The 144,179-nt window shown below is 38.4% G+C and overlaps 1 protein-coding gene across 3 annotated transcripts; it reads right to left on the bottom strand.

Moving 5' to 3' along the window:
* Positions 1 to 36,737: 36,737 nt before the first annotated feature.
* On the bottom strand, positions 36,738 to 134,676 carry grik3 (glutamate ionotropic receptor kainate type subunit 3). 3 transcript variants are annotated; one of them, XM_082551818.1, is made up of 16 exons: positions 133,750 to 134,676; positions 75,785 to 75,958; positions 75,340 to 75,597; positions 75,068 to 75,249; positions 72,138 to 72,191; positions 69,440 to 69,610; positions 68,704 to 68,847; positions 64,435 to 64,542; positions 62,309 to 62,422; positions 59,533 to 59,736; positions 54,254 to 54,477; positions 49,663 to 49,781; positions 44,188 to 44,405; positions 41,189 to 41,414; positions 40,701 to 40,951; positions 36,738 to 40,124 (listed from the first exon to the last, which is right to left on the bottom strand). In XM_082551818.1, the coding sequence occupies exons 1-16, from the start codon at positions 133,862 to 133,864 to the stop codon at positions 39,645 to 39,647; spliced, it is 3,042 nt and encodes a 1,013-aa protein (XP_082407944.1). In that variant the 5' UTR covers positions 133,865 to 134,676; the 3' UTR covers positions 36,738 to 39,644. The 3 variants fall into 3 exon arrangements, with proteins under 3 accessions (XP_082407944.1, XP_082407945.1, XP_082407946.1); XM_082551820.1 differs by having other exon boundaries at positions 39,721 to 40,012; XM_082551819.1 differs by lacking the exon at positions 72,138 to 72,191 and having other exon boundaries at positions 36,738 to 40,010.
* Between the last annotated feature and the right edge of the window lie 9,503 nt (positions 134,677 to 144,179).

Here is a 144,179-nt window from a genome sequence, read left to right as displayed (position 1 = left end):
TTTCAAGGACAACTTGGACTATTTCAATTTTTGAAGCTGTTTTTGTAAATTGTTGCAGTTGAGATTGAGGAACACGTTTTCTTTCTCTTCTGTAACTACCGTACTTTTCGGGCTATAAGCCGCTACTTTCTGCACAAGCTCTGAACCCTGCGGCTTCTAGTCAGGTGCGGCTAATGTATGTACAAAACAGGATTTTCCCCTGATTTTAGCTTGTGCGGCTAATATTCAGGTGCGCTTTGTAGTCCGGAAAATATGATAATTATTCTGAAAACAAATAATTAGCTTTTTACAGAAGACCAACACAGCTATTCAGGTTTTTTATGTGGCATCATGCACCCACTGCATTTGTGGCTGCCTAGACAACAAGTGCTAAAGAAAAATGTCTATTCATTGACTAGTCAGCAGTGGTACCTGGAGGTTGCTGGTTCTCATTGGGTGAAATCAGTTGCAAAGAATATGCTTTACTAGAAACTTCTAATTAACTGCTTTGGTTGCTAACATATTTTCACAGGTGCCTGAAGTTTAAAGTTAACTACCTGCTAAAGTGTAGTAAAACTCGAGAAACTGGGACACAAACAGGAAATGGAGAAGCTTCGCCTTCAAAGTAGAAGTTCTGCCCCAGACCACCGGTTGGCTAACGTGTTTAAAAAGGCACAATTTTTGCTTTGAAGACAAACCTTTTGTTTCTGGTTTGTGTAACACTTTTCACTGTTTCTCTACAGCTACAGGTTTTTACTAACCAGTTGGTTATAAATAATTATTCTTACCAATTATTTTCCTAGTAACTACCACCAACCACTAGCAAGCACTTGTAACTGGTTGGGGAATATACATGTTTCTCTCCCAGTGGGTGCTTCTGAGATTGTCACTGACCAGTTTCTAAGCTCATATGATTGAGGCCTTACTCGATCATATGATTTCATGATTACCACACATCCAAAGTTTCTGACAAGTTAAAGTCACACTGTTAGCAGTCATATGTCTGCAGTACCCAACTAGCTTTAAAACAGCTATTTGGATACAAGACTGTTCATAGATGCCTTATGACTGCATAGGGATAAAATGTCCACACTTTAGATATGAATAACTTACTAAGGCATTATATTAAAATGGAAGAACTCTTTAATGTCTCTTAATCCATCAAGGAATAGTTTGGTAAAGACATGCGATACATGGATTGCAACAACATTAAACAAGGAGGGGGTTAGCCAGATTACTTAAGTTCTTAAGCAGCACCACTACTGATGTGTTAACTCATTGTTGTTTGAGTTACTCAAGAGTAACACCAATGACACCAATATTGGATAACACCAATGAATAACAGTCAAGTTCAAAAGATTGCTTATGGTTATGTCAATTATACAAGTAAATGCTATAAACACAATCTGTAAAACCATGTACAATTTAGTAGCTGTACGAAAAAAAAATACGATAAAGCCAACAAAAAGTTGGCTTTATTGTAATTCAAAGTGATAAATACTTGTACAAAGAGAAGCTTAATAATAAAAAAGGACATTACAAAAAGTTGAAAATGTCGGCGCATGAAGGAGACAAGACAAACAATGGTATGTTACAGTGAGGAAAGAGATACTTGAAGTAGAATTTAATTTAAAAAATTACCAAAATAACTAATGTCCCATTTAAAGCACATTTAGTAGATATTTCTGTAACTGTATATCACTGTTGTAGGAGCAAAGGGCAAGACTCATAACATAAATACAATAATAGCAAAAGACAGATGAAATGGGCTTTCTCAGGGAGTAATTGCAGTGAGAGGAGTAAGAGTTGTTTTTGTTCAGTGTGCAGAAGGTGATGTTCACCCTATGATGGAAGATTGGAGCCACAGCTATGACTGTCTGAAGTGGGAAGGTCATTCCAGAGGTAAAAAGAGTGTAGACTAGGTGTAGTGATACCACAGCAGAGCACAGAAGGGACAGCTAAGCAGACAGTACAGCAGCATGTCAAGCTGCAAAAAGGCCTGGGGGTACAGTATGGATGTGCCTCTCTTGTACTGTAGTGCCGAAAGTCGTGAATAAGATAAGAGCAACTGCCACATGAATTCCTGTTGCTGTTGTAGTCAAAAGCAAGGTGACCTTGTAAATTCACAAAACACTGAATAAAAGGCTCAGTTTTATCACCATTCAATTTCTGAATTATCTCTCTGCTGCCCCTCATTTTAATTTCTTTCAATTCACAAGGACTTGCAAAAATGTAAGCTTTTTTTTTTTTATCAACCTACTACTTTTTAGATCAATCATATAAATATGCAGTGCTCTTTCTGGAGTCTTTGTGAAAAAGGGTCATCTGAAAGTCAAGCGCTAATATAGTCAAGTCAGTTTAACCACTCTGTTTAAGACTGACTGGAGCAACATGACAAAAACCACGCATCATCTGCTCTGGCTGCCTCGTGATAAGAAAGCTGAAATGTAGAGTGACAGGTATCATATTCACTCTTGCTTCAAGGAAACTTTTCCATTGCTTCCTTTGCATCTCTACCATCATCTCTGCCTTTTCGCTGCTTTATATCCAAAATAATTGGTCAGTACAAAATAATAAATAAATATATTTTCAATATAGTAGATTTGAGGTATGATTGTAAGGTATTAAAGATTTGCTTTATTTTATATTTTTTTGGTACATTGCTCTTTCACCCAAGGCAGTTGTAGCTATGCGACCCATTCAGATGCATGAAACCTTACTGTAGATGTAAGCCACATTTCCTGTTGCAGTTAACTCTACTAACAGAGATCAGATCACCACAGAAGCTTTCCTGTAACATCTCTCCTTGCGGCAAGAGATGTGTTGTGACAATGACTGGGGCTTTCACAAACAATGGAGTCCTCTTTCCGGGGCCCAAATAACTCCACCTGACACCTGACACTGAGCATGAGCTCCCACCGGGAGACTGAGAGCTCTGTGGCTGTGAAGTCTGACTGGGCACTAGAGTGGCCTTGGGCACAGACAGAAACCATGGCAGGACTTGATCCAATCCCACATAGTAAAGATATTACACTGGAATTGTCCTTGACCAAGACACTAGAGCTACAGAGCTTAGGTTAAAGATAGAACATTGTTTATCACAGGCCTCATAATGTCTACCCATCTAGTTTCTTTCACATTAAGTTGAAATGGCAGCGAAAGTATGCTGACAACGCAGATGTCAAAGTCATTTGATGCTGCTAAGGTACAGTGAAACTGTGTTATGAGGAGGGACTATTGAGGAAGCCTAAAGGACTACAGACCCATAAGCATTAGTGTTCTGTGATTTTAAAGGTAATTTAACTTAATCTGCACTACGAACATCAGATAAATGTGCATTCTTGGCTCCAGGGGGCTCCAAACTTTGCAGTATCATTAACCACCAAGGCAGAAGTAATTTGATCAAGGCTAATTTTGTTATTAGCTTGATTGTGTCCTCTTCCTGACCCAGGCGAACCAACAGAGATAAATAAGGGCTTCTTCTCTTTGGATACATGTTGCATTCAAAAAATTTCTAACAAATAACCTACGAACCTTTTTCTTCTTCTATTATATCATTCTAATTAGCTTTGAAATGCCACAAAGTTCTCGGTTCCACACTGGTTAAATTAAATGTCATCTGTAAATTAAATGCAGAGTGGATAAATTGATGCTTTAAGAAAGGAATATTTATAATTCACGGTAGATGCATTATAAGAAAAAATAAAATGTGTTCACGTTCGCAACATGTAAGGTCTAAAGAAGATGTACTCCAAAGTTTTCCTTCTTCATAGGTGATCAGAGCATTTCTGACCTCTTTTTTGATTTTGTAGCTAATTCGCTAAACAAACAGAGTTCTTATGAAATGGTGGCAATCACACACTTTGATTGCCCCTCAGTCGCACAGCTGCCTGTGGATCTGAAAAGCTCTAGTACTTCCTCTGGCACAAGTACCTTGATACTAATCAGCCGTTTTGTAATTGAGACTGACAATTGTGCTCCGCTACACAGGATCAGTAGCCATGGAAACCAGAGAACATTCTTCATCATGGGTTGTTCTTTCTTGACTGAAGCAATCATCCAAGGCACAGACAAGACAGCTTCAATAAAAGTGAAAGCCCAAAAAATTGTCTGCTGCTTGTTAAAAATCAGGCCTGTCCCTGTTGGATTGGTTAAGTGGAAAACAGATAAAATAAACTGAACAGTTAGCAAAGATCTTGAAAGGTGGAGATATATTTTGGATCACAACCAGTCAACAACAATTATGGCCATATTGTGTTGATTTAATGCGATTCAGTGAGCGAAGGTTAGCTCATGAGTATTAGCTTAAGTGTACTGAGCTTTCTAATGAAAGACAAGAACTATAAATGTAACTCTAAAGATTTATTTTTGATTATGGTTACATTCTAACATCTAGCTTGCTAGCTATCAGCAATGTCAAGTTTATATCCTGCCAGAGTTGCATGGTGGGTACATCCTATGCTTAAGATTTAAAAAACCAAGATGTAAAGTCATGGCTCCTAATCTTAGTGCAATTTTCTAAGAGTTGGCTTAACTGAGGCATGAATGCTTATTAACCATCCTTAGTTTTAACTGTGTCAAACCAGTCATGTTTTCTTACCCGGACCCTCCCCAATTTTCTTTTATCATTTTTGGATAAATGGGGCTTCATTTACATCCACATAATAGCCACATTTGTTAAACATTACGAAATTTTTTGCAGATCTCTGTCAAATAAGATGATGCATACTCATTCCCCTACTCATATGCACTGATCTTTATAGTGTACTGTATGCAGTTTGCATGTGTATTCACCATCCAAAGGATTGTAATTATGTAGTTCTTTTTCTCTTTTCCAGAATTTGCAGAGTTTTTGGCCTGTTGCAGAAAAAAAAATCACTTTAGGAATTTAACAATAATTTTCTTTTGCGTTACATCTTTCATACATACTGACTCTTCATACTATGCAATCTGCCCATGACTTGCAAAAACTCAGATGTCACTCTGAAATACACACAAATCAAAATGGAGTGTTGACATTTGTTGCAGAGTGATAGTGACAGCCCACTGACCTCAGGGTTGGTTGAAAGGGCATGCTCTCTGGAGTTCTGCCCCACTGTTTCTGCCACGGCCCCACATACTAAGTCTGCATGAAATGTTCTAGAAGCCTAGAAACCTTGAGCCATGCATTTCTTTTGCCACCTAACTTAATATGACATGTTCCCCTAGAGCAATGCAGTATTAATACTGCATAATCCGACTTCGCTGACTGCAGCAACATGGAATCATCTTTGGAATTTGGTACTTTTACCTCTGGAATGAATTCTACAATGGTAAAATTGAAGTCTGCATTCTTTTGTAGCTTGTCAAAGAAAGCCCAGCTGAATGAAAAGTCATAGTGAAAACTGCAAGAGATGCACTTTGTATTCACCTTTTACTATGGTGTTATTCTTCCGTTTTAGTGCGGCAAGCAGAGTGAAACTGTTGTCTTTAAATCCTCGACAGAATAAGTTGTCAGTCTTATAAATGATTTTACTGCAAATAATAGTGTGTTTGGAGCTGGCTTGCATCTGTCACCTTTCTCTTTAGTGAAAATAATAAGTCACTAAGTCCTATCCAGTGGTAATATTACTAACAAATTCATTATGGTTCACTCTGGATTATGTCTTGTGTTGATACACACGAGCAACTCATAGAAGCTCTTAAACTATGTAATTACAATGTAATGCATGAGAATTCTTCAGAGTCGACATGTCCATTAAGGAGTTAAAGACTTTTGTCCAAAGTTAATCAAAAGCACGCTAATTATTACCCTACAATCAGATCATTTGGAAGAAAACATTATTACAACTCCATGTGGCAGCACGTACTCTTATTTCAGTCACTTCATTACCCCTGATGTCGATTTCTCATATTTGCTGAGACATGCGCAATTCTCCAGGGCTTGTTGTCTCATGAAAAGCTGCATCAGCAGTAGGATCTTCTGAAAAAAATCAGCTGGGAGAGAGAAAAGCTACAGAAAGTGCTTCCAATTTCTATTTTGATTTATTGCACTTTGTAATTACAATAACCAAAGGGCTCTGATGTGCACATATTCAAGTACAAGCTGATTTATTTTCTTGCTGCACATCAAAAGTTGTTATACCCTCGTGTAGTTTGCTTACTGTGGTGTGTGTGCAGTATTTGTGTGCATTCATGCAAATGTTTCATTGTGCAAAGTGAACAAGTTTGAGAAATGAGTCCTGATATCTGCATTGTGGTAATACAACACACAGGGGTAATGATATAAGGAAAATGGATATAAGGAACGCCTCTGGTTGGAAAACTTGAGAAGTCGCTGGTTGAAAATTCAGTGGGAAGAAAACAGAAGTAGAAAAAGATATTTCCTTTCATTCAGGACCAACAATTAAATTAAATAAGGAACAGAATGGGCAGATTCGCAACTCCCTTTTGGAAATGAAAAGCAACTTTAAGCTTAGCCTACTTTAAGACATTTCCTTTTCTTGTTTTTCCTATTCTTTAAAAATGCACGTACACTCATGGTCACTGTTTTTCCACATACCTATTCAGCTGCTCATTAATGTGAATATGGAATTAGCAAATCACATAGCAGCAAAGCATTTACATTACATTTGGGCTCACATCATTAGGGCAAGCTGCTAAAGTTCAAACTGAGCAAGATCAGAATGAGGAAGAAAGGTGATTCAAGTGAGTTTGAACATGGCATGGTTGTAGTGCCAAACACATTGGTCTGAGTATTTCACAAACTACTAATCTACTGGTGTTTTCCAAAACAACCATCACCAGGGTTTACACAGACTGTTAATTAAGTGAATGCATTCTACTACAACAAATTAACAAAATAAATGTAACATAACCTTATTAATACTATATAGGGAAATAATCAAACCCAATTATCCTTGACCAAGAGTTACCAACAAATAACAAATTATTTTATGAGTTTTACTCAACATCTACAAAGAAACAATGGATTTATATTGGCTGAATGACCAGAGTATTTAAAGTCTGGAGCTATACTTTGCAGAGTAAATAGAGCATCAGTTCCTGTTTCTATTTGATTTCATCAGACAACTCTGCCACATTCTTCAAAGCATATCACACTGAATTTAAGCAATATGCCTAGCCGCTTCTGCCACTCGAAGAATGAATGTTTCCTCTAAGCTGTATATCAGTGACTGTGACTGATTTTAAATATTTAACCACATTTTTTATGATGCATCCTGACAAGATATGCAAAGAAGAATGGACAAGGATTTCAGTCTCTAGATGTGCAAAGCTGGTAGAGACATACCCTAAATGACTGGCAGCTGTAATTGCAGCAAAAGGTTGTTCTACAAAGTATTGACTCACGGGGCTGAATAATTACGCGCACGCCACTTTTCAGTTATTTATTTGTAAAAAATGTTTGGAATCATGTATGATTTTCTTTCCACTTCTCATGTGTACACCACTTTGTATTGTTCTTTCACGTGGAATTCCAATAAAATTGATTCATGTTTGTGACAAAATGTGGGAAAGTTCAAGGGGGCCGAATACTTTTGCAAGCCACTGTAGACTAATGTGCTACTCCAGGTCAAAGCAAACTCTGCTTCACATACAGTATAGGTCCAGCAGGAACACAACAAACTTTATTTATTTAACAGGATGTTCATATCTGTTACTAAACAGTCAGTAGCCAAAAAATACATTTTTGGTATGGAAAACTTTTTTAGATTGTATTTTTTTGGTATTCGGCATTCATACCTGCTGTAAAATGCTAGCCTGCTGCATGGAGGGAAGCGGCATATGCAAAAATGTAATTTGGAACCGTCAGCTGTCAATTTTGTACCACCATTCATCAAATTCCCTGCCTTCACCTGATTCCAATCCATGTGTAGAGCAGTGTTCATCTTTTGTGGAAAGGTGATATGCACCTTTTGAATTCTGTGCTCTTAAGACAAAGAGTATCGCAGTATAGTATCAACTGTTCCAATCCAGAAACAACTGCATATTTCTACAAACATGAAATCTCTCCAAGTACCTGGAATAAAACATGCTAACATAAAGCAATGGCAGAAGAGCTCCTGACCCTGAGTGAAGTTCAAGCTGAGACTGTGGATTCTGTTACACGAAAACCCAGACTGAGGAGCCAAAGCTTGAATTTTCTACAGGTAAAAAAAGCAGAGTTGAACACGCAGAGCAAATGTTTCAGAAGTTGATTAGTTCTTACTATGATCGTGCTAAAAGAAAGGTCTTCTTTTTTCTCCGTTTTCTATGCATAAGTTTTAACTTCAATTGGCATTTATGTGTCAGTGCAATAAGTGGTATTAATTGCACTCTTGGATTTAAAGAGCCCAGGGAATGTGAACTGCACATTTACAAATCCATGTACCAGTATTCTTCCACAATCTTAATGACTCAGTTAAAATGTGTTCAGTGTACTTGTATACTGCACTTCAGTTTTGCATACGATCTGCTGCTGGGGAAGCAAAAGGAAATCAGCAACTCCATAAAGCTTGTCAGGGGATAGGAGCATAAAATACTTTAACATCTGCTGGCAGACGGCCGCATTGACTCTGGACTTGATAAAAGACAGTGGGCCAACAAACACCAGCAGATGACATGTCACCCCTAATCATCACAGACCAGAATTCAAACACTTCGTACCTTTTCACTTTTCTCCCAGACTCTTGGACCTTTATTTCCAATTGAAATGCATTATTAACTTTGGATTTTGGGCCACTGAGCAACAGTCCAGTTCTTTTTCTTGGCCCAGGTAAGATGCTCCTGACATTGGTTCTGGAGTGCCTTTATATTAGATGTGTGTGTGGAGGCTATTGACCCGAGTCTCAGTACACTCCTTAAGAAGCTCTTCCAAGTTCTTCAATTTTTCTTGACAATCCTGTCAAAGCTGTGATCATTCCTGTGGGTTGTGCACCTTTTCCTGCCACACTTTTCACTTCCACTGAACTTAATATGCTGCGAACAACCAGCAATGGACATCTTTGGCTTAGGTTATGATGATCTGGATCGTGATCTAGATACCAGTTAAGTCAGCAACCTTTTCAATATATATGATACAAATTGTTTCAGTGTCAATTTACTATTGAAATCAAATATTCAAATATTTTGACATGTATTATGATTGTAATAATTTGCTATACTGGATGTCTGATCATGATCTGCATGCAATAACCATCAAAATAAAAGAAAAAAATTCCAGTGTTTCACTTTATATAACATATAATATATATATATATATATATATATATATATATATATATATATATATATCCATCCATCCATCCATATATATATATATACACACACATACAATATAATATATGAATGTTTACTTTTTTGAGATGCACCATGCCGTGATTAGATAATTCAAATAATTTGGCAACCTTTTTTATCAAATGAAAACATTAAAAAAAAAAGCTAAATTAAACATTTTTCATGCAGTAAACTTTAAATCCATAGTTTTGCTTTCTCTTTGAAAAGCCAGTAATCCTTACGTCTGGCTTACTAGGCTGCCTTGTATCTCAGCCAGCAGCAGGTATTCTTTGGTTTCCAACCAGTTGGCATCTCTCACAGGTCTCATTACTGTTTTCTTTCAGCATTCCAGGAAAAATCAGACAGGGTATATTTTGCAGTCCTTAAATCAACAGGTCAGGAATGTTTTAACATTCAGGAGTGTTTTAACATTCCTGACCTGTTATTACAAGGAGTTGTGTGAAGAGAATGAGATGGTGTCTTTTACTATTTCTGTTCTGATACGGAATTCTGTTGACAAAGATCATGTGCAAGAAAATAAATGGAAAGATGGGATGCAGAAAAGTTGATGTGAAATAACTTAATTTACTTCCAAAAGGTCAATTCTTTAACATCACAACAGCAAAACCTGTTTTCCCAGCTACCTGTGGTAGTATTGAGGTTCACAAGATTTTTCAGGTCTTTGTTGTTTGAAAACTGAGTGTGCGTGTAAAGTAACTCTGTAACTATCAGCATTGCTAATCAGAAAGGATCTAAACCCAGTGATGTATTTGCAGGAGCTGGCAGCTCTTCCTGTCACTTATACAGACTTTTAGCTGTGTGTTTGCACAATTTTAGTGGGAAACACTTGCAAGGTAATTTATAGTGAATGTAAAATGTTGATGACCTTGAAATTTACTGAACTCAAGAACCTCTCGCAGAGTAACATCAGGTGTAGTCCATCACACAGCAATGGACACGTTTCACTGAGTTCTCAGTTTGACAATTACAATTTCAAACCCGAATAGCTGTAGTTGGCATTTAAAAGAGTATTTTTATACGTGTAACTTGATCTGTAAGCAGACAGTATATGTGCGTGCATCAGTTGTATTTGTCTTTGGATCAAATACCTCACAGTTTTACAAATAACTAAATGAAGACCATAGTCATGTCTCATGACGTGCAATGAATAGAAGTGTAAAAATAATAAAAATATCAACAGTGGTAATATCCACTAAATATCAGTGTAAAGGCTTACACATAACGCTACACTCACATTTTTCTTTCTTAAAATATAGGATCTAAATACAGGATAATAACTAACTAGTTTTGGTTTAAAATTAATTTACATACTCACATAACACAGTATTCTAAAATAAGTGTGCACATTTTAGTTTAAACTGTTATGTATGATTTAATCTCTTTGTTGTCTGAGTTACCTCAGTTGCAGCTGCTCCAGTCCCTTAAGTGGAAAAGGGGCGGAGCAAGCCTAGATGGAGAACTGTAAATTGGCTCATACCATAACTCTGGATCATGATGGGGGGGTTTGGAATTTGTAATGTTAGTTTCAGTTAGTTTTTTTGTGTTCTACCCCTTTTTTGTGTTTTTGTGGGCTGATCAGCCACTATTTATGTTTCCCCTTTGTCTTTTTTAGGTAGGTCAGTTTGTCTGAGTATTGGTTTTAACTTTTGAGTAGAATTCTGTTATTTTGACCTCTTTTATGGGCCCTAGATTTAGATGTTTCTGTACAATTGAATCAATTGTTTTGGGGTTAAATAAAAACCCTTTTTTTAGACTTTAACCTGTGCCCGAGTTTCCTTCGCTGCACGGTCCATCACAATGTATAACACATAGGTTGTGTGATTTAATAGTGACCAACACAAAGACGGAAAAGAAGAGAGGAAAAGAAAGACAATGCATGTAGCATTTACAATTTCCAGCAAGGACCGCAAAGATGACCCAGCCACTGCGCCCTTCTTTCTAAATCATAGACAAGTTTGAGGTGGCTGGTTGTTCTCTTCTATAGGCATTTTAAACTCGTGTCTGTCTTAGCGTACACACTCCACCATCGGTCAATAACACATCTTTAGAGCTGGGCTCCTGCAGAAGAGTCTGGATAAAGCCAAGCTTGTTTTAGGCATTAGCTTACGCTTGACGAATAAAGCACTAACGAGATAGCGATCAGAGAGGGCCCATCTCCAAAGGCAGGCTGCTTGCCTGGCAGCGCTTGATAATCTCTTCGTTGGTTTCACTCAGCTCCCTTTAATCTGACTTCACATAATCCTTTTTTTTACCCTCCTGATCAAGTAAACGCTTAATTATGGCTAATGAATTCCATCCAGAGCTTGGGTAAACATGTCTATCAAACAAGATCATGCTGATTTTTAACTAAAGATAGAAGAGAAGGGGGGAAAAAACAAATATGGGAGAGCAATCATTAACCGTGAACATTTTTTGTGCCAAAATGGCTGCAGTTCCCACTTAGGATTTGGAAGAGGGACGGTTCTATATCTGTAATAGCAGCAATTTGCTGCTAAAAGGAGAGAGACAAATTTTGGTGTAATAGTGCACTGTTATTTTGAAAAACTAAATACTCGTATGAATTAATTTACTTTAGAATATTACCATTTCCAGAAAAAGAATTCTATTTTACCCACATTTTTTCCATCCTTTGCATCAGAAGCTGATACCAGTTGCATCCTCTCATGGCTATTACATGGCAAAGCGAATTTAATGTTTAATCCCCAGACGTACACTCAAAGGACAAATCAAAATAAAAAGAAAACAAACATGAATACTTAAGGGATCTGGTAGCTCCACTATGGATTTGGGTGCATTTAACTTGCCTTGGTAAGTAGGGAAATTGGGCAGCTTGGTCAGGAGACAGTTCATTGATTCATTTCCTAAAACCTTTAAACACAGACATGAATAGAAAGCTTTGGATCTCATTTTGCTTGTACAAATGTCCCCTCTATTCTTTCTCTCTCTCTAAAGTCCCAGTGAAATTTAGATGTAAAGAGGGCTGATAAAATAAATGAAACAGCTGAAAGCTTGATTCCTTCAGTGAGGGGTCTAGTGGCTCTGTTATGCTGTGCCATAGGCATTTTGCATGATCTGGGTCCAGTTTTCCCGTTAAAGGGATGATTTACTACTAATGAATGAAGATTTATTGCATTTATCCTATCATGAGGCATTATTGTGATGGAACCGGTTTCTTCCGGGATATCAGGACACCTATCCCACAGGCACAAATGGACTCTGATGTATTTGAGTATAAACATAACATGATTTTTTTTTTCACCAGGAGAGTTTAGGAGAGTTGTAGAATCAGTGTCAAGACATATTAAAGCTGTTCAGGTAACACGAAGGTAGCCCAACCCCTAAGACCTATTCCCCCTATCTTGTTATGTTCATGAGAGTATAAGGCCTGAACCATAACCCAGGTGCAGAACACAGAAGACCAGGGATAAAGTTTTAGGTTTGTTTGAAAAAACAAAACCAAAAAAAAAGAAAAAAAAGCTCATTTTCTTGTATAAGGGAAAGTCTGACCAGCGAGAGAGGGAGAAATACAGACGCTCCGGGGGCACCTTTCTTGGTTAAATGGCAGAGGTTGATTGAGAAGTAGAGGGCAGAGGTGTGATTTCTTAGTCTAAGGCATTGATTCCATTTTACTAGGCAAGAAAAGTTCTTACTCTACATCCCACAGTCCTCAGTAGTCATTAATGATGAAGAAGGATCCAAGTAGAACTTTAGCTAAAGGTCATCACAGCAGTATCAGCAAATTCTTGTTTATTTTTCTAAAAGAAAAAAAAAACACACAACTGCCCTGACTTCGGGGCAGCGGGGCTGATAACCAGAGTTCGAAAGCCACTGATTTGACAGGAGAGGGCAACAGAGAAAGGAAGAGTCAGGGCTGGAGTGAGTCCCTTTGACTGAGAGTTTACAAATCGCAATCAGAGGGATTTTGAGCTCAGGACTGAGCCGTGTGAGTGGTGGCGTTGAATGGAGGCAAAAAATACCAAGTTGATACAGAGGTGGTGAAAATTCTGATGAGTGGTTTGGTGAAGTGGTTTCAGTGGGGACTGTGGTGAAACAGTGAGTACAGATGTGCTTTGTGTAGCTGTGTAACTAGACAATCCACTTTCGGTGCAAGGCAGATGATCCAGCATGCCTTAGGGAAATTGGAATTTCACACATTGCTTTCTTGACAAAGCGTTTGCATTTGCTGATTTGAAAGTATTTTTTAGGTATGGTAATTGTAACTGTTGTGCAGCTGCTTTCACTGACCTTTTTCTTCTTCTTCTTGGCCTCTGTGTGTATACTTCCCTGTAAATTTCAGCAATTGTTAATTATGCATCTGCAAAAGTCAGGAAAACCAAACAATGGGTTAAAATACTGGCATGACCATGCTGCGTCTCAAAAAAATCTGGCAGTTAACAAATCGGAGCTACTTGCTGATTTTTGTGTCATTAGTGGAAGGCGTGCATGTTGACACAGTTGTTCCATGGAGTTGTATGGTGATAATTACTGACATCTACTGATATCTGCACGTCTAAGTGAAAACAAAAGCAGCAGAAGTTTGTTTGCTAATGTTAAAGGATAGTTGACAACACAGGAATATAAATTTAAAAAGTGTGTGTGTGTGTGTGTGTGTGTGTGTGTGTGTGTGTGTGTGTGTGTGTGTGTGTGTGTGTGTGTGTGTGTGTGTTTATGTGACAGTAAATGGCTGATTGCCCACCAAGCTGCCTGTCCGTGTTATTTACTCTGAGCAGACGACCACACTGAAGCGATTTACTATGGCGCTACACAGGTTATGATTATGACACACTCCGTCAGTTTAAGAAGCTCATTGCTAATCCTGGCTCTGAATGTTGTTTACTGGAGGATTTGAACGATCTGCGAGACATGACTGTTTACTTTGGGTGGCCATTGTCATTCCCTATCCATGCTTGACAGTTGGGCCTGGGCAATTTGTGCTTGGCATCCTTGAATAGGTTTCCCCTAATGAGGCTGATAGAATGACCATTCATCCACAGGGGGCTCTTGATGTGCCACAGTTCAAATGTTAATCACCCAAGCTAGTTTGGCAAATTGACAGAGCTCCATTCACTGCTTACTCTGTGAATGTGTTCTCTCTAAAAGCAGGGCTTGTGTGTCTTCTCTCATTCCTTGATGTGGGACTAGATGAAGGGAGTCCCCAATGACCCTGTTTTACAGTCCTCGGCTTACCCTTCTCTCATTTTTCTATGCTAACCGACAGAGCCGTGGCACCCTTATCCATTGTAGTGTTGCACTGCAGGATGGCAAACTGACAAGGTCCCATCCGGACTCCCTCCATCATCATGTCAACGTTCACAGGGAGTTCAGTCTGTAGAACAAGAGGGTCTTGTTTAAACCTACAACTCAGCTAACCTCCCTGGCTCTGGTGTTTACGATCCCTTCATTGAATGTGGATACCCAAACAAGCTTATTCATGCTTCAATGAAAAGCAAAACTTAGTAGAAAATAATTTGAATAATAACAAAACAAACCCCTAATTTAGGGATAACTTTGGTGATCACATTGTGAGGAAACTTTCTTTTTATTCTACTAGTCCATAGTGTGTGGATACATATTTTGATGATCTAACAAATACAACAAAGATTGGTCAAACAATTGAAAAGTAGTAAAATGCTACAAAATCACATACTTTTTACCTATTATTATACCCTCGCTAGATTCTTTAATCTTTATAGTTAAATGAAAAAAAAATGTATGTACTGTAAGGAATTGATGACTTTAAGTAGTAAGCTTCTATTTTAAATGACTAACAGTTAACAAATAGTTTATTTGTCTTTATTGTAAATAATACTTCAGTTTGATATTCACTTGAACCCAAAAAGACAGAAGGATATCAATCATTCTCCCTACTGAATCTTCTCAAAAGCATGAGCATGCTGCAGTAATCCATAGAGGTTATGTTTCTTTATAGATTGCCTTGTTTACCTTCAGCAAACAAAACTGGCCTTGGTCATATGTTAACCCGAGATCAAAGCTTCCCAGGTCATGGTTATGGATTTTACCCCAGTGAGAGCAGAACAATCTATATTTATATTGCACTACAACAGCATGACGTTCAAATGATCCAACACTGGCCAACTCATAGGTTCATTGAAGTCTGGGCACTCCATCACTATGTACAACCTGCTCACAGAGAGCCACACAATTACACTTTAGTAGTTTATGACTACAACTCATTGCTGGTGTGGTTAAACCCTGAGTGGTCTTAATGGCCTGCAGCAGTGCACCTCCCTTGAAACAGGTGATGTATTGCAGCAAATGTTACTTTTCCATCTGGGGATCTGGTAGTAAATGAGCCCTTTTCTTGTCTGAGGCATTTTCATGACACCAAATTGAGGCAAGTATCAGGAGGGCACTTGTTTTCGAGTTTGATACAATATCTTCTCTATAAACACATATAACAGGATTGATATTCTTTACAGAATAATACACACCAGTGAATGATTTCTTCACCTGTCACGTTAGGGTGTTGTAACAAAGCTTTTGCACAGAAGCTCAGGATGGCAGCAAAGGGATCGCGGCATCTGTCACTGACAGTGATGAAACAACCATTTAACGCAAGGCGACAACCAACACGTGTACAATCATCACTTTCTCAAGGTGTGGAAGTGGCGCTGTCGTATTCTTAATCATAATATCCATCCATGCTCTGAGGCCAGATTAAACAGCCCATTACCCTGATTCTCATTAAAGTGCAGGCAGACACCTTGGTAGGCTGAACATATTTTGCAGTGACGTAAGATTCTTGCATTGCTCTGAATGTGTAATACCTTTCCACTTTCACTGCACTTGGGTTTTCTTCTCTTCTCTTTTAACCAGCAAACAAAGTTGTGTATTGTGTGCATTTTTACCTACAAAATCTCTCTATATGTTATATTTGACATATTGTTGTTGTTATTTTGAAAACCAGCTGTCTAGGCTGTACTATAGACCTGACTGAAATGGACAAGTAAAATAAGGTAGTTCACAAACATTGGGTGGGACAATTCAGCAGGATACAACACACATTTATATACATAGTCACCCCCCGACCTATTAAGGGTCACATGTTTAACTGCTTTTGCAAATATCAGACAATCACATGGCAGCGATTTAGTGCAATTGGGCGTGCAGAAATGGTCAAGACAACCAGCTGAAGTTCAACTGAGGAGAATGAACAGAGACTTGTTGATGTCAGAGATCAAAGAAGAATGGCCACACTGCTTCAGGCTATAACTCAATTAACCACTTGTTACAACCTTGGTATGCAGAAGATCACCTCTCTGAATGCACATGTCAAAGCTTGTAGAAGATGGTGCACAACAGCAGAAGGTCACTCTGGGTGCTGCTCCTGTCAGGTAAGAACAGGAAACTTTGTCCTACAATTCACACAGACGCACCAAAATCGGACAAAGAAGATTGGAAAAACAATACCTGATCTGATGAGTATTGATTTCTAATTTCTGTGAAATTTAGATGGTAGGATCAAATTTGGGGCAAAAAATATTCAATCCAATCCAATGCTTTGTATCAGCAGTTCATGCGGTTGGTGTTGGTGTAATGGTGTGAGCGAACTTTTCTTGGGACACTTTGGGTCCCTTAGTACCAGCTAAGCATCCTTTAAATGAAAAAATCACAGCCGAGGGAAAAGGCTTGACAAAATCAGCGGGAAAAGAAGACTTTGGTGAGCTTGACACTCACCTGGGTCTTCTGGGTGACCGCAGGCACTGTGAAGAGAAACGAGAGGAATTTCACCTATCGATTAGTTGAGGAAACAAGCTCTATGTGGGCTCTCGCTTTTGGTGTGAAGCTGCTGGTTGGTACCCACTGGGGTCAGTGCTAGTGGGAAATATGGGCAATACACAAGTGTCTTAAGGCAAACTCAGGAATGAGAAAAATGTATCGTGGAGCAGAAAAACAATAGCTTGCTTGACCTTGATTTTCACGGTGGAATTTTAAGCTGGCGTGTCAGAAAAGTTGCCCCTGATCATTATTATTGTTATTAATCTTATTATTTGATTTAGTAGTTATGAGTCAATAGCTGTGTATTTCCAGTATTTTGTTTGCTTGTTTTATATTTAAAAGACACATTTAAATGAAAACTTTACAAAACACCGATGTGACTAGCTGAGATATTATGCTTCACAAGACTGAAGGCAACACTTTAAATGTAAACATGGTTAAACCTGGGGAAATAACTGAGATTTATTACCTGACAGCATGCGTCTTCATAACCTAGCTACAGATATACTAGTGTCAAATGCCAGTATAGATAACACACTTTAATCACTATTGTTTACACTGCATTGCACCTCGCCGGGAATGTTATACTGCTGACATAACACAGAGGGTTATCAACCAAATTATAGGAGTTCATTCAGTACTTTACGTGGGCAGAATGCCTATGGATAACCAGGCTGCACATTTTCAAGTTGTACAAGGTTGTTACAACACTGATACATGAGCTCGAGAAAAGAAATGGTGGGAGTTTACATATAGTAAACAATAGCTATAGTAGAAAATGTTTCCCCATTAAGGCATTGATAAAATAATGCTTGCCCACATGATTTGGCATTTCTCTTAAAATATCATTTTGAAACAATGTGTAGCTATTTGAGTTAACATGACTGTTTTACTTTACACACTGTCTAACAACATTAATATTTATGCTGTCTGCACAATATCCTACCTTACAGTGTTCAGGATAATACATCCATATTCCGTAATGTGCAGCTTTCTAAGAAGTTCTATTAAAGGAAATTTGAATAAAAAAAAAATAGATAAAAAAAAATGTTCACAGCATTTTTATCTAATGTAGTTTGACTTTTTCATTTTCATTTGGGTTGATTTGACACAATAGTGTTAATCAGGCTGGCCATGAATAAAACATAGCTGAATCGCTGTTACAGTTTTCAGCAATTTAACTTCATAAAATATGACTTTAAGTACCGTCTGTCCTATGATCTAGATTTAAGACAATTGAAGTTCAGTGGAGTTATTTTTTGTCCATTTATAAAGGAAAATATGACCTTGTGGTCTGGCGTACAGTTTTCATTATGGATCTTGAGTTCCTAAATTATCAGTTGCATCCAAAATGAGCTTCATTGAAGCTTTTAAAAATAGCTGTATCATGTGCTTACATCACACAGGATATTTTAGCTTTTTAGAAATGTTTCCTCAGTTTCAACTGATTTCAGTTCAAAATACTTTCGAAAGACTTTTTAAAGTCTTAAGCTCAAACATCAGCATTGTCTGTCTGTACACATTTTAAGCCAAAACTAATCAGCTTCTAACTATGCTACGTCTCCATAATGGCTGGAGCCTCAGCATAAAATTTCCCCATATTGTTAAATTATATACTCTAAATGTACTGTACTTCTTTTTTTTTTTCATGCAATAAACATGCATGCTCGAAAAGCGAAGAGTGAAATCAAACAGCTTTCCCAAAGTTTTCACCTTCCCCCTCAGGCGCTAAAACTTTTAAGGCAAATTTGCCAGTGGGAGGAGAGGGAGACTATGCTCTTCATGCTTTAGCTCACCTGGGAGACTGACAAGACCTTGCTTTATGGGTCTGCAATTCCCTTCATGTACAACATTTGAGTTAATAGAAGTCTTCATCCCTGACCAACCTCATCAGGAGCTTACTGCCAAGGAAATTATGGGGCTAAAAATGGCCGTACGGCAGCAGCAGGGTAACTGGGGAGAGGGGGAGTGCCGCTCAGGCAGGACAAGAGAATATCATTACAAGGTTATGTGAGATATGGATATCACAAAATAATAATCAGAGCGCAGTTCACACAGAAAGAGCAGGTAGACTACCTGGATTAGCACACTGAATTGGAGGGTTACTGAAAAAACTACAATGGCATAATAAGCTTGTTTCTACCAGAAATTATATTTCTATCTTACTAATAAACAACAGCAAATGTGTTTTAAGAGAAATGTGTTACATGTTCAAATGACCTTGGTTATTGACTAATCATCCATCCATTCATTCAGATCTCATCCCAGAGACAGCTTTACAACAAGGTTACAACTTGTTTCTTACTCATAATTAACATTACCATTGCCTTGGTGGCTGAAATTTTAATAAAACAATAAACAAACACTGAGTTTTGTATCATCAGACCAGAAAAGGCCTGACAAGTGAAAACTTACCAGGTTATATAAATATTAGTCTTGTTACGCTGAGAAAAAATATGCTATAGTGTATCATTTTGAAATCAAAACCTAATAATAAACATAATTTGACAAGGAATAGAAGTTACTTATATGCCAAACTTCTAGTGGTCAGGCAAAGGAAATATTCTCAACAGACAAATTATCCTAGTGGATGGATAGCTGTGATCTAAAAACCAAATATATGCTCCACTCCCTTTCTGTGTGTGGTGTCTGGGAAGTGACTGGCTAAATGAGCTTTTGGATTGATGTATTATGGGAAGGACAAGGGTACTGCCAAAACCGTGCCGTCAGTGCCACTTACAAGGGGAGAAGCTCCAGATAAACATATGGTGTATTCAATCTTGCTAAGCCTTGGGGGGCCCTGGCAATGAGCAATACAGCGAGGAGCTCCATTAAGGACTGGTTGCTTGTATTTGCACTTTATTATTCCAAATAGATGCTCTCCCTTTCTATTCCATTGTTTCATGAGTACTCAATTTCCTTGTTGATGTCCCTTTGACAAAGCATTGTTATGGCACTGCAATTTTGATTTGTCATTATATTTGCTTCCTTTTTTGAGCTGCAAGCCTGCACATCTGTCAATCGAGGTTTCTTAGTTTGGTCATGCTGGCTTCGATTTAAGACTATGCAAAGCAAATACAGATGTTTTGCTAATATTGGTAATCATAAGCCCTGAAATTGGTCGTTCAATATGTAGCATACAACTATAACTAAAAGCAAGTATGGGGGAGGCATTCATCCTTTTTTTCCAAGAGTTGTATAATCATTAAACTGCTATCTTATCTTTTGTCTATTATTTTTATCACATAGTTTTGACATAGACTGTTGCTAAGAGCTTTAATATGAGACACAGATATCACATGCTTTGTCAGTTATTGTTCTAACCCTTGAAATTGGTTTAAAGAGAAAATAAATCTCTTAACAGACCCAAGAAAATACATCTGTCATAACCATTGGTAAACTGGGGTCATACATTATATTTTCTGGTGGCTTACTCAGTCTAGTAACTGGCTGAATAAAGTGTTTAATTCTCCCTATGCTGAAGCGATTCCTCCACAGAGCCAGCTGCAGTGTGTCAGTGGATTATGTATGACACCTGCCATGTTTTCTTGAAAATAAAAAGTGATAACCTTCAACTATCCCAACAGCTGTTGTTCTCTAGCAGACATACCGTCAAAGTAATGTGTTCGGGCACAGTGGAAAGGTGTTTTCTCGAAACCTTGTCAGGTGATCCTTTGATTGACAATGAAAACATGGCCTGTGTGTGTCACAGCACTCCCTGGAAGGGAAGGAAGTGGGTGAATAAGAGCGAGACAAAACAAAACGTCCTCTGCACCTGATTTGTAAAATAATTGTAGTGACATCCAAAATACTCAGCACACGCGTGTGGTGAAGACAGCTGGCTGTAAGCGGTGTCATGTTTAGCTACTCGAGGAATCAGCTTGGCAGCCCTGACATGTTGCCATTCCTCAAGATGTATAACGTGCACTCCAGCCAAATGAAATGTTCCTTCGAAATTGAGGTAATTTCTTTTCAGATATTTGTTGTCCTGACAATCCAAGAGGGGAGGAGAGATATTACACATACACTGTGATGACTGTGGAAAAAAAAAAAATATATATATATATATATATATATATATGTAGCACTGGGGTTTGAGTGAGAAGAAAATGATTTTCTATGTAAGAAAATCCATTAACATCCATTTCTTAACATTGATGGAATCCACATTATACTCGATGTCTTTGGACTGGTCACTCCTAAAAGCATAAACCCAAAACCGCTAACAGATGCAGGCGTTCTTGTTCTAATCCTGCAGCTCAGAGACTTTCTGTAGAATTATATCTTTGCACATGAATGAAAGCGCTGTGGTTTTGAGGATTTGTAATGCAACATAATTTGGCTGAGCATCAGGCTTAATATTTTACTTGCTTAATCGAACTGCAAGAAAGGGTAATGCACACCACTAATTGGATTGTGTCATTTAATTCAATAATGAACAAAGGGAGAGAAAAAAATAAACAAATGAGATATTCTACGTTTTTATGCAATTAATTCGAATCATATTGTTAACTGTCAGTGCATGGAGAGTTAGTAATCTTAAAAGCTCACTCTTAAAATGCCAGTAAGTACACAGAGCAGCATTAATAAGCATTAAAAAGAATTCTGTTTAAATATATTCAGAGGTAGTACAGTTGTTCCAGGTTTTTCCTACATCTATCTTTAAGCTATATTCATCTTATCATTATTCTCATTCACCTTTATCTAGAACAAGCCAGAGTGATAATTTAATCTCAATGTGGATTTATCAATTTTCACTCTTGGGGAGATAAGATGATCAACCAGAAACTGTCTCAAAGGGTCTGGACCTTAAACGTGATATTTCTTTAGTTAGTTATGTGGTGCACAGCACCTGTATCAAAAAATAAAGGTTCTTATCTGTAGGCCTGTGATGTTGGTTTAGACACAATCAAAAATATTACAGTTGGGCAGAACACACACAAGATTACTCAACATGGACTTTATATTGTAAAAGATGTCTGTTAACACTTGAAAGCACAGTAACACATCCTAATCCATCTTGGCTGGACAACATATATACCTGTCAGGCTTCTCCTGTCTGCAGCTGACAGCAAGGGAACAGGATCTGAGTAGCCAGAGGCATCTTCCCCAGGGAATCCCTGGACATATGGTTGTTGCAATGCAGAAACTTGTTATTCTGCAATAAAGGGCTCCCACTGGACCAGTTAAGTAGTAATGACAGTAAGGAATGGATGGACATGAGTCATAGTTCTACATGTTACATAACAGACTCACTCATGGTTTATGACAGCGGTCCCCAACCCCCGGGCCTCGGACCGGTACCGGGCTGCGAGAGTTGAGGCTCAGGTGTGAAATGTATGGTTTTCAGGGTTTTTATCGGTTTTCAGCGTTATTTCGTTATCGTTTTTATCGTTAACTCGGTTTTCCTGGGTCTTTTCACGTGTGTTATGAATAAATCTTCTTTTTTTCGGTACCGGTACTAGTTTTATTTTGTTGTATTTATCCGTGACACCTTAAAGGCCGGTCCGTGAAAATAATGTCGGGCATAAACCGGTCCGTGGCGCAAAAAGGTTGGGGACCGCTGGTTTATGATACCCTCTCCTATCAAAGAATGTTATTCCTTTGAAAAAAGCAAGGTAATTCCAGCAATGAAGCATTGGTTGGCGTAGTTGTTATGGTGCTGTAAGGTTGTAAGAAGATCGCTTACCTTACCAAGGCTAATAAGACTCTGATCACATTTAGTACATCCTCATCTGTCAGGTCAACAGGCGTGTAAAAACCAGTGCTCTCGTTAGAGCACGGAACATTGATTAAGATTACAATTAAAATGCACAACAGCACAGTGAGGCCCAAGCAGCATGTGTAAGAATGTCAGCAATGCTTAATGCAAGCAATTACTCCACAAAACTTGAGGTTTTGGTTTGTGAATTCTCAACAAGTAATATTTACAAGAGGTTTAGCTCTCTACTCACTAGCATTTTTTTAGACCTACATTCTTATGCATCCGTTTTGTTCTGTGAATCAAGTAAGCCATGACCTGCAAGTGTTAAAACTTTGAAACAAATCAGCCCTGTATTATTTGAAAAGAGACTGATTGTAGAGGCGATGGATCAGACAGAACCAGACCAGACATGCAGGGCCAGCCCAATACTGCAGAGGGGTGAACAACGCAGACTGTCTTGGGTCCACTGATTATGAGCGGCCAGCGTCAAGCAGCTCCCAGCAGATATCAGCACATTATCTAAGGTTTAGTACAGCCTCTTAATCACAACAAGTACAAAAGTACATTAGTCTCCCCGACTCAGGAAGCATGATCGCAATCGTGTATTTGAATGTTATGGTGCATCTCTTTCTATTTTTCCGCTAGATTTTTTTTTTTCACCCCAGCCTGTAAGATCTTTCAGACACTGCCTCGCCTTTACCCTTTTCTACATTTGCTGCATAGACTGCATTTCTGTTTAAGCAACGGAAGCAATTTATCTGTACCATTCTATCAGTTGCTCTCTTTCAAAAACACATTGAGATTGTGAACGCTTATAAATATTCGGGTGTCCACGCGAACGATGAACTGGACAGGTCAGACAAGTCTAATCAATAGATGGTTCCTTCAGTGATGAGCTGCTTCACCCAATATGACTGAAGAAGAGATAACATAGGCCCTTTGTCCCTGTTGCAGTTAGACTGTACGACCAACAGTGCTTTTTAGATTAAACGCTAACATATGCATAATCACTCCTGCAGTATTGAAAAAACAGTGTGCCTTATGTAAATAATATAAGCCATTGCAGTGCCTACCTTCAACATGATTTATTTTTATTATCATCTCAGTATTGCTTTCTTTATACTTATTACTTTTACTTATTATCATTCTCCCTTTAGATGGGACTGTTTATGCTGCTATGCTGCTATATCTTTGCTTCTATAACATCTTAAATGTCCCTACTGTGGGAATACTAAAGAATTATCTCATCACATCTCATTTGGTACATCTTTTTCATTATTTGCCAGTGCATTTCTCATTTAGATACAAAGTTACAGTATCCCACACAAACAATACAAAACATGCAAATATTTGTCTTAAAAAAATCATGTGGACACAACCGATATTTTTTGTTTATGCCTCTATACAGGCTATTTTTACTTATATAAAAATCAATAGAGCTTGAGTTATCAAATCCAACGTGTGTTAGAAGAGAGTGCCAAAGGGGAGAGCAAGCTGCAGCAAAATCGATCCTGAGATATTGCCTTATTTAACAGGTGCCATAAATAGCAGCATTATGATGTTAACTATTGCTGAAGTTACAGAGAGGACAAGGAGAGGTCAGACTCCATGTTACTCTCACTTTTTGCCTCCTTAAATACATCCAGTGTCTCTTATGTGGGGCCTTTATGGTATCCTTTCCCACCTGACTTACCTCTTATGTGATGTGCATAATTTGGCAGTCACTGCTAATTCCTGTTTTGCCAAATGTAACTTTGTAACAAATGATAGCTCAATCTCCAATGCCCCAACTTGCTTTACAGACAAGCTAACGTAAATGTGTATAAGCCAAAATGTGTAATTTTGAAGAGCCCTAAGTCCACATATAAGCATAGGTAGCATCTTGTTATTTTATTTTCAAGTGGTAAATTAACAAGAACAGCACAAATATGTATTTTACAATGTTTTTTTCAATAGCAGCTTTTTAAATTTATATAACTGTTGTAAAGAAGCTCCAGTGAGTTAGTGTGTTTTTAGTTTGAGCCTGTATATCTGTGACTGCGTGGCCAGGCTCCAGCAGCATCTGCTGAACTTCTATCCTCACCCCTTAGTGTGCCCTACTGCAGCTGAGCCTCACATATAACCTGTCCCTAATCCATTCACCACCTCCCTACTTCTTCCTGCATGCAAGCCATCTTGGCAGAACTACAGAGAAAAGCAGGCTTATCAGAAATTTTACTCATGTTACTCAATGTCACACAGAAACCTACTCACCAAGCCTTGCTCACGCTCATGTTATAAGTATCATGAGTAAAATTTGCACATAAAACAGAAGTTTAACGGCAGTGTTTTGCATTTTCAAGTCCTGCAAACTAGAGCATCTTTATACTAGCTCTATGGTTAATTAAATCCATAGAATTTATTTAATAAGTGCTACTTACATGATTGCTACAACACATCTTTCTTTAACAACTCTCTCGGCAAAGGTACCAAAGTGTAGAATCGTATTAGGTTGTTTTTGTGAAAGCTTCAGGAAACAGTATAACAGGAACTGCAAAGTTGTGCATATTTGACCTTGAAATCCACACATACAGGTAATCCAAGTGAATACAGTTGTAAATATTTTTACAGTGCAAGGTTGCAGATTTGTACTGTTATTTGTTACCCACATGTATCAGCAAATGATTGAAGGAAAATGAATAAGATGCTATATTTAGCAGAATAGTAATGTTTGAATGACTGACCAAACTATAAAGTTTCATCAAACATGAGGTGTCAACAAAAAGGTCCAGGAATGGGCCGGTAAAAATGATGATTTTGTAGATGAGGTCTATCTCCCATTCAAGGTCGTCTTCTCAGGCATGTCTTCCAGTGAACTTCCAGCATAATTTTTAGATCAATTACTAGGAATCTGCTCTCTGCAAGTCCACTGTACGCTGTATGATTTCACCATTATCCTCAGCAGTTTTCAGCTGAAAAGTTCACAGTTTTTAAGCCCGAAGCAATGTGTCTGGTGAAGAGTGAGGCCAGAAGCACGCCTCACTTTTATTCTTTTCAATGACTGTTAACACAAAGTTCTACTGTAACATACTAAGGTCTCTGAGACAGAACAATCAATGAAAAAGGACTTGAACTGTAGTTTGAGCCATGATTTTTCATCACCAAAATTATGATAGTTAACTAAAACTAAAAACTGTGTGTGGAAAAAATGGGTACATTTTTAGTTAATTACTTAAAAAATTAAAAAGAGAAAAAGGTGGGAAACTGAAAATCTGTCATTCACCCAAATGTTACCTCCAATATCAAAACGTGGATGCCACTATGGTCTTTTCAACCTAGAAAAAATGAACAAGAAACCAACAAGTGCTTCCCTTGGTGAATAATAGCAAACGATAGGGTAGGCTACATGTAGGTCTGCGCCTATCCCTCAGTAATGATCCTTTATATCTGGCACTGCTAATCCTTGTTTTAAACATCAGCGTGTAATAAATGTCCCAGCTTTTTGATAGTGATAAATCTTTAAATTTAACATAATATCATTTAAAGAAGTGTTCCCTTGGCAGTTTTCCATTCAGATCTGTAGCTGAAAACTATGAGGACAAAATTGTAATTGGCCCAAACATGTGACTTGTTTTTAAAGGCTCATTTTTCCAGTATAACCACGGAGCAGGTGACAGCCCCTGAGGGATTTGCTTCCATTTGCTCATTCACTTTCATTGTTGTCACTTTATAAAATTCACTGCAGTTGCACCAATTAATGATTCATAGTAAAGTACTGCTGTATGTTCCATAGAATACCTCTCATTATTTTTGGAGCTGTTTGTTCAGTTACAGCAGAGTCACTGGTGGCGTGAGCGCAACAGATGAGGTCTCTCTTTCCGAGCAGCTGTTGCAGGTTATTGATGACCTCATTAGAATGCTGCCTGCGGCATGACGGCTGACTTTGAAAGACTTCCCATATGCAATGGCACAAACCGCCAACGAAGTCTGTGCCACTCGCTTCATGCCAAATAGCGTTTCCTAACGGTCTTTTGCTTGCAGAAGTCAACGGTATGGAATTGGAATGTGGTGTGGGGGTCCCGAATCTTCTTTCAGATCTGGAGGCTTTTTATTGCTGAAATGCCACTTGACTTTTAGGAGGAATACCTCTAAGCTGCTTTCAAGGTCCCTTTCTTAAGACATATTAATCCAAATCTCCTTCATTTAAGAAACCAACAATACTTATTCATACTTTTCATCAAATTAATATATAATTTAGAATTATATGTTGCACATATCTCCAAAATGCAGTCGTAAAACAAATGCTTAGTTAACATAGTGTCATGAAAGAGGTAGTGTACTACCCCATTTATGTTTGGCTACAGGTGCTGACTCGTTATCTTTTATTTTTGAGACACAAGTTTGCATTAAAAAAGCCTCATTGAGCAATAATTGTCTGTAATTAAATATGACTTTACATTTGGCCTTACTCGTAAACACAAGCAACGATGAGCCACACAAATAAAGTGCAATAGAGGGCATAAATTGTTATTTTCAGTGGCTACGTATTAACATTTTTGTAGCTTTGTGTTGATATTAGTCGGTCTTGCAAAATGAAAGTCATCTCTCATAAAAACTGAAAGCTTGACATACGTGTTGTTCATTCACTTTGTGGCAGCAGCGTGTAGCTTTGTTTACAACTGCATATTTAGTGTGTGACATAAGGTGGTGTTAGTTAACTGCCTAACACTGCCTGAGTCTGTTATAGAAAATAGATCCACAAGACCTTGAATAGCCATGCATCAGAACAGAATTTTAAATACTAATAAGAATGAATTAATAACAGTGAAAAAATTACTTTGCTTCTGATTTAAATGCCCACTCTGTTATTCAAGAAAACACGTTGCATTTGATAGACCACTATACTGTAAACCAGTGCAGAAAGGACTTTATTACAATGCAGATGTGACCTTCTGTAAAATTATCATCGAATATTAGGATTTGTAGTCTGAAAACATATCTCGACTAGGCATGCAGGAACTTGTCCAAGAAGCAACTTCAACATGTTGAATTAAATCAGTGGTTCGCAGACTTTTTCTAGCATGTCCCACTTCAGAACCTCAGAACTGTCCACAGGCAAAATCCTGCCTACTTATTTTTTCCTAAAACATATCAGCAACAATAATAATAATATTCATTTAGCTTAATTTCACAGTTTGAGAACCACTGGGTTAAACAAAGCACCCAGCCTTCACTGCACTAGCAGTTTGGCTAAAGTTGCCAAGAATGTGTGCCAAGTCCCCCCAACTGTCACTTTCCTGTTTAATATTAATGAGCTGTTTACAAACTGATATCTATGCCACTGACTGAATATCAAGTAATGTAGAACTATTCGACAACAGTCTTATTACCTAAAGTAAGTTATTTTCTTTTTTTCTATAATGTTCTACTGGAAAACAGTAAAGTGTGGAGGTGCCATAGCAGCTCTTAGTCTGCACTTTGATTAAATTGACCTTCACAGACCATAAATGTCCCCCCAGCTAGTCAGACACCTTCTAGCACTTTCCCAATGGACTGGTCATATAATGTATTTTATGGAAGAGAAAAAGTGAGAGAATAGAGACTGACTGACTTTCACCAGTAAGATTTTTTTAATAAATAGGCAAATAGAGCTTTTGCAAAAATACACACTAGAATTTAGCTTAATAATAATTACTTTATCTTAGCAATTGTGCAGCAAATGATTTCATACTAAAAGAAAATGAAATTATTGACGTGCTAGTCATAGTGAATATGCTACTAGCAAACTCTAAACTTATTAAAAATAAAAAGTTATTTGAACACTCAACTGACAAGAATATGTCAGGCACTGACTGTCACTCATGTCCATGTCAAACCGTTATATTGATTTTGATATTGAGTTTGTACAGTCTTGACTGGTATACTGTAAGAAATTTTGTGGCAGCTTATATAAAATATATATATTGCTGGTTTCTCAATGGGGATGCAGGGATTGAGTTTGTTAGAGAATAGCAAATCGTCTGCTGGTGAACTATACCTCCGTTTGGAACCGATGGGGTCTGGTCTAGATCCAGCTTCAAACTGTTTTGCTATAGGCTTCAGGCAACTCAGGAATGAAACACTGACAGTATCTCTTCAGGATGGAGCAAAACGGTTTGAAGTTACTGGCTAATGATGGAAAAAACAAACAGTATTAACTTTTTATTAAGTAAACCAAGCTAGGTTATATTACACATGTCTAAAAGTGTTACGTTTTCAGTATTAGAGTTGGTCACAAAAACATAATTTAATGGATCTGCAAGTGAATTATTCCTCAAAAACAGTTGAGTTGTTGACACGGGGAGTTGAGTGTCAGATTCTGGAAACATTTCCACACTGTATTGATTTTTCAAGATGACTAGTGTCTCTGTCAAACATGAGTTTCTCTGTCAAACGTGGGTTTTCTAAAACAATGTTTCGCTGGACATAAATTTAAGTAAATCACTACTGTTATTTGTGTTATTTGTGAGCCACAATATAATTGTAAAATGTTCTTAGCTCACATTTAATGTTGTGGAGGAAGACATGTTGCAGTATGACCAGCAATTTCACTTGTAGGCACAACATTGTGTGTTTGTTTTTCTCTTTGCATTCAAGGACATCACTAATGAGTTAATGGTACAATCATGCAACACATGGAAATAGCCACGGGGACCATTTTAAAACATCAAGTGTGACAATATTGTATAATTTGAAGCCCGGAGTGGCCATATTTGGACAAGAGAGCAGACTAGCACTAGCACTATTTAACAATGTCCTTAATTTAGTTTGATATTAATTAGGATAATAACTTTGTCTAATAAAAACAGACTGTTTTTGCATAACAGGCAAGTTAATGAAAAAAAAATTTTATACTCACAAATCGTGGAGTCTCTTGGGAAAGATCTGTTTCAACAGCTTCAAGGTTTATTCAAAGTAATACAGTTTTGGTACTTAAGCAAAAGTGCTTATTTTGTGCACTTTATTCTGTTGTGTGCAATTCTGTGATAGATTAAGTAATTTTTAAGACTTAAAAACAGTTTAAAGAGAATCCTATATTTGTCAAAAGTAGGTACAAGTTGAATTTAAGTCTCATAGTGTTGAATTAACTGTACTGACTGTAGATGAGCTCAATGGGACTCTGTGTAGAAAACAAAGCGACTCAAAGTATAGTGACTTGCAATTCAGTCATGATCACAGATTGACTTGCCTTTAGCAGACTATGTATTAACCAAAAGAGGAAGTAATCAGTCATTGCTAAAACCCTTTTATATGTGCCACCTGCAGGCAAGAAAAGCAATAGCTTCTGTAAATGTAGCTCTGCAGGCAGTGCACTTTACAGTTCTGCACAGGGATGAGGTTTGCCTTTAGGAGGTTTTCATCATTTACAGTGATGCAAAGCTGTCTCTGTTTCATCAAGAACAAACAGAATTCTTCTGTGTGTGGAGAAGACGCTTTCAAAGGAGTCCAGTCTTTGATGACTGGAAAACATCCAGGATTTTCTAAAGTGACATTAGTGAAACATTCATGCAGCTAACGTTTCATCTCAAAGTCCTTTTCTGTTTGGGGATTTATTGTACGAGCTAATAGGTAGTAGTAGTGTGTAGCTGAAAAACAACATTTTCCGGACACACAATTTTGGTTTTTAGTCACCCCAGATATATTCTCCTTAGCAGGACCTGGTTGCTTTTGTTGACAGGTGAGCAAAACTGAAAACTCAAGTTTTCAGGTGTTTCAAAAACTGAAAGTGTTATGAAGGCTGGTGGAGTCTTATGTTCCTGGCACCATCCTAGGGTAGAAAAAACCCACTACAATTTCTTTTTTTCTTAAAGTAATATCAATATTTTTGCTATATAACTTTTAGTGCAATTATTTTGAAAGTGTATACCTTCTGCTAATTTGTGAAATGTTTTTATGTGACAGAATAGTGCAATTAATTTGTTAATCATAATACAGATTTATATTTTTGTAATTGAATTAATTTCTTGTTACCCTGCGACACTTATTTGGTACGTGGATATTTTATGCTGCGTATTATTTGCACAATCTAAACCACCATTCTTTTCATACAGATGATGTTTTATTGGCATAAAATGCACGTCCATCGCTGTTCTTCCTTCCATATTGTTCAGAAACGTCGATTATTTTTGGTAGAGCTCCAGTGCTCAATCATAGTCTACCCCTATAGTTACTTTTTTACCATAACCTGTCAAGGTTAAGGTTCAGTGAACTGTGTTTTAATGAAATTCCCTTTGCACAACATTTTTGTCTATTCTTTCGTGGCCCATCTGTCAGCACACTCGTTTCTGACACCTCTCATGAACAAATTTGTTTTTTCTTGGCACTGCCGGCTGTGTGTGTTACATCAGCTACCCACTATAATTGTTGGTCTAAGATGGTGGTACAGTCAGTTATCCCTTATTCAGAAACAATAGCATTTCATTATAGCATCAACTTTGTGTAAATAAGCATCACAAAATGTTTAGGCTTAAATGACTTCTCAAGGGACGTGACGGATTCATGTAAAATGAAATGGTGGAGTGGCCACTATGTGCACAACACAGCACCTTCTTGACAAACACTGCTCTAAATTAAATGTTCAAGAGTGTTATACACTGGAGAAAATTGCCATTCATGCACATGTATATTTATATTCATGAAAAGCCTCTATTCCAGTCATTATCAGGGTCAAAGATCGAGAATAGAGAGAGCAATTCGCTAAGGCATTTCACGGGCAACGTCTCCATCACGCTATTTCACCTAAACTCAAATGGATACTTCAGCACGATGGTGTCAAGATAAAGCTCTCGTAGTGACGGTGGCAGTGATTTAGGTCTGGAATAGACAACGGCCTTGTCTCATTGTGACACTCTGCCATATGGCGTCTCCGAGTCCACATACAACAAATGCAATGCAGAGATCGTTATGGAATGCAGAATATGCATGAGTATTCCCACTGTGGAATCACTTCATTAGAGCATTACGATGTTCTGTAATTACACTCTCATCAATTGTTCATCATTTTTAATGCTATAGGGACGGTCACGGCTATCGACCTATTAGTCTCGTAATTCTGCTCTGGCGCACTGTCCAAAACTAAACGTGGAAATGTATCAATGTCAGTACAGTTTCAACGTGTGACTTGTAACATTCACGTGTTCGTGTGATTGTAAGGATTCAGATTTTATCATGTGACGTGACAGCAAATTTGTTTTGCTCCTGGTAGTGGTGATATCTAGATACACTTCACCTTCATTAAGAGCTGGATGATACCTTATTGTGGCTTTCCTTTCTGGTTGCAGTAGTGACACAATGAGAACTAAATGATCTGCTGAAAGATGCTGATTAAATGAATAATGACTATAACAAACACACAGCAACATTGTAATAATAGCTGCTCCATGTTTTGCTAACTGGTTTTAGTGGGATTAGGATTTAGTAGTCATTTGAGTAGCCAGTGAACAGTGAAGCTTAGTCCATTGAACTAAAGTTGACTTAATAGTTGATTGCTATAGAATTCAGTGCTGTCTGCATTAATCTCGTTAAACTGACGTTAACGCCAAAACTGCATTAACACAACAAATCTCCATTAACGAGTTACCGGGGATCGCTCCGTGCGTGGCGCGTTGACCCCGTCCAGCGTCATGTTAATGAGATTAACGCTGACAGCACTAATAGATTTATATAATGGACGGGTGTAGCCAACAGATCAGAAAGGTCCCGTTAATGCAAAACTGCCTTTTAAATGTACCACTCATTAGGTAGATATTAGGACTTGGAGCTATGTTTCCCTTATGTGGTTTCAGGTGTTACTCACCCAAATATGGTCACATCAAGGTGGCAGTGGACATGATGTCAGACTTGAGCTTTCCAAAAAGTAATCCACAAACCACAGGGTGGCGATGCACAGCTCTGTTATATAGTCTATGTGGATTTTGTGCCACTTTTGTTCGTATGAGTCATGTGTGTGTGCGTTTTATGTGAAGACAATTTGAATTCAAGACAGGAAAAGCAGACTGTACAACTGACAAGAATAACAGAATGTATTTGAAGAAGTAAGTTATTAAAGTAATTACAGAATGTAAATGCATTGAACAGATACTAATGGGAAAATGCTGACCATATATAGCATCAAATATGGAGCGTGCTTTCATAAAAATCTTAGGGAACATAGATTCAGTTTTACTTTTCATGCCCTGTTTTTTGTCTTGTGTTAAAAAGTAATATTTTTTCATGTTTTTCATTCCTTTAGAACAGTTTTTATTCAGCCTCATTCTTTACAGCTATATAACCTTTATTCCCTGGAGGGAATTCAGTTTTCACATTGCCTATAATAAGGTTCAGCGCACATTGGCCTTCCTATCAAGCCAATCCTCTGGCGCTGGTTCAGCTTCAGCTGAGATGGGTCTCTCACCCATGGGTCCACAGAGATGGGCATGGCACGGGTCGGTGCCGAAATGGGTTGAATGACTGCACATTGCCCTGGAGTGTCAAGCATAACGTCATCCAGTGACGGCCCTTTCAAGGTCATTGCTGCCCTACTGGTCTGTAGCTCCACTCCACTTTGGAGCAAGCTCATATGCAGTGTGTGAACTGAAACATTTGTAGTATTGAGGTTTTCCACATTTTTCCTAAGAGTGGACTCAGAATATTGGCCAGCCCTCAGTCCTCATGAACATCAATGAGCCTTGGCTGCACATGAATATGGCACAGATTCACCAGTTGTCTTTCCTTGGACCATTTTTAGTATGTTGGCTTCTAACCACTCCATACCGAGAACACTCCAAAAGACCTGCTGTTTTTGAGGTGCTTGGACCCAGTCATTTTGTCATTACAATTTGGCACTTTTAAAAGTTGCTCAGATCCTTACACTTGCAGTTTTCCCTGCTTCCAATACACTGACTTTAAGAACCGTTCTCCAACTGCCTAATATATCACGTCCCTTGGCAGGTATCATTGCATAAAGACATTCGCATTGCCTGTCTTTGGTTTTACTGTTGTGGCAGACATTTGAGAATGATCTCTGTACAGTACATGGTATTGAAAAGGTGCTGCAAAGTACTAATGTCATTTATTAGCTTAGCTAGTCACAACATGGACACCAGTATGAAAAATTAGATCGGAGATGTCAGCACTGACACACAACAGAATGGACTGTTTTGTAGAGTGAAAAACTGTTAATGAGGATGATATCAGTTTCGCTGCATTGTGCACCAGGAACCACTGTCTCTTAAATCATTATACTGTATATAAATGACACAAGAGTAGTTGTCCAGGATGTCATTTTCTCCCTGCAGGTCCAACAACAAACACATTACCGAATTAAAAAAAAACCTAAACACATATTTACATAAGCTATCTCAGGTTAAAGCACATTTGACTTATACATGATAATTTCAATAAAGAATACCTTTCTACTTTTGAAACACTAAAGGGAAATAATATTTTTGAAGGTTTGTTTAATAGAGTGTTGCAATGGTTTTATCAGCAAGGCCCACTTGAGATCAAATTGGACTGTATGAATATGACTCATGAACTAAAACGAGTTCGACAAACCCTCCTCTAGATAAATAATTTATGGCTCAACATTGGGCTGCAGGCCATTAACATTAATTTGAACACAGAATATCCATCAGAATGAAAAAATAGAAAAAAAATGTAATTTTTCCTAAAAGCCTCTCCAACATAATTAAACAACACTGCATGTAACAGCTTTTTAATTGATTTGTTTTTTTATTAAATCCATTTAGTGATTGTGTAGTTTATTCAGAAAGTGTAATTTCTTAACATCTGTTGAACTACTTCCAGAGATAATCCAGAGTGCTGCACTACCAGTCCAGATTCCAAGATGATCTCAAAAAGTATTTATCAGTCTCCCAAATTCTGTTTTATGCTCTCTAAGTTTCTCATATATGACTTGGGTTCTTTTATCTAGTGGAGTTTTACTCATTATTTGCTCTTTCTTCACTTCTGTTTCTCAAATCTTTGAGGCTACCCAACTGTTTTAGAATCATTTTCTTTATTTAATTTTTTCATAGTCTCGTAATCTTTTTTTTCTCCTCACTTCTGATGCCCTTTCACATCTCTCTTCATCAGTCTAGCTCCCTTTCTCTCTAAGTTTCCCTCTCTCTTTTACATACCCTTGATGCATTCCTGCTGGCCCTAGTCTGTCCAAAGGGATTAATTGATAGTGAGAGATAATAAATCTTCCCATTAGGCGCAAGGCCCCTGCCCATCGCTCATTATGCACCTGCTGCTCCTCAACGGCATGGCCTGGGGTTTCCCCGGCTTTTTTAACACACACATCTGCCATCCCAACGCCAGCAAGGTTAATCTCTTTCTCTCTATCGTAGCAGATTGGCTCTCTCTCAAGACACATACTTGTTCATGCATGAAAGCCATTTAAAGCACACATGTCTATTTATTCTTTCTCTTCTTGTTTTTTTTCTCAGAGTTGAGAAGCTTGGATATGTGCACGCTGTTGTATGCAAATGCAACAATCTAGAGAATTTGAAAAAAGACCAGCATACAAAATCTTCAACTAAATAGGAAATATAACAATCTAGAATATGGATACTTATAGAATATGTCAAGTCTTCAGGTGTTTCAAAATGTCTCAGTTTCAGCACATAGACCTGTTTTGTTAAGAATGTATAATCTATGTTGTCATTTTTCTATGTTCTGTTATGATATGATCAGTTTTGTTTTACTGTTGCAAATTATACACTTTTTGGCCACTTTACTAGGTTATTTTTTCTTTTAGAGTGCCGCGGTTGTTAGTGCTAGGCCATTTGCTCTCACTATTTTAGACACAGCTGATCTACTGGGATTTCCCCGCATAACCATATGTAGAATTTACAGAGAATCTGGAAAAGAAAAAAAATAGAGAGAGGCATTTCTCTGGGTGAAATCCTTCATTGAGGTCAGTGGAGAATGGCTAGAGGGTTTGAGCAAATAGGAAGCCAACAGTAACTCAAATAACCGCTTGTTACAACCAAGTTTTAGTGTTAGGGTTGAATATTCTTTAAATGCCACAGCCTACTGAGCCACCCCTCATTATGCTTTGCTAAGAAAATTGGAAATATTTCAGCTAAGAAAATTGGTAATGTTATAAAATATAGTATATAAGGCAGAGTGTGTACAATTTTAATGAGCTTGAAAGATAATGATCACTTTTATTCTTCAACAAAGCCTGAACTCTTCTAGGCAAGCTTTTCTGCAATTTCTTTTAGTCTTCAGGAAGAGTTCTCAAAGGGAGTGCCAAAGAGTTTGGTCTTTGATGGATTTTTTTCATATTTCTTAGGGACATGCCTTTAAGATACTATTTATCAAGTAAGCATGTGATGCTATCATGTCAGCATGGACCAAAATCCATAAAGCATGTTTCCAGCATCTTGTTGGCAAAAGGGGACCAACCTGTTAGTAAGAAGGTTACCTACTAATGAATATACCAGTGAATATATTTTTGAATATTAATCTGATTTTCTATAGAAGGCATTTGGCTAAGATAACTTGCTTTATGCCATCCTATTATGCAGCCTTTCAGTTTGATTTCAAATCCTCGAATGTTGCCTGAAAGCATCAGATGTTGAGTCAAAGTCCTTAAACAGTGGGCACTGACTTCTCTTTCCACACATGGTTGTTTGTATTTGCAATTAGACAATATATTTTCATCATCATCGCTTGCTGTTATACATTTTTGTTATGTCTTTGATGTTTCCTTATGCATTCTGCATAATGCATAGTCACTAACAGGTTCTTCATAATGATAATCAAAATCTGATTCGAGGAAATTGAATCTAATCCAGTAATTTTGGGCACATCTGCAAGCTTTCTAACACGAAGCAACCAAAATCACAGAAATGCAAATAGTACCTTGAATGTGAGACTCACTGCAAAACGTTTAACTGCAACTCTGAATGTGTTGATACTGAAAGCTCAAAGATATTCAGTGATAACATGCTAAAGCCACATCTTTAGCACGATGGAACATCACTAATCAGTCAGTAGATCAACAGATATAAATAGTTTGTATTTTTATTTAAAACCTCATATAACCCATACAGCAAACTGTACAATTGAATTATTCACAGTGTGTTAAAAAGAAAATAATTCAGTAGCTTTTATATAGTATTTTGTCGATTTTCCCCATGTTTTACTCGGCTGTGGGTTATTCTAATGTTCTTTTAACACATACAGTTACTAGGAAAACAAAATCTTTTTTTCCTTTTTTTTTTTACAAAACCTTACAAAAACTATATTCATAGAAATTCTGCATGTCCACAAAGAAAACCCTGGTTGGCACCAACATATTTATCATATTGTTTGAGAGGTTTTCTGCCAAATGATAGAAGCTTTGCAACTGAAAAGAAAGGTATACATAAGAAGGCATACCATCATGACTGCTAGAAAATCAAAATTCATATCACACACTGCTAATGGAACACACTTTTCTCCCACATTTCTTACAAGTTTGTGTAAAATGACATTATTCACATTAATTTATTTCTTAAAAAACATATATATTCAGTAATCAAACTGACTGGATCAGCCAAACAACCCTGTTGTAATTCCAACTAATCGGATGACATTTTGATTTACTTTCACATATTACAGACGTGAAAAGCAATCTTGTCTTTCAATAACCTGCATGAAAAGCTACAGTTCACATGAGGGTAACAGTAACGTAGCAGAACCATGTATCAACCACAGCCGTACCTTAGACCAGGTTGTCATCAGGATTTCATGAAGAGTGAAGGTCTGGGTTAGGGTTACGTAATATAATCCTACTCTAAAACAACGTCCCCCAAATTCTTAGGAAAGCTCAGCATTTCCATTTCATTTTCACTTCATAGAAATATTCTCGCCATCATATAAGAAGATTTACATACTGTATATTTTTTCCATCCGGATGATATTAATCCAATATACCATATCATATAATGCATTTCTTTTAAATAAATTAAAAAAAAGGTGTGGGGCTATGGATTTGGGGTAAAGTGAGGAAGTAGTTAAAATTGACCTCTCTAATGAAATAAATAGCATCTAGAACATATTTACCTGTTAACAGAATTCATTTATAACAGTATAAATTTAGCAAAATACATTTTCTCCTGCTGATTTTATCTACATATTCTACTTTGCAGGAGGGAATTGATAAAACAATAATACAGTCAATCTCTACCAAATCAATGCTTAGTATTACAGACTGGAGTTTCCTTGAATCATAGATAGTTACAAATTACTATTTTGTTGTTGTTGTTGTTGTTGATGTTGTTTCTGCGTATCAACAATTTAAACCTCACAGAGGTTTGCTGTTCATTCAGCTTTCAGGCGACAGCAGCTCACAGACTCCTCGAATCTTTCTTGGGCACGACACTCGCTTTAGATACAGTATAGCATACAGTATATGAGCACACAAAACTGTGATCTGTCACCACATTGTCTTTCAGTATGTTCACACACGACACGTATGAATTCAGTCCACATCAGGTAATTGAAAAGAAGAATACGGACGTTCTGGTCGCAGATGACCTTCAGAATCTTGCTTTGCTCATTTAAACCCAAACTTATGCCCAGTATATATAACGCAAACCAATCATTTGTCCAAAAAGCCTGCAGATCACACAGATGAATGGAGTGTTTAAAATGTCAGAAGCAGTTGGGACATTCAGTGGTCCTGTGGCACATTCAGACACAGACCAAACACATATTTTAGTGAATATGTCATGCTTAAATGCTTGAAAAAAAAAAAACAACAACAAAAAACCCAAACAAAACAAACTCTGTCTCTCAGTTGTAATATAAACAGAAATGCCTGAACTAATGCCCTTCAGCCCAATCAAGAGTTAGAGATTTTAGAAAAACTGCAGGCTGCCACAACTAGTCAAAACTGCTTCAATATTTTCAGTATTATTATTAAAACTGTTTGACATTTTTGACTTTTGAACAGGAAATTGATCAATAAGTTTTCCTGTGTTGTTTGTGCAATAATTGTTTTACATTACATTTTGATAAACATTTTTTTTTAATCTAAGTTGGTTTGCTTAACCATAAAATATAATGTATTTAGGATACCTATTACCCTGCATGGTTTGAACAAATATTACAACAAGATTATTACAACAAAATTTAAAACGCTCCAATTTGCTTTTCATTGGACTTTTCATTGGATGCAAGATTTGTGCTCCTAAGTGAACCGTTCTGCCCCATATGCTAATGTAAATGCTTCTACTGAATCATCATATCTTTGGCAATCATCATTTTAAGTTAATAAAATTTAGTCATGTACAAAATTATTAGACACAAAAGGTATTACTAGGACCATTATAGCAAGGTTGTATCTCTCGTTTTTTAATACATCTCAACAATCCACTTTGCATCAGTGACTATGATTGCTTGTGTCTATCAATATAATTAATTACAAATTACAACTAACTTAATTGCTCAACTTTTAACTAGCCGTCCACCAATAACAATACTGCACATACTAAATTAGTTTTCCTATACCTTTTGACTCAATGACAACCATTAAAGCCCAGACAACAAGTTTGAGGTAACATTATTTTTTGCTGTCTGAGGCCATTTAGGAGTGTGTAAATCAATCAATTGGGTAAAGGTAGAAACTCAATTTTTGCATGTGGCAAAACTGAACTTCAATCAGATCTCCTTCTGTTCTTGTATTGTATATCTTTCATTTATTGCCATTGTCCATAGAGCCATTCTTCTCGCTGTGTTCTGCTAAGTTTTTTCAGCCTGATTCAGGATTCCTTGAACATTGTGTTTTTTTTTCCTTGTGTTTCTATGTTGCGCACGTAAACATCAGACTTGAAACTGATTGAGTGTATATACTGTTTCCTTTCTCAGGAATGGGCTTTTTTTCTTTTCTTAGAACCTCACTGAATCCTGCTTTTACCTCTTTCAGTTTGGATTACAATGGTGAATGTTGTCATACCTGTGTGGCTGATGCTGCCATTTTCAGTTGCCCATGTTTTGTTAGTGTTCCCATGTCACTGTGGTTAATGCTGTATCTGGTGATCCCATCTATACCATTGTCTCTAGTCACTGGCAGTGCCCCTGAAACATTGCTCAGCAGGCTCTTGCCCTGTGGGGAACACATTGTCACGGGAACACAGGAGTCATCCCAGTGCTGCAGCTCATGTTGTCCTTTCCTGGGAGTCGTCGGTCGTTGTAGGCGTGCATGTTGATCACTGCATCCGTCTTCACCATGACTGGAGGCTGAGGTTTGTGTTTCACCCGTCTCTCGCAGGTGAACGACAGTCTGATCTCGTCCACCATGGCACTGCACAAAGACCTCTGGGCAAAAAGGGAGGATGCGGAGAGGGCAGCGAGAAGGAGAAGAGGGGAAAGGGACGGGGGGTAAATGCCTTAGCTTTAAATTGTTCTGACAGCAGAGAGTGTCGGCAGTCTAAGGAGCACAAAATGGATAAAAACATTTATGTTGGGTTAATTCTGGTATGTTTGCATTGTGTGCATGTGCATGGCTGTCATCAATATCAAACTGCAACACCACCCCGCGTAGAGTTCACACAATTCATTGTTTCTGTGTCAAAAAAGTTTGGTGTGAGAACATGCAACTATTTTCTTAACATGACTCAAATTAATGATTTACAACAGCAAAGGCGCTCATGATATTCTGACATCGCCAGTGACTAATAATGGATTACGTCTCTATGCTCCAATTTGCAATTATGCTTGTTAAAATAAGTAAATGTTGTGGTGTTATGGCCAAGTCCTCCTGGGGATTAGCCAAAGGCATGCAAATCCTTTTATAACATGTTTGAACGAAAAAGCCATGAATAGAGCACAGCTTTGGTTTAGCGGCTATATGGAACGCAGCAAAATAACAAAATGGCACATGCACCAACTTCTTAGCAAAAAGGTGAATCAAATGCTAGTACAGTGTAATTAAATTAATTTCTAAGTAATTTTCCATGCATACTTAAAAAAATATATTCTTCTGTTAATTTATGAGGACATATACCTGCTCACGTTCCGCAGTCTTCCGTAGTTTGTAGATGAATTCAGCAATTGCCACAAAAACAGATAGCACTAGGCCAGATGCCAGCACAATGAATATACCACCCAGGTTCTGGATACCCATGGGGCCTGTTTCACGATGCCGTTCATCCAGGCAGCTGCTCCCACTCCACCACTTCTCCTTTAGCATGTGTAGGCGCCCATCCTCCAAGATGCTTAGGATTGCTATGGAGATTTTGTCTCTGTACGGAGAGCCTGGAAGCAACATAAGGCCTATTTTACTTTGGAAGAAACACCAGCTGGACTCTGTGATAATAAGGTTCATAAACATGCTGTGACACACTCTCACTAGTAGCTTAAAAAAAAGTTTTATGTTGCTGCCACATCTGAATAGTAATACCTCAACCTCCTTCTTCAAAAAGTAACACATAACTTTTCAATTTTTATAACTTCTAGTCTCAAATATACTCGTTAGCCATTTAAAAGTCCTACCGAGGGGAGTGCCGATGCCGTAGCCTTTGCTGTCGATAAGTCCTCCCACCTGTGTCAGGTTACAGTTCCTTCTAGTGATGTAATCAATAGTGGTGGACTCCGTAATGAGGGCATAGTCTGACTTCAACACCCTCTGAATACCATCTTCAATAGACTTCACCAGTGAAGTTCTTGGCCGGCTGCTCATAAAGGCCCACATCTTCTCAAAAGTAGAAACTCTAGATTTCTGTAAAGGATGAAAAGATGCAGTTTTTAAAAAGTGACTCATTTTAACAGTTCCCTAGCTGCAGGCGAGAGAAAGTAGCTAAAAAAAGTACAATGCTTCTGCCACTAAAAAAAAAAATCAATTTTAAATAAATAAATTTCAGATGTTAGATGCCCCAAGGTGTTAAATCTGAAAATACTGCTAACCATAAAATCTCTCTAGTCCCTCTGGAAGAAAAACTTAGGGGGATTTTTTCTCCTTCTTTTAAAAAAAATTGAATAGAAAATGTCAGAGATGACACTTGTTCATTTACAGCACTTAACAATACAGTTTCTTAGCTTGTGATCAAATAGATTTAAATGATTACCCATATCTTCTTTGTCACAAGATTAAAGGACAGTAAATTAAAGCTCTGTACATATCTGTCCTCATAAGTGCTACTGAAGCAGCAATAATAGACAGCCTTGCCATTAGTGTTACATCGGGCTATGTGGTATTTCATGCAATTTTCTAGGAGGTCACATTTATGCCATGTCTAATCCTAGATAATTACTATTTAAAGAGTATAAGCCATTTCAAATTGTGAAAGATGCCACTATAAGAAGCCCTCTATTATTGTTAACTGCAGTATAAGCACAATCTTGGCTGCTTAAAACTGAGATATGATAGTCTGATATTAAAACTTTAAAGTACCAATTAAGATGTATGGCAAATGCTGCCAAGTTGGCATTTTACCATATGGTAGCTTAGTACGGCTTATTTGTGTTACAGCAGTGTGTAAATTACGAATGACTCATAATAAAGAACGTCTCCCCATCTTTCCCCAGTGAACAATGGGAGCTACATCAGGCATTTTTTCAGCCTATCATTAGTAGGTGGTAATAGTCATAGACAGGCTCCTTAGTGCACTTGTTTTAATCCAATGGGCAGCTCATAAGATAAGTTCTGGCCTATAGTGGTTGACTCTTTTTCTAGAGAAACGAAACATGTGCTACAACACTATTATAATTTCACGATCATGATTTGAAAGCTGTCTTATTCTGGATAAATGTAAAACTAGACTTAGATTGTGTTATAAATGTGTTGAAATAATCATCCATCCATCCATCCATTCGCTTCCGCTTATCCTTTTCAGGGTCGCGGGGGGTGCTGGAGCCTATCCCAGCTGTCATAGGGCGATGGGCGATCGTGGCTCAAGAGTTGGGAGTTCGCCTTGTAATCGGAAGGTTGCCGGTTCGAGCCCCGGCTCGGACAGTCTCGGTCGTTGTGTCCTTGGGCAAGACACTTCACCCGTTGCCTACTGGTGGTGGTCAGAGGGCCCGGTGGCGCCAGTGTCCGGCAGCCTCGCCTCTGTGGCTACAATGCAGCTTGCCATCACCAGTGTGTGAATGTGTGCGTGAATGGGTGGATGACTGGATATGTAAAGCGCTTTGGGGTCCTTAGGGACTAGTAAAGCGCTATATAAATACAGGCCATTTACCATAGGGCGAAAGGCGGGGTACACCCTGGACAGGTCGCCAGTCTGTCGCAGGGCTAACACACAGGGACAGACAACCATTCACACTCACATTCACTCGCACATTCACACCTAGTGGCAATTTGGATTATCCAATTAACCTATCCCCACAAGCTGCATGTCTTTGGACGGTGGGAGGAAGCCGGAGTACCCGGAGGGAACCCACGCAAACACGGGGAGAACATGCAAACTCCACACAGAAAGACCCCGGCCTGATAGTGGAATTGAACTCAGGAACTTCTTGCTGTGCGGCAACAGTGCTAACCACCGTGGCTTAAATTATACACAATCTCAATACAATCTTAATCCCCAAATGGTAGTAACAGAAATCATCTGGTATCACAATCTTTTGGTAGCTTTTTTGACCTCAGTCCTCTGTATGTGCAGCACACAGCACGTGTGACTCCATCCAGAGCAAAGCTACGAACAGTTGAATATATTTTTCTAAATAAGTTTAAGACCAAATGCATCCATTTGCAGAGGCTTTATCTGCTCCCTGGTCTCATCAGTATTTATCATGCTTCTCTGCCTCATTGAGTTAACATCATTAAGCCATTCTGTAAGAGCAAGTAGGAGCAGAGGGCACGTGAGTCTTGGATAATTATACACCTGTGTCACCTATTTATGATGCAATAATCACAACCGTGATTATTGAAACTGATCAAAAATAACAGTTTTACATTGGAAAAAGTAACATAAATACAGATTACTTCTGCATACATGGTAAACTGCGATTATGGTGATACTCCTTTACATAAGCAAAATGCAATTCGATTAATCATCAGCACATCAATATTGTTTTCAATCTAAACATTATCAACAGAAAATATGCATAAATCAAACTCGACAGTGAAGACTAAAGTATTCATGAACTAAAATACAGGATTTGCAGGGCAACAAAAAAAACTAGGGCAGGCCCTGAAAAAGTATTCGTTTTTTTTTTCTTTATTCCAATTGAATATCATAATCTTATGTGTCTTCAATAGAAATGTGCAGTGTTTTCATTTTCTTACTCTGAGAAACTGTAACTCTGTTACATGTGTTATTCAGCACCACAGCAGCAGAAGCATCTGAAGCAAAGCTCAAAATAATGAAATAAAGTCAAGACCCTTCAGGCAATCGCTGAAACTTCGGAATAAAAAAACATCATCTGGAACACATCAAACGGTGTAGAGAAGTGGAGAAACTAAAAAGAAAAAAAGCCTTTGCTGTGGGAATTAAAATGTAACTGAATTTATATGTGTAATATAATTCTGATAATAATACTACCATTTGTACCTTGAAGAAAGACATCGTTGCACCATCTTTGACCACGCCGTACTCGATTTTGGTCTGCTTGGCAATGTCGTCAGCTGAGTCCACAGGTGAATCCATTCTTTCCACAGTGAGGAAAGCTGCTAAATTAGCTGTATAGGATGATATGATGATGAGCGTGAAGAACCACCAGATCCCACCAATTATCCTGGTCGACAGGGCTTTGGGCATCAATTCTGAGCCTGTAGGCAACGTAGAGTGAGAGACTATTAAACAATTAGCTATATAAAACTGTACATGCCAACAGTGTAACTGAATAAAACAAATGCAGTGACATGACCATGCATTTTTGTTAATTGGTCTGCAAATGTTTTTGGCAGTGCCACTAGTGTTGATCAAGGTACTGTCAATGAGGAAATGGAAACTGATGCGAGCTTGCCAGGTTAGCCACACTCTAAGCTTAGAATTCAAAAATGGCAGATCAGATCAGTAAAACTGTATGGTGCTTAGAGTTTTACATTATTTTTATTTATTTATTTTTTCAAGCAAGATGAAAATGAAATAATTGATGTGTTTGATTGTATTCAGTCATCAATATTTTCTTAAAGTCAGCTTTGGTAAAGCAACTGCAAAAGAACTTAATCTGTGAAAAAATAGGATGTGAAATCTGATGAAAAGCTTATTTATTTATACCCTCATGGCATTTCATAACTTATCATTTCTTTACATTGAGGTATTGTGTCAAATCATCAACACCAGTATAAAAATGAGAAGAAAATAAAGGTAAGCTATAATACCTAGCCGGACTGACAGTACACCTCTGCATCAACCTCGACTTTGAGTGGTCCTCTGCTGAGTAATACTATGTTTACAATGGCTCACTGACTGGTGTTAAAGTTACTTTATATCTCATCTCTGACAACCTTTAAAATACCCTTGTGCTTTGTGCACTCTGTTACTTTACTGAGAAGATTTACGAGGGCAATTCTGAAGAGTAACAAGCCCACAGAAGAGGGGCAGAGTGGTCAGCTCTTTAACCTCTTCTACCAAATTTGATTGGATTTGTCCTTTGTGGTCTGACAAAGATTCTGCCTGGTTACAAACAAGGGACAGTAGCATCCTTTAATTCACTATGACTTCAGAGATGGAAGATCCAGATGCATTCTCTTGTTGCACTAAAAATGAAGTGAAGCAACGTGTAACTCAATTGAATTCCACACTATAAAGCGCTGCTGTCAGCAGGGAGCAGTATATGGTGCTGTATCAGAAAACTCTAATAAATACAAAAAGCAGATCAGTCATGTAGTGCCAAGGAAATAAAATGGTGTCAATATACCATACAGTTCTTTGAAGGTCTCTTGTAAACCGAGGAAATAACAAAGTACTTTCTGGGAGAACAATACAGATCCTATGAGTAGCCAGCGGTTCACATCTTGGTGTCCAGGAGCTACACTGCCTTTTTTGACATTTCAGAAATGTTTCCTTTTTTAGTGATCAATTAACAAAGTAACAGATGAAACAATGTGTGTATTGATTAATATTTTACTATTTTGCAACAAAACATTTTACTTCTGGTTAGCTTTCTCTTGCATCCAGTATATATCTAATGCTAAGCTAATTAGCATTATAGCATTTTTTTTTCTAAACTTTCTCAGAAGAAATGTCGATATGGTTATTTCCATAACCAATTAAAGTATTTCTAAAAATATATACAATATATATTACAAACAGTGTATATATTATGTTTAACAAGCAAAAAAAATGGTTTTAAACTAGTCAGCTAACCTAGCTAAAGCAATATCAATAGCCTATTAATCTTTAGCTGAAATAAAAATTCACTGTCCCTTGATGTATACATTTTCCAGTAAAAAGCGGTGAAACTTCTCGTATTATATTGCATACTCTCAAAAGAAAATATCATATTTTACGAGTTAAAAATTAACTCATAAGGGCTTTTTAGGCGATAGAGACTAAAAATGTTTAAGATTTTCCTTAATAACTCACAGACTGCTTCCAAAACACTAGCAATGTTTTGATAAAATTAACATACATGTGCACTAACTAAAGGTGAAGTTGATATCTTTTCACTAATAAAGACATGACTATAATATTTTAATTCTATAGGCCACTGAAAAAAATACATCAAACTAACCCATTAGGCTTTGTCTCAAACAGGAGTAGTCAGCAAAATAATTACATTGCTGTAGTACTATAATAATTTATCTTTAAAAAAATGTTTAGCCTATATACTTTCAATTTAATATAGATTTTGAGTACTGCAAGCTATAACTTCAAGGTAAAAATGTATTACTGAAATACACTGATGACTGTGACATTACAGATGTTTAATCTGGTAATTAAAATAAACTGACAATACAGCATCCAATCATTTGGATGTATTTATTTGTGTAATGCATTATATAGCATTTATATTGATATATTTTTGTTATTATAAAATAAAAAAAAATTAAATTTAAATGTATATTATCAAAATATTTTCATTTTCTCATGGTAAGGTATGTCATCATCACAAACAAGCATGATGCCTACAATTGTAAATGTTAAAACATGTCACAGTTGTGTCTTCTTACCATTGCATCAGATCTCTCCTATTGCACATTATAAAGTTCTTATCGCCGATACAGCAAAGCAAATCCTTTCTCACTACAGCATTTGATTTGCTATACTTTGCTAATTCCACTTAAATGTGAGCAATAACAATGCTTCAAAAACTATGGTCATCGCTTAATATTGAAAAAAAAAATAGCCCGGCTGATTTTTGAAAGTTAATTTGAACTGAATTATGTAAAAATTGTAGTGTTGCATTTTTAAGTCGTAAGATTATGCATTATGCAGTACTAGTTTCGGTTGCTCTCTTGTTCACAAGAGGTCGCCACAGCAGGTGGCTCCGGATTTTTGATTTATTTTGTTTCCTGATGCAACCCTACAGGGATTTGCATCTCCTGCCGGAATGGAACTAGAAATCTTTCACTTGTTATTGAAGGTCTGCATTATAGAGGCATTTTGATTCTATATTAATATTATAATGTTACGAGTTCTATATCATGTTGAATGAATCTATTTTGAAATAGTTGTTTGAGTTGTAAAAGGATTTTTCCTTTGTTTTGTAAGCTAATGCATGATAAATATACCATCTCTATAGCTGCTACTAACATCTCAACATACATTCATCAAAACACAATAATTAAGAAGTCTCTTTGACAGTATGATGTTATTTTCTTCTCAATAAACGAACAGATTGCTTTGCATCTAATAATGCCTTTTGAGTTGTCATCCTTTGGGGGGGAGAGTAAGAGTTTCTCTTTTAATTTAGAAATGCATCGTGCTAAGTATGATGCACCTGGTTTTTTGGAGTGTTTCTTCCCGCAAGCAATGTCTCACCTCAACACTAGCACTCGGCTTTCCCATGAGAATAGCTACCTGCACTTAGCATTCTCTTCTACGGAGTCAGACAAAAACTCCTTTTCCAAGCTTGAGGCTTTTACTTTTACTTAATTGGTTTAAAATAAGGACACTTGTGAATGGAAATGTTTGTCCCATTGCACGCAAAGTAGGCTAAGTTAATTTTGATGCCATTCTAAAAAAACAAGATACAAAAAAAGCAAGGACACTGCTCCAGTTTCTCAACCAGAGTGAGAGAAACCCACCTCAATGTAATAATGTGTAAATAACAAAATAAAGAATGCTATATTTAAAATTTCAAAACAAAAAAATCATGGTAAACATACATTCACAATCCTATTTATATTATGCAGGGAGATGTGCTTTAATTAATAAAGAAACGATGTCATCACAAATATCAGAAACTGCATTGCAGTGCTTATTTTGCAGAAGCCACTTTGCAAGAAACGTTCAGACATGATGTGAGCAAAAACCTACCGAGACCCCAGGAACACATCTGAAGCACACAAAGTGTTTGCTTTTGCACCTCCTCATATTTTATGTTCTTTGTGTTGTCTAGGACACCTCCCTCCCACAGACAAGCTGGTAGATTTTTTTGGATTTTCTCAAACACGTCCATTTGCATTTTAAACATGTCAAGGAAATGGCTTCCGTCTCAGCTGCTGTCACTGTGTTTGGCAGACAAGCAAGGAAAGTCTGTTTATGTGACACAGACAAAATATAACTCGCTGCAGATCCCACCGTGCAGCATGTGTGCAAGGTACCATAGCACAAATGTGTGTCACCGAATCCCAGAATCAGTCTGCGTCGTCGCTTTTTTTCACGTCGATGCATTAAATGTTGAAATATACGTTTGACTGTACCTCTTTAAAAATTCACGGAGAAACAGTTATTGGAACACTAACCTTATATTAACTTGATATCCTGGTGTGAAGAAATTTATTCAATGAACTATGAAGAGCTGATTAGCAGCAGACGCAGCTCTAGTCAGCTCCAGCAGGCTAAATAAGAAGAACTGGAGCTGAGGCATTTACAGACAACACTCTATGAATTATAATGAAAAATTCTCCCCAGTTTAGTTTAATAATATAGGCTACTAACTAGCTCATTTTGTTTTGATTTTCTTTCTCCTCTCCCTTCCAGCCCACTGGTGCTATACTCATAACCCTCTGACTGCACCAGCAAATTGGCAGTGCTGCTATGCAGTTTCACAAGAGTGCCGCCGAATTTCTGTGCTTAATGAATTGCTGAATGTGTTTGCTATCCTTACGGGCAAAGATCTACTGCCGAGTCTCACTAAGCCTCCTTGATTTGTCTTGTTACACTGAGGTTAAACATTTTTGTTACGTTGGTCTTTTTCTCCACAGTTGACTTCATTATGTTATTTCTGGGCCTTTATTTGCCTACCTATCCCTTTCAGGGACACCTAGCAATGGCCTAACAGCAAACACTTATTTATATCCCTCTGCTTTTACTTAATAATATTACATCGACAATACGCTTTTTGATCTGACACTAAAATATATGATGACTGAGTTCAAAATTATAAGGCATCAACAGTGACATAAGTTGGTGGGCTACTTGTTGGACAGTTATAATTGAAGCATATGGATTCTCTACACCCGGCCACTCTTAGCGCAAGCCAAGCAGTGCTGAACACGTCACAGCAGCCAGTTCGAGCATAGCTGACAGCTGGCATTTGTCAAACATGTTCCTCAACTTACCCTTTGCGTCCTCAACATTCAGAAAGCTCTTGAGCAGGGCCAGTGACTGTGTAACATGGAAATAAATGCAACGATGTGTTCCACCCTTACCCGCCAATCTCTGACAAGTGTCTGGCACATACTCTTCCCTTTTTAAACAGCAGGTAGGTGACAACAGCTTCCCTTTGTCATGTAAGACTGAGCTCGGCAGTTGTTCTTGACAGGTAAATGTCTTATGAAACAGTCACGGAATGGAAATCATGGAGCTTGTCAGTTAAAGAGGCAGAAAGTGGGAGGTGGTGGTGAAGAAAAAAGGAGGGTGGGGGTGACAGGATTGTTTCTGACAGGAAAGAGGATGTGTGCGCCACCTTACCTTGTTGCATTAAGGAACCAACTCCAAACCAGAAGCTGTTGAGCAGGGTAAAGTTGTTCTCCACCACATCTGATCCAGGATTGCAAGGATGGGCGTCATACCATTCATATGGACTGAATCTGGGATTAAGAGAAGTTGGAAAGGAGTCAAAAACCTCTACCAGTCACAAGATCAAAGAACAATAGTATTATATCTTTTACATCATTCTTGAACAATGTTGAATAGCACTGCTATTTCAGAGTTTCATCTTTGGTTTAGAGTAAAAGAGATAATGATGCATTAGACAGCAACTCTACAAGCACTACTTAAAGCACGATTAATTGATTATTAGCAGCAAATTAAGCTGTAAATATGGTGAACATATAAGCAAACATCTGTCAAGCTAAGGATCAACACCAATAATCAATTAAGTAATTAATCTAGAATTTTGTCTCCATCATCTGCCTTAATTCTGGGTAGTAACTGTACAGCTAGTTTTAGGCCTTTTTTCACTAAGAGTAGCTCTCTGATAGTCTTTTAATAATACAAAGGAATAATGCAAGCAATAGATTTGTGGGCTTTAACACAAAAACAATGAGTTACAAAAACAAAGGGGAGTCACTATGGGGGACTCCGGAGTCGGTCGGTTATTTTGGCCACGAACATGGCCATAACGTCTGGGTGAAATATGTATAATATAGTTTATATGCAGTAGCTGGAATGGTTATATAGGTGCAAAAAAATTTTCAAACTATTATCAAATGTCACATCAAAAATTTAAATACACTGGTCCTAGTTTTTTAAGCCTTACCTCTGGAAACCCCCTTGACTTATTCCAACATGCTTTGTAGTTAAAGGTGACGATTGAAGCATTAAAATACAATTTTTCAGAGGGTGTAAAATGTCATGTTTGAGAATGTGAGGAATAAGGACCCCTGTGCAACTTTCCATATCTGTGACACCCACCCTCCACCCCATGCAACTTTACTGCACAGGAGGACAGAGGCTGGGAAAAAGTATTAATATTAACTATATTTTATTCTGACGTCCTCGTGGCAAGAATTGTGTCATCATTACCCCGACGTGTCTTATTTGCTAATGTGGCAGAATATGGCATTAGACATAATGAGTAACTAAAACAGTCCACTGACTCTCCTATACTGAATCTTTGGTTGCATATTTCTGTTCTGAAGGGATATGGCAGGAATAATCTAGAAAGATTGAATTAACTAGAATGTATATTATGAAAAGATTAATAGACTTCAATCTAATTACACAGCGCAGAAATATTTTCTAATATGTCAGCAATCTATTTTAATCTGAGGGCGAACTGAACCGATGGGTAATCATGAAATAGACAGAGGCTTTTCCAGGCGTCATTCATTAATTCTAGTCTTATTTAGGCATCCAGATATATGAACTGATGAACATTAAAAGACTGTATTTGCCCACTGTGATCTTGCCTAAGTGTTGTTTCCCATAGACTAAAATGACAACAGCCACATATACTCACCAGTGTTACTATCTTTAAGTGTTTCCATTAGCATTCGCGACTCATCTGCCCTTAATAACATGTGCAGACATCAAAGAGGCCTTGGGCAGCTGTTGTACAAATGTGGTGCTCTCTAACATTTTAATGAATTCCTTCAGTCTCATTTTGTTTTACTTTAATCTTAAATTGAAAGCCTCGGCCATGTAATATGTGATAGAGGCTTGGAAAATAGGAGAGATTTTTGCAGCCAAAATATACACGAACAGGACTTAAACAGGACACAAATGAGGAAAACCAGAATGCCTTTTTTCATTATTTCAGAGCATCTCCTACATAGGCAATGTGAGAGTACTGATTCAATCCTCCTGATTTCTCTGCTAATGTCTAAAAAGGTTGTGCTGTCAACCAGGGCCATAAGCATGTTTCAGACTTCATGCAGCAGCCTACATGCAGTAGAGTGATGCTGCGGAACAAGGTACTCTCCCGGGTAGGGACTGCAAACGACAGTTTTTTGGATTCATTCAATACATCATGTGTTGCTGATATATGTTATTAGATTTACTAGTTGTGATTTTAGTAAAAAGGGAAACTCTAATACAACATTTTTTTTTGTAAATTCTCCTGTGGCCATACTTCCACTTGATGTGGACTTTTTGATCATATTTTCTCGCTGTAGTTGGTAGGTAGCCAAGCAAAAGTGTACGGATGACACAGTGGCTGAAGTATTAGAGATTTTGGTCTCACTTTGTTATACGTGTACCTTCTTTAGCTAAATGCACACGTCCCAAATAACCATTAATTTTCCACCATTACAAATGCAGAAAGCGACTATAGGTTCTGCTTTCCACAGTGTTTGATAATGTGGCTATGAGGGAAAATAAACTTCATTTCTACACGACCAAGAATATAGTTAGACCAACTGCATGCCCATAGAAATAATGACCTGGAGACAGCTTGGTAATTAAACGTAACAAAGCAAAAGCCTCATTTTTGCATTCACAAACATTAGCTTGCTAAATATATACTACTTCGGCACAGTTTTTAACTTTTTTGTCAATTTTTTTCTGTTGAAATGTTAGTGCTGCCAGTTATTAAATTACATCTATTTTCAGACTATAATAACAGCACTCCCTGTTGTCTGTGAATGATTTCAGTCTGGATCATTGGAGGACCAAATCAGCATCTGTGATTTATTCGATGTGGCGAGCAAAGCTTACCCAAAGACATGTCTTGCAGTTAGCTCTAAATAAAGTTGATCTCATAGGAAGCACACAAATACCAAGACTAACTAGACAAGAAAAAAAAAAGGCAAAATGCGCTGATATTGCAAACTGATTTAATGTAGCACATTTAATCTAAATACACCTTTGTGGTTCTAAGGATTGTAACATTTTTTTAACAACAGTCTATATTTTTTATTTAATTCCCACAAAAGGACCAAGTTCTTAGTGAAAATCTAACGGTTTTAAAATCAACACATATATAGTGTTGATTCCAATCTTTGCCTGCAAACGCTGGATTTTGTGGTTTAGAGATTTGTTTTTAGGCAACAGAAGTAAATTGTATATTTGGTGGGGATATTTCTTTTTGAAAGTGAGACTGGCTCATGGAAATGAAGGAACAGGTCACCCAGTGCAAAAATGTGTTTTCTTTAAAAACAACAGAGCTCCTCAGCACAGAGGAATAAACTATAAAAGGCTTTGGAAACACAGGTAATCATTCTTAGTAGGATCTGTGTTTTGTCAGGTAATGGTCTTAGTGGATCTTTGAATGGATATCACTATTCAGATCCTTTGGATATCTCTGTATAATAAATGTAAACGGATCAAGAAGCCACGATATCTTTACATATTGAATATGTTGTGTAAAACCACACACTTGCTTAGTTGTGTGTGTTAAGCGTGTTAAACAGACAGTGAGAGTATAAATGCTCATCCACATCAACAAGTTACAGAGATTTTCAGATTTATTGGTGAGGCAATGTTTTTTCTTCGGATGTATTATCTTCAGGTTTTAAATGTGTGAGGCAAAAATATTCAGAAATCATCTCTAATTTTAATATATAGGCGATTTTTCCAGCACAGTGTTACAGCATAGTTTATATGCTATTTATCTGTGGATAAATAAGTGATCCTTCAAATCATAAATATTGTATTTCATATATTTCTAATATGTTTGTTATATTTATTTGCCTAATATCGATGACAATACACTGACGCAAATGTCCAGCATTTGAAATGGCCTATTTGTGCTTGGAGTAGCCCCCTCTCTGTTTTCTGTCATCTGCTTTATGCTCAATTATGACGCACTTTTAGGGATGCGACTCAGCTATCTAGGCCAGCCTTCAAAAACTTGATGCAACAATTTAAGATGATTTTGCACTTATGTGAAGCCACTCCAGAATTTGTTTGGTCTCACAACAGCAAATGAGGATAGAGTGCAGCTGTTTGCTCTCAAGCCCCTGAACTCCTTTCAGTGCTCGCTTTTCTATAACTTCCTCAAGCACCACTTTGCATGAGAAGCAGCAGGAAATACAGACAATGACACTAAAAAGATATTCATCATATTCATGACCAAAAAAAAAAAATTTACAAGTGAGATACTTCTCACCCAATCAAACAGATAATCTCCCTCCATTAAAACTGTGACTGACTTGTACCAGCCTGGAAGTTCATTATTTATAATATATGTGAATGCTGGTGATCAACTATAAATAGCCTACTCTGATGCAATTTTACATCAGGTGTATATATTCTTTTCTTTTTGCATGGCTGAATATGACAATTATATATATTTTTTCTTATTTTAGCTCGAGGCGAAATGAGTACTTTTTGAAGGGTTAGTTCAAGATGCTTTGCCAATTCCAAAGACAGCACACAGGAAACAAGAAATTGCCCTCTGAATAGGACTTTGCAACTCAACTGGAGGTTTTTGTATTCCTCCCCAACTGCTGCGCTGAAGAGAGCCCATGCAGACAAAACTGCCTTGATCACTACCCAGCAACTAACGCAGTATGATGAACTGGCTTGGGTACTCGAACCCCAGTCTGTGATGATAGAGTAAATTACTATGTCTACTGGAAGACCTCACAGAGAAATAGCATGTAACTTTTGCACTTACCTGGCAATGACAAAAAGGACACAGCTAACACCCAGGTAGGCCAGGAGGATGTAGACCCATATGTCGGGAGTCATGGGGTTCAGGAAGGAGAAGAAGCCATTGTTGGTAGTATTGGGTTTGCGATACAAAATGCTGATGCCCATGCTCATGAAAGGCTTGGAGAAGTCGATGAATTTTTCACGTACATAAGTGATGGTGAGAGGAGCGACTGCCAAGTCTGCTCTCTGTATTAGGGGAAAAAAACACAACGTTTATATAGATATTTATTGACTATATCAAGTTATCAAGTTATATCAAAGTAGACACATTTTCCCAATAGATGAAATGGGGTCCCATTTATGAGGCTTTATATAGTGTCACAAGAATGACATATGACACCATACAGCGTCATGCAGTGAACAAGGCTGAACATGTCGGGATGAGGTGCATTCACCTATTATATGTGTATGACTACATATTCTGGATGTTACCATTTGTATTGACAGCCCCCACTGCTCCCCTGCACCATGGCTGGACAGGAGGTTAATGAAACCAGCTGCTTAGTTCACGCACGAATACCTCTTTCCTCCAAGAAACGACACAGCTCACAAGGGGAGGCTTTCTTTACTTTCTACATAGTGAGCAGTGGGAGAGAACCAGAGTTTGCTCATACATCAGTTCACCGTACAGCTTTTTAAAAATAAAATTAGGTCTCGTGTTTGCTTTGGAACTTTATGCAAAACTTCAAGACCTAGTCCTATGTGAATTAAACCTGCTAAACCTACGCAAACCTAATGAAATGAAAATTACCCAAATGATTCACCCATTCGACTTCTCTGTTCTTGGAACTCATCTATTATATAGCATACTCTGTGGTATGTTTGCTGATAGTTGATACCATAAAACAACTTTTATTCCAAGTTGTCCTCTAAGGATCTTGGGGCTGTTCTCAACATGAATTACATTTTCTCTGTGTCCTAGGCAGCTCTTCTATCAGATTCGTATGATAACTACCACATCGCAGTAAATAAAGGTTCGAATGACAACATTTTCCCTTTGCATGTGGCACTGCGGATTACATACTCCTGCAGTCCACGCCATGGTAGTTAAATGCACAGTGGCGTTTTCTGAAGAGACAGAAAAATGGGAAAACCAGCGCATCATGCTGTGTATCGGCTGTTTCTCTTAAACTATTCAAATTTGTAGATCACACACTGCTCCCTCTCTTCTCTACTGCCTTGAACCAACCTGCCACTCAACCGTAAAGTCAGCCAGCATGCGATTCCACAGATCCCTATGGAGGGCTAATATACATGCCGCCTGTCCTTGTTCTGCTTTGTGCTTACCAACACAAACTGGGCACAAGCAAGATAACCTGATAGTGCCCTGCTATGTGCCACATGGCTTGGTGTTATCTTGGTTTGCAGATGGTGGGCGTCGTGGTGTTCTGTACCTAACAGCCTCGAGGATTCATAAAGTTACAACCATCATGATCTACATGTTTACAGCCCACTGAATGTACACAGAACGCAGAGTGCATAACAGTCTTAGTCTGTAGCTATTTATTACCGGTATTTTGCAAATGAATAAATATAGCACACTAAAAGGTCATTAACTAGTAATAACTGAACAACCAACATTTTATTTCTTGATGAAACACTTGGATGTAGTTTTTAGTACCAAATATCTGCATTTTATAGTGGGTTATAAGGATTGCATAGGATGGACATATGTTGCTGCCATGTTGACCTTTTTTTTTTTTTCTTAATTACGGATGCACTGATAATTGGTTGCAGCAAACGTCCTTGTTAGCTGCCACCAGCCTATCTGCAAACAAAATGATGTTTTCTGATGGCAGTGGCTGATGTTTATCTCTTGTGTCACATCAATTTCACGCTCACTGTATTTTTAAAGATAGTGCGTAAAGCTGAATGGGTTTTAAAAAAAGTTGATTTATGTTCATCAGGAAGTTTTCTTTGTTTCCAGTGCATGGAAAAAGTGAGAAAAATAAATAGATCCATGTCTGCTTTTGGTCAAACTGTTTGTTTGGTTTTTTTTCAAACGTGACTATCAATATGGGCTCTGAATTTCACAGCTGGTGCATCTCTGCCTTTTATGAAATATTTAGAGCTGATAGAAGTGCATACTGTGTGTTGCTTCAGTAGAGTGGGTTCTAATTGCAGAAACCCCCTCCTCTGAACTATGCAATGGTTACTGAAGATAACAGGCGGCAATTTCTGATATAGGAATGCTGAGGGAAGATAACACATACGGTATGCCTAGCCACTTTTACATGCATTTAAAAAACCGCTAATGGAAAATAAATGCACAGTGAAATACATACAAAGCACATGAGCATAGATGTACCTCTTATACTATACAATGTAGTCTCGAAATATACAAAGGGTTAATTATGAGGCAGGGATGGTGTAATCAAGAAACTGTCACTTTGCATCAGCTGAAGGTTCAGAGTGTTGTGGCGTGTAACTGTGATTTACTCAAGGGTGCCTTGGCAGGCGGGACATGTTTTTGCTGTTGTGGCAGCTGAACTTTTGTCCTTGCAGCTATGGGTCTGTCACTGTCACCACCATATCACGCTGCTGTCTCACATAAAAAATAAATAAATAAATACAAAACTAAAGATAAAAATAACTAGCAATCAAAATGACACCTGTCCATCTAGCATATGCTGATCATAAGATTTTTGAGGCCTTGGAAAATGTGCTATTTAACTGAAAATAGGGTAACTACTTCTTGTGCAATAAATCTAATCAACTGTGTAGCAATGTAGACAAAGAGGAAGTGGGCTGAGTATAATCTTCCAGTGTATCTGTCGAAGCAAAGATTAATTGCCATGACAGAAACAAATGATGTGTTAAGGACGCCTTTAACATTTGCATCACAGCATGATTAAAGTGATCATCTATTGTGACTAAATCAAGTTTAACAAGGCCTGTTGCATCATTTAGCACCTTCTAAACAATGCCCTTTGGCACTGCAGTGAGCTTTGTGACTGCACAGAGGAAAATAAAGCGCTACATGTTACACAATGCTAAATCGTTGCACTTGGCAACACTGCAGTTTCTCATTCAAGTCTCCAATTCTGTGGCAAGTAAATCATAACTGACTTTCATTTTCATACTAAAAAATATATACGGGTTTTATTCTATTTCTGCCACATGTAGCTATCAGTGTGAAAATCTCTGTAAGCTACAGGGATGAATGAATTTAACACTAAAACTTGCATTTTGTTCACTTAAACAGACAATTGTGCAATTATGCAATGCAGTGATGATTTGAGGGTACAGTGGGCAAGCTGATAGCAATAAAAGTACAAGTCTCGTGCTTCAGGACTATTTTTATCACTCAAAACCAACTATTTTCCCTGCTTTCTACCTAAGACCCTATCTCGCTAAGCCGCAATAAACTGTTATACAGCTTATCTATCTGTATCACAAGAGGGGAAGCAATGGGGGGCTAACATAAAGTAATTATAAATACACAGAGAAAAGATAAAAAATGTCAGCTACCTTCTGTATCTCATTGTTAAGAGAGAAACAGAAGAGGTGAAAACATTCTTTGTTGTTATCTGTTTTATAGAAATATCCTCCTTCCAATGCATGTATAGAAAAACAGAAACTTTCTGCACAGCATGTCTCAGTTTGACCCAAAGCAAAGAAAAAATACAGCTGCAGTATAGTTTGAAGAAATCTGTATCCTTACAGTTCTCCCATATCATCTCAGGGTCAGATCTCTTGAGCTTGCCTTAACGTTTACGTTTCAGGTCTGCTGAATTACGATCATCTTATCCATACCAGTGGAGTAAGGAAAGCACTAGACCACAAAATAGAACTGACTAAAAATCCACAAAAAAATCGTCTTGCATCCTTGGCCATGTGATAAGAAGCAGTAAAAGCAATAACCAGCAGTATAGATTCCAATCTCCTCTTCTGCTGCTATTTACAAAAGCAATAGGTATAAAAAGGTTAAAATAGACCATATGTGTGCATCATAAAAGCATTTAAATCTATTCCTTTTTCCAATCTCTGTTACTTAAGAATTTCTCACTTTCTGTAGCTATAGACTAAATGGTGTTACATTGCTGTTTATGTGTGTTCAACAGCTTATGTTCATATTTAAGCTGAGTGCAAAGGTCGTAATCACCAGATGCCACAGTTTTGCACTGTTTTTTTTTTATTTTTATTTTTATTTTATTTGGCTGGAAGCAGATGAACAGACTCTGTGGCCACCTGTGAGTCCTCTCTTTGAAACCAAAGAATGCACCAATAACGTATGTGTTGTTTAATGATGGAGTCATGCATCTCCTTTTCGTGCCAGCTGTCTCTCCCTTTGGTAATCTATTTGTTCCTCTAAAGGTTATTGTTATCAACACGGATCTAGCAAAAAGCTTGGACGGAGAAATAAAGTGCTGCAGTGGGAGCCCACCTTTTCCAACCCTTTCAGCACCAAGCCATTGACTCCTGCCATACGATTCCCTGCACTAAATGCCACTTAAGCTATTACAAGTTTTCAGCTGAGTACAGCGCTGACCCGATGGGGCTGAGGACAAAGAGAGAGCACTGACAGGGACACTTATGAAATGCCAGCAGAGAATTGCCACCATCGCTTCGATGCGAAGCAGTTTCATGGCCACTGAGGCTTTGAGTTTGACATAGACAGCTACGATTGGTCGCTATCCCTCAGAAAGATGATTGCCATTGTGTTTCCCTGAATCTATGCAGCGTTACGTGCTCATCCTAGATCTGTGGTTTATCCAGCTGAACAAAATGGCCTGTCTTACTAAATGACATCAACACACTTGTAACTTTTAGGCAACCTTGACATAATTGTGCCATAAATGTAACTGACAGCTTTGTAGGCTCCTTGTGACTTGTACTCAATCATAACTATATCACTGCCCACATGGAGGACATAACCTGTAATTCAGCTCAATGGCATGCTTTTGTAAGTGCGCATGATGATGCGAAAGACTGTTTGGAGCATATAAATCAAAGTTTAAATCATTACACTTTGATAATAAAATGATTTCTTGTTAAAAACTCCCTACAAATAAAAAATAGTCTGGTTCATAACCACTATAAAATTACAAATTTGATTGTTTTTGCTTCTATTAAACACATACCTCATTTTGTCTTAAGCTTTGGAGGTTCTGGTAGGCGTATCTTTTTTTTTATTGCTTTGTTTTGTCTTTTAAAGATTACAGCTATATATCTATTATGCACATATGAGCATATAATGCTTCTGGTCAAAAAAAGACGTCAACAAGTAGTAAAACTTACATGTTCTATAAGTTCCCTAATCATGCCGTTCCACAGGCCCTTGTCATCCTGGGAGCCATATTTCCCATCAGGCACCAGACGGATCTCATACGTGAAGCCCAGGATGTTGGCCAGCTCTTTTAGCAAGTCGATGCAGAATCCTTCGAAACGGTCGTTCCCAACCAGCGCCTTGTCAGATTTCTTAAGCATGACATATGGCTCCTCCTGCTCAGACCAAAAAGATCAAATGAAAAGCAATGGTGAGGTCAGCTTTTTCAATTTGTTTCAGCACATGAACCTAATTGAAGCAAAGTGATCTGAGCTGACGAGTCGCTGTTGCATTTAACAGGCAGTGACAGCAGATTCAAGTACACAGTGTGGATATAGGCAGTGGTAAAATATGAAAGAAGGCTGAGGTTGTTCCTACATTGAAGTATTAAAGAAACGGGACCCGAGCTAAAACAAGATGGTAATGTAAAGTAAAAAATTTATATTGCAGGTATTTATATCAGCATCTAGTGATTCTTATAGTGATGGCAATGCACACAGAAGGAATATTTATATTACCAATGAGCTTAGTTAGTGTTCAAATAGCTAAACCTACTGTCTCCCACTCACTGACCTATATAGCTGGTGCACCGTTTATTTTATGGTCAGGTAGCTGACACTCTTTACTGGCCTGTAATATCCTGCCTGGATGCTCATAATTTAAGCTGTATAAAAGCTTGATTAGGAACAGAATGCAGCAGTGTAATGGAACATAGCCACTGTGTTGCCTTCATCAGTTGTCACCAACCTCCAAGGGAGAGCAACTGAGCTGATGCCTGCAGTGACAATGACTAACGCAGAACCGCTCATAAATGATTTCCTTTATTTAGTGCCTGTTACCATTTCTCTGCCAGATAGACGAGCATATCTCACTGTGCATTTCAAAACATGTTGGTGTGTTTATGCAAAAGCTGTAATACAATTTACTGCCTCCAATAGCAAGATGTATAATTTACAAACTGAGCTGAGACGTAGGGTAATTGATTCTCTATCGAAGGTGACCCCTTTCTTTATATTTTTTCCCTCAGCTGTAGCTGGTAGAGCACTAAAGAAAATGATGTAGTCAAGAAGGGGGAGGGAAAAAAAAGTCACAGTACTCTTTTAGTCCCCCAGAAAGTTATTTTAGGAGAAAATGAGGGGTGGGAAAAATAAAAAATAAAAATTTACACTTATAATTCTGTTCAGTTGTCTGTAAAAGAAGGTGTAAAGCAACCCGAGTATCAAGCAGGCAATAATTTATTTTACGCATCCTAGTTAAACTTACATGCCCATAAAAGTGTTCAGTAAATGCTCAAGATCTTTGTTTGTCTACAAAATATGAAGCTACTTGGACATTACAATCGGGATGACCTTTTAAATAAATAATAAGTTATGAATACTTGATGACAATGCATTCCGAGAGCAAGTGCTTAGCAGCAAACTTTGCTCAAGTTGTCCAATTAACTTGATCAAAAAGTTTGCATGTTAAGGGAGAAAGTCATTACCATCTGTTTCTAGCCTTCCAATTCTTGCTATTCCCCAAGGTTTTAACTCAAAGCAAAGTGTTTATACCAGTTCTATGCTCACAATCGCAGCATGGGCGTGCATAACAGAAAGGGAAGGAAGGTGGGCCTGCGCAGAGACATTACAGGCAATGGAGTGCAAACAATTAATGTAAGGGGAAAAACACATTAAGTGCCTTAATCTCTTCTACGAAGTTATCACTATAAAGCTGTCAGACGTCTTCTCCATGCTTCACTGGAATCAGTTTGATGCAATGCCATTACACTAAGACGTGAGATTGATATTAAAGCTGGAGCTCTCTTCGGCAATTTGAAAATAGTCAGTTTTATGATCTTAAACAAATGATATCCAAAGAAAAAGCAAATTAAGGAAAATGTTGGAAAATGTTAGAAATACTCTTTAAGAAGAAAATGAAGTGCAGATAAAAAATCCAAAATCTACACCACTCTCACAGAAATGAGTCTGTAACTACTAGTGCTAGTATATTTTAGTATAGCACTAAAATCCTTGTTTCATGTCTCCTGTATAAGACAGTATTAACATAGATGCCACCTGATAGGCATTAATTATATCCCACCTTGACCTCACTTCTCATAATTATAGCTTTGTAGTCCAATATAGGCTTAATAACAGTGTTTATCATTGTAGCTTGTGTAGCTGTCCCAAAGGGGTGTACAGGCGAACATCTGGGCAAGCACCTTCCTGATAGCTATACAAAGACCCCAACAGCCAGTGACAGTGTTAAGTACATACCACTGGGAATCTACAATACTGTACAAATGAAGGTAATGTGGATCTGGCGGAGGGCTTGCCAAGTTCTTTCTATCTGAACATGTAATTAATGCATTCTCAGGAATAGTTTATTGTAGCACTGACTCTTTTGTTTCCTTTTTTTTTCTTTGCCCCAGGGCTTCTCAAAACTGACAGGTCTGTGTTGTGTAGTTGCTTTTGCTATAAAAAAAAAATATCTACTATCATATCTATGATTTGTGTCAGTATTTGTGTTATTTTTAGAATTGTCAGTACAACATATTACTGTATCTAGCAGCCACTTCTCTTCCTTATAGTGCAGTATGTTCAGTATAAAGCACGCCTGAAGAATTCTAGTCTGCAGTGAACCAAACAGAATGAAAAGAAGTAAATATATGGCAAGGCTTGGATTGCAATGTGTTATCTATAAGACGGACAACTGGGAAGGTATGAAGGGTATGGCATATTTTACGCCAGGCTAACACAGGTGACCTACCAGGATGGTGGTGATGACAAGGGAGCGGTTAGCCAGAGAATCCGTGATGTTCATCCCTTTTCGCTTCGGCACTTCTGTGATGTTAAGACCTCCAGACGCACTCCACTTCCCCACCTGTGCAAAAGGAAAAGTGTGTAGCTAAGTGTTCTTTTTCTGTTGATCAGCAATGACCTTAGCAGACTCTGCCGGCAACCATCTCCCACATTAGTGCCAGGCTGAACACATCTCTGGCAGCATTAGATGATTGGCTGAGTCACCTTTTATCAGCAGGCCAGTATATTTTGGGGAGTAGGGGGTTAGTTAAGCATTAAGCATTATGGGTAAATCAAAGAAACTGGAACAATGAACTGCAATGCGATAAGTCAGATAAATCAAATCACATCAAAACATTTTTATATAAATGTAGAATCTATGTAATATGAACATGTGTACAGAAACGACTGTGTATTAAACCAATAGAAATATTGAATATTTCAAATATTACAACAAGCTCACAGTAAATTTAAATGAAGTTGGAGAATGGGGATGCCATTAGGACTGCATTGTGAAAGTAATTTTGCTGTACAGCCTCATATAAGCCAAGAGATTTGAACAAATAAAAGGAGTTATACATGCATGAAGCCCTGAAGCAAAAAAACTCTGCATATTGTAGAGACACTCTCTGGAACATATCATTAGCACAAATAGTCCTGTGGCTGTTGGTAACAATCTCTGTTTGCAAATCGAGCTCTCCACCAAACCCTCCTCCCATTCTTCCCTCTTTCTCTATTACTAGAGACAGTGCTTTTAATATTCACTGGGATTTGTGCTTGAGGTGGATCCATTTAAAAACTTGCTCCCCACCCCCACCCCAGAAAAAAAGCATGAAAAATGTTTGTTAATGTCCTCCCTGCCTAATCCAGATAAAGGCATATGCTCTAATTTGAAAAGCACATTAGTTACAGCTTGTCACATAACCAAACAGGACTCCAGGAGAGAGATTTAAAAATATCTGAATGCTTTCCGCTTTGCAAAATTCTTTCTAATTGTACCCAATTACAATTAGCTCAATTCATTAAACATGATTAGCAAAAGACTGGATTCAAAAGTTATTTACTCATGCATCCACACGGAGAGCATTACATTTATTTCACCCTCCTGAGCATGCCAGTGTTGAGTGAAAGTGGCAGTCTGAGAACCTGTTCATAATTCCAGCGTGAGCTCAAACTTAGGCTAATATTCAATTACAATGGATTAGTTGAGAAAAAAGTCCACATCTTAATAGGCTCAAACAGTCAAAGCCGATTCCACGGATATACAAGGGGAAAAAAAAAATTCCAGCAATCTGCAGCACGCTGCCGGATCAACCCTAGCATGCATTAGAGTGGGATTTGTCAGATGCACAATGAGAATGCACTAATATGGCATCAAATACTTTTAGGAGATGACTGCGCTTCAACTTAATTGACCACATGCAGGACAAGATGCCAATAAAAGAGGGAAGAAGAATCATTTCAAAGCTGCAGTATTACAAGCTTCATTCTGGAACAGAGGAGTTACAAGCTGAAAAGCCCCTGCTATTATATATTCTTGAGCCTTTAGGGAGTACTTGAAGAAGTCATAATGGGACTTATCCCTATTTGATGTATTCATAATGTATGAAAGCCTTTTAGTAGAGAATAGCTGTTGTAATCCAGAGGCCTTCCAGTATAATAAAATAAGTTCTACAGTAGGAACCTTTTAGTCCCCCACATCCCCTTTTTGTGTGAAACATGTTTATACAGCTCATTAACACCAAACAGCATTTTGGGCATCACCTCAAATTATCATTAAGAGAGGCAGCAATTAACACCCTAATGTGTACCCTAATCCAATTTGCTTTATGATCCACTAACTTATGCTTATGTTGAAACAGCGAATTTGCTTCCTTGTTAGGAGGTAAATGATATTGCCAAGTGTGCGTGTATTCAACATTAAAAAAATCAGAAATATGCATATATATAAATATATATATATATATATATATTTTAATGAGCAATTTTATATATTCTTTTGATGAAAATTCTACATTTTATATACTCCTTGCCGTGAAACATTGCTGTATGTTTCACCTCATCTAACAAGGATTTACATTAAACAATAGTTACCTTTTCAAGTCCATCCTCCTTTAGACTGATGATGTCCAGGTCAAAGTCTGTACGTAGACCAGTTGTTTTGTTGAAGGACAGTCGACCCGTCAAACCATCCCAGTGGGACTGAAAGACAAAATATCTACATATTTTACCCAGCATGAGCTCAAACTACCCATGTTTCCAGAATTTAGTGCTACTGCATACCTACTTTCTGACACCTATATACAGTACACATCTACCCATATACCTGTATATAATATTTTGATTGTACCGCTCCTACATGTTTCAAAAACTAGAAGGTGCAAGGTACGTCAACAACAGTAAGAAACAACAAACCGGAGAAAGATGTTTAAGTCCTATCAACAGAACACACTACAACATACTTTGACGTTCACGGAAAGCAAATTCACACCCACGCAGACATGAACCAAAAGTACAAACACAAATCACACAGGCTGCATTTTCTTTTTTAATTACATTTTACATTTCACTGCCTCCAACGCATTTTCCCTTCAGACTATGGAGTTAATTAACAACCGTCTCCCTTTGCTTGATTCCCCATGAGGGGAAAAACATACAACTGCCCCCTATTATGATTCCCTGATACCTGCCACCTCCACAGACGTGTGCACAAGCAAATACATGCAGGCCCGTACTAAATACACGAACATACCTCAGACCATTGCAGCAATCATAAAAAACTCAGGAAGTAACTCTACTCATTTTATTTTTGTCTCTTTTAGTTTTATGGTTGCGATTGCACCCCAGTGTGTACACCACAGCATTGTAAGGTTTTTTTTAAAGGGTCTTTGTACATGGTAATGAATCTTTACATATCATAAACACTTTTCTGATGTTTAAAATCTAAACTGTGACAACACTACAGGCTATAGCTGTCCAACCACCATGTAGCTTGCCAGAACATGAGAATATTGAGGCTTCAAGGAAAAATTTGTGGCACTCTGCTTTTCCAAACACTGTCATACCTCATTCCCACTGGCCTATTGCCATATAGGTGGGTGGTATGTTCAAGCAGCTCTAATTCAGAGAGTGACATAAATGCGTCAGCCATATCACATCGAAAGGGCGAAGTCGACCTTCAGAATATGTCACACTCCTGTCTTGAAGTAAGCGTAAATTAGGCCTGAGTTTAAGCTTTCATAACCTAAGACTTACGATGTTTGCATAAGAACAATCATGTAATAATATTGAATTTACTTTAATCCTTTCAAGATGGCTAACACTGGCATTTTTTTAAACTAAATACTGCAGACACACACAGACACCAGACGTTTGTAAGATATAGGGTGTGCAGACTTTGCAGGCAAAGAGAATTGTGTCTATTACTGCATCTCAAACAGCAGCGGGATTTTATAGCTCCTGTTCCAGTTGGCAACGTGTAGCCAAAAACTAACAGAATATATATCACATTTCAGTGCATAGTATATGTAGTAAATTCCTAGTGTTGTTAAATGATTAAAAACAGCAACATTGTGAGTAAAAGGTAATAATACAGTACTGTTAATCAATAAAAAACTTTTAATTAATTAATTAAAAACTTTAATTAAAACTAATTAGCTTTAATTAAAACTGCTTAATATACAGTTACACCGTTTTATGTATGTTTCACTCATCAGTTTACCCATCTTCACCCGTCTTCCTTTGTTCTATGGATCAAATGATCCAATTTCTAATTACAGAGTCGTCTAAAATGAAATGAACTGAACTCAGATATCTGTGAAAATAAAATACTGCAAATACAGTCTTAGTGTGCTTTATAATTTCAGGTCTCTTCAAGTGTACTGCTGGGAAGTCCAAGACACATAAGCACATGCACTGCTATCCCTGCCACTAAGAAAAAGGCATCTCCAGGCAACTCAAAAATCATACCACCTTATATTTTCACTTGAAACAAAAAGAAGTGTTTCCTGTTCAGCAAAGTCAGATGATGATTTGGCTATAACACTGTATTTGAATGCTTACTGGGAGTCTACTACCATTTATAGAAAGACCAGACCAGAATTTGTTCTTTCAAGTATGCCATCTGTTGGTGAAGCAAAGTCTTGGAGGAGCTACAAGTCGTGGCCATTTAAAACCTCCCACACACCCCCACTTTCTTTCTGAAAGCAATGCATTAGGGCAAAGAAAGGTTATACTTATTTTCCTTTGGAGCCCCAATTCCACTTGTGCTTATCACTGAACAAGGCTGCAAGCCAGATGATGTTTTCTCTGCACTTAATTTTCCTGGTAATCTAGACTAGAAAGGGAGTGGCAACTGATACTCTGTATTTGGGGTTGTCCTGCCCAACAAATGGACCACACAAGGATCTATAGAGACGTCTACTCTTCCCTCTCTTTGCAGCTTGGTTGCAGATACAGATCAGTGGACATACATTAATGAGAGAGACTGTTTATTTGAGACTGTTATTAAAGGCAAAGTGGAGTAAGTGAAACAGCATGACACAGGGAACATGTTTTTTTTTGTTTTTTGGGGGGGAACACGTGAAGGTGACCATCCACAATGACAGCTCTATTGTGATTTTGTCCTACCTATTTTCAGCGTTGGGTTTAACAAATTTCAAAGAAACATAATGTACGTCCTCATTTTATGTCGCTGTGTAGGACTGTAACTTGAGGATTATATCATTAACTGGCAGTTATGTTCATTTCAAGTCAGTATACAGAGTAATATGACTGTAATATAACGAGTAGTGTATTGAATTACTTTCTCTGAGGAGTAATTAAGTAGCATACTGCATTTTTTTTAGGAAAAGTAATTACGTAACAGTAGGGCTGTGCGATATGACCAAAATCTCATATCCCGATATAAGAATTCTATTGTCCCATAACGTTATAAATCACACAGATGTAACATTTTCTGTAAATTCTGTGAATCTCGGGCAGCTCGTCTTGCGTGAAGTGTTTCCAGCTGCGCGTCATGTAGCTGGAGTCCAGTGTTTTAACAGATGCATGAAACGATACATTTTTAGACATAAGTTGTAACGGCCGCCGTTTTCTTTGTGAGTATTCATTACACGGCGTGCTGCGGGGAAAACCCTGTTCTAACGTTTGAGTCTAAAGTTTATTTTTTAGCACCTGGTGGCTCTTTTTATTCTCATCCGTAAATAATCTGCTCTTTCACGTGATTCAGTTTATTTTGAAAAGTCTCAACAGGATCTTGAGCTTTATTGTGAAAGGTTTATGTGGAACATAAACAAGCGGACACGCGATGCTGTTACCATCGTTGTTGCTAACCACAACGCATAAAACAGGCGCTTTTCCGTCCGTAGTGTGGTTATATTAAATATAAGAGAAAGAGAGAACTTTAAGAAATTAATATAGCCACTACAGTGACCATCAAAACGATGAAAAAATATTGTCGTAAACAGTTTATTTTGCAACACCACGAAACAAACGATAGCGTAAAATGAAACGATAGACGTTTTTATATCGTCATCTGATATATATCGTTATATCGAACAGCCCTACGTAACAGAATACTTTTCTTGTATAAAAGAGTGAATGGGTATCAGGTCAGTTATTATAATGTACATAGAAAATTTCCTCTCCGTTATCATAGTGGTGTTTGAGATTCCTACAAGAAAAGTGACCAAAGCTGACCACAGGACTAGTCACAAACTGGTCACAAATATTGACCATATATCAAACACCACCAACACATCCATTTTGCCAAATAACCAAAAAAGGCTTCCCACAGTTGTAGAATCTTCTTTAGAAAGTAAAGCCTGTGTACAGTCATTCAAATTTGCTTTAACTGGAGTTATTTTCTTAAGTGAGAAAAATGTAACTTGACATTTTCAACTCTTCCCCACCACACACGACCACACCCGTGAAAAACACAGATACAAATGATTCTGTTGTTTGTACAAATGAAGATACAAATAGTAGCATCTCTGCACACCCTTAATCTCTCACTTTGCACAGACTCGTCTTTGAATTCTGAGGCACTGTCAGGGCCTCATGTTAGATGAAATAAGAGACGATTACACAAGTTGTGTTTTCAAAAGGTTACAGTACATGCTTTCTGGAAAATAGGTTATGAATACAGGGAATTTATAAAGCTGACAACAATGCTGCTTTGATGTGTCTATCAAGTCTTGGTTCACTTTGTATGTGGATAAGATTGATTTTGCTGGGTAAATATCCAAGTCCCACACGACTACATGGCTCTCACTCTGCTCACCGTAGTCCTTTTCACCACTCAGTCACTATGTTTCTATATAAACACTTATATCAAATATCAACAGGCCAATGCCCCATCACCTCTTTGATGAAACTCATGAAGCGGCCTCCAAATCTCCAGGGTTTGTGGCGGTGGCACTGCAGTGAGTTTACGGTCATCTGAGGAGCGTGCTGGTATGAGACGGAAACAATGTGGACTGCATCATAGGTCAGAGCTGCATCTGTCTGGAATAAGGGGTGAACATTGTTTCAGCTAAAGACTCTACAAAGACATAAACAGTTGAGTCACCGTTAGTCTTACTACTAATTATTATTATTTTCACATCAATTATACACTAACTAATAATTCAACCTTCAACCTTGATTTGCTTGCCTTATTTATACTACTGATGAGAACAGTAAAAAATAAACATGGTCTCCGTTTCCTTTATGTGTGTGTGTGGCTGGTGCACTCACGCTGTAAGCATCCTGCTCCACTCTACCCCAAAAGAGCTTTATTAAGATTACATCTCTATTGTTTTCCTAAAAATATACTATGTATCAAGGTACAATGTCCCAATAACTAAACTGAACAAGAGTGATGAATACATCTCAAAGGATAATTGGTTCTTATTATATACACATAATTTTGGATAGCCATGTGTAAGATGAACTTCTTTGTCTTTTTTTCAGTCATTGCTGAAGCCTAGCAGTAAAGCACAAGACCAAAATAAAGAGCTTACTGCAGAGATAATTCCTGAGGTAAAGAGTAATTTCGTACCAAACCACACAAGATTAAAGATTTTTAAGACTGACTTCAAAAGTATATACCACATACCGTCATGATGCCCTCCAGCAGGCCTGAATCGGGTTTAGGTGGTATCTGCTTTTCCATTGACCATTTCTCTGTAATGGAAGCAACTTGAGGGTTTTCCACATTGAGGATGCGGAAACCAGTCATGTTGACGCCACAGAAGCGATAGGGCTCAAGGTCGATGGCCATCAGGTCCTTTTGAGGGACAGAAGTAATGAAGAGTGGATTCTTAATTAGTACCACTGAGCGTCTTTAAGTATTTATTCAATCCCACACATAAAGATAATGTCACAGCAGCTGATTAAAGCGATAACTTTATTAAGGTGAAATAAAGTAGGATTTAAGTATGGCATGGAAAGTGGTATTTGTATCATAAGGCAAACCTCAAAAGACCTAAATAGCTTTTGTTGCTGGATAATCCTTTTAAAGCCAGCCTGTTAACTGTTTTTGTTTGTTTGTTTTGTTGCTTTAGTTCCTACAAAATGATGAACCAAGTGCACAAGCTAAAAGCTCAGGATGTATTTTGCTTTTTTATGTGAATAGATCTCTATAGGTACTTTTGTAATTTGGCAAGACTCTAATTATTGCTTGTGGCTCAGAAAGAATTAAAGAACAAGGAAAGGAAAAAAAATGAATATTAATAATTCAACACTTGCATTCCCTTGGTACCTTATAAGCAAAAAGCAATTCAATTTGAGCCACTGCAATTTCTGGGGAAGCCATTGTAGCTGAAGTGTGAAGTCACATGTTGACACATGTCGTGTCAGAATGGGCCAGGGGGCTTGGAAAAGACATTTGGATGAACATAGATATTTCATTAGCACCCTGTGGGGTTAGTGCTGGGAGAACAAGAGCGTGTAAGACACTTACTAAAGAACGGTCGTTGCTCTGAATCACTGAAATATTTCTCATCTTTTTCCCCCCTTCCCACTAGAAAGCAGTACAGCAATAAAGTACAGCAGATCAGGTTTAAGGTTTTTTAGCTTTGAATCTATGTATCCAAAAATACTGGGATAGAAAATTTAGTATAATACGTCTTTATTTTTAACAATGACAACAAACGCTGAGATTTTATTGTTGCCCTCATTTTGATTTTGCTACAAGCACACAATGCAATGATTTACACATCACTGCATTTTTGGAAAATGGGGTTGCTTTAGCCCCTTTGCAATGCCAGAAAAGCAATCTGTTACAAGTCTGAATTTTGCACTGCTGCCTTCCACGCACACATATGCTATGCAAACTTTGTGTAACCGTACAATTATCTCTTTACCAGAAAACCCCAATGTATATCTATATACACACAGAAGTGTTGTACAGGTACCAAACATAACAAAGTTCTTGTCTTTAGGTTCTCAGAGATAGCTATGGCAATGCGGGAGCTATGACAGACTCATTTCAAAGGACAAGGAAGTTATTACCCGATACCACTCTGCTGTTACCTTTTCATGCTCTAATAAGTCGGCATTTCCCTCACCTCAGAAGATAAAACACAGACATCAGTGAATTCCATCGAGAGGAAATTGTATTGCCATGTACACCATGCAAGTATTCATCATTTTGGATCAAATCAAGCCGTGAGGTATAATCTTCTTAATGGGGTGTCTGTCAATATGACAGTATATTGCAGCTTTAGATAGATATCGCACTCTGATTCTATAAAGATATAGTGCCTTTATGTGAAAAATATTGTTGATGCAAAAAATCATATCAAATAAAAGTTTTTCAGTTAATCCTCAAGTAAATATCTTGCTAGAGAACAAGCCAGGAAACTGCTGCACTTACACACACAGACTAGTGCACCGGCGATGAAAAGACATTTTGCATTCCCTATTAAACCAACCAGTTTGCTATACAAACATGGCACATAGCAGAACAATGTCATTGACACGCTATTGAGCATGAAAGATGACACACATCACGCCTGGACCGCTATGTCATATTGCATTATCACAACAGACTGGTCAAGTCCGGAGAGACGGAGTGCACAAGGGAGGCAGAAACAAAGACAATAACAGGGAATGAAAGGAACAACACCGAACACGCTGGTATTCATTCTCATTCAGTCACCAGATAGTCAGGGTTGCAGTAGGGAGCAGCAATGGTACCCTGCTGGGTCTGCTAGTATTAGTCAGATGAGATCATTTCATCAGAGCGGGAGCTAAAAATACTCATGATGGGAGGGAAACGGTTACATACTCAAAAGCTGTTAAACATATCTAAATGATCAACCTAAATTCTTTCAGTCAGTCATTCATTGTTTCTTCGTGCAGCGATTTCTTTTGTTTCTTGAGTGCCTGAATATAAATGATATAGACTATCACCTGGCTGCTTGACTGCATAAACTGCAAGTACATAAGAGGATATATATGTGTGTGTGTTTAATATATACAATGATTGTACCAACTTGAAAGTCACATTCAGCTTTAAATCTCAATCTGCTGGGTTTGGTTTTTTTTTTTGTTTGTTTGTCTTTTTTTGTTTTCCTTTTTTTCCTCCCCATGCTGCTACCTCAAAGACTTCTGTTGACTTTACTATAAAGCGAAGTGTTTACTACAGCAAACAGAAGACTCCATTATGCCTTCGGCTTGTCAAACAAAATTGATGTTATGGACTGGATCCAAACTGCATTGGCAATTAGCCACTATTCATCAAAAACTCAAGTGGTGGGAAGATGAGAACAAACGAGACTCTATTTGCATTAACAATCATGGTACATTACCAGAGTGGTGAAGATATAGTGGTAATACTCTGTCATCATCCCCATGGTCTGGGCCTGAAAGGATATGAAGACAGAAGATGGGAAAGAAAGGTGTGAATGAGTAGAGACGGGACAGAGAAGACTGTAATTGTGTCGTGTCAGGGCATTTTAGAATCAACGGCATTGTCAGAGTAAACAATGCTAAAGGAATGCAGGAAAAGACAGAGGTTTTAACGAGCATGTTGACCAACATGCTGTTAATTTTGCGGGTGAGATTCTGCTGCCGTTTGCTGGGATTTCTGCACCATATGTGGTCCACAGAATTACAGAATGGCTTGATGCTTTTCTATGCATTTAAATGGTTTGGAATGCCTCGAGGCATGTGACGTTATCCCAGCAGACAAGAGAGCTTTCAATCAAAAGAGCTCGGTAATCTTTGCCTCATATCTGAACACTCCATCATTGCCACTTGTTTCACTCCATCTACATTCAAAGGCACTACATTCCCATGGTGGCTGTGTTTCCCATTTAATTGTACCATCTGTTGTTTAAAAAAAAAAAAAAAACAGCCAAGGTTATGTAAATAAGACGTTATGCTCATGTGGTAGCAAATTTATTTCTGCATCTATAGACAGCTAAACACATGACATTGAAATTTTATTTTATTTTTTATAGTATAAGAAGGAGTTTTCATTAATAACTGTAATTTTCCCGATGCTGCGTAACCTTGTCAGCCTTCTATTTTACTCTTTATTTTGGTAATCTTCTATTATATATGCCTGCCCAGTCTGACGAGTGTGACGACAGGACAACCTGTAAATCTGAGAATGCTGCAAGAAAGACAGGACTGAGTGTTTTGTTATGACAAAAGAAATGATTCCAATAAAGCATGTCAGAGTGTAAAGCTTAGTAAAATTCAGTCGCATCATCCAGATTGCAATGATGAATAGCCTGATGCAAGTCTCATTACAAATGAATTCAATGCTTTTCATTTTTACTCATTATCTTAGTCTGGAGCAACCTTTTTGTAAATGTATAAATGGACCAGTCTGCCTTAATAGTAGCTGATAAATACAGTGAATGCTGCCAGCTAATCAAAGCACAGATGGTATCCATTCAAAATTTTGCATTTCAAGTCTTAAGTGACAATCACACCGCATTCTATTTAAAAATTGTTCCATGCATTACAAATAAAGAAGATTTACCAAACTGACAGTATGCACAGCTGACTTTATCGAAGGTAAAATGGTTAGCCAGTCAGTCAACATATGAAAGAGGGAAAAAAAAGATCAGCTGATCATTTTAGTAATTTCTCAAGTAAAAATGTCTTAAATTATATCTCATCAGTGTTTTCTTTGTTCTCTTTGATGTGACAAGCAATTTGAATATATCACTAATGTCTCGAGACACTTACGATGAGCAATTATTTGCTATTTTCTGATATTTTAAAGGCCCAACTATTAATTAAAGAAAAAATATCAGACATGTAATTGATACTGAACATAATGCTTGGATGAATACCTGGGATTGACAGTTAATATGATGCACTTGTGTCTAATGCACTTTTCGTAAAGTAAATTCTCACAAAAAATTTATTGTAGAATGTATCACAGCAAAGTACAATAACGTTTTATATGTAAGGTCACAGTACTATACAGTACAGCACACACTTTGACAGATGCACGTTTAAGGAGCTTTTTTAATTGATCCATGGCACATAAAAGGCAGTCAGCAATGAATGTAGTTTGCCCTTATTTCTATGTAAAAGCTTTGGTCGGCCGGCTCAGTCATGGAAGACAACTGTCTGGAGCTTTTTTGCCTTATAGCATTCTCACCACTTCTCTCTAGAGGACACTGGTTTCTTAGCGCGAGATGTGCAGACTGGCCAAGAGCGAATATATGTCACCTTAGATCTCAATAACTGGGGTGGACTGAGTTATTCAAATAACTTTTGAGGAGATGATGCATTTGGCAAAATGTTAACAGAAGCTGACAGCAAACTGAATGAGGGGTGGGGGTGGAGGGATCCACCAGCCTGTTCCTGACATCCAAAGAGCATCAGACCACCTACATATTCTCTGCTCCATGCATCATAGTGACAGCTCTTTGTTGACTGACAATCATTAGAATCAAAACACACTATATACAGTTTTGATAATAAAACTTCTCAGATCGCATTTTTTTTGTCTGAGTAGTTAAAAGTTTAGCAAACAGAATAAGAATGTGGATGTGGATTTTGTTCTTTTTTCCTTGTGGAATTCACAGTGTCGTATTAGTTTGCAAATATTTAATGGGCAAAACCAAAATTCGGAGACACTGACAGTCTCCGCTCATGATTACAAGAAAATCATTCCAAATGTCCTCCAAATGAAACGAATATCCAAGTTTTCTCAATTTCACCTATTTTCTACCAATTTTACGCTGGTGCAGGCCGAGTCAGTTCTGCCTTGGTGCCTATTGAGAACCAGCTCACCTTCAACAGATTTCAGAAGTGAACATTATGTACCTTCATATATCTGAAGTTGGGGTAATTTTTGTAGGAAGGAAATTATTGCAGACAGAATTTGTGGGCTTCATTTGCTGATGAAATTCCTGTAGTCTCTCTCATATCAGCGGTTCCAAATTTTGGACGAGCACTTTAGCAGTGCTGTGTCCATTTTGTGCTTCCCTTTTGGAACCAGCACCAGCGATCTGGGCACAAGAATCACACTGATGTAAAAAAGAAATAATGTAATTGCGGAAATCCCCATACTCCCTAGCAGCTTGCTGCTGTCTTATTTTTAGTGGTGCATTTTCTGTTACTGTTCTTCAATCCCGGTCCCATGTGTAATCCTCTGTAACTTAAATCAAAACCAATCTGATGGGAATTAATATATTGAACAGGACCACATCCTTTCATTTCTCTACCCATTCCGAGATCTGACAGTAGGACCATTTATAAATACACTAACCTGTTTGAGAATCTGTGCTGCCATGTGGTGGCTGCAGTCAAAGATGATCCGGAACTCCCGACTTCTCTTCATTTCTTTGAGAAGAGGCCTTGTATCCTGCGTGTCGAGAGGAAGCTGGCGGATCTTTAGTCGGATGTTATACCTAGACGGGGCCATTATCAGCTCCTGTAGTCTTATAAGACCTTATCAGACAAGAAACAGTACAAAAATGATCATATAACATATACCCCAAGTAACTGAAGTAACATGTTATAATATACCAGTCTGTTTACCTGTGCTATCATCATATACAACTGTAGCTGTTTTCCATTTGAGAAACTGCACCAGGTCCAGGATAGCATAGCTTAAAGATGAGTAATCTGGGTATAAATTGGCATAAAAGGTGTCTCTGTTGTCCATAGGGTGATGTTTCCACCGCACTTGGATATGCGGCACTTCCAGTGCATTGCAGATGGACTGCACGGCATTCGATGATGAACTATGTGAGGGCCCAAATATTGCAACTACGCCTAAAGACAGCTGGTCACAAGCTGAAGAGGAGAAAGGGACAAGAGCTTGAGAAGAACCTCACTTATGTCCTGTCACAGCAGAATTTGGGAATTCTCAAATCAAAAACACAGATTAATATGAAGTTAATGACAGTGTGACAAACCAGATTCCTGCCTTCATCCACACTGTGGTCACAATCCTTGAATAAATGTGAGACAAGTTACTCACCTTTTCTTGATGCCTCAAAGCTGTCATAGATATTAATCCTCTGTATGTCATAAGTTAATGTTGTGTTTGGTAACAAAGTCCTGTTTCTGTTTATGTTATTGACTGCAAATTTAAAGGCAAGTTCCTCCGCACTGACGAGCGAAACAGGTCCGTCTGTTTGTTCGAAAATTCCACCTGAAAAACAAAAAAGGAGAGACGGGTAAGCACCACAACAACTGGTCTGAAATCTAATCAAAAAACAACAGCAGGAAGACAGACACAAATTAAGGTAGGACTAAATGGAGAAAATATTAGGACGCATACTGATGGGAGAAGTGCACATTATGTGAGATATAAAATTTTGTTCAGCAAACATGGAGCAACTCTCTCCATTTTTAGGAAATGCGCAAAAAACCCAATATCTGTTTGAAGTCCAAAGCCATAATGGATTTAAGGTGTGTGTGTGTGTTTGGCTGTTTCATCAGGGCAGCAGAATATCTCAGGCTCTTGTCTCTCCATTAAGATATCCTTTTATTTCGCCCGAATACCACATTGTTGGTGCAGATAACTGGACTTGGGCACTCTTCTTTTACATACAATTCAAAGGAAAGCATTTTTCCCATTTTCAGATGGCCAGGACCACTGCTCTAAAGTTGCAAACATGTCTGTATGAACATCAAAGTCCAGTATTGCTTTAGACGGTGGTGTATCAGACAGGTAATCCTGTACTACATCCACTACTGTATATTATGTATTTTTTGTTTATTTTGGAATACCTTTTTTCTTGATATGATTGATAGAATCAGGATGGATTTTTGGTGTCAAAACATGTTAAAAAAGAAAAAAAATGTAATCATTCAATTAAAAATTAATACCAGTCCCCTGAAAACTGGTTGTAAATGTAGAAAGAGCTCCTGCCTTTAGTAACATGCATTATCAACCAATGGGTTTTATTTTGTATTCTGTTTAAGTGGCAGAAGTAAAGATAAATGTTTCTTTAATGTTCACCTTTGAAATTAAAGGAGTAGAAAAGTGGGAGTTGTTCAGAACTTAATTATGTTTTGCATTCATCACCTGCACAAATCACAGTTTGCTACGTAAAATTATACACCCAATGTAAATTTACTCTCATGCACTGTAAACTGTGCAATGTTTTTCCCAGCAAAAAAGTGGATCTGGAGATATGGGCAATTAAGGTATTCTAAGATCTTTGATGCTGGCAGAGGGGGAACGATATCCTAGCTTTGAAGGAGAGCAGGCTATGGCAGCCTAGATGTACATGAAATAACAAAAAAGCTGGTGCTGGAGTCTTTCTGTTGTAAACTCATTTTATTAAGTTAATATTTGTGTTTTGCGTTCCATTAACTGGGATTCATTAAAACATTATTTCAACACCCCTCCAAGCTGACGCATGCCGTATCTAATGTTAAATAGTTTAAGCGTTTCAATTTATATGTAATTGGTACAGTAACAAACATGAACTGTCAAATGTAAGACAGCAAAGTCCCTTCGTGTCTCGGCTACAGCCTTAAAGAAGACAGTTTAGACAGCTTCTTCAAAGATGCCTGCAGGAACATCAGCTTATGGAGACAATGGCTCCTCCACCTCCACTCTCATCATATTATCCATTTCAGTAACAAAGCGAAAAGTCTCTGCCATCTTCTGTCAATTCTGGAACAAAAAAAATGCTCACCACCATCAAAAGTTACAAATGTCAGTGCTTAAGTTTAACTTTATGCCCATTATTTCAGATATACAGACAATCTTTCAAAACCAGGTCTTTTTTTGCTTTTTTTAAACACCGGGATCACACACGTCTAAACACCAATAGAGGATGCCTTTAAAGTATTTTCTGCTGCATATTAATAGGGTGTATGAGTCAAGGCTCAGGCTCATATTGATATCAGTTAATAATCACTCCCAGTCTATGTTAACGCTCCAATTCAATCAGGAAATGATAGGAGGAACAACAAATTGCTTTGTGTTAGTGTGATGCCGCAGAGCATTTGAAAGTGCCTAATTATTTTCCTCCTATTCTTTTATTGTACTTTTATACATCTCTATTTCATGCTTGTATTAAAATAATATACCTTAGTGGATTTCTTTAAGCTGCTGGATTTGTCCGTGCTAATGTCAAACCCCTTAAGATATCCAGTTAATAAGGGACTATTAACCAGTGTTGAAGATACGAAGTCTGACAATAGTAAACAGATTTTGTGAATAGTTAAATTCCAGTTTACAGATTCAAAAACACAATGATTAGCATTCAGTACGAGGGCTGAACAGTGAAATACTTTTACCAATAAATACGTTATTCAATTCACATACATTACAACATTCACAACATGACATTAATATTAATATTTATTTACAGTGCACTGAACAAATAAATACAACAAAGTTTAAAATTGGCCACCTAGGGCTGTCATGATCTCTGATTTGCACTTAAAATTCATATCATAATTATAGCTTTTTTAAAATTTTTACATTTTATTTTATTTTTTTCAAATTCTTACTGACTGAGTCCCCCATGCTACCAGTCAAAAGTCTGGAAACACCTTCTTATTTAATGTTTTTTATTTAAAATATAAAATAAAAGACACATTTAGAGATATTTATCAATTTTTTCTTTGCTACATAATTTCATATATCTTGCATCATATATTTGATTTCCACAGTGCGTATCTACAATATAGAAAGTAGTAAAAATAGAGAAAAATCATTAAATAAGAAGAAGATTTTGAATGGTAGTGTAAATATATATCAGACTGCAGGGACTCAGTCCATCCATAAAATGTAGACACAGTAGCACAGATTAATGAAGCAGCTAGCACATGCTCAGAACACTTGGAATGGAGAGAGCGGGAGACGTAGCAAGAGCAAATAAAAAGAAAATCAGTAATCAAATTAAGAATTAAGTCGTTAACAGTTGCCCATCTCGGGTGCTTCACGCAGCAATGTAACAACAGCCTGACTGCAGCAGAGCAAATGTAGTGTAAGTGGTCCAGTTTAGCATACTGGCTTTGTTACTGGAACTAATTTTGTTCCAATGTGTAGGAGAAAAATGAATGTTGTTAATAACTTGCATAGACAGGCTGATGGTGCAGAAGAGTAGTTACTGAAAAAAGAGCTGTGATAAACTGCAAACTGAGTCTGCAACCATAACCATAATGACACTGAATGATTTACGATGTTATCATATGCTTTTTTTCCAGTACCAATTATTTCTTTGAAAATCAATTATTCATAGCAATTTTTCATTTTGTATTTTCCAGTTGTCGCCCATACCGGTATATTGCAACATCGCTGATTTCAGCCAGTGGGCCAAGAATACAAAGCGATACATTTCATTTTACCTCATATTTTTTTCTGCAGCATGTGTTTGAGATTTTGGATTCCCTTCGTCTATCACACAAATGCTGCCTGCCAGCTTGTTTTTACAAGGTATTTTACTAATCCTAGAGAATACCTGGCTGCAGAGAGCTTAGCTTAGAAATGGTACCTGTGACCCACTGATGCCCCTGAAAAGATCCCCAGTGCCTGGATCACACAATTATATAGTTCTGTTACTGTGGCCAGAGTGGCAGTTCTGAAAGCCAAGCTCATCTTACTAGGGATGTGATGCATAAACCTACCCGGTAGAATGCGTCACATTAAAATAAATGAATCCTTCCATTTCATGGGGAAATCTCATTAGAGTACATTAAGTAATTGCTGGAGTATATAGTAATTTGACTGTTAAGAAGATAAAATGTGCATTGCTCAGAAGCACTCTAACAAATTTAATAAACAGGGGAAAACCTGCTCCTTGGAAGGAAAATCCAGAAGATAATTTGTTTTGCCCGTTTTCAGAAATCTACCATAACCACAATAACAAGGTTTAATGCACAAGACCTCCCACAACTCCATCAGATAAGGGACAAGCAGTTCTTTTTAGCATCATACAGAATTTACTCTAATGATGCAGGCATCCGAAAATTAGGGACATGTTTACAAGTTCCCATTTTAACAACTACACTGAATGTTCGTTATTGCAGTGGGCGTGTGCAAATTGAGATGCATGAATTTCAGACTTGTTCTTGTGATTCTCAGTCAAAAGGCTTCAAATTAGCATGTCTCCAATAGACAAGAACACAAAAGCCTTTAATTAGTCTCTAAGGTCCTATCACAATATATAAATCAGCTACTAATTGCAGCTGTTTCCATAATTTGTCCTTTGAGGACTTTGTGGATCAGCTGCACTGAAAAGCCACAAGATTATGTATTTGTAGCTAGTGATTCAAACTTAAATTGCAAAATGCACATGGCACTAGATCACCCAAACTTAGTGGTGTATTGAAAGCAAAAACAAGCATAACTAGCAGTGGTGCTGAAAAAGTAAAAATAAAGCAAGTTTAGGGATTGACAGTGTTTCATCTGTGGCGCTAGAGATGGGAACTGAGAACCGGTTCTTGTACTTGTCTGGTAGTCCAATTTCTTGCCTGCCTATTGATCCCACTTATCGGTTCTTGTACTTGCGCTACAATAAGCTGATTTCATTTTGCATGTCAGGGCATAAATAGTTACGCAGTCTAGAGCGTGGATATAGACATTTATTTTTATTGCACAAAAGGACCAGCTAAATAGTAAAGTGGTAAACTGCATCCAGGACATAAACAACCGCACCAAACTGGTAACACAACTTCGGTTCTTTGCTACTACCTGCCAAGACAGCATGCTAATGCTAAGCTAGCCAAGAACCCAGAGTGAAAGCTAAGTGAATGCCTACCCCAGCAGCCAGACCCTGAACTTCAACAGGTAACAAGCAGATGAGCAGTCAGTTTTCATCTGTCTGGTTTTCATCTTTGCTTTGTGCGGTCAGCTTTGTATTCTACCAAGAGCAAGATCTTGGAGATGCGTGTCCTCATTAGGGATTTGTGTTGATGTGTGGGGTTGTAGCCTCGGGTTTATGTTAGGAAATGGTCATTATGAGATAATGTGTTTCAGCTATTTAACAGGGCAACATGAAAGTTATGTAACAAGTAGTATAACAAATTACTTTTTCCCGGGAGTAACGTACTGCATTACTTTTAAGAAAAGTGTTCTGTGTGTTATGTGTATCAAATGAATTTTTTGAGTAACAGTAATCACAGCGAAGAGGGGAAATACCTCAACAAAAACGCACAAACGTTTGATCCGCAGCATGCAGTTAATTTAGACGAATGTAATTTCTTTACTGCTGCTTAGCAATGGTGGTGACTCTCAAAACGGAGCCAATGAGAATCAATAAAGGAATCAAATCAATAAGTGATATCGATAATGGAATCTGAATCACTTATATTCTTATTAATTCCCATCGATTAGTGGCACTGTGTGAAAGTTATTTTCTAATAGCTTCCTTAAGTTACAGATTCTTATTAGCTTCTATTGCAACAAGCAACATTTTTATCTTATTAAAAGAGATTATGTTATAATAGGTCCAAATCCTTTTAAAGACCACTGAAGGAAAATTCAGTTCAGCTGAACAGAAAATGTTTGCCATCAAAGTAAAAGTTGTGCGTTACCGTTGCCACCAACATGTTTCAAAAGGTCCATCTCTTACTTTGAAGGTGGAGGCTCTCCATTTCTGGTGTGTCTGCAGCAATCTGCTATTGAGCAAACAGGTTTTCAGTGCAGCACTAGCAACTTCCAGTAACCTCCAGAAACCACTCGGCAGCCAGTCAGGGAATGCACATTTTTTTCCCTAGTGACTGGTGGTTGTTGTGGGCTTGATGACTAAAAAAATAAACGTAAGCGTTTAATCGTTTGGCCTTTATGCAAAAACAGCTCAGGAATTAATCATAAACAGAAGCTATGGGTACAGCGGCTTCTGCAGGGCCTAAAGGATCTGACAGAGACATGCTGTGCAGTGTCAGAATCAGAGGTTTCACATTTTAGCTGTACATGCCCTTGCAAAAATCAATGTTGTAGCATGAAAGCCACACATGTTATGTGCCCACAAACAATGTGGGCAAATGCACAAGCATAAACCCACCCTCTGCTGTTGTGTTGTGGCAGACTGCCTGCAAACCAGCTTAGTTGTCATCTGGGTTCCACTGAAAAGACATATTTTCATCATCTACTGCATTTATTGACTTTAATAATGTGATATAAGTGGAAGAATAACAGTCTGCCAAAACAAATACATTAAAAGAGGTCTGCTTTCTATTTTTCGTTTTGGTTTGATGCATTTTGCCAATTTTTTAAGTGGAAGTTTCACATTGTCCAGTTTGGCAGTAAAATAATTTTGAGTGTAACGTGTTTCTACCGTCTGCACCAATTTCCCCACATCTGATAAAGCTGGACTACTTGGACACACTTTTGTGTTGTTGTGTGTTAATGTAATTTCATTCTTTTAGTGACTGGGGTCAGATTTGTTTGCAGTGCAAAATTAACATCAGTGTTCATGTCTTTTTGCAGAAAACAACCAAAGGCTTAGATGCATTTTTCTCCAGTTATCACAAAGTTTTACTTTTAACTGAAATGTCACTAGGATTTTTTTTTTCTTTAAACAACACACATTTTTCCCTTTCAGATGTGTGTGTACAGAATCTTTTAACTACAGAGGTAAAACCTTAGCAGTTACAGTAAGTAACCAGTACCCAGTTAAACTTAGGAATAGATGACAAACTAGAAGGTTAAAGACATGTTAGAGAGCTCAATTTTCAAGGTTCATGGGGTTTTGACTCCAGGAATTTATTCACATGCACTGCGGGAGGATTTTTAAATAATCCTGGTTGCTATTTATTATTGTTTAGAATGAAAAAAAGAAACGAAAAAAAAAACAAAACACTGAACAGGTCTAGGCAGGCACCTACTAACCTTATCTATAATCATATTAAGTTGATATTATTTAAATTAATTTCCCTGATCCCAAATCAAACTAATCTTAAAATGAATAAGTAAAGAAGGTTAGTCTACTGTGTATTTACTCTCGATGTTATACCATTGTAGAAATAGTAGAACATAGATATGATTGTACGATGAAGACCATATTGCAGGATATGTTGTGCTTGTTAAAATAAAATCCCTTGCTTACATACAAACCAATGCAGAAACCCAAACAATGAGACTAGTTCATTATGCTCTTGGATACATGTGCGCTCGCCCACTGGATTTCTGAGAGTTGCTCTTTTGTACTTTCTCTTCACTGGTGGGATTCCCAATCTCCCTGTGAATAGCTTCCTGTCTCCCTGGATGTGCCGCAACACTCATTTTCACAATGGTGGCAGCAAACAATGACCAGCATAAAGAAAACACACACAATTCATCATGAACATTCAGAAATGCAGCCAATTTGAGGAAGAACATGTTCGTTCATAATTATGAGAAACAAAAAACACTAGAGGCCAACTGTTACACAATACCAAGACCAGTTGTTAACTTAGCCAAAGCTCCATTTTATAACACACAATTCAGAAAATAAATAAATAAATCAGGCCAGGAATCTGTTACATTTAATCAATGATGAGTATCATGAGAGGAAATTAAGGGCGCTTGTTAATTAATGATGTCTGGCAGCATGTTGGCTCATTAGTTAGCAAAGTCACCTCACAGCAAGACAGTTTTGGGTTTGATCTTAGCTATGGTTCTCCTCTGCATGCTCACTTGGGTTTAACCTCACTGCTCAGGGTTCCTCTCGCAGTCCAAACAAATGGCTTTCAAGTGAATCAGACTTTAGATCACCTGTAGGTGTTAGTGTGAGCATGTGTGTCAGTGCAGCAACCCTCTCAATCTGTTTCCCTACTTTTTCCACTAATGCGCTAGTCCCTCTCTAATCTTTATCAGAAATAAGTGGTGTAAGTTATTTTACAGAACTGTCGATAAAGTAATTATTAACAAACTCACCAAATTAACAAAAGGTTTAAATGTTTGCAGCAGAGAAACGGAAGAATATCGACTATTGAGGCTCTTTATTGTGCTAAACAACATGTCGACAGTTCAATTTTAAAAGTAATTACTGTTGATAGTGTTGAATTAAAACTGATGAGCGTAATTGATAGTGATGTGCATGTGAGTGGCACGCACATTAAGTGCAAAATGCCACAAGTGACACAGTGTAACACTGCAAAAGACAAATTAGCTATTAAAATGTTATCTGAAACATCTGTTAAACTTGGCCACTAATTATTTATCTCCAGCAACAGCAACAGTTATGGAGTTAGGTTTAAAGGAAGATGATATGGATCACAACACTTCTAGTTATCAGTGGCTTTATACTCTTATTTATGCATGTCTGTTACGTAATCTGATTACTTTTCTCAAGTAACGAGTAAAGTAAGGGATTACTATTGCAAAAACGGCAATTAGATTACCGTTACTTTTCCGTAGGAACGCTGCGTTACTGCGTTACTAAAACCGTGATTCTTTTTGCGAGAATGTCTCATGACAGTGACGTAAGCGAGTGCGACGTTCGTGACAACAGCTGTGCGCAGATCAACAATGGATAATATATTGAGTGCTGGAGAGAGTATGAGCATGCAGCGTTTAAAGCGTGGAAGTACTGACCTTACTTTGAGTTTGATTCCATAAAAAGTGACAAAAACATTAGTGTCCGTTGTGCGTGGGAAGAAAACTTCTTTTTACACCGAAAAACACCCTAAATAAGCTCGTGGGCAATGATGTAATGGAAAACTCAGAGAGAAACTCGCGGATTCTTCCACTGACCGCTGCGGCACACCTGCACCAGGGTAAACCTCCGCCTAACCCACTCCTGCTTTACAGGTGAAAATAGAGCAAAAGGACCGCTAGTCTTTGACTTTATTTATTTTCTGCTGTGTTTTACTTGCATCTATTTGAAAGACTGAGTGTAAACACAAAAAAAAAAATATTTTATGTGCTGGAATGTGCAGAAAATAGGTTTAAATGTTAAACTAATTTCTTCCAGTCAGAGAATGTTGCATATAATTTAATTTTTGCTTGATGCATAAAGTTAAAAGATTAAAACTAATAAAAACAAGTTTAAAAAAAAGAGACTTTTCCATTTGATTACATTTTGTATGATGGATTATGCAGAAAAAGTAGAATTGGGCTGAAAGATCTATCGCTTTATCACCTATTCAGGTTGTAAATCGTGTTTTTAAAAAGTAACTAAGTAACTAAGTAATTAATTACTTTTGAAAATAAGTAATCAGTAAAGTAACGGGATTACTTTTTTGGGGAAGTAATCAGTAATTAGTTACTGATTACTTTTTTCAAGTAACTTGACCAACACTGGTTACCGTTAATAAAAATAATACTAATACACAGAGAACTGTAAGTCATAATGTAGAAAATAAAATAAGTTTGTCATTTTTTGTCTGTGTGCTAAAATCATTAAAATAAAAAGCTTCTGCAAAAGAAAGACTGGATAAAATGTAAGTAATTAAAACTTGACATCAAAGAACAATAGTAATATTAGCCTATCAACCTGTTAACCTTGAAAAAATTAGCAACTCTGCCACTGAGCTGGTAATATTTTTGCTTTTTTTTTTAAAACCACAACAGTACGTTTGTTTTACTTGCCACAGTATTTGAGATACTAGTGAAAGTAGCAGGTACTATAACAACGACACAGCAAGATGTATAAAATTCCTGGTGTTTAAAAACAGATATTTTAAGATGAAATCAAAATTTGGATTAATATCTGACATTGTTTAAAAGATTTTAAAAATATATGTAAATCTGACAGCAGGGCTTTAACTCTCTTTGAAAATAGCAGCTAACCTAAAACGAATAAAAACTGAAACTAAATTGTAGACTTTAATGTCTGATGGATTATTATTCATTATTATTCAGCGACTGTGAAGACCTTTGGATTGTAATGGCTAAGATAATCTTTATCTGTTTGTAATGTCATGCAATAAACATGCGGTAAAATATTTCCCCACAGATTTATCACCTCGGGGATAGAAAACTCTCATTATATTTATTTATATTGCAATGGGTTGACACTCATAGACTCTTTCTCCTTGAAGCATACTGTAAATAAAGCTTGTTTCTGTGATTCGTCTCTCACACACACACGTTGTGTCTCTGTGAAGCCGACTTGAATTAGAGCTTCTATTTGTCATTCAAACTGAGTCATTCAGACTCCATTGTTGCCTTAATGATGCATTTAACTTACTATTGTAACCACCACTTATAAACAATTATTTTGTCAAATGGCATTATGTAGAATGTGTGTTTATATTTCTTTGCACATAGTATGATTTGTGAAATTGAATCGATTTAACTAAATGACTACATGAAAAGTTCTTATGATGTTTACATATCTGGCAGTGATGGCAGGTAAAGGATGCAGTTTCTAGTATCCTCATATATATATATTGCCCATGATGTTTTGAAGCTGTATCATATAGAAACATTTTTCATTCATTTTTTTTTTAAATCAAGACGAGAAATCTTGAATCTTTGAATTTAGAAAAGATTTAAAAAGATTCATGTTTTAAGTGTCAAAACATTTGGACAAATATGCAATAACATGTACAGCTCTGACACAGCACAATACTGTATATTACCATATAAATTGAATTTGGGCTTCTAATGTTTGAGTCCATAATGAGAAAGGCTGCTTTAATTATGTTATTTCTCCCTGTAAATCACTGTCCACATTGAATCCCCTTCCAGCTCTATCACAGCTGAGAGGCATTCATATTTATTTGATACGATTAGTAGTACTCATGCAGCCCTATAATGTTGTGATATCTCCTCTGTCAGAGAACTGTCAGGTAACAACACATTTGTAAAATCTAATTTTATGCTCAAGTGGTTCTGCTTCTGCAATTTATCGCAGCTATCGCTCACCTTCTTCCCTGCTTGCTCCTGCTAGCTTTCTCCCTCTCCAGTCTCCACCCTCTCTTTCCAGCTTAGTGAGGTGTTTTGATCTCATTATCATTCCCAAACATTCACACCGGATAATCTGTCAGGGCGGGAGCCTGTGCTCTGCACCGTACAGGGCACCCTGGTCATGATTAGGGGTGCTGGGGCGTGCTTGCAATGAAAATACCATTTTTTTCCCCTCCCTTTAAACCAAACTAAAAGTAATGGATATATGGTTCTCCCTGCGTGCTATAAAATCTTGGCTGTGTCAATTAGGTTCTTTAGCAAAGAGAAACTGCCTCATACTGCATGAGGACAATTGTGGGACAACCCAGCGAGGACACTGAATTGATTAGCCAAACCGAGCAGCGGGGCTCAGATGCCCTTTTACAAACTGCAAATCCTTTTCCAGAAACGCTGCACAATGCACAGTGAACCTCCATTAGACAATGCTGTTCCACAATGCACGATACAAACAGCCACCTCCCCTGTCTGTGGTCTATTGTTATCATGGAGGTAAAACCTTCCCCATGCCAAATCCTCACCTCACAGCCAGTTCAATCAAAGGCTATGCCAGAAAAACAGGGACTGAGACAATGGTAACTAATGCCAGGTGGATGTAGGCTTTGAGCTGTGCCAAGCTACCTGTGTCCATCACCTTCCCTACCCCATCCATCTCCTCACCCACAGCCACTCTTTGTCCACATATGGTGGCAGAAACTACGCAGACCTGCAGCCTTGGCATTTTGTCACAGTGGGATGCTAAGGTGGCCAACAGCACAAAAAGCGCCACACTGTGAATGCAGTTTTTGAAAGTGTGTTTTTGTGTGTGTGTTTTTAAAGTTGACTTACGTAAAGATAAATACAGAATGTGGCTACTTTTATATCCTTTGCTAAATTTGTCAATAAGCAATTTGATCGTGACCCTAAACAAGCTTACTCACCAGGAAGCTTTGGCCGCCTCCTCTTTTCTGAGTGCAAAATACAGTACAAACACTGCTGTGTCTGTTCAACTGGTCACAGATGAAAATGCTGATAGACCTGTGTAATACAAAAATAATAGCTGCACTTTAGCTATATTATTGTGTTTGAGCCTTTTCTTTACCTACACTAATCTGTTTATCCTGACTGCAATATGATGCTGAGCCTAGGGAATGCTGCTTCACATACACCAGCTTATACACAAACCCCATACTTATTCCACTGCCTGTCTTTGCCCTCTCCAGCTTTTTCTGTTGTTTTTTTTTTCAATAGCTGTATGTCATCAGTAGCATTCATGGAGTTGTGAATATTGCTACGCAATGCAAACAAGCAGGTATTATACATGTATAAGGATTTGCCTTTGCAGGTCAGTGGAGTGCCACTTGTTTAGAATTAGATCTGGAAATACAGGCTGTGTACCCATAACCACATAGCTAAATTTCCTTTCTCAGTTTGATTGCTTTAAAAAAGAATCTCAGTAAGTGTGGAAGTAAGGGGGCTCTACCTGCCAGGCAAGCAAAATAGAGTGATTTCAACAGTATTTCAACAACCGCTGCAGCAGAGTGAGACAGTGTTCAGGCAGACGACAGCAGTGTGTGACAAAAACACAGTCTTGAAATTCATTTCAACGTAATCACTTTCTAAGCAAGGTGTGTGTGTGTGTTTGGGGTTGGCATGTTGCAACAATGTACCAATCAAAAACCTACAGGAACCAATTCCTGGTACAGAAGATACCTTAAAATGTGATGATGGTATTTTACATTTGTTGCCTGGGACTCCTAAGGACAGAGCATTACCTTAAATCAGTCTAGCCTGTTACCTTTCCAGAGTTGTAAAAGCATTTCTGATATAATATGAACAGCTGAAACCTTCTTAGCCTCTATTACTCATCTACCCCCCACCACCTCCCTTTCTATTGATCGTATTCCATCACAAATGTAGCCTCTTGCATTCTTTATATATGCATGCCATGCTCTCCACCGCACAAACACAATCACTTTTTATTCTCACACAGCTTCCATCATACTATATTTCATGTTAAAATCAATATAAAGTGATGAGCGTCAGCAAAAGAGCAGCAGGGAAGGCTGAACGTGATAACTTTCCACCTCAAGGCTTCACTGTGGTGTTTTATGTTCATATTCTTTGTGTCTGGTCACTTTGGGGCTCCGGGGCTTCATTTTCATTAGCGGCACTTTGAAGGTACATTTTACTGTTACTGTCACAAACCTGTTGCAGACCAGTTGACTTATCCTTAGGGTTAAAAACACCACGGGGTTAGATGTATAGTTTTCCACAGTGGAAGGTTAGAGAACTACTCTGGGTAACAAAAATTGCGCTTTGTAATTGACATTGATTTTGCAACTGACGGCGCAATTAATATCAAGGCCTGTGTTTATCCCTGCAAGCTGCTTCAAAGTCCATAGTAAAATGAAAAGGAATTGTTTAATTTAGGCCACCTTATTACCATGAAGCTTTGACAACCACTTAGTTGCTTTAATGCTTAACATAATGAGAACACGAGTTTGAGTTCAGCTTCATATAAAACTCTTTGACAGTGCTATTATCGTCATTCACCCACCCATCCACCCACAGAAATTAGTGTCTTTTACCAGTGGCATAATGAAAGCAGGATGTAAGTATCTTTTTATAATCTCTTGCTTTACTTCTCCAAAATGCAATAAACATCTATGACATACTTTATTGCATTTTTATTCAATAAAGAAAAAAAAAAGGAATTTGATTGCAGCGCAACTTATGCGAAAGTAGCAGTCAAAGCCAATATTTGCAATAAACCCATATTGGTCTAGAGCTGTGATTTCGACTAGGGTCTGAAGACAAGAGTCACCCTGCTTTTCAAAGTCAGGCTGCAGGTGCGTCTAAATATAAATCTGCCCCACTTTAGATTGGACGGACCACACATGCAAAGTTAATGCAGACAAATGAGTAGGAGGTGCGGGTCAGATCATATGGGACACCTCTGGCTAGTTTCTGGGACAGGAGGCACTCAAATCGAAATTCAAGTTCACTGTGTCTGTTAGAGTGTATGCATCCTGTGGAACAAGACCAATCTTAACACATCTGAATTGAAGCCCTAGGCACATGATTTATCCACGTTCTCCAAATCTTCTGGTGGTATGAGGTTTGAGATTATTCCCCTCAGGGCGTGTACAGTGGGATATGTACTCATGGGGATTAGCAGAGAGCAAGGAGCAACAGATGCGAAGGACCAGTGAACCGAGGGATATTAACTTATACATTCTGAGTGGCATTTTCAGCATTTATAGAATCTAAATTTAGAGTATTACAGGTCAAATATAACTCTCATCATATTAAAATTTCATAACTGCAAAAAAACCCTCTAAAAATATCGCCTTAATTATGCGCTTCAAAGCACATTTCCCTCATGACTCATAAATCAACTTGTTTGAGTGCGCGATGTGATTGACAGCCTACATGAAGTTTCTCTTGTAAACACATTCTCAGTGGCAAGTTGTGCAGTTTCATGAAACAAATAATGCTAGTGAGGTTTATTAATTTTATTTTTATAATCTCTGCTTCTGTTTGGTGAAAAAGTATCGATGTGCAGTTTCAGCCATTGATTTTTTTTTATCATCCTCTGCAATGAAACACCGATAACTAAGAGATACCGTGCGAGCAAACTGTTGCATACATGTTAAATCCAGAATGACAGGCATTTATTCTAAATGCAAAATGCACAAAGCTTTTATTTTAGTTCTTTTTCAAACATGGCTCGACTATTGTAGGTTTATAATAAAAGCTGCCTTTTTTATCACAGAGCACAAGCATTATTCCTAAGCACTTTGCACCGTCTTTTCAAAGCCGATTAGAGCACGAAGAAAGAGGCCAGCTCATCCTTGCAAAGGCAGGATATTTACATTTCAGTGCCATGTGCAGTGAATTTTAATTTGGTTGCTACGATTTAACACACCGGTTTCCTCGCAGTTTCACACATGAGTGCTTAATGGCTTCGTTAACATCCTGAGGGACTTTCCTCATTACCTGATCTGGTCAGCTCTGACAGGTGCAACGAGTCTCATCACTGATCTTTGTTCATAGTGCCAAGTTCCCTCGCACCACCGATTGCAGTGAAATCGAAATCAAAGCAAACACTTGTGAGTCAAAAAGCCAAAGCACAAAAGAAACGTCAGTCTGTGGCATATGGGAATAATTCTAATGAGATCAGTGCCCTTGACAAAAATATACGGCCTAAAGTTAAATGTCTAAAATTATTCCTGTATTGCTTTTCTGAGTATCTTTGGACACAGACCAAGAACACCATTAGACCATTTTAAACAAACCCATTAACTACGTGTTTCATTATACAGGCACTGATAAAGACCACGGGCAATCCTCTGGAAAATGTATGATTTTTTTTTTGTTTGTTTTTCTCCATTAAGTTAATCAGAAATATCAGATTGTCAGCTATATGGGCATGGTGTATTTATTTTGGAGTCCTCTAGCATACTAACTTCAAAGGACGTAAATCAGATATTTTAATGCAGCTTCACTTTAAGTCTCTATCACATTTTAACCTGAAGGTCACTCAAGTTATCTAAAATTGAGGACAGTTCATCATGCCACAGCAATATTTGAAAAGCCTTGCTATTACAGCTCTCACATAACATTGTGTGATACATCCAAACAATTCCCAGATGACCAAAGCTCAAGCTTTCCATTAAATGTTTACATTTTTAAACTAAGAACAGTGTGGTGCCCTCATATTTTTCACACAATACACAGGCAATATTTGATCAATGCTTCAAGGTGGGAGAGCTTTGCAGTGACATCAGCAGAGTTAAAAGGTAACGGGCAACCTAACAACACCACTGTCTTTCTGCCAACATCTTCACAGTACCACAACTTCCTTTCTCACATCACTTCCTCCCTACTCGCCCACTGAGCAATGGTCACACAGGCTGCACAGCATAAATTGTCTTCACTATTTGCTTTGATCCCTGACATGCACAAGGCACCCTGCTAGAGCAGCTCCATGTGGAGTACTGACAATCATCCGACACTTTGTTGTTAAAAGAACACATAACATGTGCACGATGTGAATTGCCTATACAACAGGCTGTGCATCATGTCTGATCACTGACCCAAAAATACAGTGGAAATACTGACCTGGCAGCAGTGGAATCCTGATTTAGTCTGTATTTACTGGTACAAGAGTGGTTGATATGATCGTTTACAGTACAGTTTCTGTTAAACTAATGGAATCATAATTAAACAAGATCAAGATTATGGGAAACACTTTGCAGAGAGCATTTAAGCTCTTTAAGTTTGTAATATTTCAAATATTAATCCTATAGCTCTTACTAAAACTGCCACCACACTGTTATTTTCATCATGCAGCGAACCCTGCAACAGGGCTGTCTATCATCAGTGCAAACAATGTTTCTTATGTGAGTGACAGCTTCTTACGTCCTTATTTCACCAACTATAAATTATGTTTTGAAATAAAAAAGAAGCCGTGGTGTTCCTTTCCTGATTGTCTGATTATTGGTTTGGTTTGTAAAATGTTAAACATTGACATTAACAATTACATGTCTTACATTCTAGCACACCAAATGTTACAAATTTTAATAAAAATGAATTCCTTTTAAATTTAAAGATGTTACTTAAAATGAGGCCAAATGTACTGGAAGAGTTAGAGAGCGAAATTATTAGATCACAAGTCTGTATTCACGATTATATTATGGAATTAAATTACAGTTACTAATCAAAATGCTGGTTACTATATCTGTGTGTGTGTGTTAGAGAGAGAGACAGTGCAGGTCAGCGAAGCTGCTGGAACAGGAAGTTGAATGCGACACCAGGATAGGACGGCGTCCAAGAAGCTGTTTCTTTGTCATCACGGGCTCCTTTCATTTGGCAGTATGGTTTCAGATTGGAAGCATGGTCTTTAATTGGTTCTCTTGTTTAAATTTGCACCGCCTCTTATGCTCAGACAGTCAAATCAGTGCACATTACTCTAAGCGACTCGGGACTGGCACGCTTGCCAACTGACCACACTAAGGGAGGTTGTCATGTTGCCACTTTTTATTTATAATGATAAAGGAGCTGTAATATTACTGTAGAGTTTAAAGCCTATTTACCAGCTTTGAAAATATTGTCAACATTGAATTTCTTGATTTCAAACCTGAGGAAATATCTACAGCTTGTTGAGGTTATTTCAGCCTAGCTCATTTTATTCTGAAATTGTGAGACATTGTGTTGTTCAAGCCCAATGTTACTACCTGATTAAGAAGTTATTACATCGGGCGTTATATAATTGGATGCTATACTCCTTTTGTCCCAGAAACTGCTGCAAAATATTACAAGGCCATATGGGCTATCAGAAAAACTTCTTCCCACCCACTACAGAGAAATGTGTGCTACCTGAGCCGATGGCATTTTCCTCTGCCAAATGAAAAAGGCAAGAAATCTCAGATGGAGTGAGAAAGGACTTAGGCAAATCCATACCTCATACTCACCTCACCATCTTGTGCAGTCAGGTCTCAGTGCTTTTATCTGGCAGGTCTAATACTACTGTTGGGCTGTTGAAAAAGAACAGAAAATCCCTTTGCTAGAACAGCATTTCGGCTGTTTAGCATTTGTTGGAATACACAGTAGGGGCATTATGGGGGCAGATTATTTATTTTGAAAGAGAGGCAATTCGATACCTTGGGTCCACAGAGAGAAGCTAAAATGTGTTCCTCGTGCAAAACAAGCGGCCAAGTGGAGACTTGAGAAATCAGAAGGGGGAGAAGTGTGACCAAGGTGCTGAATTGAATAATAACAGAAAACGACAAAGCCAACAAACTCTAAAACCTCAGAGCTGACAAGTTCATTACCCACTGAAACCACCGAGCTAACAGCTTTTCTTGTGGGGCTTTTACTAATAAAAGGTTTCAAAAATAACTGCACATGCTGCAATTTCTCTCTGACCACAACAACACAGGTGGGTTGGTGTCAAGTCAAGGTCATGTTTTTAATCCCATACATTCCTTTCACATATTCAAGCTTTTTTGTAGCTCCTATTACATCTTGAAAAGAACGCTTTTTCTTTCATTATTTAACTTAGGAGGCTGCAGCTTCTCCAGTGAAATACAAAATGTCTATCGGTGAATATTACTGAAATCTAAATTAAGGTTTTTATAAATAATCAGGCAGATTTGACATGAAAATACACACACTCCAGAGCGACACAAAGAAGTTAAATAAACAACCTAACGAAAAACAGTTGCCATGGGAACCTCCACAGTGCTCCCCCCAAATGAATGGTAATTCTCAAACCTGTTTCCCACATTTAGAAACACTATAAAAATATACTCTGCAAAATACACTGTTTAGCAGAAGAAGAAAAAACTACCATGGACTCCACGGTTAATTTTCCCTTAATTTAACTCAAATTTCACTCAGTGTTTAACTGAACTTAGCCTGCTGTTTACTTTTAGGTTTAGCTACCACAGATATATGGTTAGGTTTAGGAAACGAGTCATTTATTCAAATGTATTTGCTGCAAGTAAAAAAAATGACGTTTATGTTGCACAGTTCATTCAAATATCAGGACATGAGTGACCCTGACCAAGAATCTACATACCGTAATTGTCGGGCTATAAGCCGCTACTTTTTGCACAAGCTTTGAACCCTGCGGCTTTTAGTCAGGTGCGGCTTTTCTATAGATTTTCCATGATTTTTGTGATATCGTAAGACGATTTGTTTTGTTTGTTCCGCTGTTGTACGGCACTACGTTGCCTGGCGGAAGGATCGGGGTTCAAGAGTGGTATGTTGGTCACATGTCCATCCGCCAGGCAACATAGTGCCGTACAAGTAGCGCGAAAAACAAACTTCAAAGTAGCGCTATGCGTTCAGCGGGAGTCGTGGATGACGAGCGGCGATAAACTTGCGAAAAGCAAGTTGTGCTCAACTCTACCGGTGGATTCTGACAGCGTGGAAAAGTGTGCAAACATCCACGATCACCAACGGATTTCGAAGGGCTGGACTGCTGCATGATGAAGAGGAGGACACTGCCACGGCCCTTCAGAGGGTGTTCGACTCCGACAATGACAATGACAATGAGGATTATCTTTGGTTTTGAAAGTGACAACGAAGGAAAGAAGCTGAGAGTGGATGACGAAGCCATCCTGAGCCTGTTCGTATCCGACACTGGAGAAGAGGACTTTGGTGGTTTTAGTGCAGGAAGATGGTGGTGAATGACTGACTTTTCTTCTTGTTAAAGCCGTGTCACTGCACCTGAGCCTAAAAGGTAGTCCGAATCTATTTTTCTGGTGTGCTGTAGGTTATTGTTATGTACTACATTTGTTACTCATTTATGAAGCACAGCACATGTGCAAATATGTACCCATAACTTGATTTTCAAAATATTAATAAAAGGGGTGTGTCTCCAAACAGCCATCTCTTTCCTGACAATTCTCTTTGTGCATATTCTCTTACATATGATAAGTCAATATTGAAACACCTGCGGCTTTTGGTCAGGTGCGGCTAATGTATGTACAAAACAGGATTTTCCCCTGATTTTAGCTTGTGCGGCTAATATTCAGGTGCGCTTTGTAGTCCGGGAAATACGGTATATGTGAAGAAATGTGAAAACGTTTAAATACTCAAACAAATCTGTTGTAGGTAAATTTGCAGTCAAAAAGCATTGTGTCTCATTTAAAAACAATGCAGTGTTACTCACAAATGTGGGAGTCATCAATATTTTCTAACTTGAATTAGTTTGTAGTCTACCAGCTAATTTAGAAGTGCCTCAGACATGCATACAAATAAATAATGAAGTCATGTCTGTCTGTCTTATTAAATTTAAATACACATTAAGCTTTAAACATAATAATTACCTTTTTTATTAATACAAGTAGTAGTATCATAATTGCTATGAAGCTGATTCTGTTCTGGATGTTACGTTTTCAGTGGGTGAAACATTTCATCACTCATCCAAGTAATTTTTTCAGTCACTTTAATATGATAATATTATCATAATATTAATAATAATAACACAATAATAATATTTTTTATATTATTAACAGTTTTTCAAAGCACTACAAGCCACAAACTCTCATAGTTAAAATTAAGTTCAACAATAATATATATATATATTTTTTTTACATCTAACTGAAATGGTAAAGGCTTTAATTTTGTATATATTTTCTAATAGGCATCTTTTTTTCTTTTTTTTATCTTATTATTCTTTAAAAAAATAAAGATTTGCTCCTGGATCCTGGATGATATAGATGTTTTTCATCATATCAGGTTTGATGTCAAAGCTGATATGATGGCAATTATTGAGACAGTGAGTGTCTCAGTGGAAACAATATTCAGCACAGCGGTTAATTTTTTATTTTTATATTTCTGTGACATCTGGATTCATCAGTGCAGTCGGACATTGCTTTTATTTTTTACAGGCTGCTTTTTCTTATAAGGAAAAAAGGGGGTAGGGCAGTACGCAGACTGCAGGTGGGGAGTACAAACTAATTTTACAGTGATTCTGATGAGCACATCAACGTAACTGGGTGGTGCGCACATTTGATGAATCCAATGGTAAGTTTTTGTGTGCAGTTTTTGCAGCGATAAGTGAATGAGGCCTATAGCGCTTCTGTTAGAAGTAAAGCAAATCATGTCAGATGAATTCCTTTCTTCAAAAAAAAGCTCTTTTTAAATTGTGCAACTAAACCACAAGCAGCATGCGAATTGCACTGCAGGCATGCTGACATTTGTGCATTTGGTTCCCTGTGTGGATGCACCATACAAGCAAAACAAAGACCCCTGAAAACATATTTGGCAGAAAATATTAGTAGCAAAGAGTATATGTAATTTCTTAGGGAGAGTTTGTGCAGTTTGAGCCTGAACAATGCTGCTGGGTATATTGCTGACACCCTTGAACAACTGCTGAGACCCCTCCCTATAGCCCCATAGCCTCTTACACATAAAGCAAAAAGTGCAGTTGTTTTCTTTTGCCAATCTAACAGAGTATAATAAAGGCCATATGCCAGGAGGCAACTACTGCACCCGCCTGGCCAATCTCAAGGGTGCTTATGGGATCAAGAGCCGAAAGCAAACATAATGCCTGACCTAAAGAGAGCCAAGAGCATGGCGAGGCAAGTGACTATCACACAGAGAAACAACTGTAATACACTTGCTTCCTTAAGGACTTTCACACAGCACTAGTTTAGTAACAGTCACTTCAACGCCAGTGCTTCAAACGTGAAAAAAGAGATGCTGTAAAGCCAGTGAGCGGATGAAGTCAAGGACCTATTTTGTCATTCAAAGCAGAGTCAGCCTGAAGCACTATGGTGTTTGAAGAAACTTATGACCTACTCTACCTTGTCCATATTACAGTTTTCTGAGGGGGGATGACAGACTGCAGAAAATCACGTTTTACAGTGGCGTAGCTGTTTGTGCATCACCGAGTCCCAATCCCAGACATCAAGGGAGCCTCACTCAACTTTTAGAGGACACCATGCTAAATCATTTTGGGTGTCTGGAGGAATCAGAAAGGAATGGTTCATGAGTCATTACATGTGATGCGTAATGTTTCAGGCACTGTCATAATCCGTTAACATACTTAATTAAAGAGCTCAGTGCGATTGTAATTCCGTCTACTCCCGATCTCATGTCCCCCGTTTGTTTATATAACCTAGATCCAAACGGGGACAGTCAGTCGAAATCAAGTCATCACTTGGTAATGCCCTCGTGATCGCGTAGCACACCAGCAATGACTCATGAAATGTTACTCCGATCACAGGTTATATCCACACCATCAGTCCTCAAGATTAATTTGGCTTGGGAGATGAGTTATTCAATAATTCATTGTGTAATATTTGCCTGCAAATTAATCCTTATTCAATGTGACAAGGAGAATTAAATGATTGCTTACCAGGTAATTTGGACATAATTATTCTTCTTTCAAGTATTGGTCTACCGTGCAAAATCTACAGAGTTGTTCTCTCTGCCAGGTGCTGTTGTTAAGACAAAGAGCCAGTCTGTATTCATTTCCCAAAAGATGAAAAAAGCTAAGTTTAGACTGGAGCATATAAAATGATGCATGTGCTCTAGATGTTGCTCGTCTCCCTGGAAGAGATTTATGATTGGTATGATACACAGGATATTAAATGATCATGTTTTTGCAATATGTACTGATAAAATTTAGCTGTGAGCATGTTGTTCTGTAACTTTATTTGGCTTTAATCTATTGCACACATGGAGGACCATTCTACTTTTGTTTCCTCTGAACCTACAGAGATACAAAGACGTTTAGCTTGCTCACTAGCCACCTGTCTCTACTCCAGGTGACCCACATCTAGCTTTGTTGTCTCTTGTGAATTACAGTATGACATTTGATACACACAACAGAATTGATTTGCTTTTATAAACATTCCTCCGCAACAAAAGAATTCAACAAATCAACAAATTCAACAAATGAAAGGATAATATATTTATTGTCTGTCAAAATTAAATATATGACTAAAGACCTAAACCATTGAGCTACTGTTTATAAAATAAATAATATCAGTTTAAGATCAACTTACAAACACTATTGTGACCGTACACAGAGGTGGCTGCTTTTACGTATGAGTTCATGTAAAAGTGAAGGTCAGTTTGATTGGGATTCAGATGTGGCAGGAACTAATTCATGTGATGCTGTTAACTATAGAGTGCTCTCTAATTATAACAGTCTACAGAGTGGAAAGAGTAACACTTCAATGAAGTGACCTCAAAGGCAGCTTTTTTATTCACTGCTTTTTCCACACACACACAAAAAAAAGTTGTTGAAAGTTGAAAGACTGAGGAGTTATTGCACCAGGTCACTGTAATTACTGTTAAAAAACAAACCCTTTCTCTGACATTTTAAAAGTGCAACTTGAAATCTACAAAGCACATAACTAAAATAGGAAGAAAGGAGAGATTTATTGCTTTACATGAAACGAACAAAGAGAGTAGCAGCTGCCGACTGAATGCCACAGTTTTAAAAACAGCCAACCGAAAAGGAAAAAAAAAAGTGATGGCAGAAACACTTGGAGTGATACAGCCCATTCTGCACAGGTACAAGTATATCTTTTTTACTCACACCTGCTGTCTACCTGTCAAAAGGCTTCACTGTACTGCTGGCTCCCCTCCTTCACTGCCAGCCCACCACACCCCCTGCTACTCCAGCCTATTCACAACCGCAGGCCCCCTATTGTGGTCTGTCAGATGCCAGCTACAGACATGCTGCACCACTGCGCTGGAGTCTCTGGAGCTAACTGTCACTTATTTTTTTCCCAGTGCTTTTAATAGGGAGGGGGAGCGCAAAGCACAGAAACACAGTCAGAAAGAAAAGATATGACCAAAGCTGTCAGCCAGTGGTAGAACTCATTAGGACATACACATATTGGGAGCCATGTAACATTAGTATTGCCAGTGATGCTGCTACAGTACACTAGGGGAGAATGTGGAGGCAAAGACAAAGCCTGTGTATGCTGTACTGTATGTGTATAATGTTATCCCTTGTATGCTATTCTATATCTTATACCTCAAACCTACAGGACCTGCTCAGAAACCTATGTAATGAAGCTCCTGGAGCACAGTTTTTGTGCTGATGTTAATGCCAGATAAGGTTTGGAAGTCTGCAGTTAGTGAGTCAACTGACAACTTTGACTCATTCTTTCACCAACATTTGTAAAGACAGACTACATGGCTCGGTGCTTGATTTTTTTACACCTGTGGCAATGGGACTAAAAACGCCTCATTTCAGAAGGGGGTTGGCCCAGTACCTGTAATGAATGGAAAAAAGATATTTATATCAAAAATATTCAAACTTATCACTTATCTACAGTACATTTTATCAGTCCTATCCTCCATATAAAGCTCTAGGGCCCAATGTATTTTTCAGACTGTGCTGTTGAGCTCATCGTCTGTGACAGCCATAACTCTAGGTTGTTTGACAGATTTTCTTCCTGCTTCATTTCTGCCGTAATGTCGAGAGGTGCTATTAACTCCTTTTCAGTTGTCACACATTTATTTCCTCTGTGACATTAAGCCATGTTACATGAACCGTCAGAATCGCCTGTAGGTTGAACTGATCCCAAAAAATCCAAACACTTTTAGTGCTGACTAACTCTGATAAATGGGCTAAACCCAGCAATATTTACCTATGCGTATATAAACCGTGACCACGACATAACCTGTTATGCTGCCTAAAGACATCTGGATTGACTAAAAGAGGAGTGTGACCAAGAAAAATAAGCCATTATGCAGCATTATGCAGGTAGTCTCGTCATTTGAAAACAATACCCAATATTAAGAGTTCAAATATAGCACAGCCTCCACATTTTCCAAACACAGTTTATGTCTATGTCTATTAGGGTCATATACTACAATGCTGTACATTGCATCAACTTCACTCCTGTTATCCACCCTTCTTATACTGTGTCTGCTCATGTCCACCACTTGAGGTGATGCTTTTGTTATACAACCCAGCTGAGTTAATCTGTTTTCTGCACCAGTGACTTGCAACAAGTCCACTCTCTTTTTTCATTAAGAGACAGAGAGATCCTGGAGACCAGCAGAGCAGAGAGCAGAGATGCTGTCAAAACACCCTGCCCAACCATCACGCACATTAGCAGGCACCATTTTGAAAGATAACAGGGATTCCTTACATTTGTTCCCACATACAGACATGCACAGATTCACTGCCTCCTTTGCATGTTTGCAACTAGTCAGCAGTTTCCCACAGCAGAGGAATTTAGATTGAAATCTTTCTGAAACCATATGTTCTCGGGGAGAAAAAAAAATGCTTTGTGGCAAAAGTATTTAGCAATCTGTTTGTGTTTAGATTTTACTAAGTTCGAAAACTATTGTTTACAGCTTCTTTGCTTCCATAAGACAGAAGAAAAAACTGGGGGGGATCAGCCTCCCCGGCCACGAGGTGCCACCATCTTCTCTCTCCATCTGTCTGCCCACTCTTCCGGGGGCTAATTATCCTAATCCCATGAATCCTGAATGTAGGCTGGTGGCGTGCGCCTCAGTCCCAGGATGCTAGCGTTTTGCCTCCCAGTTAAAATGTGGAAATTAATTACCGCCTGCCCTGCTGCTAGTGGGAGGAGGAAGAGGAGAGGCAACCACAGGAAGGCCTCTCCCTGGCAGGTGTGGGAAGGTGCTAGAGACTTCTCCTGAGATCATCAAGTAGGCGCCAGGACTCAGTTTGCTGTACATGTATGGTACCTCTGGAGCCCTGTTAGTCATTTAAAGCTTCTGTAAAGCAACTAAATGTTGACTTCACTAATGAACAACAATGAAAAACAACAGTTGGATTTAAAGTTGCTATATCTTTGCTCTAAAAAACATTAGTCAGTTAAAAATTGAAAAAGTTAAGTTTACACTGTCAGTACTTATCCTCAAGTGTACTTCATAGAATATAAACTGCTCTCATGAGCACTAAAGGTTTAGCAGACGGGCAATTGATTAGCTAAGAGACAAACATTTGAGCACACCAGTGATAATTTGTGACGCTATAGGTTAGCCGCTCCATATACAGTGGTTATTTTAACTGAGGGCTAATATGCGTAGTGCTTCTGGGGAGATAAAGTGTTAGTTTTTATAGTGCAAGAGCCAGAGTCTTTTTTCCTTTCTGCCAGTATACTGTTTGTTGAATTATCAATCATTTACCTCAGTTCAATGCAGTGTGACTTTAATCCAAAAGCATAGAAGAATTTGATATGCTTTGTCTTTTGTTAAAATAGTCACAGGTAGGAAACTAACAGTAGTGGAAAAAAATATATTAAATGAACTCCACAGAAAACTGTTTTGTTTTGGGGTTTGTTTGTTTTTTTAGTATTAAGTACACAGGCAGGCATGACTTTATTTTGCAGTTCAAGAGAGACGCCATCCATTGTCAACTATAGAGGGCATTTTTAAAATAATTTAATGTGAAAAAAATCTATAATAGCTGATGTACAGCATATGTTTTCCCCATTTCCTTAACACAGTTGAGTGATTGGAAAAAATAACCTGCAAGATATGTGAAAGCTCACACTCTATTCCAAAACACCCACATGGCCAAATGACACAGACATACTCAGTCACACTTTTACTCTGCCAAGGGAAATGGGGTGAATAATACCTCCATTAAAATGATATTCACAGTTGAAAAATTACAGTTTCTGCCATGCACAAAAATCTCACTTTCTATTTTTGTCAGAGGTGGTTACACTTGTTAACAGTAGTGGTCTTGTTAACAAACTCCTTTAAGTGATGCCAGTACTTAGATAAGCCTTTCTACTTCATGTTTTCAAAAAAAAGAAAAGAAAAGAAAAGAGAAATAGAGGATGCCGTGTAAATTATTTAATTTACCCCTGTACTGAGGAATGGCTAGGGTTATACAGCTTTCTGCGTTGTTTTTGAGAAGTACACAAATATGGTCATGTTGATTTGATGCAAGCTTTTTTTTCCAAAAAGCTGGAACGTGGGAAAGTTTACCAAGACATTGCATCACCTCTTCATTTATGCACTTTTTAAGGGTGTAGAAACTGTGGAACCCATATGCTGTAGTTTTAAACATTTTTAAATTCTTCCTTGAGGAAGAAATTAAAAATGTTTCTGTTTGTTTGTTTCTGGATTTTCGGCTGCATTTTGGTGACTCGTCTGTCATATATTTTTTTGTTTTCATAATGTTTAAAATCTTTTCAGTGGCTGAAAGGCCTAAAAGGCAGACGTGTCTGTTTAGTTATACTTATGTGCAAAATGTACTTTGGCATTGTTTTGCTGGAATAAGTAAGACCTTTACAAAACAATTAATACATTTTAAAAAATGGAATCTTGCAACATTTCATCGATATTTTCACATACACTCCTTTTTCTCTAATATGCATTTGTGGATATAGCAACTTAATAATAAATTGAATTTAATATTATGTGCTGTAGATGATAATATCTCCAATTACTTGATTATTGACTGAAAACCTTCACAGACATACTCCAATTACTTTGGTAAATGGTAAATGGCCTGTATTTGTATAGCGCTTTTCTAGTCCCTAAGGACCCCAAAGCGCTTTACACAACCAGTCATCCACCCATTCACACACTGGTGATGGCAAGCTAAATTGTAGCTACAGCCACCCTGGGGCGCACTGACAGAGGCGAGGCTGCCGGACACTGGCGCCACCGGGCCCACCAGTAGGCAACGGGTGAAGTGTCTTGCCCAAGGACACAACGACAGAGACTGTCTAAGCTGGGGCTCAAACCGGCAACCTTCCGATTACAAGGCGAATTCCCAACTCCTGAGCCACGATCGCCACTCTTGGAAAATAACATTGAGAAATGTTATTATTAAATTGAACTGAAATCATACAAATTGTTAATAAAGGGGCTAACAGGGGAATGCAAAATAAAAGATAAACAACTTCAATTTAGCAGTTCTTTTCTGACAACCATGTACAGTCTATGATCACAAACCCTGTATAGCCTAGCGAATTGAAAAAAACAACAATCGTCACTTAATGGCAAGCCAGTTAGCCTCTGTTACATGATGGGTAACAGAGGTTGTTAGGTGAATGGGACTGGTTTTCAAATGAATCGATGCTAACTTGCTACTGAAGTGCAAGTTGGCCAATAGTAGCCATCAGAATATGGTTTGGAACAGCAGCAATATGTGCAATCAGTCATAGTAGGAACTCAAGCTAATGATTTGGCAAATATAAGTCTAGTTACCACTGCACCTGATCCTGACTGGCTGCGGTGATGAACGTAATGATAGCACTCAGGACACGGATGCTCTCAGGTTTAAGCAGCTAGTGGAGTCTGACACTTGCCCCGATGATTTGGGAGTGGATGGGCTTATGCAAATCAACCTTGAGAAGCATCCCCTCATGTCTCTTTGGAACAAAAAGAGGTTATTCATGTTTTCACCCTATCACAGTAAAGAAAAAAAACAGCACTTCTAATTATATTTTTGTCATAGAGTCACTAGTTCCCAACCAGATGCCTATATTAGAAGTATTTTTTGATTGGAGGAAGCGGTGGGCTTTTCTTATCCCGTGTCCTCCAGCTGTGTCAAACTGTCAAGCTGATCTGTCAAAACACAACTTACACAAGCCTCAAGATGCAAATCAGAGATCAGAGCAAATTTAGGAGAGATATCAGAGCAAAGTTGCTTCACAAGGTATGTATTACAGTGAAATAGTCTTTTCATTTTTATTTCCCTCATGACTCTATTTTTTTGTCACACCAACCTTGTCACTGGTGCTTCTCCTGCTATTTGACTATGCAGCTAGAACAAGAAGAAGCAATGGATCTTTTAAATGGACTGACACTCTGGGACACAGAAAGTACCACTGGCACATAAACCACTGTTCCTATAAAACCAAAGCAAAACACACCACGTATATAGCTGAAGAAACAATCAGATCAAGGGGAAGTGACAAAACTGAGCTACAGAGAGTGCATTTCAGTGCCTTGAATCGTGTACTTGGATAGAAGATATTGCACTTTAATGACTGCGAAACCGAGCTGGCCACTGCACTTAAGGTGTCCGATCCACAGAAGAAGACAGTTTTGGATATAACAACAATAAAGTCAATCATGAACTTGACAAAGGCTGCAGTTGGAGAATCTGGAAAAACACTTTATCTCTAAATTCAGGAAAAAAAACAGCAGCCTAGAAAAGTTGACTATTAGAAAGCTTCTGACACAACACTACAAAGTACTTAGGACTCAGGAGTGTCACATTGTGTGTCACCAATGGTGTTTGTACCACCACAAGTAAAAAGTTGTTCCACACTGAAGAACATTTGCACCCACTAATATGTATTAATTACAGATTTTTTGGTGTTGTTGTTGTTGTTTTAAATTTATTGTCTATTAATTGTAGTTGTATTTATGATGTATTTTGGTTTTATGAAAATGTGTGTTTTATTGTAAGTATGTATGTATGTATTGTGATTCTAAGCCCAACAAGGGACAGTGGTTGAAAATTAGCAATAGCTATAAACTTCTGTGCATTACATCAGTTTCATGTTTTGTACTTGGACTATGTTAAACTGCACTGTCCCTGTTAAATAAATAAAACAGAAAACAAAAATATCACATGATCACAAGGCTCATATTCTGCAGTTAGTTGGTTACATTTAGGTTGTGGTTTGTTCCTGTTGTGTTGTTTACCCTTTAAATTTTTATGTAACCTGTCAAGATGGCTCATTGTACAGGTTTATTACGTATATATATGCATATTGCTTCTTTCAATACTCCATTAACTGCAAAGTAATTGAGTTATGACTGTGCATCATAGGTCATAACTTCAGGTTTTGTGAACTGTGTGCTTCAGAGCAACTGTGTGTATAAAGCATGTACTCTACCATAGTTCCATCCATGAAACATACTTTTAATGTCACTATGTGAGGTGAACCAAATGTCCACCTATCAAACTTGACTCCATGTGCATTCCTTATGGTTGTGTGCCAACCCTACACTCTGTAGAGGTTGTTCATGTTGACTGTTGCAAACAAAGCATGTTCTATCAACTCTGAGAGATGACAGAATGTGTTGCAGTGTTTGGCCTGCTAGACTTACAAGAACAAATATACAGTTCTCTGTACTACAGTCTTGCCATTAATATAAATACAGTGATATATTGGTATATTGGTTATAAACATAAAACTAAATATTTTTCACCTCAACTACACATAAATTGGGTTGGTTTCTAAAATATAACTATACACCCCACATTGCTTTTGTCATTTTTTAATTAATTTAACAAAACCAGTACTACCATACCCTTTGTTGTCTGATTACATATACATTTATTTATTTGCTCAGGTAAACAATGAGAAATAGATTTAAAAAAAAAAGAAAATCTGCATGCTATTTTACAACTGTGCATAATATTTAAAGACAGGCTTTATAAATAACACTATGTAAAACTGCACCTGCATCTCCATTTTCTTTCTATGTGGCTTCTTGAGATTGTCAGGAAATACATTTTATTTGACACAGTGTGTGCCTGACCTCTGTGCCGGGTATGTAATGGGGGTCATCAGTGAACCGGTTGCCACGGAGATAATAAAATACCTGGAGGTGCTTGAGAGTGTGCAATGTCAGCAGTATCATGGTCTTTCCACCCCAAACAATATTTTCTTTCTGAAGCTGAGCTCAGTTCACGCTTTTCCTTTGCTTGAGTTGTTGTTTTTTTATGTGCATTAGACCTGCTCACTTTATGAGCTGCAAGATGAAGTTTTAAATGATACATGTGGTCATATAAATAATTAACATACTATAGTACTGTTAAAAAAATCGTCTTATTAGGGATATGCAGTGATCCCACTGTTTGTAACATTGGACACTGACGCAAAAAATATATATAAATATACATTTTCAGTTTTAAAAGATTAAACACAAATCCAAATGTTCATCAATGAGCTATTATAATGTAAATATCTGAATGCAATTTTGATTTATGGGTTTCCTAAACCCAAATATAATCACAATCATTACTGAGAAACTAACATTCAGTATGATATCGGCAACAGGCTTGCAAAGTGTGTTGGTGAAGGAGCTAGTAGCTAGAGCTAATGTAGGTCTCCTGTTCCTGATGCAACAAAGTCTACTTAAAATATTTCCAGAAAACAACAGACATAATAAAAAAAATATCTTTGAAAAAACAGTTAAGGTAAAATAAATAATTAAATAAATAATTGTAGAGCAGTGTGCTACAGTTTAATCGGTATTTGCTACTGCTTTCCAATCTGTGCTCTCTCAGTGGCAGTCTCTGTATTCAGACAAACAGCAGCTGCTTGACTTTTCTCTTCCTCTTTAACTAAAAAACAAAACAAAACCCTGTTTTGTATTCTGATTAATACTGGATTTGTATTCTGCTCCATTCGTACCTGGTGATGGCAAAATGGCTGTCTGTGGTAGCTAAAAAATTAACAAGAACAGGTACGTAAAAAATGAAAAGATTTGGCCAACCTCCCATTCAAGGCCACCTTCCTGGACATGTCCAGACAGTTTCCATTATTTTCAAATCACTCCCTGGAACTCCCATTCTGACCACTTGCGTGTGAATTATAGTTTCTGCAGCCATGAGTATGCTAGGTTTCAGTTTTAAATGACTCTTCCACAACTACACATGTGCCTTTCAGGCAGACTTCACAGATGTGTCATTTGAAATACTATTTGTTCATGTCTGCAACAACGGTGAGCTCTATTATTCCACTATGGACCTCAAACTTAGAAACTAAGCCTTGCCGTGTGTTTCACAGAAAACAATGTTGAATTTGTGAATTGACTTGTGGCATCATGAAGGTACAACTCCCTCAGTGTCATTCATTCAGTCATGGTGCATTAAAATATTTCTGGTTACACTGAACAATCTCTCGTTTACCCTTTACCCTTCTCTTTCTTTTGTTTTTACCCCCTGCACTGTGCTAACTGTGCAGTGCCCCCAGAGGGAGGTGTGCCTGGCTTGTGTGTCCAGCCATCCAAGGCAGCATGGGCGCCTTTTGCTCTGTTGCGGGATAGAGAGGGGGGGTTTGGGGGATCGGGTGGCCGCCCAGTGGAGCTGGGTCAGCCTGTGCCACTGGGGGCTTTGGATCGGTTCACATGTTCCTCAGCTCCTGGAGTGCAGTAGGCTCCTTTGTCTGGCTGTCTGAGCTGCCTGGGTGGGACCAGAATGTGTTGTCTGGCCTTTGTTGGGTCTTGCTGGGGCCTTGGGCACTGGCCTCTCTTGTCTGTTACTGGCTCAACACACGTGTTCACTTTCAGCTTGGTCTTCGCTGTAAGTTACAGTCATGTGGCCACTCGGTGTGTTGATGTTCAGGCCCTAGTGGCCCTGATAGGAGTGGGGGTGTCCTCACTGCATGTTGTTTCTCTGTTCTTGCTTGAGAAACAATCAGATTCTGGATTCATTGTGGTGTGTTTTGCCCTCTTTGAAGGTAAGTGGTCTTGTAGACGTGGGGTTTTGGTGAGGACAATGCACACATGTTCACATGGGAAAAAATGGGAATAGGATAAAAATTAGTAAATAAAAAAACTACCCCCCCCCCCCCCCCCCCCCCAAAAAAAAAATCAACACAATCTTCATTCCCAGCCCGCCCCACTCATCTAATTTGCATCCCTGCATCTTTAACTTCCCAAAAGAATTTAATCAACAAATAAATAAAGGTAAGAATTGCTATTTTGACACAATAGTGATGCTCCATCATGCATTACAAAGGCACAGGTGAAGGGGGACAGAATGGGACTTTCAAAATCTAAAATTAACAACAACACTGGAAATGGCCCAGACACACCTGCTGCTTACCCTCACATTTCCCAGCAGGTGATATGGGGAGTACCATAAGATGCTGCAGATAGATGTAAACTGGACACAATGCTAACAAAACTCTAGGGTATGGGCAGCGATGGTGCCGCTGAGCTGAGGGGCATTTGTATTTGCTTGCTGTTAGGCGGTTTTGTATTAGCAAGTGCAAGTTAATTTGTTAAAGCCTAAAACATACGCATAAAGCAGAAAATGCATCCTTGAAAATATCTAACGGTTATATTACTTAAAAGAAATCACAACTGGTGTTTATTTTTCATTTCGTGGTACACGGCATATTGTCTTACAGGCATTTTAATAAATAATTACTGCTTAATAAAAGTCTTCCCCGTACATTTCATGTAACTGTAATTGTTTCAGCTAATTATTTGAAACTTCTTAACTCTGTAGCCTAGATTTTGAAGCAGTCTGGCTGAGCTCACAGTCTCTAGTTCTCTATTGTAACACAGGGATAAGCAACCGTGTGACAGGGAATAGCCCACAGTGTGCAGGTTTTCATTTCACCCAAACACTGCACAGGGCGATTTCACTGATTAGCATGCCTTCTAGCTGACAGAAGGAACTAATTAGCGTAATCACCTGCTGTACCATGGCGCATGGTTTCCTGTCGCTGCTTTAAAACAAAGTAACTTTGTCTCTCCCTGAAACAATGCTAGCTAAGTTGATTACACCATCTAATGACCTTGATAGTGTGATGAGTGGGACTGTGTGTAGCCATGGCTTTCAGCGTACTGCTGGAATCTTAACACTGCACTTGACTTCCAGAGATGTGATCCCACCTTCACATATTCTCATTAGGAACCCTTTGCTGATCATTAGTGCTTTAAGTGCCGTTAATTGATAGTCATCTCTCACAGATGACTTTCCCATTATTTGCTGACTAGCCCCTGCACTTCTTAGCCTTACAATTCCCCCATCTCCCACCTTTTGCCCCTAACTAGATTGCACAGTGATGCATTGAAATGTCACTTATCATTTCTAGAAAATCGAAGCCTCTGCGTACTGTTGATAGTGCTGCAGGATCTAGAAGGTCATTTTTTACTATCTAAGATTCATTTTCCTGTGATGCAGAATACATTGATCCTGTGATGGTGTGTTTTGAAGGTGATGCAAATCTTTGATATATTTTGGTTTTAAATCCCATCAAGAGGGCACTGTAAAGTGGGCAACAGATGGCACCACGTGAATAGCCACAGTCACAGCCCTCGTGTTTTCCCCTCTCTTTATTAAACTCTTCCTGACCATAGTCATCCATCTTTCTTCCCAATCATCTTAATCATCAGCTGTGCTTTCCTTTAATCTGCCTATTAATCTCTGCCTTGATGTCATGTAGTCTACCTCAGTGACATTAAGTTCATTGGGCTATTAACTGTCTTATAATGCAATTATAAACAGAATGAGGATATGTATCTCCTCATGACAAGGAGAAACAGTATTGTAGGTGAACTCTCTGGTAGCAACTGCAAATTTAAATCATTTTCCTATCATTAATTCAGCTGTAATAATTAATTAATACTAAGTGCAATAATCCTTTCTGTCATCGTTGTATTTTTACTCAGTTGTATATAGTATTTGTATTTGTATTCTATTTTTATCTTATTGTATATTTATTTTATTTTATTCTACTGTATATAGTATTTTATTTTATTCTATTCTGTACAGTTGTGTACTGTATTTATTCTTATTGTATTCTAATTTTTGCCTCATAACTTTTGCACTGTCCACTTCCTGCTGTGACAAAACAAATTTCCCAAGTGTGGGACTAATAAAGGTTATCTTATCTTATCTTATCTTATCTTAATATGTTCTTGTGTTTTGTAACAGTGCCATTTTAAATAAGCACATATTCTTATACGCCCTCCAAAATCTAAGAAGAGATCGAGTGGAAAAAAGCAAATTACTTGGTAAAACTACAATTTTTCTCCTCCTTTTTTTATGACCTAACATTATTGCCAAAGACTCAAAAGGATGTTGAATGTATTTCAAGTGAGCGACAAGGTACTGTATTTACTATATTGGGGCGATCGTGGCTCAAGAGTTGGGAGTTCGTCTTGTAATCGGAAGGTTGCCGGTTTGAGCCCCGGCTTGGACAGTCTCGGTCATTGTGTCCTTGGGCAAGACACTTCCCCCGTTTCCTACTGGTGGTGGTCAGAGGGCCCGGTGGCGCCAGTGTCCGGCAGCCTCGCCTCTGTCAGTGCGCCCCAGGGTGGCTGTGGCTACACTGTAGCTTGCCATCACCAGTGTGTAAATGTGTGTGTGAATGGGTGGATGACTGGATGTGTAAAGCGCTATGCAAATACAGGTCATGTACTCCTAATGCATACTGGAAATTTTCTTAGCATTCAATTGAGCACAGCTGCTACAATAGAATCAGCGCTTAAACCGTCTATGAATATCATTCTCTGATGAGCTAAGATATCCCTGTTGTTAGGTTTGAATTCACATATTAATTGCTATCCTTACTGAATCTTGAAAACGTTTTTAGTATCTCGTAAGAACGCTAGTGTTTTATCTGTTCACAAATGAATGAACAGACGTCTAGAGTCAGCTTTTCTTTTTCTAGAGCAGCGGGAATTTGGCAGCAAGTGTCTGACCTCCAGGCATGCTAACAGGCTAACGATACGCTAATGTGTCCCATTACGCCCGATTTGCCAGGAGGGGATTCTTTTTGTTGAGCATCATGCTGCTGGTGGATTTCAGATGGGCACTGTATAATGATGCGCGCCTTTCTTCCTGGCTCATAAAAGACACAACGAGTAGTCCTGCTGAGAGTCATTAGGAGGACCATTTACACTGTGCCTTTCTTATTCATACACTTTTTGTGGTCTTTGAAGAGAGCCACAAGGCTACGGAGACATCATGGAAATGAAACGTGAGCCACCACTTGGACTGAAAGTAGTTTTTGTGAAAGACTACCTAACAGCTGTACAGCTCTTGTGATTATTACAAAAACTAGCCTTTGGTTGAATATTTTAAAGGTAACTTAATAAACAAATAAATAAAAAAGTATTTAAAACAACAACAAAAAATCTAATTGCACACCAAGGTTTTCTTTTCATGCTTGCATTTGTAGAGCATGAAACACAAATTAGCATGGTGTGATGCAAGCGAGCAGGGGAAATCACATGCCATTTTCTGCCTCCTTTCTGGCCTTCCTATTACCATTCTATCGACAAATTGAATCCAAGGCTGATTTGAATTGCACCACTATATAACCTCTTATTTATTCATTGCTTTTCTCTCTCCTATATACTATTACATTTGATAATTCTTTTTTTCCCCTTACCAGTACAGTGGTCTCCACAAACTGAACACCAGAGAGCTTCCATGCTTCCCAGTCTGTGTTTCACACTGGAAAGGTAATATAAAAAACTGCTACATGGTTTCTAACTCCATCCTTCTCATCTTCAACACCATTTTGTCATTTTCCATATTGATCTGTTTTGACTAAAATCCTGACAGTATGTTTCATACTTGCTTCTTGACTTGTGGGCTGTTGCTCTGCAATACATGGTTAGATTAGTAATCCCAGGTTCATACCATCAGTTATACAGTATGCAATTCCTATCACATTTAAATAGGAGTATCTATAACGATACATGTGCATGCTTTTACAACAAAAAGAGTTCAGTTTTACTATAAACTCCTTAAACTATTTTTAATTACTGTGCTGCATTGGGGTCCACTTGTTATAGCCAATTAACAGAACAATCTGGCCACAAGGACCCAGTGGCCCAGCAGTGTCTGACTCTCAGGAAGTAATTCCCATTCATTGCACCCTCCCCATTCATTCATCAGTTTCTCCAGGGCCTCATGTTCAGTCTATAGGCACAGAGGCAACAATTGCTAACAGCTGATTTTCATTCAGGCCCCTACTCCTCCATAACCCAACTTTAGAAAATTGTCTACCACACCATCTAAACCTTATTTTGGGGATTTAGGAAAATGCAGAGGTAGTAGTTTCATCTGTGTGACCAGATGCCACTTACCAGTACCCTTTAAATTGGGCTGATGCTGTATCTATTGTGAGTTTAAGAAGGAAGTATTTGATCATGCTATGTGCAGTTGTGAAGTTGTTAAAAGACTGTTTAATATCTAATAGTCCCCACTATTCTGAAGAGCTTGGGATTCTAGCTGAGTTTGAGCACAATGGTGAATCTTTGCTGGGTGTGTATTTTACATGCATTATGATAAAAGAGCTGTCTCTGGACTGTTGTTTAGCTGGCTATCAAGCTAGACAACCAGCTGCAGGAGAGACGCAGGAGGACCTAAATGCATGGCTTATGCAAGCTCTGTCATATTGCTGGATTATATTAATGAAAGTGGGCAGGCTAAGACAGACCGAGAAAGAAATCAGTAGCTGTGTGTCCAAGACCCTCTATCTAGAAACAGCTGCAGCACTTCCTTAGATTTGCCAGTTTTACTCTTCACGAATAAGATCATTAGTCCTTCAAATGTCAAACGTCAGCTTCCTAAACCATCTGTATTCACGAGTCTTTCCATGACCCCCAGTTAAATCATTTGTCTTTCAGTACATTATGCAATGCTGGAAATCCCTCCACTATCTATTACTTAGTCTGCATATACAGTTAGAAACATACTGTTTACGTGCTGCCAGGGCTATGCCCTCCAATATCTGATCAACCGGGAGGAGTATAGTTCAAAGGAGCCCTTTTTTGTCCTGTTATTTGTCTGTTTGTGTCTCTTGTGTGTCCTTGACCATACTTCCTTTTGGTTCTGCACTACCTGCTGAATTTCCTATCTGTCTTTGACAGATTTTTCCATTACCCACCACCGTAGCTAGACAAATTCTTGAGCTTATTTTGTTCCTTGTGTTAATGATGCTCTAACCATATGATTCCCTGTGCCACAGATTCTTACTATGCCACACAGCTTGCTCTGCTCTTAAGTCTTCTGCATGACAGCCATCCCCATCTTGAGCTATATTCTCACTCACCTTAATAAAGACAAGAGTAAAAATGACAAGCTTCGAAACATTCAGCTGGAACCCACAAAATACAGACAACCAAAAAGACAGCATCAGTTAGCCTACTGTAGTTTCTAAACTTATGACTGTGTCATGACCATGAGGATTATATCTATATCATCAGGCAATGCATTAAAATCTATGTATATAAAAGAGGCTTTGAGGATACAGTGGGAATTAATATTAAGGCTAAAAATGGTCTGGGTTAAACCAGACTGCAAAAATACTAGTAATCAAATTTTAATAGCTTATTTGAAGATTCCTTTTGATTCTGTTGAACTAGAGTTCTGGAGCGCAGCAATGTGCATTCCCTCACTGATAGGTAATTGCTCCATTGCAGAGATACAGCTAGACTCTGTCTGCTGTTTACTTGGTGCATTCCTTCTCACGTTACACTGGCTGCTATGCTTGACAAGAAAATTATGAAAAAGGATGGGCTGGGCAACGCTGTGTCTGGATATGTGTCTGTTGCTGTAGGGATGTGAATGTCCATGGTGTGGGGATGAAATGGTGCCATGATATTTGCCACTACAAAACCAATCAAATTCTTATAATGGATGACTTGTCTCATATTCATCGTTGCCTGATGTGATAGAATGTGGCCTGGAAAACAAAGGTCTTATCAGAGTGTGTGTGTGCGTGTGCGTGTGTGTGTGTGGTTAGTAGTCTGCACAATATAGGAATGAATGGAACAAATAGATGGACAGTTAATAGCAACACAGCACTGAATTAAGCATAATTTCCTGAGTTTCCCTTCACATTAACATTATGTTCAATGCTGACAGCCAACTTGGTAGCAAATTTACAGACACGCTTTTTCAATTCAACAAAGACCATGACATCCTTGAGGTAATGTGAGGGAACGTAAGGCACATCTTTTGTTAATTAACGAAAAAGCAAAGAGGGGAGTAGTATCACTTTTACTTGAGCAAACTTTGCACTTATTACATTTGCAGATACACTGGCAGAAATTTAATTGAAGGTGGAGACATGCAGTCTCAAATAGTGAGTGTAATTACACTAATAAAACATACGCTCAACCTATAATGTTTACACTCTGTTAGATATGAACAGAATAACAAAGTGAACATTGTCTAATCTGGAAAAGGTCGAAGGGCTAAAAAGTAGGACTTGCTTTAAAAGATGCTGAAATACAACAACTTAATAACGAGTAGCCATAGCACTGACTTTGCACCTGAACCAAATTCTGTGTAGAAAACAATTGGCTCCCTGACCTAAAGAGTGTTGTATCCCAAGCCGGTGGAGAACTTAATCACAGTGCCAGCAGGAAACCTTATTGATTCCATTGTTACTCCAGAGAGTTTGTGAAATTAAAATGTGTTTGGCAAAACACTAAGTAGAGCAATATAATATGTGCATCAACATCGATCTTTTGCCTTTGACGGACCAAGGCCATAATGCAAGTCATTACCATCAGGCAGTGTTTGCTGTTTAGCATTCACAAGGCCCAAAGATGAGGGTAGCCAGGTTAGCAATCACAAGGTCCCTGATATAGCAAGAAGAATATTGTATCTCACTCCATCCAATACATCCATCCATCTCTCACTCAAAAAATCCTAAAAAAAAACTACCATACTATAGCTGAAACTGAATTAAATAAAAGCAAGCAGATAAAAGCAAGGACCAGTGGTATGACAAATATTTTTTCAAAGCACAAAATGCAGTACATCTCTAGAACAATGAATTGTCCTATGGTGTTTCTATTTTGTTAGTGGTGGTTAATTTTGATGATCTTTTCGTGAAGGTCCTCTCCTTGTGCACGTTTGAACCTGCCTACAGTACATGTAGTAGAATCGCAAATCAATACAATGCAGTTGTGAAATAACTGGTGAATGTATGAACAACCGGTCTAAGGAGCTTGGAGAGAAAAGCGTTTGGACTTCTTTAAGTTGCTTGAAGACGTTTCACCTCTCATCCGAGAAGCTTCTTCAGTTCTAGGGTCAAATGGTGGAGAGTCCCAGATTTAAACCCCGTGGAAGTATGCCCCCAAAGAGGGACAAAAGGACCCCCTGATGATCCTCTCTCAGTTGGTGTTGTAAGACACCGCCTCTGTTCAAAGATGGTCGCTCACAGATGGTCAAAGATGGTCGCTCACAGTGGACATAAATGGCGACCATCTTTGAACAGAGGCGGTGACTTACGACACCAACTGTCTGCCATCTATAATCCAGTTTTGAGATCCCTTCCCAGACGCCTTAACACCCACTCACACCCTGGGCCATCTGACCTCAGGAAATCACATGATAGGGTGGGGCTAGATTTCACAATGAGCTCACCCGAAATCTTGGCTGATTGTGACCCACACCCGTTTTCACACCTTGGCTCATGTGATTAGGTAGAGGATCATCAGGGGGTCCTTTGGGGGGGAAACTCCAACGGGGTTTAAATCTGGGACTCTCCACTATTTGACCCTAGAACTGAAGAAGCTTCTCGGATGAGAGGTGAAACGTCTTCAAGCAACTTAAAGAAGTCCAGACGCTTTTCTTTCCAAGCTCCTTAGACTACGATGACCTGGATGACTGAGAACCTTCACAGACGTATGAACAACCAGTTTTGATCACTAGTATTTTACCATTACAAAAGCTAATGAGCAACCAAGGAGCATCGAAGATGAATAATGCACTACGTCCAGAAAAAAACATGAACAAGAAATATATATAGCATTTTTTCTGATTTTCAACACAAGTACACCTCATTGTTTACATGACAAAAGGCCATCTCTGAAGCTGAAATACAACTATCTCAAATACTAATCTTTTTTAAGGTATTGAGGTTCTATCAACTCGATACCTTCAACAGGGTACCCATTAACGCTACAACTTTAATGTCATTCTTGAGGTTTTTTACATGATGTCTTGCGCACATTTCAAGAGTTCTCCACTATATTGGACATGATACAAACATGGATTGCTAGAGAAAAATATGTATTCCCAAGCTGACTGGCAGTGGTTCCTGGATGTTACTGGTTGTTGCTGGTTGAAATCAGTTGACCAAATGTTTTGGTTGCTAGCGGATTGCCATGGTTGCCTATAGTTTTTCATGTTTGTGTGGCGATACTCACTAACCATCAGAGGTGGGACCAAGTCATTGTTTTGCAAGTCTCAAGTAAGTCTCAAGTCTTTATCCTCAAGTCTCAAGTCAAGTCTCAAGTAATGTCAGGCAAGTCAGAGTCGAGTCTCAAGTCACTGGTGTAAAAGTCCGAGTAAAGTCACAAGTCTGAAATTTTGAATTTCAAGTCCTTTCGAGTCTTTAAAAAGAAAAAAATGAAAAAATAATGTTGCAGTTATGCTAAATGTAAATATTAGACCATGTAATTTTTAAATCTGTGTTTTTCTCAACACATGACAAAATAGTGAACTTGGAAAATATACACAAATTGTGAAATTGCACCTCTTTAAAATGCAGCTCAATTAAACCTAGCTCCAAGGATAATTTTCACCGACAGTTCTGAGATAAGCTGCATGTTATTCTTGGATGCGGTTGTAGGACCGGTGTCGTGCCAAAGTAGTAACTTCAGGTCACTGCAACAAGCCCAGGTACAGTTTACCGACGGATGGGTGCAGGACCTTGAAATGCACCGTGTAGAACGAAAGACCATCGTACATATCATAAGTTTACCAGTCTCACAAATCGTCTTCATAAATACACAATCATTAACCGTTTATTAATAGGACCTTTAAGCTCAACGGTAATTAATTAGCAGTGGAAATAATTTCTGGTACGCGTTACAGAAATGTAGCAGTGACAATAATACTGTATGCTGTAATCGTACTGGGCAATTAGTGATACAAAAAACCTGTTTTATCCTGTGAATAAAAGTATATGTTTTTGTCAATGTACCATAATAACAGAAGCGAAACGCAATATTGTGTCAGGACAATTCACTATTTATGCACAACAAACAAAGGAGCGACAATTTCTGTTCAGCGCCAGACTTGCTTGTAACCTATATCACCAATTATGTTATGAAAATGACGCATTAACTACAACAGAAGACTGACCTTTGTGGGAATGCTTGGAGCAGACTAACCTGTGAGCTGGAGTGTTCTGGGACGTTATATTTGATCTTTGAATGGCTGCAATCCAGGCCACCCGTCGCCTCTTTGTTACTTCGGAAACATGGCTCGAACAATTTCTCTTCAACGACGTAATCCGATAACAACCAATCTCTTTACCCGTCGGCTTCCCGTGGCTGTCATGCGACCGGCTATTGCAGTTAATAATACAACAGCTTCTTGCCATTTTTGTGTTTCTTTTTTATCGCTGTGATTTCAATTGAAAGCCTGCGTGCGCTAGTACCTCTTGCCACGAGTTCCCAGAATCCTTTGCGGTTTTACCCCTGAATGACGTCACATTTTCAATCTCTATATAATATGTATGTTAAATTTTATATTTGGGGTGAAATATCAAGTCTTTTCAAGTAAACCGGTTCAAGTCCAATTCAAGTCCCAGGTCATTGGTGTAAAAGTCCAAGTCAAGTCACAAGTCTTAGAACATTTTTTCAAGTCAAGTCTAAAGTCATAAAATTAATGACTCGAGTCTGACTCGAGTCCAAGTCATGTGACTCGAGTCCACACCTCTGCTAACCATTAGCATAGTACTATTCTTAGTTAGCGTATTGTCTGTCTTGTCTTAATGTTGGTTTAAAATGGAGCACTGTAACAAAAAATAATTTCCCCCAGGGATCAATAAAGTATTCTGATTCTGATTCTGATTCTGATAGTAAAACTTGAGAAAGTGCAACAGAAATTGGAAGTGGAGAAGGTTTACTACCGAAGTAAAAGTTGTGGCTCAGAGCTGCATCAACCTCCAGCAACCACTTGCCACCAGTTGGAAATATTAATTTTTACTTCAAGACCAGCGGTTGCCAGTGGTTGCAGACCAGTATCAAGGCCTGGGTGACTGGGGCCTTATTCACTAGATCCTACTTTGTCACCATGATTGTCTCACATCCACACTGGCGGACAAGTTAACGTCATGTGGTAAGTGGTCATAAGTACATAAGCAGTTAATTATGTTGGCTCTATCGTTAACACAGCTTACATTTTCAACCATATCTAGATGCTCCACTTAAAAGATCTTCGCACAGAACACTGAAAAACTGTCAGGATACAGATTTTTCCGAGAGGGAATACAGAAAATGTCTTCCCAAGCATACTCCCCAGCACCCAGCTACAGCTTGTCAACAAAATTACATACCGTACTTTGAACTGAGGTGAGTGTCTCTGTCTCCAGCTGTGACGCATAACCAGGAAACTGTGCAGCGCTGAGAGACATTACATATTGTTAAGCCAATACAGAAGATATACACTGAGAATAGACAGTGGACTTGGGGGTAACGTTTCACCCTTTAACAATGGAAGTTCAGATCATTTTTGTGATGCTAAAAACACTAGGTATTTATACATATAAAGCAATCTGATTACACAACAATGGTTGAAAAACATCAAGCATCCGCCATGGCAGAGATTTCTCACTTTTTTAGCGACTAGTCTGATCAGAACTGTAAGATAGTCTGATGCATTTAAATATAGGTTATGGAAAAACAATCACTCTTTCCATAGCTTCCTGCAACCTTATTGATCTGCTGCCTTTTTCAGTACATATAAAACACATCAAATGAGTGATGTAAGCAGTAACAGCCACTCTGTGCTCATTTATGAAGTATCATTCAAGAGGCATTACCTTCAGTATTTAAGAAAACATATATTTCCATAATGATACCAAGATATACAGAATTCAAGCACAACATGAGATTAAAAAACACTAACATCAATTAATTTAAATGATATCAGCCTCAATCAGTGATCAATTAGCCCTCAACGAATTAGCCCAATGGCAATGCTTTCATGTAGAGCTGCAAGATAAGATTAAATTTAAATGTTGAAATTTTATTTTATTACTGATGTACACTGTGCTATGAAAAAAAGCATTTTTATTTGAACTTTAATGCAATGCAATTGGCTACACGGTGGCAAACACTGTAGACAAAGCCCATCTGTGCCATCAACTGAAGGACTGTCATTATTCCTTGCTTCCTTCCTGAGGACTGAGGTTATTTCCTCCTCCATCGCCCCTCTTGGTTATATTGACGGAACGGCAGTGTGGCATTAAGAGGTGAAGGCAAAAACTGGAAAAACTGTCTTTCTTCAACATCCTGTCTGTCCAGGGAAGTAGAGGGCTGCAGAGTCACACCCATTTTGCGTAGTGCAAATGAGAAGTGGGAAAACTGGTGCACAGAGAAATGATGGACCCACCTGCACTATCCCTCTGGCTGTAGACTAGAGATGCATAGGGGCTCTAACAGAAAGGGTTGTAAGAATGCCAGACAGAGCAGCAAGGCAGCTGTTACATTTCTCTTGGTCTCGGGTGGCCTGCACCCCGAGTATGAGTGTAAAATAACTGAGTCAGATTTAGGAGGAGACTCCATCACTGCTGGTACTAGATGAATAGACTGTCTCAACTCTCCAGTCCATTGCTTTTCTTTTAGAGAGTATGTCTTTCTTACTCGGTGTTTTTCTTGCTCATGTTACAGCGTGCACTTAAGAGTCTGCCACTGACTAACAGTAGAGTCCACATTTCCATGAACCATTAATTATGTTATCACACAGACTTCACTTGTAGATTAGTCATGGAAATGAGAGCCATGCACATTTTTCTTTGGTATAAACTGTAGGATGGCATGTTCAAGTTAATTTTACCTTACTTGACAATGTAGATCTGAGAATTGCACATGTGCACATAAAATGTTGATACTAAGCAAAGAAATAATCGGCCCCATTTTTCATGCATTGATCAGCTTTGGTGGACTTCCACCACTGAGCAGTAGTAAATCATTTCCACATTGATGACCTCCAAGAGGAAAGAGATTGGCCAAAGAATCTAATATAGCAATAATGCACCTTCACATCTGATATAATCCTGTTGTGTTTTTTTTATTTAGCACATTCATTTTGACATGCAGTACCAAGCACAAACAATACTATTTAATGTGTGACCTGCAAGTAGATAGGATCTCTCCAAGCTTCAGTCGCCACTGACTTTGTAAGAATGACCTGTTATAATATAAAGGTAATGTAGTCAGGAATCCTTTATTGCCACAATTTAATCCAATCAGTGTATTCTTAGCCTAAAGTTCCCAAATAATGGTTTAACCTTTAAGTTACATTTTCTGAACAGGAAAAACAATAACCTCCAATATCTTTCATTAGCAGTGAAGTAAGGTGACGAATGGTACAGTACTTCACATGTGCTCCAACCAGAAGACACGCAACAAGCTTTCCTGACATTTCCCTGGTTACCAAAATTATAGCTCTGGCTGACAGATATCGCTGTATAAACCTCTGACCTTGACCAGTTAGTCTATATGTTTCTCTTTATTCCATCTTGTTGACAATGCAAAATGTGTAGGACGTAAGACATACGTTTCTCCTTAATATGCCCTCAGAACAATCTAGAATGAAGACCATATAGAGCAATGGTGCATTTCTATAGCAAGCATTAAAATGTTTCAGATTAAAAAATATATATATATTTTTTTTCATCAAAATCACTAGTGAGAAACACTTAGCTTGGTCACTTGCTCTGCTAAATAAATAGCACTGACAAGTAATGTAATGTTTTTTCACAAAAGGTTTCTATCTTTATCATACAATATACCATGCCCTGAGAAGAGTTACGTTGTGAAGTGCTCCTATGTAAAAATAACTGAGCAGAGATCAAATGAAAAGGACAACAAAATGCAGAAAAAAGCAGTTAAAATGATTCCTATGCATCAGTGACATGATCAAAATAATTGCATAGTCGGTTTGGGGGGAAAAAACGTCATGCTATCACTTAATGTATCTTTATTATCTTTCCTGTGACCACTCAGAAATATGTAAACACAGACATCCATTTAAAAAGTGATATAAACCCACATATCATTTATACCATGGTTACAGAGTTCTTCAGGGACACCTGATGAAGCAGATATTCTGTCTTTAGTGGATGGCAAACACCTTGACTGGTTTTTATGTTTTGACTGAACAAATCAATCATGTTAGGACTCAGTCATCTGCTGCAGCTGTGCTTCTTATGTAAATGGTTGCACTGAGTGTCATGGTGGTTTTACTTTTCAATACAAGCCTCTTCAAGCACTGTGAAGTCTATCACCCTTATACCGAGGCCTTTTTTCATATTTCGGAGCTGCGGCACTATAAGTAAAGGATGTATTATACTCCACATCTAGTAAATGTAGAGCCGCTTAAATCACCTAAATTATAATAGATGAATGAAGCAAATGTACCATCAAAGATAAAAGTTCACAGGTGATCAAGAAAAAGCAACTGCAGTGGTAAGGCACGACTCTGCAATTACTTTTGCTATAGGAAAAATGATGACAGGAAATAAACCAAGGAAAGGACACTGGCAAATGTTAGCAAGTGAATTTTTCCAAAGATTGACAGCTGCAAAAAGCCAACTGGGGAGTAAAGGAAGAGTTTCGACATGAACAAGCATGTGGTCACAGAAATAAGATATAAAGTGGCATGGTCTTAAATGCCATTGCACACATCAAAAATAGTCAGCAAGTTATTCTACAAAACACGAAGCCATCTATCACATTTCAAGTCATACTCCATATTTGCCATTTGTGACTTGAACATGGACAATAGCTTCCAGGAGCCAAAACAACAGATATGTCATTTCATGTATCTTGGTTGAGTGGGCTGAGTGACTGGAGGTCATGCCAGCTATCTGCTGAATCAAAACTCGCAATGTGGGAACACAGCAGTCCTGCTGTGTCTGTCCCCAGAGGCAGAGCAAGGGTCCGAGGGAGCTGAAAGCATAACCAGAGTAACAGAGCTGTCTGATGCATGGGATGCAATGTTTAGCTTAAGACGAATATGTAAAGTCTAATCTTTCGGTTCAGCAACCAAAGCATGCAACAGCCCATTAATGGGCCTGGGGTTAACCATAAGTCCTCTGAACAAATGATCTTTTGAGTATTACCATGCTATTTTTTTCTGAACCATATCTTGTTATTTAATCAAACAACATAACTTCCACTTTAAAATGATAAAAAAGTCTGTTACGAGGAGGGTGAGATAGCAGCACTTGTAGCACAAAAACACCCCCCTTTACACCAGTAGACTGGACTTCCTGCCTTAACTGGGACAATTTCAACATTTAATTGACATTTTACAATTTTTTTTTATCTCAATTAGGCACAAGTACTTAGGGTTGAGTACAGAAAGTATTTGAAGATCATGGTTTGGGTTAAAATATACCCTTTTCTAATACTATCAGAAAATATACAACACCTCCAAATGCCTTAAAACAGGTGGCCCCCAAAGTTATCTACTTGCTCTTTTGCTGCAATATTTGTACACCGATAAATGTTGCGGCAGGATCAGCTCAGAATCCATTCTCAAGTTAACACAGTTTTGATTGGCAGGATTACCAACAATTCTAGGTAGGCCTGGAAGAGATGGGGGACATAACACTGTGATGCAAGGTCAACAACTTCTTACTGAATGCCAGCAAAATCAATCAAACTGCTCTGCCTAAGATCATGGAGAAAGTAGTTTGTTCAGCCAAGTGGAGTGTACCATTGCATCTACACTCTTGACGCTACAGAGCCGCAACTAGTAGGATTATAAACCACAGCGACAGACTATCTGCTTCTACGCTCAAAGAAAAAGCTCTTTTCCTCAGGCCATCAGGATTGTGAACTATGCCCTGCACATGCTTCATACTAGACTTGGCCAAGGAATTACAGCTTGATTGCTGTTGCGTGGGCATAACTCTCAACTTTAAGGAATTCAAGTGTCACCTGAGGCTAATGCCAGAACATAAAAATAATTAATACAGTCTATGATTTGATGAGTTTCACACCTCGGGCAGTTCACCCACATAAGCCATATGAATCAATAACCCGGGTCAGAGTCCTTCGAGTTCTCAGTTCTGACTGCTTTAACTTTCAATCATGTCTACCAACTCAGTGATTATAAATGCCATGATGACTCTCTTCTTTTTCAATTGCCTTACTAAAAAAGACATTACACCAGGCCCATTTGCCATCGCTGGTGTTGGCAGAAAGGGACCAGTATCTGGAGCAAGCACTCCTTCACATAAACCTCTTCTGCGATTGCAGTGTAGTGCAACCTTGCATCAATTAGAATAACAATGCTTTATTTTTACCGGCATCTGGATAGACTTTTCATTTTCCATTGATTATCTTTTGTAACTGAGAGATCAGGACTCTGAGACAATGCAGTCAAAGCCCTAAAGAACATTGTCGTATGTTAGCAACACATATGTCCTGGCTGGATGGCATTTTTTTGAACTTTTTCTTCTTTGACCAGCAATAAGAAATGTCAAGCTTCATATGGTGCATTCTCTCATATGATGATGAGCTTGCACCACACTGGACACTGAAGCCGAATGAGGAACAATTATGAAGCACCATGTAATCAAGGTGGTCCCTGACAAGCTGAGTAGAGTCTGATGAGCCAGTGTGTCACTCTGGATCTCCAGGGCTCCACAGCTAATCAGCCACCAAGGAGGGGCTCAAGGGGCACGATCACTCAAGCCCTCCATCACCACATTGGAAGGAAGGCAATCACCAGCTTATTTCCATGTTAGTTCCACCCCCACCCCAAACCTTCGACTCTCAAATCAAGGTGCACAGATGACCAGGGAAGTACTGGATGGAAGCAAAGGTGGCTGGAGGGTGCAATCAACGGTTAGGAAAAAAGACAAAAGAAACGAAAGACCAAGAAACTTTTGGTTCTGCAAGAGATTTTTTTCAAGCCATTTAATATCTTTAAAAAATCATGAATGGATTGGAAACACGAAGGGAGCAGATTGAATGAGGCTCAATTGCTTTCCAACCAGCAGGCTTATAAGATCCTGATGATTGGGCTTGCAAATTGAAATGCAAGTCTTGTAATACAGTGTGCTAAGGAGACAGAAGGTGTACGGGTCAAAAAGGTGAGAGAAGGGAGTTCTCATTTTACTCTGGCAAGGAATTACCACAATGAGCATATGTTAAAGTTTTTGTCTGGTGAAAAAGAGAAGTGAAGCGATGAATGCGACTTATAAGCTTTATTTTACCCACCTTAAAAAGAACAAGATTTAAGTGGTAATTTTAATCTTTTCATAAGGACGAGAAGATGAGGGAAAGAAGAAGACAAGAAAGAGGACCAGAAAAGGGGAAGACTGGGGTCCCTTTAACTATGGTATGTGTAATTAAAACAAAAAACTGGAGCCCTGTCGTACAGCTAGATGGGACTCGCACTTGTAAAATTCACCACACCACATAATTGGAGGTAATAGCTCCTCCTGTCCTGTTTCAAGATTAACAGTGGCTGGAGAGGCTTCCCTTCACTAATAGCCACCACTCAAAAAATCATTGGCGCACACACACGCTCATCCTGTCGCCTCTGACTGTGCTTAGTTAGAATATTGATGAGGAGCTCAAGCTATGTTACAGACTAGTAGATAATATAAACCTGTGGATTGTGCTGCACCAGGTCCCGATAGAAAATAACACACAATTTTCCATCTAATCTCAAATTTTCATATATGTCGGAATATGCACATTTGACAAGAAGGAACTAGCACATTTTAAATCGATTTATTTAATTTAAATGGACCTGACCACATTTAAAAGAATTGTCACTCTGGCAGACAATACGCTCCATATGTGAGCAGTGCAGACAGAGGCTGAGCAGGATATTAACTGAACATTAAATCTCTGATGCCAGCATGCAGCCAATTATTTTTTTAATGTGGTCAATCTTCTGAAAATTATTAGCAACAATATAGCTGAAAAAACATATTGGTGTAAATGGGAGAGGCAAATGTCTGCAATCGCAGTTTGGCTGTTTAAACAAAAATTATTTATATACGTATTTGTCAGGAATTAAAAGAAAAGGAAGGCAAGAGACATAAAAGCCTCATCATAGTTGCATATCTTTATTGCCATCATCATTCCCACTTCGCTACGGTTTGTGATATTAGAATAGACTTTACAAGACATTTGTAACATTGACATTTCTAAACAGTGTTACAGTTTAAATTTGTAAGCTTAGATTTGTAACCCTAGACATGTTATTAAAGTAAATTGTTCTTTTTTTCTTCTCCAAGTCCCAGTTTTTACATGTAGATGCCATGGACTAAAATTACAAGCAACATTTAATTGAGGATTGATGCCATTTTTAGCAAACGCATAGAGGCAAATGCAACATTTTACATAGTAAATAGAAATTGTAACTGTGCTTTAAAAACTGCTAATCTTATTCAGCGCTAATGTTTTTATGCCATTTCTGACTAAAATGGCAGGCAAGAAGGACATGCATTGTTTGCTTTAGCAGTGAAAATAATCAGACTAATACACTGCAGATGCCTCATTAAATTTGCATATGATTATTGCAGCATTACTTCAATTGATCCTTTTCATCAAACCAGATAATGCTTCCTGATTGCAGATTATTTTGGAGCAGGCAAATTCCATGGTATTATATTCAGTCTTGGTGAAAAGCAATTAGGAACATAGCTGGCAGTTTGTCTGATTTTATTCAGAAATTAGAAATCTTTCACTGAACTAATTCTGTTTTATTTCTCTATACGAGTCAAAACATAACTCTGACATTGAGGATTCGGATGGGATATTAAGCAGCATTTTCTTAAACACTGTAACCACTAAGCAGGAAAGTTTAGGGGGGCAAAAGCAGATGAAATTTCTTAAAGCAAAAAGTGGAATGTCCTGTAGTTAGAAGATGCTGCAACATCAACATCAAAAAACATCAACAAACTTCTTAACCTGATATAAATAACACTGACTGCGGATGCAATGACAGTGCAACAGCAACACTGAAGAGAGGAAAACAATATTTGAGGCTAAAAACAGAAGCACTTGAAACTGAAAAACATGATTTAGGAACAATCAGAAGCCTAATTCTTCATTAACTCTCTGTGATAGAGAATTGATTTGAACAAAAAACCTGCTGCTTAATCACAAGCTATAATCTACACTAATCAATCTAGATCGCCAACTAAGTGGTTACTATGACAGCCATCTGTACTTCTCAAACCTCATCTAAAAGGGTATAAAAAAAACCCCTCAGGGACAGATAGTTGCTAGGGTTTTTTTTGGCTTTACATTAAAAGCTGCAATTCATACAAGCATCACTAATAGCTTTCCTAAAACGTCCTGCCAGCCTCAAAACACCCACAGTCTCTCATTCTCTTTCCTGTCAATGATAATCTCTGTCTCATTCCATATATCTGAGGTTGGTCACATGCAGACAAGCTGTCTTCAGATGAGTCACAGGGGAACATTTTTGCGGTTAACCACACTGTTCTCCGGGGGCGACCTGGACAGTAGATCGGCAGCCGGTAAAACACTTGCTGAGACGGAGGACAGACTATCCCAGATTGTCTCGCCTGCACGCAGTGCGAGTGCTGTGTGGAATCTTCTGGGTATTGGCTGTGTTAACTAAATCGACATTGGCTTCCAACCTCCTGGCTATCCATCAGTGGAGGGATGAGTAGAGGGGCTAGCGAGGTAACCCCTGAGTCTTATGCAGTTGTAGTGGTAGTCCTCGCATTTGTTATTGCTGGGATGAAAAGGAAAGGGGTGAAAACAGATGTGTGAGGCAGAGTGTGAAGGAAAGGATTTCTGCCCCCCCCCCCCCGAAGATATTTTTGGTGATAGCCATTCATTTGTAGTGTTTTTGGCCTGAAGAGGTTTGTCTTATCTGTTCCTTCACTTTCTCTCTGGGGGGAAATAGAGGGTGAGTCTTCTCTAGCCTGCTCTCTCACAGTTGATTAGTAACTCCTGCTCTACCCCTACGCTCCAGGGACTCTATGCCAGCTCCCCTTATACATCCCCTTGTCATGCACACACTCACACTTCCTCTTTTTCTCTCACTCTCTCCCCCTCCTAAACATGTGCTCGTGCACTCACGTCTCCCTACAGTCATGGAACAGCAATTTGAGGGAATCACACAACCAAGACCTGACATTTGCAGTGCACCTATAACAATGAGAGCTTGATTAAAAGGGCAGAATGAAACAGTGTCACCCTCCATTCATTGTCCTTAGCCCAAGTCAAATAGGATTTAAACCTGTGCAATGTGGCTGATACCTCCACTGTCAAATTCTGATTGCTTTAAAGCTGCGGGAAGAAAAGGTCTTGTTATTGCAATACGTGTGCATAACTGTATGTAACTGAGGTGTCAGAGGTGACCAGGTTTTACACAGAGCGTCTGGGAACAGATAAGGATGACGCTCTTGGAGGAAGGGAAAGCAAAGCTAATACAGCTCTGGTGAAAGCCTTGGTGTTAAAAAGGCACAAGAATAAAGCTGCGTTTTATCTGGCTTGGGGCAGCACACAAAAGAAGCCAGCATTGCAATGTGGTGAGTTTTAAAATTGGGATCAAAAGGTTCAAGCTAATTAACCAGCTAAATAAGAGTCCCCTAGCTTCATCTATGTAGCCACCCTCATTCTTTTTCCCTTTCCTCCGCCTCCTGCAGTATTTTGTGTGCCTATGGCGTGTGCGTGGCTTACAAACATATACAGTCTGTCTGGAACAGTGAAGACAAATTGCTCCCCGTGCTGAAATATAAAAAAAAATAATCACCGAATTACCTCCAACAAGATCATTCTAATTAACTATGTTTTATTACCAGCATGACCCTGAAAGTGAAATGCCCTGTGATCAAGGTCTCTTCTCAAACAGTTTTGATGTTGTTATTCGACTTTTTCCAGCAGAGCCCCGAGGAGGGCTGAGATTGAAGAGTCAAATGGAAAGGACAAGGGCACATAATAAAGACAAATGGCTAGAGCATGAAATTTAATTCATTGCCTTGGTACAGAAACATTCACAAGGAAATAGCCAACATTGACATGCCATGAATTTCAAAACACTGTCAAGTCCAAAAAGCACACATCGTGCTACAGTGACATTGAGTCCCCGAGGAGCCCACAGGCGAAATCAGGCAAATTGAAGAAAAAAAAATCAGTCAAGTTATTCTCTTTGATTGACACCTCGACACGGAGTTCAGTGATGAGTTTTTAAAAAGGTTTATCATCCAAATTAACAGGGGGGGGCAGGGCAGCCCCTGAAGGTGAGTGCTTCAAAGTACCAGTTCAAGATCCCTACATTAGCTGATGAGAGCAGCAGAAACCTGACTTGTAATGATGCTCTTGTATCACTACGCCTCAGTCTAACCCCTGTGCTACGTAGGTGCAGCGTTGCGGGAAATGATCAGCTCGAGTGTGTAGTAAGAAGTACCATTAAATCCATGTAGCCAATGTGAAGTGCATGCCGACAGGGTTAATTAAGTTGCTGCTTTCAGCAATAAAGTGGTTAGATAGGTGTAAGTTTCAGCGTAACAGTTACGCAACGCACCTGCCAACACAACTGCCATGCTGGTATGGATAGTAGAGTTTAGCAGTAAGCTAAGAAAGACACTGACATCAGAGGTTCCCGACTATTCTTAGGTGCTACATATCGAGAAAAGCTACTATTCAACTACAACAAACCTGAGAAGCTGTGTAAAATTTATAAGAGATGTCATTTATTCCCTAATGGGAAATTATTCTGGGAAGTAGCCTGATATTATACACTAACAGGAATATTTATATGGTCGTCAAATAATCTTTATAATTCAGTGTAAGAATACAAGGTCACCGTTTGCTTGTTATACCCTTAAACTGTAGGCGAGCGGCACATCTTTTTCTTCCTTTTGCTTTTTTTTCTTCAAGTATAATTTACATTTTACAGTACATCATTCTAATATTTTAATCCAGAAATAATCCAGCGATAAATAAGAATCTTTTTTTTTATTTGTTAGCTTTTTGGTAATTCGGGTGCACTGACCCCTATGTTTTATCCATAAAAGATTACAAATGACAACCAGTGATTTTTAACATTAAACTGCAAGTTAACATCAAACACACATATAACATTTAAGTGTTTGCGACACATTTTGAATAAAAATGAGGAAATTTATAGTCATAAGGAACTCGCCGGCTTATTTATTTCAATAGGCAGAAGCATATGCTTGCAGCAGACTTTTCACTGTGGAGCACCCACTTTGTAGTATGATATGAAAACACCATCTGGTGTGTGAGCAGCAGCTAGGCTAAGCTAGCTGGGGCTAGATAGGGCCCTGCTGTGTCACAGGATTATCTTACTGTTTGGTAGATCCACTCTATTAGCCCCTAGTGGCTTGGATTATTGGATGATCATTACTGTGTGTGACTGAACATAGGGCTAAGTACCTGCACTTCCTTTGCAGTTCACTCTTGTTAATGTGATCAGAATACACACTGTGAACACATTTCGTAGCATTATGCATTCGTTGCACCTTGTCTTTGACATAAAATCACACACACATACCATTTACCAAATATTCTCTGACTTGAACTCGTGCTGTATGTTTAATACATGATTACTGCCGTCAATGACTTCTCTTAAAAACGTGCTCTGCATGTCAGAAGAGAGAGATTACGGCACGCTTGGAGCACATGTTTGTTTGTGGAAGCATGTTTCCTTCTAAAGCGGTGAAACAGGATCACAGACGCGAAGAGAAGGCAGCACGTTCAGAAACGGGTACTCTGCTCAACAAAACGAACATCTGCCGTTTCTCATCAGCGAGATTGAAGCTAATGATGAGCCACGAGTGTGCTGACAGAGAGAATGGAATTGGATTGTGTACAAGAGCCCCAGTGAGACCAGACATATGTTTTAGAAAATGTTGTGGATAGAATATGGGTTTATATGGTGTGTGTCCGTGCGTTCGCGCACGTGTGTGTAAGCTAAGATACAGATGCCCGAGAGTGTAAGACACTGAAAATAGGCCTCTGCTATTTCTTTTGCAGTCCGTTTATCCATCCATGTTTATACAAGCGGATGAAGGGGTGTGTGTTACTGCAGGTAAAACAACCGCTGTATTCCTCCCATTTCAATCTCTGCTTTCACTAACAGATAATGGAATTACACATCAAAGAAGCTACTCTCTGTATCCAATTCTTCTGTGACCTCTACAAGCCTTTGTTCATATTCACCACAACAACTCCCAGCCCCAAGTCTCCGCCAGCAGGCTACTTATTCCCTGCTTCCTCCCTCTCTCTGCGTCTAGGGAGGGATTAAATTTAGATGAAAATGAAATATTCATTCCCACTCAGCAACTGATGGCCATCTTAATTTGATACATATTTTGATGCAATATCTCCTTATTGTTCTTTTTCATTACCAAACACTTTTTAATTCTCTGCAACACTCCTTTGGGTAATTCTCGATACAAGCCCTTCTTTTGGATTTGACTTTGTTAAAAGTAGAATTGCAAAGTGCCATTACGGTTTTCTGCGCTCTCTTGAAATATGTCTGAGTCATTTCAGATGAGACATTTACACAGACCCCAAGCGAAAAAGGATCTCAGGGAGCGTGCGAGAGGAGACTGCACACTCTATAGCTCGCTAGAAGAGTTAATCACATGAAAACTTCTCAGTCTCTCTCTGCTGCTGGTGCAGGGATAACGACAAGAAATTGAAGTGGCTCTGTGTTTGGAGAATTCAACCAAAAGTGGTGACCACAAACCCGATTTATCCCACTCAAGTTTCGGAGTGGTCACATTGCATACAGCTTCAAGTGCTGCGGAGCTTTAATGTCAGGGCTGTTTCCCAGGCAATAATTAAATTTGGAGTCTTGCCTGCCCAAAGCATTTTAGGAAACCTAAGTGAAAAATGCATGTGACCAGGTGTTGTGGAGCCGAGGAAATGAAATCAACACGAAATCATGAAAGAGATTGATTAACTGACACTGATTAAGTGCTTTAAGTATTAGGTAGATAAAGTAATTGATTATTCAATAAATCCCTGTCAGGCAGTGAATAATCTCAGTGAGAGAAAAAAAGAGACAACAAATGATAAATTAGTTTCATCAATCCGCAGATGAAAGAGACAACGTATATTAATCTGTCATTACTGTATGCTTCACTGGTAGATATATTATAATTCAAGAACGCTATGAATATATTTTCATCTGAACACATTTTCAAATCTGGCGATCCCTGTCTTGGGAAGAAAGCAGTGTGTGTAGAGCATTAGCAAATTGCAGACAGAATGCCGCGCACTCGGGCTACAGAATAAGGCATAAAGAGCTGCTACCATATCCAATAAAATCATTTGTATACCATCTTTTTCCATGTTGGCAAACATGCAAATTATCTAAGGACGCACATTATCTTTGGAGCGAGGCGGAAAAAAATACTGCACTCGCATCCTTGAGCACTTTTGTCTTTATTATAAAAACATTGCATCATCAACTGAAATGGTCCCTAGATGAGATGAGAGATTGCAAAACACGTCAGAAAGAGAAAAAGAATTATGAAAAGCAAGCAGAGGGAGACTAAAGAGGAGCACAGCATGTAAGAGGACAAATACAGGAGGAGTAGTCTTTTATTCCCTCCAACAAATAGAAGCTGCTGAATGAGACGGAGCGACCATCTGGCCTCAACTTAGAGCAATGCACTGTAAAAGCACTAAAATCAATGGCAACAACTCTACCTTGGATGCCCACCATTACCCAGATGGTGTACTTGGAGAACTGCAGGCCACCTAACCAAGAGCAGACACAGCACAGACAGAGAGTATCATGCTCAAATACCACCGCCCACCTCGATGAATTTCACTGGTTCGCTTATGTTGGTAACCAGTGTTGAGGAGCAACATTAGCTACCCTGCACTGACTATAAGAGAGCCCTCTGTTGGTTTTAGTGGAGTGGCTGTGACACAGAGTGCGTGCACAGACTTCCAAACCAAGTATCAAATTGCAAAAAAAGAGAGGAAAAAACAGGGAAAACAGGTCTGCTGCACATCAGCTCTAAAAAAGCGCTCATTCCTAAATAAATTGTTCTGTACAATACCCAACATTCTGTCCCCGAGAACAATGCGGTATGTTTACAATAATACACGCAGGCTGCATACACTCCAGCTACTATGATGAATAAAATTACACAATGTAAATATGGTGAGATATATTTTCTTTTCTTTACCTTTCAAATATTTGTCTGTAAGGTAAACAAATTACATGAATACACACATAGCTATCATGCATACAAATTCAGTTTTAAAAGATCCTATAGAGAGATGAGCCTTTCGATTTTTTTCTTCCCCTATTTTTGGCATTCGGGTAAATTCTCAATTTCCTGTATGTCTCTACTCTTATGAAACATAAAAAAAACATGCAACTAAACTGATCCTCCACTGGAAGCTATGATAGATTCTATAAAAAGCAATAGTAGGACTGTAGCACATTTCAGGGTAAATTTGTCAGCACTTTGACATTTTTAAAAATAAAAGGCTGTCAAGTCTATTTCGGGTCTTCAATTGAGCTGCTGTCAAGATAAAAATAAATAAATAGATAAAGAAATAAGAGGGAAAAATGCCCTTTAACCAAAAAATTTCAGGTTAGAGCAGAAGAAAGCGAGCCTGAGGATTTATGCAGTTTCTAATACATCACCAAAGTCCATAAAGTGTGATGTCAGGAGTCATGGCTCCTCACAACACTGTAGTCAATCACAGGTACACAGGCCTGCCCGATATCTTCATATTATGTTCAGCAGTAAACATTATTCCACACATCTTGAGTGTATGCATCGTGTTTCTTTGGCTTTAATTCAAAAAGCACATTAAATATGCAGAAGGTCAACAGCGTTCACTCAAGGTTATTGTGCAATAAACTGCTGCTATACATCTTCATGTTGGAGTCTGATAACTTTATTTTAAATGTAGCTTTTCAGGGACCACCCACAGTGCTCGCCAGGAATTATGAATTACAAAATCACTGTGGGATGTTGATGATTTGTAGATATGTCATAGAAAGAGACAACTGGTTTATTAAGGCAATTCACCCGCTGTTACTGTGTAACACATGGGCTATCCCTGTTTGTAACATTATTCCACTTTCGCCCATCATTTACAGCTGGAAGATGCTCTCACTCCCTGTACTCGGGCTGTTGTAATGGTATGTTAATGTGGACCAGTGCCATTTTGAGTAATTGTCCTGCACTGCACTCTGCCAAATGTCAAAAACGATTTGCCTTGTGACAAAAAAACGTATTGATCTTCATTCTGTTTCTGTCTCTTGGCCGCGCAAAACGTTTCAGCGCATTGCCAGCTCCGGATGACAATTCGCACATTGTTCCACTGTGAGTGATGAGAAAAAGACAAAGCCACCAGACACCTGGCTTCATTTTTTTAGGGTCCGTCGGTGTAGATAAATGAAGTAACCAAGATTTACCTGAAAATGCTACTGTTTATATATAGTAAGCGTGTTACTCTGTGATTTGACTGATATTGTGGGAACATCCTTGTCCCCTTAATATATTATATAAGACGATATTAAACTTTTGGATGGAGCTTGTTTTTTCTGATTTATAACTATGTTCTTTAATTTGACAGACTGTCTTTAAAAACTTACTTCCAGAAGGCATGGCAATGAGCCTTATTTAGCTGGTGACTCAACATGCTGGCTGTAGCAAATGTAACAGACAAAGCAGGGTGCATAGAGGTCACACTAACCCACAATATTTCATTGCATGGTTTCCGAGTGTTTCTCGATATTACTGGCAGCGTGCGCTTTAATGCACTTCTCTCTTGTTGCTTACCATTTGCACGTCGTATAAGTAAATCTAATATTTACATCCGACCCGGCTGTGGAGAGCGGTAAATGAAAGCGACTGTTTATTTACTACAAAAACTATTTGCTGTCGCGGAGAAAGCGGAACGCTGAAATGCACTGAATAGGCATCAACTTTCAGGGTTAGAGTACAAACGTGTGTGTGCAAATGTAACCGTGGACAACTTACCTATTCGAATAACATGAGGCATCCCGTAAGAGTACTGAATCCAAAAGAGACATGCAATCAGCGATGTCCAGTAATCCCTAATCGCACTCCGGGGGAACAGCCAAGTATTTCGCATGGTTGTAAAGTCGCGGGATCCACTTTTTTAAAATTCCAAAGACGAGTCAAAATTGCTCATCAAAACTGAATTCGACGGAGCATATATGGATTTTGGAGTCTGCGACAAATCAGCGCTCATTGTACTTGGTGCAACATTCTCCCGGGGTTTCTTTTTTTCTGTTTCTCACAAGTCTAAAAGCGACCCGATCAGGATGAAGCCGCCAGTCCCTCACAAGCAGATCAGCGAAACACCTGCGAACGCAGGCTGCAACAATTAGCTTGCAGGAGTCTCTTTATCCCCTCCTACCGACGATGCTATCTGTCTGCTGGCAAGTACCACGGCAACAGCCGAGCCGGACTCCAACACCTCTGTTGAAGAGGAGAACTGCGCCTGCGGAACTTTGGGTCGTCTCGGACGATTCTGCCGTCCGAAAGCCAAACAGAGAAAAAGCGCAGAAGATTTTCAATACACTTAAGTGGCACGAAATAAAATGCTTGTTGGAGTTTAGTCACTCCAGTCTTTCATTCCATTAACGCTAACAGTTCAGAACACAGTGGAGGAAAGCAGCTCCGTGACGCTCCGCTCCAGTTGCGCACGGTGATTGCACAGGGCTGGTTATCGAAGAACGTCCAATCTGCTCAAAGGGACCCCCGTTAAACAGTGTTGATTTTACAAATCTTCCAGTTTGTGCTGGATGGAAAGGTAGTGCTGAAAGCTGTGCATCAGCGTGCGTCTGACGAGCCTCCTTCCACGGTGCCACTAGAGGCACGCGTCCTTACGCATAGTTGTCAACTATGTCCAAGAAGTGTTTTATGGAGGTGAGAGGGATCCGAATGATCACTTGATTCACTGCTTGTCCCAAATGCTGTGTACACGTACATTATGGTATTCTTAATATCTTCTCATTTTTATTATACAGTATTTTTGGGTTTGTCTTATTGCGATCTGTTGTTGTTGGAGCTTCTTGTCTTTTTTCAGACACTTAGATAGAAATTAGATAGAAATTGCAATATACTTCTTTGCCCCAAGTAAAAAGAAGAAAAAACATCCAGCTGCCTAGAGCACTGTGAATAGGATAAATTATTAGCATGAAAGAAATAAGTGCCAAGTGAGGATTGGACCACTCACAAAGCAGGTTTCTTTTTTTATCGTTGTTATTGGAGACGTTCTGTCAGTGTCCGTGAGTGCATTAATCCCCCAACTGTTTGACGCCTGCCTGCCATTAAAAGAAGAAGAAAAAAAAAACCCAAACAGAGCCTCAACCATAAACTGCAGGTCACATGCATATACATAAGCAGAGTGCTTATTATGTCTCATTCTCCACAGCCTGGACAGCCTAGATGTATGGAATTTGCTGCTTAAATTACACATTTTACTTGTTGAGTTATGCCTTACTGAAACAGGCAACTTAACCTTATAAGTTTTAGAAGATTAAAGCTAAAGCTCTCCAGGATTAAAATAAAACTGTTTAAATTAAACATGCTTTTAGTTGATTAATCATATATAAATATATGTTTTACTTTAAAATGAATAGCTACATGGATAGATGTGTCGTTTCCTAGAAACGTTTACTAGGATCTGACATTAAGGGAATCAAATTATATTTTTAAGCTTGATTTCTGACAAGTCAATACTGGGAAAAAAAATGAATTGATATTTTGTTTTAACATTAATGATTTGCAACTATTAAGTATGTTTTTAAAAATACACCGCTACTCTTTTATGCTTAATGAAAGCTGTTGATGAGATAGTGCTGTGGCTCATTGGTTTTATTTTTCTGCTTGAAATGGGGGAGAGGAATAAACTGTGCATTACGGGGCATGCAAGCAAGAACAAGCCAAACTGACTGCCACTGCATATTCATGTCTCACAGAGCAGATTTATCGCCTCTTGGCACAATGTAAGGACTATCAACGTGAGTTATGTGGCCCGGCTCTCGCATTATCGAGATTCATTGACTTGCTGCTCTTTCAAATACAAAATGTACACAGCTCTAGCAAACAAGACATTCTGGGTCTGTGGGTGCCCTCTATAGAGAGATGGCGGTCTGTGCTCTCAATCACTTCGGCTGATTCAGGCCCGAGAGCAGGGGAGATCCCCATTTTGACAAATACTCAATTTAAAATATAAAATGCATATTTCAGTCAGTTTTCCACACTTTCAGAAGTTGTGGCAACCAGATATCAGTTGTGTCTGTTTCTTACTGCAGCTGGCAGTAAATCTTCATACCACCATCAGTTTTGTCTCCCTGTCATTGTAAGAAGTGCCATAGGTTACAATATTCCTCCCATATTAAAAGTACTAGGAATACACTTTATTAACACAAAGGGAGTGAACAGAAATGCTCCAAATTTGTCATACACAGCCACGTTTTTCATTTTATGTTGAACTTTTTAATCCAGGGTGGAGGAAGAGGCAAATCTGCTATTTATGTAAAAGTGTTGATGTAAAAATACACCATAACAAGTCAAAAATTCAAAATCCTACATCAGTAAATTAAAGTACACAAGCATTCAAATAAAAATATACTTCAAGTATCCGGTTTTAGAGTAGAACAGAATCACATGTAAAACCTGTAGACTTGTTGAAAGCTTAACCTCCGGGTGGACTAGCAACTCTTTTTTTCTCAGATACGTAAAACTGGTGAAAGTACCACACTCACATAGATGTCCTTGATGAAATTAAATTTATAAAGGCAAAATATTTTCATCTACATTTAAAATCCACTTAAACACATGTAAAAACAGGTCCAGCAATTTTAAACTTTTATGTCAGTCATCACAGCAGGAGAGCATTCATCAAAATACAGTTCAAAAAGCAGTTGCACACACTTGGAAACATTTGTATGTTTGAACAGACTTCATGCTGAAATTTTTAAAAAGTGGCATTTTGTTAAGGAGTGAAATGTATAGTAACAACCACCATTGAAATAACTTCACTCTCAGAGTAAATTAATAGTAGTTTAAGTTGACGCTTTTTAAGCAAGTCGTACATCCATATATGGCAACACAGTGGGTCATTTTTATTTTCTTTAAGAAATGATTGCTGTTGCATTTACAACCTGCCAACGATCAATTCCTCATCTGGCAAGTTGGTCATAACTAATGGCTCCAAGCATCAAGTCTCTATTGTAAAGCTGGAGACATTGACAGGAGGTGCACTTATGTTACTGGATTGATCAGCACACATTTTGTTTATTTTTGTGAAGATTTTCAGAGAGAAGAAAGGACGGTCAATTTACACGACTCTGTTATTGGCTAGAAAAGATGTGCAATCCAAGATGTGAGATTGTTCATAATTATTTGGAGAAATTGCGGCTGCTTTGATTGAGCCTTAACAATGAGTCATGTGTAGCTTTTTCATGATTGATTTTGCTTTTCTCCTTAGAAAAAAAAACCCTATAAAGAACTCTGCCACCAGACTGAGCATAATACTGAAGATCGAACATCTCCCCTCAGCAATGGTCAATTGGAACTCATCGCTAAGTTGAATGTGGTTATAAATTAGCTGCCTTTTGAAGTCTTTTTGATGGGATTTGCTTTTTTTGAAGGAGAAGCTTTGGCTTTGTTGAAAGAAAAGATAATTGTTTCACCAAAAGTCCACAAAGTCAACTTTTCAAACTATGAGGGAGTGGTATTGATCTCGTGAAGAAAAGATAGTGACAAATCAAAAATGGTTTTGAAGACACAGAAGCATGTTTGGGAATGAATATTCTGTACTTGGGCTTTCAGTGGAAGTGGAAGAAAGTACACCTGTGAGCGCAATTTCACATTTGTGTATTATGAAGTGTCTACATAGACTCTAAAATAAATAAAAAATAAACCTAATAATGAAAACCAGAGCTCAGAAAAGATTCATGAAATAGGGTGGAATGTCAACTGACTGTTGATTGCACATACTGCTCCCGTGGTTTGTGGCAAGCCCATCATATCAGGTCAACAATGCCCGTGCAGCTTTTGTGGGGAGACAGACAACTGTAAGTCCGTTTCCCCTGTTCAACCATACTAGAACAATAGAGCTGCTTTGCTGACAGATTTAACTCTTGTTAGGGTCTCACACTCTTACAATTCAAGGTGAGGTGCCATGTGAAGACAAGGTTATGAGGAATTGGCCCAATTCATGCGTTGATTGCAACATTTACTGGAGCTTTAGAGTACTCTGGCTTCGAGTTACGGACTGCTCAAGACGTATGTGCTGCTGCTGACGTATGTGGCGGTGGTGTGTTGGGGAGAAGGGAGACAATCACAACCCTGATCAGTCATCCAGACAGTCTGTGAGATGGGAAATGACTGCTAGCGGGGTTCAGCCACTGGTTATAGATGAGAAAGGCACAGGGTAATAATAGATTCCTGACCAACCTGATTTATCAATTGAATTATTAGTGTTATCATCCTTACTGTCCCCATCATCTATCTTCAATAAATACTGAATGCCAGCTTACGATTGTGAAGCAGTATGAATGTGTAAAAGAAAAAAGAAAAACAAATACCACAGTTTCATGACCTTTAAATTGACACCTCTACATTTGAAGCTTAGGCTCAGTAAAAGCATGATGAATGTTGTGGCTACAAAGATGACTAGAATTTTCTGCTGCACAGTTACATACATTGACGCTTTTAATCTACAAAATGGGACAAGAAATTTCCCAACTCCTCACGGGGAGGGCAAAAAAACATTACCTGATATAAATTCAAGGTTGCATAAGTCAGATTGATGCATCTATGGAAAGCCTCCAGTCCTCCTGCTCAAAGCCTGATTCTGACCCACTTGGGGGAACACATATATTTCACCATGAATCTCAAGCTTGCACAAAGAGCAAAGATCAGCTTCCCTGCCAAACTGTCCCATTCTGCATGTTGATACAAGCTTGTTGTGATGAAAGCTGAATCTCTTGCTACAAAGCCAAACAGTTTTCAGTGGAAGAGTCTGCACTGTCCATGACCAAGGGTTGTGCATGAAGTGAGGAAAATAGCCAGGAGCGTAGTATTTTTTTTTCTTCCAACATTCGTAGCCATGAATTCATCCACCAGGGCCAGACTACCAGCACAGTTCTACTGTAACCTCCTGGGTTTTGTGGCCAACCTAACACAATCTTTTCTCACCACATGCCTTAATTTCAATTTTTTTCTTCTGAATACTTCTTTCCCTTTTCCCCAAACAAAATTTAAGGTGCAGATGCAGTTTTGACACAGGGGAGGAGACGCAGCATGCATACACATGAAGCAAGAGCCTGGGATGGTGGCCAAATTTAAATCAGAGAATGTTTTTGCTCAGTGTGAGCAGAGTCACTCTATTTTTAGGGTTGCAGAATGGCATTATTCATCCAGCTGGACATTTGTGTAAAGTATGTCTTAATTACTCCATGAATTCTTAAGTTATTGCCCAAAATGTGTTGTGTGCGGTTGACCTTGACCTTTGACCACGATATTAGTTCACATTTGAATTCAAGTAAATGTTTGTGTTAAGTGTGAAGAAATTCTCTTAAGGTATCTGAGAGACATGATATTGACGAGGATGGGATAAACATATAAAAAAGACCACACCGCTTAAAGCCTGTGGGCAGAGTTGTCGCCAGGATAGAGCCTAAAAACTGGTCTACAAACAATAACAAAACCCAGAGTGATTTAGTTTTCATGTGAATGGTCCTTGATATTCAAGGAGACCTTTAAGGTCAAGATAGCAAACTGGAGAGTTACAATCACACTTGACAACTTCTCTTAGAAAACCTATAGAGTGCAATCAAGGAGAGATTAATTTTCTCGTAAAACTCTCTGTGATTACACTTGACCCTATGTACACTGTATGCATCACCAATTCTGGGCCTACACTCCGGCTGTCATCAGAATGCTGTCAGCATCAGGGTGTTGCATTTTCTTATGCTGAGTTTGTTTTATTTGTATGGTCAGTGCCATGCTGTGGATGTAATGGTTTTTGAGTTTTTAGTGTTTCATCTGACACCGTGTAGCTGTTAAACACAGTATATTCTTAGAAGCTATGGGGTAAACATTTACATTTGTGCAGATTTATATAAATCATTTTTGAAAAATGTAGGGTTGCTGTGTAAAATGAAATATATATGTAAATAAAAACATAATACAATGTTAAGTCGTATATCACAAGAAAACAATTTTTCAGAAGTCACCAGGTGGATTCTGATGTACTGAATCCAATTAATTCACCAAAATAGCTGACTGGCTACCATTTACAAAATACTTCAGTTTTTAAATGTTAAAACTATGTAAAATAGTTAGATGAGATTTAATCAGAAATTGTAAGATACTGTCCTCTCATCTGTTTGAGGTTGCCCCTATATTTCACCTTTCATCAATATGTAACAATTTAAAAATTAAAAAAAATGATCCAAATTAAAAAAACAACAACAACAACACCTGAATAAACTTTACAAACCTATAAATGTACTTTCCTGTTACCAGCATGTATGTAATCCAAGGTTAGAGTTAAGGTCAAAAGGTCATGCAGAAATTTAAAAACTGATTGTTGCTTTGTGTACCTGATATCTCCTGCTGCTGGAAACACATTTTCTGCATGTTCATTTAACATTTTGTAGAAGAAAAGCGTGAAATGGACACTGTGGACCGCTGTGTCTATTAAATGTTTTGCCATGATACCAGGTTAGCGTGCTATGCAAATCAATATCCAGAAAGACCAAATTTTCTCTCAGCCTGAAGTCATTTATACACGTAGGGTGCATCATTTGCACATCTGTGAAGGCACCATAAAATCTGAACAAAATATACAGTTTTCAGACTTACAAATATTTTAAAAATGAAGCCTGAAATCTTGTTTCTTTTTAAAAACTACAGAAATTAGTCCCCAAATGTTTTTGATTTTTCCAGATGTTCAGGTTTACTCATGTTTTTACACGTTATTTATTTTTAACTTTACTGAACTGTATTATAATTTCCCATCCAGTGGAGCACTGGAGCTTGAAGCAGTCAACACCACAAGCAACAATCAAATCCTTGGTAGACTTACACCGCTAGAGCTCATGTTCCTGAGATACTGCTGACACTGTGTAGAGAGGATTATCCAAATCCTATTTTCTTCCTACTTTTCAATATCCAAAAAGTCCCAACTGTTCTGTGTGAAAACTACTGTTAGCTATATAAAAGAAAAATATAGAGGGTTCAGAACAGTAGTTCATCAGGTTTTATAGGGCACTCTCAAAACATTTTGCAAGTATTACCACTAAGGGTCAAATAAAAGTGCCAAACGTTAGAACCTGCAGTTTACAACACTGTAGAAGATGTTATATAGAGTCAAGTAATATTCAAAGTCGGCTCCCAAGCCTAGAAAGTCTGCTGTTCATCTCAGCAAATGAGGCAATGCTGCACCTTCCTTACAAAGGCTACGTTCACACTGCAGGTGTTAATGCTCAATTCCAATTTTTGGCCAGGAAGTGTTCGCGATGTCTTCTTGGGCGCTTCTCCGGCGCTGATAATTGGCATCTGTCTTGTGTCAGTGACGTAAAAGACGGATTTAATGCGACATGACCGTTCAAACAGCAGTCGCTTTCTAAAACATCGGATATGTATTGGTTTCAGTACCACATACGAAAGTGACCCAGATTGGATTTGAAAATATCGGATTTGTGCCGTTCACAGTGTCATACCATGATCGGATATGGGTCGCATAGGGTCAAAAAATCGGATTTGATGCGCTTTCGCCTGCAGTATGAACGTAGCCATAGAGATTTGCAGAGATGTGGGTAAAATAGGGTGAAATGTCACAGATGATCTAGGAAAAAATAATAATTAATAAAAACATAACAGGAAAATGTCTGGTGATAGAAGCAGTCAAAAAATGCATGGGTGATTAAAGCTAATGATTATTTCTCTGTTAGTCAACAGTGCAGGTACCTACAAGAGATCATAACCGTTTATCTCGATAAAAGAATCAAGTGATGCATTGACTATCAAAAACTGCTTTTTTTTTCTTAAGTTGAAGCTTCTTTACTTGTCAGATCAATTCAGTTGGCAACATTGTCACTCTAAAGTGATAGTGAACAAGAGTGAATACTTTTTGGATAATGGAAAAAGATGAATGCTCACTAACGCTGATTTTCGTCCTGAGAGGTGGACTTGAATCCGTGCAAACTGCAATGTATCAGGCGTTTAAGTTTAGAATGCGCCTATAAACATATGGCTAATTATTGGTGTTTTAGTTAAGAGTTACAGAAAGGTCATCTACAAAGCACCCTTAAAGCGTGTTTACTTGCTCCAGAGTGTGCTTCAAAGAGATGCAGTGTGAGAGCTTGGTATCGTGGCGTGCGTTGCAAGCGCTCCAGCATCCAGTACCCACAAGGCTTTGTTTGGGAGGTTATCTTTACTCTCTACTCAGTTCACTCGAGTAGCCCATCTATCAGCGACGGAAAGAGAGCAGTGGTGACAGCCACAGTACGATTAGACGCTATGTCTGCTAATATTGCACAGGCAGCTGAACAGGGCCAGCCTTTGTTGTTGTTTACACAGCATTTGCCCATCATTAGTCTTGGCAAAGCTTGCTGCCTACTCCTTTTATATTAATTAAAATGAATATACAGTAAAGACTGCACGTGTGGCTCCCAGCCAGTATTTTGAAGTAAGACTCAATTAACCTCAATGACCCTGTCTAACACAAACAATGAGACATTAATTATATGCAGCATCCAACCCAGACAAGCTTAGTGGCTTCAAAACTACATTATAAACGGTTGAAAATGCAATTCCACCTTGTTTTTGTTTGCGTCTGCCAAATCAATGGCCCGTTAAAAAAATCTGCAACAACATGAAATGGCTATCATGAAAGTACAAGTGTTTGCTGGGCATGTAAGCTTTTATTGATTTAGCTTTAATGTTAGGCATGATGAGGTGACAGCTGTAAGCTTGTCATGAATCAAGAGTACAATGGGCTTACTCGCCACCTAGTTTTGAATGTCTAGAGTGGCTATGAGGGTCGCTGAATGTGATGTAAAGGTAATCATATTACAATATGATAATGGATAATACTGGTCAAGTTAACAGACACTGCACAAGGGTCAGACAGGATAGCAGCTTAAACAGTCCATTCATTCACATGTGTGTATGTGTGATGGATGTTGTGTAAACCCATAGATCCTAATCTGACACGTGCACGCACGCGTTCACACAACCTGTGAAAGAAAGTGTCTCACCAATTTGAAACATGCTTAAATTTGTGCACAGTATAGAAATTTGCAGACTTTCATGTTATCACATTGGCAGTTATGAGTAATTGCACCCTGCAGCAGTCCCTTCCCCTGGACAACTTTTAATTATGTTACAAAGTGCACATGCTCTCCTGCATTAATATCACTGCTGGAGTCGTGCACAATTACATTCACTGGTGTTGTACAAGTCTAACTTCTCTAAATCGTGAAAACATGTTTATTAATCTTATAAGATAAACTCACGCCATGTTATTTGTTGATGTGAGTCAGGGATAATCCTTTGTGTTGTGTTTGATAAGCAATTTCAAAATCATGTGCAGCAAAGCCATGGAATGCTTACAGAAGCTGAAAGGCAGCAGGGGAGCTGAAGTCTCTCCTTTGAAGCAAGAGAATAACAGAGATAGATTGCTGACAACGTGAATGAATCAACTCACTGTAACATATTCTTCGGGCACCGTGGATCATTTATGTCTTGTATGGCCTATGTCTGGAACATCTCTCCCCGTGGAGATGAATGTGTGTGTGTGTGCTGTCCATCATTGCAGGAGCATATAAGTGTGAAGTGAAGCACATACCAACCAGCAGCATGTCACTCACAGTTTCATGTTGGGCAAGTCCCGCTTGTCACACTTGAGTCAAGGAACATGCCGAGGTGTGATTGCTTCACAACCAGCTTCGACTGACAAATCAAGAGCTAAAATATATATCTTTATCTTTTTTTTAGGAAGTAGAAAGCAAAATCTCACTTCTTCACTCTCTTTGTGTGTATATATATTCAAAATTTTAAATAAATATCAGCATTTAATCGTTTTTATTATGCAGCTCACATTGTGAAGCCGTGTAGCCGGCGGACTGCTTCCAATTAAAAATGTTACAAGTGGAGCTTGATTAGTTTGATATTTTATCAGATAGGGTGTAAAGAAAGGAAAGAACTAGCTCACAAATATGCTATTTTTACACCTTATTAATATTTCATATGATTTTCAACCAATTTTCTAGCGAGAATTAAAAAGACCTTTGGACTGCATCTGATGAGATAAGATGAAGATGGAACCATAAAGGTGTAATGAGATGCCAACATTAACTTTAAAAATCTTACATTCTGTTCTACATTTGCTATCAAGGTGTTTTTTCACAGAAAATCTT

This window comes from Aulonocara stuartgranti, assembly GCF_965226115.1.
Source record: "Aulonocara stuartgranti genome assembly, chromosome: 11".
Classification (NCBI taxonomy): domain Eukaryota; kingdom Metazoa; phylum Chordata; class Actinopteri; order Cichliformes; family Cichlidae; genus Aulonocara; species Aulonocara stuartgranti.
The sequence above is the reverse complement of the archived record's forward strand: the minus strand, read 5'-3'. Positions and strand labels throughout refer to the sequence as shown.

Coding starts and splice junctions, on each gene's coding strand:
- grik3 (XM_082551818.1), bottom strand. CDS start 133,864: ATGCGAAATACTTGGCTGTTCCCCCGGAGTGCGATTAGGGATTACTGG. Junction 72,192..75,067: donor CAGCACAGATTCTCAAACAG/GTTAGTGTATTT, acceptor ATATCCTTTCAG/GCCCAGACCATGGGGATGAT. Junction 59,737..62,308: donor TTGTCATCACCACCATCCTG/GTAGGTCACCTG, acceptor TGGTCTGAGCAG/GAGGAGCCATATGTCATGCT.